Raw genomic sequence first — 144,179 nt, forward strand, 5'->3', positions numbered from 1 at the left:
ACACAGAAATAATTTGAGTTCAACATTTTTTAACTTATTTTGTTGAACATCTTTTAAAATTGCGTTGGATAAGTACATAAAACTAATTTTTCAATGTAAAAATTAAGTTAAACGTATTATATAACCAATATTTATGTTTCTAGGCCCTAATAAAACCCCAGAGGTATAGTTTAAGCATCTTTATAAATATATTCAACACGATGATAATTAGTGTTCAACACCCGATTTTGAATCCCAGTTACAAATGTGTTGAATGCACGATTTATTTATGCATTATTTTTAAAAATTGTGATATTTTTTCAATAATTTTTAACATGGATACTTTGTATAACTAGAGATTAACATGTTGGGATAATAAAAAAAAATTCAAAAAAAAAAATTTGTAAGTTTGTAATTTGAAAAAGTTTTTATTTGATCATGTCCATATATATATACATGTCGATTTTCCCTTACTTTTAAACCCAAAAAAACTTAAAGCCCTCATTCCCCTGCTTCTTCTCAAAACAGTCGCAACAACCCCTCAGTTATCTTTTCTGTTTTTTTTTCCGATCAAAACAAAAACCTGCGGAGCATAGTGTTCTGTGGATTTGTATGTTGAGTCACGGTACCGAGTCTGGGTGTTTGATAGTTTAGTAATCTGCTTATGTTTAAGTAATTTCGAGTAGCTATTGGTCGACATTTCGTTATACCGATTTGTTGTGTTTTCTTTGTATTACTGAGTCATTACAAAGTCTTTGTCCAAGTTTGAGCGAGTCATGGCACCAGGTTTCGGTTGAGTCAGGAGTTTTGTTTGTTGTTTATGCTGCATTTATTCTAGTTTCAGAATGGTTTGTTCTGGTTTATCTCTAGTCGTGGTTTATCTCTGGTTTATGCTGAGTTTGATTTTCGAGTCCTTTGGCTGAGTCGTCAAATCTATTCCTGAGTTGCTGTGTTGTGTCATTTTGCTCGTTTTTGTTGTTGTTTGCTGCTGCGTTTTAGGATTAGTTTGTAACCGAGTTTTGTATTGAGTCTTGCCATGTTTGAAATCTGCTTGGTTGTTGTTAAGTAGCAGAATAATTGCCGAGTTTTGTTTAGCAGCTAGTTGTCCCCAATAATGGCCTGTTGGTTGTTTTTATTTGTTCCGTCACACTGAACTGAGTAGCCATCGAGTCTGTTTATTGTGCTGAATTAAATACAGGGGTGGTCTCATTAGTTTGAGTTGTTGTGGCATGTATTTGGTTAAATTCTGCATATCCTTATTTCGAGCTGCTTAGCTTAGTGTTTTGTTGGTTAATTAATTATGTTGTTTATGCAGATTGGTTATTAAACTGAGTAGCTGTAATTTGGTAATCTGAGTATTACAAGTGCTGGTTTTCAAATATGCAGTATTTCAACTGGTTTGACACATAAAAGTGTATCTAAGAAAACTAACGGTGTTAGTCAAAATTGACGGTGATACACAAAGTGTTTAGCGCTTGAGAAGTTTAGTATATCAAGTGGCACATCCAGAACTGCAGTATTGCAAGTGCTAGACGGTACTAACTGCAGGTACACAAAGTGCAGTTTCTTCTCAACTTAACTAGTCACCATTATAACGATTTTTATATGTTTTTTTTTTGAAGAAAAAGAGATAATTCAATAAATAATAGTCATACGGCATCTACAAGAATGATCGAGTCGAACAAACATAGAAAAAATTAACATGCTTGTCTTCATACCCAAGATGAGACAAATAAGCAATGTTGAAATTGACGATGGTACATGTATAGATCTTTGCTCTGTGTTCACCATCTTTTCCAAAAACTCCGTTTGAGCTATCAACCACAAATGCAATTCCCGAAAGGCTTTATTGATGAATCCAAACCACTCTCACAAAAGAAGGAGAGAAAAATCACACACTCTCACCAGGGAAAGAAATCAAACTATAATCAAAACAAACTAAAACAATTAGATCTGCACCACGACACTTGGGAGATAATCGATCCACCCACAAATCCAAAAAGGCCTCTGGAATAAGAACGAAAATCGAAAGTTTCGGTGATATAGATCTAATAAAACTTTCCCCGAAGAAGGAGATTTATTAAGAAAATCAATGAAAAAACAAGAACAATCAAAGAACTAACAATCAAAAGGAAAGATTTGGGGCTTTCCACCAGAAACCGATGGAAGCCCGGTCGGAGATGAAAAGAGGGAGACGAAAAGAGGGAAGAGAGAAAAGGAAAACTAGGGTTTTTAAATATAAGATTAGAAAAGGGATTCTAAATTCGTTTTTTGATTTTTATATGTTTTTAAATTAATCCTTCTGTAGAAAAATAATTATTAACTCTTTTAGTGCTATTTGGGACTTAACACCTAATCTTAATACTGTACCAATATCAATTTTAATTAGAAAGATAGGACTTCTAAAATTTTTATAGATTTGATAGGACGATGATCGATCGTTGTTAAACATACCACACCGAGAGGTTTTTTAACAAGTAGATGAAAAAGAACAAATCACTCATATGAAATATTTTTTATAATCATTGATTAGTAATACATCGGCCAAAACACAAAGGATAGACTGTCTAGTAATTGTTGTTGCTGCTTATAGATGATAATGAAGAAGAGTGGTTCACAGTTCACACAGCCTCTTACACTATTTTCTGCACTTGTTGTTAGGGCTGTTTACGAACAGAGCCGAGCCGAGTTTTGACCGAGCCGAGCCGAGCTTTAAATTTTTTCTTATCGAACCGAGTCGAGCCGAGCTGAGCTTTCTTATCGAACAAAAAATTGTGTTCGAGCTCGAGCTCGTTAACTAACGAGCCGAACACGAGCTTGTTCACAAACACATACGAGCCGAGCCAGAAAAAAATAAGGTCAAACTGCTACTTGACTCTTAAAATAGCAAGCCAAATTAAATTTTTTAGTGTGTTTTGATGGTACCATGTTATAGTTAATATTCTCCTGATCGATTTGATATATTATATGTTGAATTCGGCGTTCAATAACATGTATAAATTACGAAATTATCCTAAAAATATTGCATTTTTTCGAGCTTTAATGAGCCGAGCTCGAGCCGAACACACTAAAAGCTCGGCTCGAGCTCGTTTTCTTAACGAACACATTTTTGTGTTCGAGCTCGAGCTCGAGTTCTTAACGAACCGAGCCGAACCGAGCTCTTATCGAGCCGAGCTCGAGCTTGTTCGCGAACAGCTCGGTTCGTGAACAGCTCTACTTGTTGTCATAACCATGTTTTCATTAAAATATTATGTTCAAAATAATTTTCAAAACAAATAAAAATTTAAGTTCCAAATTATCTTATGGGTTGAGAGTAGCTCAAGTGGTAAAGCTATACATCAGTCGTCGCCGAGGTCTCAGGTTCGATTCTCACCTATATCAAAATTTAGGTATCGAACAGATACTATGACTATAAAAATAGTTTGATAAAAAAAAAAGTTCCAAATTATCTTTATATCTTTTATAAAAATCTTAATATCAATTATTATATTTACATCCGGTTCCCAAATTATAAGAAAGTAAGATTATATAATTAAGTTGACTTTACAAGTAATCGTGTTATAAGGGATCATCATCCGTCAAAATTTGAATATGGATCAAGGAGCCTGTTATTATATTTAAATTATTTAATTTGATTTTTTTTATCTTAAATAAATTATTTAGCTACCAATGATGCCATGAGATATTGGGGTTGTTTGGGGTTAAGAAGCAAGCGTTTTTTTTTAGTAGAAGCCAAGAAGGGAGGCTGGGCCTGTGTTTGGGAGAAAGAGCAGAGCAGACAAAGTGGGCTTCAGAAGTGGAAAAAGAGAAGTAAAGAGTTGGTGCTTTTTCTTTGGCTTCGCACTTTCTTTCTCTTCTTTCATAATTGTGCGCCATGTTTCTCTCTGTTCTTATCTCTTTTCTTTCGTTTATTATTTTCATTTTAATTTATTATTTCGATTGTAAAGTTTTTTATTTAGAAAAAAAAAATGTCTGTCTTATTTTTAACAATATTTTGATGACCACAACTTTTTCACAAAAAAAAAAACAGCGTTATAAAAATTAATTCGAAAATTCTAATCAATTTCTAAAAATATTTATCAATTTCTTAATTATACTGTAATTTGAAAATAATTTACACTCTTTTAAAAATAATATTATAATGTACCAAACATGGCATTACTTTTAAGTCAAATCATCCAAACACTAAAAAAAACTTATAAGTTTAAGTAGCCAAACACTTAACAACTTAAAATTTTTACTTCTGCTTCTCACTTCTACTCCACTTTTTTATTTTAAGTAAGAAATCACTTCTTTTAAGTTTAGCCAAACAGCCCCATTAGATACGAGAAGAACTTCGTTTTTATTCCTTGCTTATTTTGGAGTTATTTACTCAATATAGAAACATATACAATTATTATATAATTATTAAATATATTTTCTTAAATTAAATCGTTATTTTAATTATTTTGTGCACATCTCTAACTCAGCCCGAGTGACGAGTGCTAGGGGCATTGATTCTTATTTTCCCCTTGGCCCTTTCACCTCTCATTATTTTCTTTAAACATTATAATTTTTTATCGAGCAACGCTTCAATAATCTCGCACACCCAAATTCAGATCAAATTTGTACCTGAAGATGAAGCTATGGATGAATCGTATCATTTTACAAAGACCCGTCTAGTCTCAGGTATTAAATTCTTCCTTCAATTTTAGGTATATGTAGATATCTGTATATTTTTGCGTATTTTCTGTTCATGATATTAGTTAAATGGTTGTTTGTAATCTGAAATGAAGTTATTTATTAATTTCAGCTTCTGGGTATAGGTCATCTTTGATTGTATTGAAAAGGGTGTTAGGGTTTTGTGATTATTGGAGTTGTTGTAATGGATGGTGATGGTGGTGATGTTATGAGGGATGATATTGATTTGAACTTAGATCCTGATGGTTCAAGGGTAAGATTAAGACCATTAATTAGTGAGTTGGAAAGTGCCCATGTTCAGATTGAGGATAGGATTCGTCGCCTTGAGGAGGTTACATCGAGGTTAAGACAACGTAGGCTGTCGTTGTTGCAATCTCAAAGTCGTGGTGCTGAGGGAAGTGATGTGGTTGAGGTTCAGAATACAGGTTTGGGGGGAAATGAGAATGAGGTGAGTAATGGGGAAAGTGGAGTTGGTTCGGGGGATGTTGGAAGGGGTTGTAAAAGGAATTATTCGCAATTGGTAGGGAAAGCGTTGGAGGATGAGACGGATGATAAGAAGGATGTTAGTGATGGTGGGAGCTTTTATGATTGTAATATTTGCTTGGAAATGGCGAAGGAGCCTGTTTTGACTTGTTGTGGTCATTTGTTTTGTTGGCCTTGCTTTTATCAATTGGAGTATGTTGATTTGACGGCCAAGGAATGCCCGGTTTGCAGGGGAGATGTAGTAGATTCGAATGTTACGCCAATTTATGGCAGTGCAAACAGTAGCCATGTGCCTGATCTAGGCTCTGGTGTTTGCATACCTCCTAGGCCTCGGGCTTACAGGGTAGAGAGCATTAGGCAACGTGTGAGCAGGCCTGTTACGCATGTTCCAGTTGTAGAAGCACTACGTCGGATTAGGATGGGAATTGGTGCTACTACGGAGCAGCTTAGGCGACACAACCAAGCAGCTGCAGAGCAGCGAAGACAGCGAAACTTTGGTAGTACAACTGCTGTTACAGATTTGCCGCCCTTATGGGTGGCTGCAGAAATAGGAGGCAGCCGACGTGATGATGCAACTTTAGAGCCAGGACAGCAAAATCTCAATAGTTCAGATGCTGGTTCTGTCACTGAGTGGCAGCCGTTGTGGAGGGATGCAGAAATAGGTGGTAGCCAGCACAATAATGCAATTTCACAACAACTAACAGAGCACAGTCTTGGTACAAGTACTGGTTTGGTCACAGATATGCAGCCGTTGTTTATGACTACTGAAATAGGGGTTAATCATCAGGATGATCCAACTACAGAACACTTGGGACCGCAAAATCTTGATAGGGAAACTACTGGTTTTGTGACAGATTTGCAGTTATGGGTGACTGAAGAAATAGGAGGTCATCAGCAGGATCACGCAAACCTAGAGCAGTCAAGGCAACAAAACCTTGATAATGCAACTACAAGTTTTGACTCGGATTTGCAGCCTCAGTGGATGACAGCTGAAATAGGGGGTAGCAGACGCGGTAATGCAACTGCCGAACAACCAAGACAGCAAAATCCCAATAATACTCCAGCTGATTCTTTCACAGGTTTGGAGCCTCTGGCGCTGAATGCTGAAATAGGAGCTAGACGCCGCTCACGCTCCCGTCATATTCAAAGGGTATTATCAGAAACTGCTGCTTCACTTTCTTCAATTTCATTTGCATTGAATAATACTGAAAGGTTAGTCGAGAACCTAAAGTCTTTTATACGTGTTCTTAACGTGCAAAGAACTGATTCACAGTTGTTGGAGGCCAGGGATCTGCTTAGTAATAGTGTTGCTGTTATACAAACAGAGCTCCAGAGTTTAAATTCTATGGCTGAGACTAATTCAGCTCCTGATGCTTCTGCTGCTGTTGCTCCCTCGGAAAACCTGGAAACTGCTTCAAATGTTTCGGACCATCTTTCAGTGCCCCGTCGTTTGTCCTCCAGGAGAAGTTTTCCATCTATAGTTTCAGATACTGAGAATGATGTTCCTCGGGAATCCCAACGGAGGAGAATGAGATGATTTTGCTTTCCATATCAAGAGAGAGATGAGATTGGTAATGTTTCATCTTGAAACTGTGTTCTGCCTTTGCTAGTAAAACCTTTTGGTTTATTTCCAGTTCATGTTTACAAAAACTTGTATACAGTCTGCAGTGCCGTACTAGGTTTGAATTATCTATCTGTATCGTCTATTGTATGTTTTACCTTCTTTCTGATTTCTCTATTTTTTATTTATTTTCTATGCTAAAGTGGTGTATAGGTTTTTGAATGAACACATGCTCATACTTGCAGTTTATGCAATCGCGGATCCTATAGTTGGTTTGCGTAACTTATTAATATAGGTACTGCGGCATATTCTGGACTCCTGCCAATTTCAGTAGCTGAAGATATTGCATGGTTATAGTTTAAGAATGAAAGCTTATATAGCAATTTTTAAGGTTCTTGCATGCAAGTAATTATATCTTGTCAGGAGTATTTCTTTTGGTGATCATTTATAGAGGACATATATAGCATTAGATTTACTTGTGTTGGTGACAAGTGTATATTATTATGTGCCTGAATTATAAACTGTTGTTTAGCACTGCGTAGACCAGTGATTTGGGCAAGGTGTTCTATTAATATTTTGCATCCTGTACTTGTGAGTATTGAAGGATTGGGTTCAGTATCGGATCGGGTCACCATGGAAGTGACACCAAATCGTAATGGTTCGTGTTTTGACCCGGAAATTCAAATTAGATAAACTAGGGTATTTATCACCAATGCCGTATTTATTTATTTTTGTCAGGACCAATGCCGTATTTTAGCATAGTAATTGCAATCATACGGTCTTCTTCTAATTATTGCATATTTACGTTTCTCTTTAAAAAAAATTGGAAGATCGCATAATACACATCTTCTTCTCTCCCCTTCTCGCTTTATCTCCTCTCTATACCCTCTCTTCGATTTCTCTCCCCGTCTCTATCTCTATTAAATTATAACCAATAATTCTTTTCATCTCGGTCGTGCTTGTATATATATACACACACATATACAAGATCTTACATAAGTAGAATAAGAAAATCAGAATTGATGAAATTGAGGGTTGTGTTGATTGGATTTTTAAATGAAATGCATGATGATATGTTATCGTGGGGTGTTGAGTTGATATTTTGGAGAATGAAGATGGGTAATTATAGATCGAAAAAGAAGTCTTGTTAGGAGAGAGGGAGAAAGAAAACGAGAGAGGGGGGGGGGGGGGGGGGGCGAAAGCGAAAGACGCGGGAGAAGTATATAGGAACCGTCTTGTTAGGAGAGAGGGAGAAAGACAATGAGAAAGAAGGGGATGGGGATGAAGAAAGCGAAAGACGCGGGAGAACTATTTAGGGACTGAGAGAGTGGCAGAGTCGTTTTGTATTGAGATAAGAGTATACGCAGGGGAGAGAATGGATAAAGTCGTTTTGTATTGAGATAAGAGTATACGCAGGGGAGAAAAATAGATGCAAGAAAAGTATGGTTTGCTTTTAATTGATTTTGTTGTTACTTTCAGTTGATTAAGGGTGGTTTTTAGTTTTTAGTTGATTTTTTTTGTGATATTAATATCGGCCCCGCAAGAGTATTCATTTTTCTGCCTTTGCAACCACTTGAAACTTGTTATGCAACTAAATGTAAATTTCAACCGATTTTTTCAAAGTTGCATTTCCGGTTGCATATATGGTTGCTAGCAGTTCCAGATATAGTTGCATATGCAACCACCGTATTTTTGCAAATATTTTCAGGAAAATAGTATTTTTGCAATTAGTTTTTAAAAGTGACAGTATTTCTGCAAAAAATCTTTTAAACTTGGTTATTTATAAGAAAAACCCTTATTACTATCATACTCGGCATGTAATATTGTGACTTTAAGTCATTTTGGACTTTAAACTGAAAAACGTCTTCTTATGTATATGCCGAAAGCTGACTTAAAAGTAGAAATAAGTCAAAAACTGACTTAAAGCTAAAAATTAGTTTGAGATTTTTTCGGTGATTTAATTTTCTTAAATTTTTGTTTTGATAAAAATTAATAAGACACAAGTTACCTATAAATTAGTTTTATTTTTTGTTATTATACTTTTAATAACTCCTAAATTATTAATAAGACAAAATTACTTGAACATATATTTTAAATTTCAGATTATCACATTTTACATTAAGTTACGTTAAATCATAAGTCAAAATTTTAACCTTACCTCGACGGATTATTTTTAGTCACTTTAAGTTATTTTTAATAACTCACAAATTTTGACTTCTCACGCAACAGAATATTCGGTATTTAGAATTATCAAATACAAGAATTTTGAATACCACCCCCAATTAATTGGTTTTTGAGTTTGTTCTCATCTCTTTACCATGTCAATAACAATGACATCTATGAGGAGCAATTGTTGTTAATTTCAAGAGCTTCAAATGGTTTATTTGCATTAACATTTCACATAATCATTTATCGGGTAAATTTTCTGCATTCTTACGCAATAGGCGTCTTTGTTGAGTTTTAAACTCCCCAACAATAACTTTTTTGGAGAGCTTCCCAGATACTTAGAAATTCTGATTGAATTGACTAATTTGGAGTTAATGAATAATAGCCTATTTGGTAATATTCTTATATATTTTAGATTCACTAGGGAGTCTCCGAAATTTGAACACGCACAACAAGTTTCAAGGAAAATTTTCTCTGTCCTTCCGAAAGTTTCCGATGTTGTTTACACTTGATGTGGAAAGAATAACGTAAGTGATGTACTCCCCACTTGGACAGCAACGCAATTACCTCATCTCAAGTATCTGATACTCTGGTCCAACAATTTCTATGATAAAATTTCTACGTTGCTTTGCCAACGCTCGTCACTTGAATTTTTGAACTTGACAGACAACCAAATTAAAGGAAACATTCCTTCTTGTTTTCGCAATTTCAGTGCCATGGTTAAAGGTATCATCCACTTCAAATGACTTATTCAAAATTGTGGGAGAAGTTGGAATGATAGATGAGACGAAAGGATATGAGCAACATTACACCTTTACACCCTAGTATTTGATTCTCATTGATTTATCAGAGACTCACATTATGGGGGAAGTTGGAATGATATTATTTGATCTCCCTAAAAATGAGCTTCATGGACATATTCCATACTGCATGTCATGGTTAAACTTTTTAAGCCAAATGAATGTCTCTTTTTATGATTTATCAAGAAGTATACCTTATAGTATTAGCTTCAGACACTTGACGATCCCTGTAACTATGCGACCCTCCTATATTGAAACCATGTGCTGGTGACACAGATTCAAATAAATCTAACGACCACAATGAAGTTGATAACGATCTCGATTTAAATGATAAGCATATGTGGGTTTTTGCTAGGCTGGGACCTGATTTATCAGTTGGCTTTTTGGGATTATGGATGTTTTGCGTTTTTCAAATTTGGGATTCTTACTTCTATTTTGGCGAACAAGTTCGTGATAAAATAGAGGTTGTCAACATGCACGAAGGAGTAAGCTCTTGAATATGTGAGCCATGTATTGATCGGAAACTTGGAATTTGATTAGAAACTTGGAATATGTTGCACTGCTTAGTTAATATACACTGCCTGCACAGAATCCAGATTTGTCATCAAATAGTCATCAAGCAGTATGCTTACAGGAGGAGGATTATTCTACACCCTACTACTTAACTGGGCTCTATTTTTTATAAGTTTAAGTAATTACATATTTAATTAATGTTGTAATAACTTTGAACTTCTAGTAGTAAAGAAATAGTAAAGTTCCAAAGTTTTATTTTCAATGTGGGCGTAACTTATCAAAATCGATATTACTATCTTTTTATTTAATTTTCTAAACTTCAAATATCTTCGCCTTCTATTAATGCTTGATAAGCAAATGGTGGCTAATCTACCAGCAGAGCAGTTGTCTTTAGCGTTTTCGCATGCTTAATTATTCTCTAGCAATCCAAACCCATAGATAATTCGCCTTTGTTCAAGCTCCATCTCATAAGTTTTCAACTTCCTAAACAGCTTTTCAAGGGAAATCATGTTAAAGTCAACCCATGTTGATGAAGCTTTGTTCTCTAAATGTCATGGCATCACCATCATAAACTTCATATTGATACCTATGAAATTGACGCACTAGGTAAAGATTTAAATGCTTCATATTAGGATATCAACAGATCGTATCTGTTCTCCTTCACTTCGTATGTACCCTCCATTAACAGTACAATGAAATACCACGTCAGCTTTACATTCTAGCAAGGATCAAGTGGGATATGATTTTATCCATTGCTTCTACAATTATGAATTGCAGTTTAGTCAAGTGCGACATATTCCTTGTGTGTGTCAGTGAACTCACTCAACTCCTTTGGAGTAGACTTTTGACGAAAACGAACTCCGTTCTCAACAATCTTGGGAATAACCTTCGGTGGGATGAACAGACCATTCTCGAGAATTTCAATGTACATGAAATTTTTAGGTTGGATATTGTTGACATCTCTGTCAAATGACGGTACGTTTTATACCTAACTTTTAAATACTCGTGGTTCCGGATAAAAGTACAACTAACTACGAAGCTAGCTTTCGATTTATACCTAACAGTACAGATCTCAGATCTGTATGTCGATCAACAAGTCTTGATACCAATTGTTAGTCCCAAGGTGACATAGAAGAGATGGTTGTATATATCATTACCATATTCTATATTTTTAATTTTATTTGCGAAATATTCTATTTATCCGTCTTCTAGTCATATTTAAATAACACTCCATCAAGTTCGGTAAATAATCGTATTAATATTGTCCTCGAGGGGTGTTACAAATCCAACTATTACGTTGATCACAAGACAACAAAACACCACGCACAAATACGCTCAACAATTCTCTCAATCTATCTCGACTATTCATTACAGACTGTTTAGGTGGTAATGTGCACAATTACAATGTGTGTTGTTATTTTCAAATGAAAATGCTTGGCTCTATTTATAGATTTCATATCTAACCATGATTAGTGTAGGGAGTACAACACCTTAAATTACCTGAAATCAAGAGTCAATAGTAAAATACCGAAACAAATATTCGAGGCACGTGAAACCACGTTGTCCTTAAAACAGATAAGTTCCTTCCTCGTGGTGCTTGAAGGTGTGTTAGTTTTCCATCTCCCAGGATACAACGAATAGAGGTGATTTGAAACACTTACAAACCCGTCTCCTACGAACTGAACAAATGTAGCTACTATCTCACAGAAATGGGAACCTAAAGCTCTAAGATGAACAGAAGAAAATATGGTAGAGTTGTATATTTTTTGGTATCACAAACAATAAAGCAAAGGGCTCAACACATAGGGGAAAGAATTTGTAACTCCCAATGCATTAACTTTGTAACTTATGCAAATATAATGACATAGGGGTTACAAAATAAAATGGGAGTTACAAAATCAAAAGCACATAAATGACAAATCAAACCAAATAAGGGAGGGGTTTCGGTACTTTATCACATTCGTGGATGATAGTGCAAGATTTTGTTATGTTTATATGTTTAAAAGCAAAGATGAAGCTATAGAGAATTTGAGCTCTATAAAAAGGAAGTGGAAACCCAACGAACAGGTAAAATTAAAGTTATAAAAAGTGACCGAGGTGGTGAATATGTATCACCATTTGGTGACTTCTGTGCAAAACATGGAATTGTTAATGAAGTCACTGCTCCGTATTCGTCTCAGTGACATTAAAAAAAATGTGCAATGCAATGTTGCTAAGTTCAGGTTTACCTGAAAATATGTGGGGAAATGTTGTGTTGTCAGCTAATTACGTATTGAATAGGATACCCCCGAAAAATCAAGAGCAAACCCCTGAGAATTATGGAAACATCAAAAGCCTTCTTATAAATTCTTACAAGTATGGGGTGCCTTGCAAAGGTTCTTGTACCAGAACCAAAGAAGGTAAAAATCGGTTCAAAGACGGTGGATCAAATAAAATATAATATTTTTATTCAAATAATATTCCAACAATTACTTGGTTCAGTTGATTCGTGAGTTGGTTCCTGAGTTGACACAAACTCTCGTTAAGTTACCTATAACTTTAACCTTCTGGAGTTGGCGCTGCACCAATATACGTGGATCAGTCCTCTGGATATTTATAAATTTTCCTTATTTGGAGTTGGCTATATGAAGGGACCCAATATCGGTTCTGAAATAATATAAACTAAAAAATTATTATATATAATATTTGATCGGATAAAAATTGATCTATTAATATAATGAGTATATTGATTGATTTTCAAATTCAGAATTTGAGAAAAATATTTTTAATATACCTATATTTATGTAATAAAATGGTATAAATGATATTTAAACAATTTATATTTGGATTAAGATAATAATTTATTTTTATAAAAAAAAAAAACCGAACGCAAGTATATGTAATAAAAACTAAAATTAAAATGAGACGGACAAATACCGGCAGGACAGCAGAATTGATCGTGTACCGACAGAACAGAAGCATGATTTATGTTGGCGGAGTTCCAGTTACAGTAGACGACTCCACTCAGGTACTACTACTCTTCATCTCCTTGACACTTACTTGTATGTCTTAACTGTATTAACTGTATTGCGATTAACCAACTCTTTGTTTAATGGTATCTGTCGCTCCCTCCAAGGACTTAGAGAGTTTAAACTCGGTCACAGATACGGGTTCGTGAGTGTGTTTAATTATTTTTTAAAGAAAAATTTGTATTGCAATTATGTAATCTTGATTGTGGATTATCAAGCTTTTTAGCATATTAAGATTATATATTCATGTGGGGTAGTCTTTATTTTAAAATTTTTACAACCCCAATTGCATATGGGTTGGTCCTATTTTCCTTCGATTTGAATGTTCTCTTGATCAAGATAATGAAAGTAGGAAACTTTCCCGCAATGAAACTTTCTCTTAATTGCGGTGTTCTCTTGATCAAGATAATGAAAGTAGGAAACTTTTGTGAAGAGGAGGAATTGACAGGATGGAAAATTGTATTTTAAAAGTTTCTCGAGTGTTTGTTTTTGGGTTGAAGGGGTGTTTCAGATTTGGTTGTGGATTTGGTAAAGTTGTTGGAATGTGTCAGATTTGAATGAACTTTTGTGTCGTTTTCGTTGCAAATACTGTTTAGAGAGGGAATTACAAAACCTTATGACTCGTCGGAAAGGGAATTATAGCCTCTTTTTGATGTCACAATTTCTTAATACAAGAGTCTGAAATTGAAAATGCATGTGTTGTATTTACAGTTGAAAATGTAGAGAATTCAAGAGTGTCGGGGCTGTATCAAAGGTTGTCTTAGTGCTGGAACAGCCGTAGGTTTCAGCCCCCCACCACAACTCCGTACTAGAAAATATAAATCAGTAATCAAGTAAATGAGAATTTGTAACTAGTGCCTATATATAAAGACTTTGTGTTATAAGTAATGTGTATGAATATCGAATTTCAGACTCCGCTAATTGATAAAAAAGTGTCAAGCTCAGATAATTCTGTTGTATGTCGGCAAGTGAGGGACAGAGGGTTTTAGTTGATTTTAAAACCCCAAAACCATGAGTGCTCTGATTGGAAATGTAATGGTATCAGCCGACGTATAGCTGGTTAAGAGCATCTCCAAGAGCATCACAATGGGATTTCTTAAATATGTACTCCAAGATATAAGTCTTAGTAAACCAGGACATTATATTGAATGACAACTACAACAACAATTTTTTTTTGTGTTCCTTATTATTATTAGAATATTGAGTTTAAATCCGTTAGGAGGGAATTAATGTGGAAAGGAAAAAGTGTGAGAAAAGAGGGGAGTGAATACTTTTAGCGAATGCTTATGATTCTATTGGAGGGCCACATTCCTCAAAGTATAGCTTAGGACATCATATAGCTAATCTCTTGGAGATGCTCTTATTGTGTTATAAGAACTAAAAGGATGGTATATGTGGGATGTGGCAAAGTGTAGGTAAATGTTAAATGCAAATCATTGTAGTTAGTGAAATTTTGTAATTTAAAGATCTATAGATATTTCGATGTTCCATTTTGGTCAGCTTATCTTGAATATTTATCAGCTCATGACCTAGTATTGGCTATCCTTTGAACTCCGTCTCTATGTAGGATGATGATGCATTGGCTGTTCTGATGAAGCATCCTTTATTGGTATCTGTTTCACATTCTTTTCGAGCTATCTCAGAGAGGAAATTTTCAGCTTCTGACGAATCTAATATGGAGAGATCAACTAGTAAAGCAGTTTATGTCTTTCAGAGGGAATTTGCAACTGTCGACCCTTCCTGCGTGGATGTGAGTTTATATAGTTGCTTCTACAATAACTCATTCTATACTGCATGCGTGGATGTACGCTTATATATTACCTTCATCATGCAATATTTTGTTAAAAAGAGGTAACAGATGAAACATTTTTATCTTATAAAGAAGTCTGGGAGACGGGAAAGTAAAGTATGTTTCGAGTTTTACCTAACATAAGCACAGATCGTTGGTTTAAATTAAAGTGTCTGCGATTCTTGGTACAGTTTACTTCAAATAAATGCTTCATTTTGATATGATTACTTCCTCCATCTTTTAAATAGTGGCAGTTCAAAGTAATAAATTGTCCAAATAGTGGTGAGGTTTAGAGAATCAATTTACTGTCTTTATGTAGGATGATATTGACATTTTTTATAAAATTCTAATTTTACCCTCTGCGGCTATACTTTATTCATTAAAGAATGTTGGTAATTTCAAAATTGAGAAAGGCGATATATTCTTTAAGATAAAATGAAAATGAATGTCCTGATATGCATAATAGACGTCACACCCTCACAAAAAGAGGGATGTGGATGGATTCAGTTATAATTTTTAAAACTATGTATCAGATTTAGTTTTGCAATTATGGTTCTTGAAGACTTTTGAAGTGCTAATGACTTGTGGTGAATTTTTATAATTATGACCTGCGGTTTAAATTTCTTTCAGTTCTTGGAATTTTCTACCAATATGTACTGAACTTTTGCTTTCTTGATGTGCTTGTGAGAAGTTAGTTGGGACTGATGAAGCAACAACTTGTCTGGGCATTGTCATTCGTAACCGCAGAAACAGAATGTATGCACACAACGTAATATTCACATGAACTGCCAGCTATAGATGGATTAAATTTTAATTTTCTACATCTTGGTCTATGATTTCAGGACTTCTGTTGCTCACATGGATTCACCAGATGTTGTTGATATCGGTTTGACCCAGATGCTGTCATTAGCTGTGAAGCGTGAAACTGATGACGTTTTTGATGTATATGTTTTTAAACCTTGCAAACTGTTTAAACCTGAATAGTTATCTATCTGTTTACTCTGCTATATTCTCAGCATGATATTTATATTTTTAGAAAATCTATCTAGGTCCATCTTGTTGGTGCTTTCAATGATGCTTCGTCTCAAGTATGGCCAAAAAACTGTAATATGCCTTTCAATTTTTTCAGATGTTATACATAACAACTCGGACAAATTATTTACTTTATCGTAATGGATTTTGTGTGCAGAGCATGGATCGTGGCAGTAAATCCAGAAAACACATAAAATTAGATGGCTACTCTTTTCCACTTTGTCAGAAGATTATTCAAACTTTAGAAAAGAGTAGCATAAAGTTTCACATTCAAACACTTCATGTTTTGGACCATAACACAAGATGGGATTCTCAAGGAAATGCATACCCAATATTCCACGGATTTCTGGTTACTTTAATGTTTTTCTTACTACACAGCTTCTTTCTTTAATTTGGTTTTTCAGTTGGTTAATGATTTATTAACATGTCATGATTATAATGACAACCTCTAGATAGGGGAAAGTATTATAGTATATTGCGAGTTGACTGTGGATTTCTTAATAACAAGTATTTTGTTCTTTTGGCAACTTGATTTAGGTCGAGACATCCACTGGTTCCATTAACCCAGCCAGTTTTGATAAAACGTCAAGATGTCCGGATGAAATTGTCAGAAGGATTCGATTGACTGCATCATTTGAGGACCCTAGCTGTATAGGAAGGCTGCTCAAGACATATGACACACTGACAGATCAAATCATAATTTCTCCATTTTCCTGGTTGGTATTTTGTTCTTAGTTCTTACAGCTTTTCGCGTTTTCCGTTATGTATGGGTGTTTTACAATTTGGGTACCTCCTGTGGATAAAGTTTCAGATGTGTTTGAAGCCAAACTCTTCTTTTGTATATATAACTATTTATATCCACGATCTCATTACACAGATATTGCCGTTTTCTTCTTTTAGGACCAGACGCCAAATAAGTGTTGCTTTCATGCTCCGAAACCTTTCTGATTCAGAGATTCTTCTCAGTTGTTCTACTTCACCTTCAGCGGAGGGGCCAGATTTTGTTGAAAATCAGAGAAGGTACTCAAAACTCTCCGCTATTATTGGTGTTTAGCCCTTATTTAATTTTAAAAGTGTTGGGTTCTGCAATCCGCAACAGTAAGCTTTAATTTATTTAAATATAATTAAATGAAGTCGGAAATGCATACAATGATCAGGTTTGATCTGAACTTAGTTGCTAAATATGTCATACTTTGGTTACAAGTACGTAGTGGCTTCCGTAAGATTCCAATCTTAATGGTTCACGGTACAAGCGATCCTTAAGCATCTAGATATTTAACTTTAAGGCCCTATTTGGGAATTAGCGGTTAGCGGTTAGCTGTTATCGGATTGAATTAGATGTTTTGACTAGCTGATTGAAATAGATGTTTTGACTACCGGATTAAATTAGCGGTTTCTTGTAAAACTGTTTGGCAAATAGCTGTTTGATTAGCCTTTTATGACACATACCAAAACCTAACTCAAAAAGCTCCTCAAAGTGTCTTTTTGAAAATTAGCTTTAGCTTTTTGAGGCCAAACCTTTATTTCAATCCGCTAACTATCAAACACTAACATTAGCGGATTGAAATGGTCAAACCTCTAAAACACCCCAAGTCTCTAATTTTAGCCCAAGTCTCTAAATTCCAAACACGGCCTAAACCTTTGAAGTGCCTACAACTGAATGATCAATTATGAGGCAAGAATTTCCGAACCATACCAGCTTCTTTCCAGAATGTTCTAGTAGCAGATATCACATATAAATATACTAAAAGGTGTAGATAGATATAAATGTTAAGGTCTTATGTTTACTTGATTAACGTTAAAACTTTATCGTTATCAAATGAAATATATTTTTTCTTTGCATTACATGTTCTATTCTCAAGAAACATAATATAATATAAACCTTGTTGAAATGAGGGGCATGTATATTATTTCGTTTGTTAGTTTTCATAGGTTGTGTAAACTTTCTTTTGACAGTGATAAAACTACTAGTCTGCAATTTTCGAAATTGACAGTTTGAAAATATATCATGACATCCTATATTAACAAGTGTAATTCATTTTCATATTATATATTTTAAGTTATACTTGCTAGTGATATTTTCATTAGATAAACTAATAAATTACAATATGATAATTTACAATAAATTATTCTATGTATTTTTTTTGGTATTACCAATATAAATATCATGTAGTTTCATAATTAGGCAGACCCAGGGACTGAGCTAGAATTTTAAAGTAGTGGGGGCAAAAAATTGTATTAAAATATTATTGTACGATATTTACATATATAGGTTAGGGTTTATATATATTTGAATTTTGTTGGCTGGGCAAGTGGTAATTGAGATAGTGCAGCAGAGAGGGAAAGGAATGGTAGAGGGGCAGTGGATAACAAAAAAATCTGCTAATAAAACTGCCTGCAGGGATCAAACCTGCATCTCCTGGGAGAACATACAACCCCTCAACCATCGGGGCATGTAAACTATTTGATGGAAGTTGTGTTATAAATATAGATATACTATGAAGGTCAGTGGGGGCGAGTACCCCCACTGCCCCCACGCTCCATCTGTCCCTGGGCAGACCCGTTGATTGGTTGGTAATAGAAGCCCAACTGCACAGGATCCCAAAATAGGATGGCCCCTCAAAATATAGAAAAACCCAATATATTCAGGAAATTATTTCTGACATAGGAACTTGAAGCTTTAGTTGCTAGTACCGGCAAATATTCTCACTCCCTTCAGGAATCAGATCAGATGTCAAGCCTTCTTCTAGTTGGCAAAATATTCTCGCTTTCTGGTGGCTTCCCCGGAATTAGCTGTCAAGACTTTTACTATATATATATTCATGCATATTACTATGCAGGACTATATATCTTTGGTTAATCTTTACCTGTCCACATACCATAGTTTATTTTTTTGCTAATCATAGAATTCGATTTATATTTTAGTTTTCTTTGTTTTAACCAAACAAATTTAATTATAGGATTTTTTTTTTTTTTTTGACATGATTTATATGCTATGCTATATGTCAGTTTCCAGAAGGATATTTCTCTTCACGAATTTATATAGGTGTGTGTGCATATATTTTTTGTATTATATTATTGCTAATGGAGTCTAGTGCCCTTAACGTTATTTAAACTGTAAATTTCTACATCTAATGGTTTATTATAATTGTTTATATAATAAATACTATAGGTGCAATTCTTATCATTACAACAGGACCCCAAATTGATTGAGCAGGCCTAATTTAAGGCTATCAAAAGTACATACATCCTAGAGACCCATTCTAGTTTTAAGACATATTAGGAAATTAGATATATCAAAATCTACATATCCAACTGTAATCAATGTAAAGTTTGTGTTTCTTCTAAAGTACTGTACTAATTTTTGCATAAACCAGCCTAAAACCTGGGCATTGTGCGTGGTTCTTCTGTATCTTATCAATATTTATATTGGTTTTGTATTTTATTGTTTTAATTTTATACTTGATATATTGTTTCCTTGCAACAATAATATCAATTTACTTTTTGTAGTTGTAAAGAATCAAACCTTGGTCATTTAATAATGCTAAATTTTTTTGACAATTTGACCTCTAAAGACCGGATGACCAACTATATGTATTCCTTCATGCTAATTATATATAACGCTAATTATACATAGGCTATAATAAGATATTATAACCTTGAGTTAGTTTAAACCAGATTACCAGAACAGTTCGAACCTTCATTAGTTACACTGAATCATAATTCATATGTGAGACATTGGTTTTTTATCCAGTAATGTCCTGAAAAGGGTTTAATGCTTAAAGTATCATTCTTTGTGAAATTTCCTTTTATACATTCTCATAAAGTATGCTAGCACTGTAGATAACCGAAGTGATGAAAAATTTGAGGCCTGTCGGTTGCCTTTGCTATTGTACTTATCTACTCCGGATAAGGGTGGTTTGGTTTAACTTAAAAGAAGTGCTTTTTGCTTATTAGTGAAAAGTTTTTTATAATTGAAAAGTAACTTTTAATTTATATGTTTGGATAATTATTTCTGTATTTACAACATATCAGGTATAAAAATTATTAATGTAATAATAAAATATTATAAATTATCATTTAGAGTGGTCTTTTACATTTTTCTAAGATCGAATTTTAAAAATAAGAATGAGTCACTAAAAAAACTAGCATTTTCAATTTCTCAGATCCGGACTTATAAGTCAGAAGTTGACTTGTAAGTTCTTTACACACACAATACAAATAAGCTACTGGGCTTTTGAACCCAGCCAAACAGCACCAATATAACAATAATTCTTGTGTTAGCACTTCATTTTGCTTGAAAGTTCTTGCATTTTCGAAACAGGTAGAGAATCTGCTACGAAATGTCCTTACTGTTAAATGTATGATAGAGCTTTTTTCATACCCAGCAGAACATAATTTCTTATATTTTTTCAGGCAGTGTGAATTTGTGATTGAACACCCAGATTCGAGAAAAGTATTTCCCTTAAATCAACCACGTGTGTTTGAAAGGATACCAAGTGGAGGTTGGAGAAGGCTACAACAATAATATACCATATCCATATTTCTCCGCTTGTGCATTCATTTAATGAATCAAGTAGATTGTCACTTGGTCCTTAGCAGCCCTGATTTAAGTTGTATCTAATCTAGATTTGTAGTCTACATGACTGTAGTCTGTAGCTCATATGCGATATTTGGTTCCTCTTTCCTTGAAGGTACCATCAAGGTTGCCTAACATGCTTTCGTGTGGCAACTTTACACAACATATACACTGATTAAATTTTTGGGGATTCTTTCCTCATTTATACATTTAACCTTCAAAGTGCAAGCTAAGCTATTATTTTAAGAAAGGTAGATAAGCAGATACGCATGTTGGATGGGAATTTCCAACTAGAGAAGTGTACTCCCTAAAATTTCAAATAAACAACACTATGGTGGGTCAGGTACACTTGACAAAAAATTAGGTTGGAATCCAAATTGTGAACAAAGTTTATGGATATATAAAGGAGGATGTTATGAAAATATTGAATAAACAGGGGTATGAAAATCTTTCATTGATTATGATTAAGATTGTTGGGAATGGAATTGCTGAGTCTGCGTTCTACTTGGAATTGCTAGGACCATAAGTACTGAAAATATAGAAATTATGATCACCCCTAAAATGGAAGTGCACATCTCACTCGTCATCTCCAATTTCATTCTAGCAAATTGAACCTTATAATTGTGAGGTTTTTAATGCTCCCAAACTTTTAAGCAGAAGATGAGAATTCATACTCCCTCTGTTTTTTAATATATGACGTTTGATTTTTTGACACACATTTTTAAGTGTTTTGACTTGATAGCTAAAAGTATTATTTTTAAAATTTTCTTTTTCTAAATAAATATATATAATCAAAAATTTAATTCACCAAAAAATTAATTAAAAATAATAATTTTTACTAGCCGGTCAACTCACCTAAAATTACGTACCCAAGTCAAAAGTGACATATAAAAAAAAACTGGAGTAATATTTGGGTACGTTTTATAGATCCTTTTCGTTTGATATGTAATCACTTTCTGGCAGTGAAAGCAGCCTATAATTAAGATATCATGGAAACTAGATTTTAATAGATGTTGACCAGAAGCAGAAACTGTCATTAACTGCAGAGTCTAAATTTTGTGAACTTATTAAACTTATCCAAAATGAAAAATGCTGACACTATCACAAACACAATTTTTCTGTCAAAAAAGTTGTATCCCATTAAAAACACGTTATCAAACAATCAAGCGACTAGCACAAATGATTACTGCTCAAATTGCCGTCTTCCGCAGCTCCTCGGCTCCATGAGCAAAGTGACACCTATCACCGAAAGTACACGACCCCTTGGTAAAATTTTCACACACCTTGGTCTTGAAATTGCTTGCTGGAGGAGCCTGTCCAGGCATAGCCATAGGGGTTCTCACAGGGCCTCTCGCAGAGGCACCAATTCTCATGATGAGTTCACGTACCATACCACTAGCATCTTTGATCTGATCAAAATTTCCTTCAAGTTCAACATTCTTCTGATTAGGATCTGTATCATGGTCTCTTATGGCAAACTTCACCCCTGTCATGCGGCATATTTGCTTTGAGTTCACACCACCTTTCCCAATAACAGCTCCAGCTAGTGATGCATCAATGCTTATCTTGGCCGTTGCTGATGCACCAAAGTTAGCAGCAGCAGCTAGCCCAGGTGGAGATGGGTCTACCCGCCCACCATAGGCCCCACCCATTGGAGCTCGCATGGCTCTAGGATCTTCATAAGCTGACAAACCTGGCCTACCAAGCTCCATCTCACTATGAGCAAAGCGACACTTATCACCGAACTTGCATCCTTCTGGGGTGTTGATTTGGTTGCAGAGCTTAGTTTTGATAGCTGGAGCAGGACCATCTGCATATGTTGGTGGAGCTGGCTTTCTTGCGCCTGGTCCCATGTTTCCCATCTGTCCTAGTGCGCTAAAGCCCCCAGGAACATAGTGCAGGAAATGACACCCTTCTCCAAACTGGCATCCGGAAGTGCTGCATAACATGAACACAGTAAACAAGGTGTATAACCACTGAAAGTGTATCGCAATGCATCAATATGACCATAAACTTCAAACACGTGCAAATCATTAAGCAGTATTTCAACACAAATCATATTGGCAGCAAACAAATTGCCAGGTACCAGTCCGGAAGGATATTCACTACAGCTTCTAGCATATTGAGGAACAGGCATGTATAATATCAGCCAATGACTCAACACAGACTGGATTTGACAGAAAAAAGATTGTCATACAGGTACCAAGGAGGTAAAAAATTCCATAGCTTCTAACATAATGATGACACTTGGGAAGGCATGCATATTATTAAGGCACTGGTCAAGTTAAAAACAGAATAGACTACTGAGAGCAAAAAAAATGTCAGTTAGCAGGCAGGTGGGAGGTTTATTACAGCTTTTAAAATATTGAGTAAACTATGTAATGTGAAAGTGTGTTCCTATTCCCAAAAAGCCCAATAAGACCCTTATATAATATATGGCAAGGAAATGACGAAAAGCACCAGTTAAGAGTCATCACCAAAACCTCATTAATTTCAAAGACAGTCTTACACCCACAAACCATCAGTCCAAGCAAACAAACAGCTATCTAATCATTAAGTGTATAGCAGTAATAGTCATTTGTGTATTTTAGCAAACAAAATGTTTGGTGATAAAATTGCAAGGCAAATAATAGATTATATCACAACATCAAAAGTGAAATAGTAGAGTGAGATATTATTGGGCAATTGCTAATAGCAGCTCCCCAAGTGAATGTTTATTTTGAAATAAATGAAGAATCATTAGATTCCTAACAATCCATAAAAGTAAAACAATTGCCTCCAAATCAAAATAGATGACACATGGCTTGGGAGTTGGGACATCCACAGATAGCTAGCAAGTGGATGTCCCTCCTCTTATCCGTACATATGTCCAACAGACTAATAGGGGTGTATTCAACTGGGATTTTAATAGATTGTTTTTATTCTATGGATTGTATCTAATTTTGATTTGGTTGAATTCTTGATAAATTGTCATAGAGTTGATTAGATTTTTTAAGATTTAAGCACAATGCTTTAAATTCTCATGGATTTTGGTCGGATTTCAAAAAACTTAAAATACACTAAACAATCTCACAAAATCCATTATTTTCTGAAATCCAAAAAAATCTATCAACATTTGAATATCATCATATTTTAATGGATTTTAAACAATCGCAATTGAATATCATCAGATTTTTAAGCATAATTTAAAATCTTGATTGAATACCACCAGATTTTGTAGCATAATTTAAAATCCCAATTGAATACCCCGAGATTTTAATGGATTTTAAACAATCTCATTCGAATACCCTCAAATTTCATGAATGGAAAAAGGAAAAAAAATCCTTTAAAATTCCAATTGAATACCCCCCACCCCACCCCACCCCAAAAAAAAAAAAAGAAGAATAACTTGGTAACTACAATCATAAAGGAGATAGGATTATGAATATAAAAAACATGAAGCTCCTAAAATATGTACTGATGTTTGAGAAATAACAGAGATAATCAATTGTGTTAAATAATTTGGCAGTATCCGCAGCTAGTTAATAAAAATTAACAGAGCGGCAAACTAAAATTATATCTCAAAAGTGGCAAGATAAACACACTAATCAGAGAGAACATACTCATGGTGGCAGGAAACAGATGCGAGCATAGTCACACCCTATTTCAATTTATTGTTGCCACTGATAAAACAGTACACGCTGGGTTCGTAGCATTCACAATTAATTAACAAACAGCTACAATTATTAATGTGCCACCAAAATGAGCATGTACCAAATTCAAATCCAAATTTGGCGTTAAATATGCCAAACAGCAACTTAAACTCAATAAAAAACTTAACCTTTTAGGTAAATTACGTGAATTAGATTTACAACCTGAAGAACTTCATGCAAGGCTTTGATTTGCTTCCTACACCAGTTCCAAAAGAGTCCGTTTCTGTTACACGAAATTAATTACTCATTTTCAGTTAATAATAATTCCAATAATTCTCGATCCAATAATCTTTAAATCTCCCATCAATTAACAAAATCTCTAAAAATCGCCAACGAATCCAGCAAGAAAACAAATTCTCTCAACCCTAACTTTACACAACCACAAAGTTAATCACATTCTCCACCTACAATCTTGTCAACTTATACAACACAATTCATCACACAAACCGATATAGATCAACATTACCTAAACTAATTTCTAGGTCACACAAACTAACATAAATTCAAAAATTAATTAAAAAAAATAATTACTTCAATAAAAATAACAAAACGCAAAATCTAGGTCAAGATACGCATAATCAAAGAGTTATATATATAGAAACATGACTAAATCTAGGTCAAATTGAAAAAAATGCAAAATTAAAGAAACGAACCATCCCGAGATCTCTTGGTTGCGCCGTTCCAAACGGCGTCTTGTCTGCCTCGCTTGCGGCCAAAGTCCATGAGTAAGGAGGAGTTGTGTAAGTATGGGTGTAAGTATAGGTGAGTGAGATATAAACCCTAGGCTAGGGTTTGAGAGAGGCGGTTAAGGCGGAACTGAAAGGAGGGGTTTAAATTTGATTTAGTGATGTGTTTTCAAGCCCGCGCTTACGACGAGTAACGCTCGTGTTGTTGGATGATTTGTAGGTAAGCACACATGAAATATATTAGTCCACATGTGTTTGGGTTTGGATGTATTGACCCACCACGTTTTGAGCCCAACTCATCGTCCGTTACTCCTTTTGTAACGTCTTCTTTATTTTGTTTTTGTGTTCTTGGAGGTGTTTGGTCATTTATCATATTTTATTTCGATCTTTATAAATAACTAGTTGAGAAGCCGCGAGTTGCGGCGGCCTATAAAAATTATATTAATATTCAATATTAATATTTGCAAAATAAAATAATTTTGTGGTTGTCTATAAATAGTATATTAATGTTTCAAAATTAATATTTATAGGATAAAATAAATTTATATTATAAAATTTTTGATATAATGCCAATACTAATATATAAAATTGTAAAATTGGACTATAATTCATGGTGAAAAAATGAAAATAAATTTATACACATAATTAACAATTTAAAGCATGGCGAATCTTAATTTTATTTATTTTTTTTGAAAAGTGTTCTTACATTGTCACCTTACTCCAATTTTTTTAGATTGATATGCACAAAAACATCTAACTTAAATCTGTGGGATAGCGGTCTATAACTACCCATACTTGCCACAACTTTTATTTTTTAATACAGTATTGCTTGAACGGAGCAAACAAATAATGCATGAATAACTTTTCTCTAAACAAAGTAAATCATATAAAAATTAACTAACAACAAACATGCCCGATGAACAAAACAAATATTATAAAAGAACAAACAACAAACATACATCACTAATAGTTAATTTATTGATATCAATCATCAATACCATGTATATACTATATTCTTTTCCCGTGTTTGGATTTGTCGACTCCAATATAGCGGTTTATAACTACCTTTACTTGCAACAACTTTTATTTTTTTTAATACTGTATAAACAGCTTTCACTTATCGCTGCTGAAGAACAGCACCTCCGAGTTAGAAATCGAACAAGAGAACTATCACTTGAGAGAGGAGGTTGTGTTTAGATGATCCAAATTGAACTCTACAATCCATAGAGATATTTATAGGTGCAGAGAGACTTGTGTGCTACTTTTTTACATAATTAAAAAACTGAAACAAAATCAGATTAAAACTTTCAAACTACTATATTTCATAAATAATTTGAAATAAAATCAGATTTTGAAACTTACTTCTAATATACCCGAAACTAAAAAAGTTAGTTCTAATTTTTGATATTTTTCATCCAAAAATTCCAGAAAATTAGAAAAATAGAACGGAGCGATGTGAGAGTCGCCACCTACAGATATTTATAGGTGCAGAGAGACTTGTATGCTACTTTTTTTCATAAATAAATAAGCTGAAACAAAATCAGATTAAAATTTTCAAGCTACTATATTCCATAAATAATTTGAAATAAAATCAGATTTTGAAACTTGCTTCTAATATACCCGAAACTAAAAAATGTAGTTCTAATTTGAAATATAAGTATAAGATCCATAAAGGAGCCTCCTCTAACACCTTAAGGTTTTAGAGGGAATGGTTCTCTACATGGTATCAGAGCTCTGGTTTGCGGGAGGTCTCGGGTTCAAGCTCCTGCCACCCCCAATATTCTCACAATTTAAGACGGACACGAAGGCAAGTTATGCCCCAAAGATGGGCGCCCGTGATCCACTCTTCATCCCAAATAATGGGGTTTCGAGTGAGGAGGAGTGTTGAAATATAAGTATAAGATCCATAAAGGGACCTCCTCTAACACCTTAAGGAGTGTTGAAATATAAGTATAAGATCCATAAAGGGTCTCCTCTAACACCTTAAGGTTTTAGAGGGAATGGTTCTCTACATATATTCCATAAATAATTTGAAATAAAATCAGATTATGAAACTTGCTTCTAATATACCCGAAACTAAAAAAGGTAGTACTAATTTTTGATATTTTTCATCCAAAAAATCCAGAAAATTAGAAAAATAGAACGGAGCAATGTGAGAGTCGCCACCTACAGATATTTATGGGTGCAGAGAGACTTGTGTGCTACTTTTTTCCATAATTAAACAACTTGAAACAAAATCAGATTAAAACTTTCAAGCTACCATATTCCATAAATAATTTGAAATAAAATCAGATTTTGAAACTTGCTTCTAATATACCCGAAACTAAAAAAGATAGTTCTAATTTTTGATATTTTTCATCCAAAAGTTCCAGAAAATTTGAAAAATAGAACGGAGCGATGTGAGAGTCGCCACCTACACGCCCCTCGCTTCTTCTTTATATAAGTATACTAGTTGAGAAGCCGCGCGTTGCGGCGGCCTATAAAAATTATATTAATGATTCAATATTAATATTTATAGAATAAAATATTTTTTGGCTGTCTATAAAAAGTATATTAATGTTTCAAAGTTAATATTTGTACGATAAAATAAATTTATATTATAAAAATATTGATATGATACCAATACTAATATATAAAATTGCAAAATTGGACTATAGTTCATGGTGAAAAAATGAAAATAAATTTATACACGTAATTAACAATTTAAAGCATGACGAATCTTAATTATTTTTTTTGAAAAGTAATCATGTTCTTGCATTGTCACCTTCCTCCAATTTTTTTGATTGATTGTGCACAAAAACATCTAACTTAAATCTGTGAGATAGCGGTCTATAACTACCCTCTTAAAAGTTGCTCGAACGGAGCAAACAGATAATGCATGAATAATTTTTTCCTGTATACAAAGTAAATCATATAAAAATTAACGACAACAAACATGTCTGATGAACAAAACCTATATTATAAAAGAATAACCAACAAACATACATCACTAATAGTTTATTTTGTTGATATCAACCATCAATATCATGTCAAGACTATATTCTTTTCCGTGTTTGGATTTGTGGACTCCGATATAACGGTCTATGACTACCTTTGTTTGCAACAATCTTTGTTTTTTTAATACTGTATAAACAGCCTTCACTTATCGTTGGAGAAGAATCGAGCAAGAGAAAGATAATTCTAATTTTTGATATTTTTTATCCAAAAATTTCAGAAAATTAGAAAAATAGAACGGAGCGATGTGAGAGGCGCCACCTACACGCCCCCTCGCTTCTCCTTTAAAAATCGAGATCGAGTAAGAGAACTATCACCAGAAAGAGGTAAGTTTGTGGTATTGAGAGAGGAGGTTGTGTATAGATGATCCAAAACCCTACGATCTATACGGGTATTTATAGGTGCAGAGAGACTTGTTTGCTACTCTTTCCCATAATTAAATAATCTGAACAAAATCAGAATAAAATTTTCAAGTTACTGTATTCCATAAATAATCTATATTTCCCATAATTAAATAATCCGAAACAAAATCAGATTAAAAGTTTCAAGCTACTATATTCCATAAATAATCTGAAACAAAATCAGATTCTGAAACTTGCTTCTAATATACCCGAAACTTAAAAAGGTAGTTCTAATTTTTGATATTTTTCATCCAGAAATTTCAGAAAATTAGAAAAATAGAACGGAGCGATGTAAGAGGCTAATACTGTATAAACAGCCTTCACTTGTCGTTGGAGAAGAATCGAGCAAGAGAAAGATAATTCTAATTTTTGATATTTCTTATCCAAAAATTTCAGAAAATTAGAAAAATAGAACGGAGCGATGTGAGAGGCGCCACCTACACGCCCCTCGCTTCTCCTTTAAAAATCGAGATCGAGTAAGAGAACTATCACCAGAAAGAGGTAGGTTTGTGGTATTGAGAGAGGAGGTTGTGTTTAGATGATCCAAAACCCTACGATCTACACGGGTATTTATAGGTGCAGAGAGACTTGTTTGCTACTCTTTCCCATAATTAAATAATCTGAACAAAATCAGAATAAAATTTTCAAGTTACTGTATTCCATAAATAATCTATATTTCCCATAATTAAATAATCCGAAACAAAATCAGATTAAAAGTTTCAAGCTACTATATTCCATAAATAATCTGAAACAAAATCAGATTCTGAAACTTGCTTCTAATATACCCGAAACTAAAAAAGGTAGTTCTAATTTTTGATATTTTTTATCCAGAAATTTCAAAAAATTAGAAAAATAGAACGGAGCGATGTAAGAGGCGCCACCTAGACGCCCCTCGCTTCTCCTTTATATAAGTATATTGACTAGTGAAAAAAGCCGCGCTTCGCGGCGGCGTTATAAATTTTGATACAAATTAATATTTGAATAGTATAAAAATTATTTTAAGTCATCTTCCTGTTAAATATATCACAAATAAAAAATATTATAATTAGTATAAAAATTTGTTTAAGTGGTCATCATGTCAAACACAATACTAATAATAAAATTAGTTCGAACCTCCCTCCTGTTAAAGATAATATTAATCCATAATTATTATTTTTATGATAAAATTAAATATTATAATTTTAATCAAAATTAGTTTGAGCCGCTCTCTTGTCAAACACAATACTAATAGCAAAACATTATAATTTAGATATTAGCTGGAGTCGTCTTACTGTCAAACACAATACTAATAAAAACTATTCTAATTATTATAAAATTAAAGATTATAATCGGATAAAAATTAATTTGAACCGTGGTACCGTTTTAACAAAAAAAATATATTATAACATAGATAAAAAATTATTTTAGCCACTTTCCTGTCAACCATAATACTAACAAAAAATTTATTATTATTTAGGTAAAAATTAGTTTGGGCCGCCTACCGTGCCTGTCAAACACAATACTAATCAGGAATCATTTACATTATCATAAGATCAATATATGATTCCTATTTTATTATCCTATTTTATTTGTTAATTATTTTTATTTTATGATTCCTATTTATTAGTTAAAAATTATTATTCTTTTATGGTTCTATTTTTTTGCTATTAGTTTTTTTTAATGATTATTATCTTCACAATTTTATTTTCAGTTTGAAATTTAATTAAGAAAATTATAAGACTAAATTCAATAATTGTAGATATGATGAGTTAATAAATTTTATGATTCGAACATATCGTGTTCTCTAATTTATTATTTGTGTCTACTATTTAGACTCTTGAACACAGTTGTGATTACAACCTAGACCTAGTGTCAGATTATTCTTTTAAATATCTTATCGAAAATAAAATTTCATAATATAAAATTCAACTACATCTTCTATATATCTTGTCAAAAATAAGAATTGTACATATTATCTTACAAATCCTAAATATAAATTGTATTTTTTCAGTTATTATTAGTTTTAATAAGTATAATCGTATTTCTTTTGAAATTACCAAATAATAAAAAAATTGTATCATCTTTAGAATTCAATAAGAAATACTAAATAAGAAAAGAATTGCATAATGTTTAGAATTCAATAAGAAAAGAATTGTTTTACTTTTCGAATTTATTAATTATTTTTATTCTATGATTCTTATTATTAGTTAAAAATTATTATTCTTGTTTGGTTCTAACTTTTTTGCTATTAGTTTTTTTTAATGATTATTATATTTACAATCCTTTATTTTCTACTTGAAATTTAAAAAAATTATAAGAGTAAATCTAAAATAAAAATTGTACGTATTACCTTACAAATTTTAAATATAAATTGTATTTTATCTATAATTGTTAGTTTAAATAAATACAATCCTATTCCTGTTAGGATTCTTAAATAAGAAAAGAATTGTATTAACTTTAGAATCCAAAAAGAAAAGAATTGTATTAACTTTTGGAATCCTTGAACCTGATTTTTTAAATTATAATTATATTTTCAATCCGAAATTTAAGAAAATTATAAGAAAAGAATTTTAATATTTTTAGAATTCAATGAAAAAAAGAATTGTATTACCTTTAAGATCAGTAAATTTGATTTTTTAAATTATAATTTTATTTTCTATTCAGAATACAAGAAAATAATAAGATTGAATCCAACTATTATCGAAAAAAATTGGAAGTCCATGCGTACTATTTGAATGAGATTGTGAAGATCTCAAAGATGTTTTCATGATAGAGATGCTATCTTCTCCATCATTATGGAACGAAGTGAGTTTAGCGCTACGAACCTGTTTAGACCATTTGAGATTCTGGAAGATGCTGGTTTTTATTTTTTTAAATATATAATTTGAAAAAAAATTAATAAAATAAGACTATAAATAAAATTCATTGTAAAAAAAAAGACTATAAATAAAATCCTACTCTTTTATGATTACTGAATAAGTAAAAGAATTGTACAATTTTTGCAATCATTTTATCTATACAATACTTGAACTTGGTTTTTAAATTATAATTTTATTTTCTATCCAAATTTAAAAAAATTATAAGACTGAATCGAACACACATGTGATTACGGACATAGTATTAGATTATTCTTCTATATATCTTATATAAGATTTTATAATATAAAATTAAACTACATCTTCTATATATCTTATCGAAAATAAAAATTGTACATATTATCTTACAAATATTAAATATAAACTGTAGTTTATCTATTATTGGTAGTTTGAATAAATATAATTCTATTTCTTTTAGGATTACTAAATAAGAAAAAAATTGTATTGTTTTTAGAATTTAATAAGAAAAACTAAATAAGAAAAGAATTGTAGCATCATTAGAATTCAATTAAAAAAAATTATATTACTTTTAGAATTCTTGAACCTGATTTTTTGAATTATAATTATAGTTCTATCCGAAATCTAATAAAAATTAGAAGACTCAATCGAATAATTCTAGAGACGCCCGAATTGTATCATTTTTAGAATCCGATAAGAAAAGAATTGTATTACCTGTAGAATTCTTGAACATGATTTTTTAAATTATAGTTATATTTTCTATCCGAAATTTAAGAAAAATCAGAATACTGAATCGAACAATTCTAGAGACGCCGCATCCTCTTATATATATATATATATATATATATATATATATATATATATATATATATATATATATATATATTGATGTTAGGTTGTTAGTTATTTGCGGATTGGATTAACTAATCGAAATAGTTTTCTTAAATTAGTTGTTCTTTGTGTAATTGTTCGTTAAATAGTTATTTTTATTAATTTTTGCATTAATTATGTGTTCAATCATCTAATCCAAAAAATTTATTCAAGTAGTATTTTTTAATTTGAAAAATTATTTCATTGATATTAGTTCAAACTTCTAGTTTTTAACCAAATCTCTCACTTCCAAACAAAACCTTTAACTCTTCTCTTTTTATGCTTTACATTTACACTTATTAACTAATTGGTTCAAAGAATAATCTCAGATTCAAACTAGACTTCGTTTGATTTGTAATCAAATTTATTAGACAATTTTATTATTTTACATGTAAATATTTTAATTTGACCTTTAAGTTGTTTTAACTAATTTTGAGTGCGTGATATTTGCCGAATTTACAGGTCTAATATCACTTGGCTTCTTGATAGTTAAAAATTGAAGATCAAATGATATTGATTAATATTAAAGACATTGATCCCAAAAAATTTTGATACTGAATTCTCAATTTTAAATCACTAATGTATATATCTTTATAAGACTGATTTGTATAATTTGTGTTTTTAATGTTACTGTCGCTCTAAATAATCACTTATTTTTTTTGATTTAATCATACTTTAATCACTCCAAAAAATCCAAAATTACAACAAATGTTATAAAAATAAGAAAATAACTTGTATCGTGTTGCTTACTAAAAATCTGTATATATATTTTTTATTTTCCACTATTTAGTTGATTACTCTGTCAAATCTGATTCAGTTGCTTCAAAATATTAATTATCAAATTTTGTAAAAATTAAAAAAATTATTAACTAATCTAAATGAAGTATAATGAATAGTATTATCATCTGAAATCTGTGGACCTATATATCTTGTAATCCTAATTTTATGATAAATGTAGGATCAATTATTTTTATTTGCTATTTATGTCTTTTAATTCTCAGTACGTATACTACTATTTACTTGAATCAAAATAAAATATAAAAAAATTTGATTAAATATCTTTGAATTATCACTATACCAAATTTAACTCAAGACAAGCATAAACATGATATGATTACCTGCCTATTTTATTTTTGAATAAAAAATTATGTTAAAAATTTTCACTCTTGTTATGAATTAAAATATTATATATAGCACGTTAAATATCAAGAAGGAAGATAATGAGTTAGTTATATTATCAAATAAGATTTTAAACATTTGATCAATAAAAGATACGTAAAAAATAATCAGTAACACACACACATATACATATGTATATATGGTCATATATAAAATTGTTATAGCCAAATTTGGCTAGGTCCTTGTTGGGCCAAGTATGTACTTAGTTTAACTAAGTAAGACATGAATTGGGCTAAGAGTCCTATATAAAGGAAGGACGCGTCCTCCTGCTTATAAAGGGAGGACGCGACCGACCCTTGAAGAGACTAGTCTGAACGGAAGGGCGCAGCCCTCCGTGACGCGACTGATCCGCCGATGTTGCGTATCTTAATGAAGAGGACGCGTCCTCCGCGTCGGAAGGAGGGATGTGTCCTCCAGGTCACACGTGTCCCATGAAGAGGACGCGTCCTCCTGCTTATAAGGGGAGGATGCGATCGACCCTTGGTGTTGCGTGAAGAGGAGGCGTCCTCCTGCTTATAAAGGGAGGATGCGACCGACCCTTGGTGTTGCTTGAAAAGGACGCGTCCTCCGAGTCACAAGGAGGGACGCCTTACTTGAGAGTGTTGATGGAGAGACGCGACCGACCTCCGTCCACCCACGTCTTGTAATATGTGGAGGAGGGCACGCCCTCTTCGGAGGTGACCGAGGGGCGCGTCCCTTGCAAGAAGTTGACAATGAGATGAAGACCAAGGGCGTGCCTTTAACGGGGTGTCCTCGCCTCCCTGGGGGCGCGACCTCATGTTAAAGAAGGACCTGTCTGATGTGTTGTAAGAAGGCTCTTCTTATGGGAGAGTGTACATTCGCTGAGACAACCCTTCCGAGGGAGACGAAGACCGTCCCTCCGGGGATAGGAAGACCTACCCCTCCGGGGGGGATATGACGACCCCTCCGGGGGATACGACGACTCTTCCGAGGTGTTGTAGCCGTTTTTGTATATCATGTGGAGGGGAGGACGCGCCCTCCCTAGACATGGCCCGGGAGGTGCGGTCTCTTGTCCAGTAAGGAGGATTGAAGACAAGATAAGGGAAGGACGCGCCCTCCCCAGACATGGCCCGGGAGGTGCGGTCTCTTGTCCAGTAAACAGGGATGAAGACGGGAATTGGGAAGGACACGTCCTCCCTATCAGGGCGCGTCCTTTGACTCAGAAGAGGCATAGTTATGAAATACATGATGAAAGAAAGAGGATGAGTGAGTCTCCGTGACGACCCTTCCGAGGGATATGAAGACTAGTTACCAAGCTCATTTGGTAGTTATCAGGCTCATCTGATAGTTCCCGGGCTCATCCGGGCATGATCTACAATCCTCAATCCTGCTATCTGCCGAGTTAACCCTCGTGTGGGGGCTTGAGGTGATCATGGCTCTTGAAGGCCCTCCGGGGTAACACGAAGGCCGATCATATGTCTGGATCCTGTATTCTGGTGAGTTAGCCCTCATCGGGGGATTGAGACGATCGTGTAATTCGGCTCCTTGTCTACCTTGTTTGAAGATGAAGACCTCACCGAGAGGTGAGGACGTGTCCCTGCACCTCGAGGGGTTAGTCATGGCTCCCCCAGATAACTTCTCCATAAGAGTCGTGGTAGATGCTATCTCTCGTAGTGGAGATATCGTTGAATCCGTGATCTATTTGGATTAGGAGTCTGAGGTAGTCATACTCAAGACTAATTCTAACAGGAGTAGGATTCTCCAAGATGGGCCTTCGGCCTATCTCCGACCTTATCGCCAAGAGGCCTAGTCCTGATCAAACTAGGACTCCTGGTTCCATAGAACTACGTACGGCTTGATCCCCTATAAATATAGGGGTACGTAGGCACATTGGGGGATCATGAGTTGAGAGCACGTGAGACCAACTCAAAACCCTAATCTCAGCCACCCCCTAAAACAAACAACCACCACTCTCCGGCGACCAAAACCACCGTCACGGATCTTGATTCCGGCCGTGAACCTCATCTTTGTTGATTACCAAATTCCTCTATCAACAAATTGGCGCTAGAAGGAGGGGCTATTCAAGATCTTCATCTTAGGAGGAAGAGATGTCACACGACGGAGATTCGCACGTAGAGGAGGAGCGTTTTCCGGCAGGGCGATGGCTAGAGCACAAAAGAGGAGGAGACCTTCATCTACTTTTTCAGAAAAAGGACGATATCTCCATCGGGAGTTTGAAGGAGGACGATCATCAACTAAATTCTAGGAGGTAACCTAATGTGCGAACAAGGTATTCTGGACCGGGGAGTCAGCGAAGGATGCGATTTTCGGAGACTTGACACCTACGAAGAGGGTACGCCTCCCCCGGAGAGAGTACACCTCCCCCGGAAAGAGTACACCTCCCCTGACAGGGTACGCCTGCAGGTGATGTGGTGTCTGACGACCACCGTGAGGAATGCATCCCTTGACACCTACGAAGAGGGTACGCCTCCCCCGGACAGGGTACACCTCCCCCGGATAGAGTACACCTCCCCAGGACAGGGTACACCTCCCTCTGACAGGGTACACCTCCAAGTGATGTGGTGCTCGACTACCACCGTGAGGAATGAATTCCCTGACACCTCCGAAGAAGGCGCACCTCCGGGTAAGATTCTCACAATGCTTTCGCATGTTATTGCTAACAAGTCTGTTGTGGTTTGAGTCTTTACGAGAAGGAGATCGCCTCCCTGGAAGCCTCAACGGTTTTCTGAAGGGGCGCGCCCTCCCCAGAGCAAGTAATTTGAGGTTCGCGAGAGGCGCATGTTGGAGGCCTGACCACGTGTGATGATATGAACGGGAAGGTTACGAAGGGCGAGCTATTGAGATGGAACCTAGCTCGAAAAGTCGTAAGGGTGCGCGCCTTCCCCTGACCGGGCGCGCCCTCAGGTAAATACTAAACTCCCCCAGTATTTGGTTCCCTAAGACTACTACATGTGTAAATTCACAGGTAATATGGTGTTACCTTTATGAGGAATACACCTCTTCGCCGTGAGGAGTAGTCGCACTTTCCTCCAACAAGACGCGCCCTCCTAAAGGGGTACGCCATATCCAACCAGTATTCTATCAGAGAACGAATTGCGCGCCTCCCTCTGACAGGGCGCGCCCTCTGGTATGTCTGATGCATTAATTGCTTCATATGATACTTTGTGAAGACAAACATACTCAGGAAGGAGCTCACTAGTCTTGAAGAGGTCACGTCCCTCCCTAGGGCGCGTCCTCTCGGAAGTACTCATCACTTGAGGAAGCACATGAGGGCGCGCCCCCAGGATAATAATGTTGAGAAGGGAGATGCTTCAAAGACGCGCCTCCTCCTAGTTGGACGCACCCCGAGTTCCAAGGTCATGTTTCCAGGGTTGATAATTTGGGAGGACGCGTCTTCCCCTAACAGGGCGCGTCGTGAGGTAACACTGACCATCAGTATTAAGTCGTATACATGATAAAGTGCAGGTCAAGTCTAACATGCTAAAGGAGCTGTCCATCTTGATGAGGGCGCGCCCTCCGTTCTACGGGAACGTAGCATGATACCTGCAAGGTCTTTGATTAAGGTACACTTAAGGCCTTTCAAAGGTTACCAAATTATCCATGACTAGCTCTGGGTACTATGAATTTTAACCATCCATGATACGCTCTGGATGTCATCCACGATTTACTCTGGATGCTATGATTATTTACGTGTCCATGATACGCTCTGGATACTATATTTGCGCATCCATAATACGCTCTGGACATTATACTTGCGCATCCATGATACGCTCTGGATCTTACATATTCATGATATGCTCTGGATAACAGTTTATACTATTAATTCCCCATTGAGCTATTAGCTCTGGGACCCGTGCGATGCACCGGAGCTTTTTTAAACCACGATAAGATTCGTGATGCCTCGTATGGGATGATGTATGGACTAGGGAGTGGTCCTTTTGAATTTCTTAAGCAAGTGATTCACGCGTGAAAAAGTAAAGCTGCGCCAAAGGCCGCGCCCTCTACTTAATCCTTGGAAAAGATCAAAAGAGCCTTACAAGTAAGGCTGCGCCCTCTGCTTATACAGTCCTTGAAAGAAAAGAAATATTGCAAGGCAGCGCCATCAGCCGCGCCCTCTGCTTAGGTAATTCTTTAACAAAAAGAATTAAAAGGGGTCATGTTATAACTAGGCGGCGCCATTCTGTAAGTCGCGCCTTATATTTACTATTCCCAGATACCATGGACACAGTAAGGCTGAAAAAAAAGCCACAAACCTTCGCACAGCGAAGGCGCGCCCTTCTTTTGTTGAAGTTCATTGGCGCGAATGTTATGGTTGAATGTGTCATTTGGAAGGAATAAGCGAAGCTGCGCCACTGTCAACGACAGATAGGCCGCGCCCCCTGTTTTCTTTTGTCTACATAAAGATTGCTTATTATTTATGAACACATCAAGAAGACGCGACAGCCTCATGCTTAGCAACTTTGCTAAATGATCAAAGACACCGACATTATATACATGCAAGGCTTGTGCACAGCCTGCATCTTGGAATGTCGAGGAATAGAAGTGGCTTACGTCACGCCTCTATGCGCGGACGCGCTCTCGGAAGAGGATGTGTGGTATGGAGTAAAAATTTCCCTGATATCTCCAATATCAAGAAAATTTGGGGAGTACTTGTTATAGCCAAATTTGGCTAGGTCCTTGTTGGGCCAAGTATGTACTTAGTTTAACTAAGTAAGACATGAATTGGGCTAAGAGTCCTATATAAAGGAAGGACGCGTCCTCCTGCTTATAAAGGGAGGACGCGACCGACCCTTGAAGAGACTAGTCTGAACGGAAGGGCGCAGCCCTCCGTGACGCGACTGATCCGCCGATGTTGCGTATCTTAATGAAGAGGACGCGTCCTCCGCGTCGGAAGGAGGGATGTGTCCTCCAGGTCACACGTGTCCCATGAAGAGGACGCGTCCTCCTGCTTATAAGGGGAGGATGCGATCGACCCTTGGTGTTGCGTGAAGAGGAGGCGTCCTCCTGCTTATAAAGGGAGGATGCGACCGACCCTTGGTGTTGCTTGAAAAGGACGCGTCCTCCGAGTCACAAGGAGGGACGCCTTACTTGAGAGTGTTGATGGAGAGACGCGACCGACCTCCGTCCACCCACGTCTTGTAATATGTGGAGGAGGGCACGCCCTCTTCGGAGGTGACCGAGGGGCGCGTCCCTTGCAAGAAGTTGACAATGAGATGAAGACCAAGGGCGTGCCTTTAACGGGGTGTCCTCGCCTCCCTGGGGGCGCGACCTCATGTTAAAGAAGGACCTGTCTGATGTGTTGTAAGAAGGCTCTTCTTATGGGAGAGTGTACATTCGCTGAGACAACCCTTCCGAGGGAGACGAAGACCGTCCCTCCGGGGATAGGAAGACCTACCCCTCCGGGGGGGATATGACGACCCCTCCGGGGGATACGACGACTCTTCCGAGGTGTTGTAGCCGTTTTTGTATATCATGTGGAGGGGAGGACGCGCCCTCCCTAGACATGGCCCGGGAGGTGCGGTCTCTTGTCCAGTAAGGAGGATTGAAGACAAGATAAGGGAAGGACGCGCCCTCCCCAGACATGGCCCGGGAGGTGCGGTCTCTTGTCCAGTAAACAGGGATGAAGACGGGAATTGGGAAGGACACGTCCTCCCTATCAGGGCGCGTCCTTTGACTCAGAAGAGGCATAGTTATGAAATACATGATGAAAGAAAGAGGATGAGTGAGTCTCCGTGACGACCCTTCCGAGGGATATGAAGACTAGTTACCAAGCTCATTTGGTAGTTATCAGGCTCATCTGATAGTTCCCGGGCTCATCCGGGCATGATCTACAATCCTCAATCCTGCTATCTGCCGAGTTAACCCTCGTGTGGGGGCTTGAGGTGATCATGGCTCTTGAAGGCCCTCCGGGGTAACACGAAGGCCGATCATATGTCTGGATCCTGTATTCTGGTGAGTTAGCCCTCATCGGGGGATTGAGACGATCGTGTAATTCGGCTCCTTGTCTACCTTGTTTGAAGATGAAGACCTCACCGAGAGGTGAGGACGTGTCCCTGCACCTCGAGGGGTTAGTCATGGCTCCCCCAGATAACTTCTCCATAAGAGTCGTGGTAGATGCTATCTCTCGTAGTGGAGATATCGTTGAATCCGTGATCTATTTGGATTAGGAGTCTGAGGTAGTCATACTCAAGACTAATTCTAACAGGAGTAGGATTCTCCAAGATGGGCCTTCGGCCTATCTCCGACCTTATCGCCAAGAGGCCTAGTCCTGATCAAACTAGGACTCCTGGTTCCATAGAACTACGTACGGCTTGATCCCCTATAAATATAGGGGTACGTAGGCACATTGGGGGATCATGAGTTGAGAGCACGTGAGACCAACTCAAAACCCTAATCTCAGCCACCCCCTAAAACAAACAACCACCACTCTCCGGCGACCAAAACCACCGTCACGGATCTTGATTCCGGCCGTGAACCTCATCTTTGTTGATTACCAAATTCCTCTATCAACAAAAATATTAATTTTTAATAACTTATTCATTTTTTAAATACTGATATCATACTATGTTATCTTTTTAATGTTATATACTTGCAAATAGTTAGTGTTTTCAAGTCTTGGGACTTTGCTTTTTATTTCTGAAAAAACAATAATTATTATTGATCAATAATAATATGTAACAAGCAACATCAAATCAAACGTATTTTTTTTTCTTCATTTCAATCAATTACATATGATATAAGAAAATCATACAAGATTATGAACCAACTTATTTATTAATCAGTTTACAAAAAATATAGTAACATTAGAGTTCCTAAAATGAAAATATCAATCATCCACCACTCCATCAAAACATGAATAAAATATATTTTTACTTTAAATCATTACAGAACATCTAAATGTAATTATAGTTCTTCGTCATTGATTTTGAGTTATCAAATTTAAAGCTTAATTAGTCCTAATAGTTGTAGTAATTACAGAATCTCGAAAATCAAATAGGTAAAATAACCGCATCATCATTATACTTCACAATTTGTCCGAAGTTACACTAACAATATTGTAGCTATGTGTTTCATAAAATACAACCCTACTAACATTTATTTTGATCACTCACATTTTTGATATCCAAGATGGATGTCAATCACGAAATTAATATCTACAAAGGCATATATATTATGTTGTGGTCTAAGTAAAATGTTTTTATACTCATAGTAGACCTTTAAATTTCTTTCCCCTGTAAAATTATCTAATTACATGTTTTAACTTAAAAGGGATGACAAAAATCACAAATCACAAACCTTCTTAAAAAACTTTTTAATTTTCACACCTCATTTTTGTCTTTTTATAAATAATAAAAAATTATTATTTATTCAATAATGTAAGAGATGATGTAAATTGATATTAAGATGTTCTTTACTTTTACTAAAAAAAAGATGTTCTTTACTTAATAATCATTAATTAGCATTCGTGAAAATTGTTGGTAACTCCATATTTCATATATTTCCTGAAGTCTCTAATTGTAACTCATTACGATCCTCCTACATAATGAAGTGAAAGAAATTGATGAAAAAATATTTGATCTCATATATGCTCAAATATTTACATAATTACTTCCGTAATTTCTAATTGAAGACAATATTTCAAGAAAGCATGTATGAGAATATATACCTCAAATCACAATACAATCACAAATTTCTTTTTCTACAAGAAGAATTCTAAAGTTAAATAAAATATATACTGCTAAAAGTGATTATTATTTTTAATATGTAAAGAATTTGATTTTCAATAGTAATTTAAAAATATAACCTAAAAAATATTGACATACAACATTCTTATACAAAAGTGAAATCAAACATCCGAATTTTAAAATTTTGATGATATAACTCACCTTATCTAATGATATGATCGTCGGCAGTTGATCAATTTTAGTTGAAGAATTCACCATAGCTAATGAGATAAATTAGTACTCCCTCCGTTCGGAGTCAAATTGACAAATTTTTGACCAAACATTACAAGTAATATATTCATTTTTTTTAAAATCTAAAAGTTACATATTAAAATAGAATAGATATACTTTCGAATGATTATATTTATTTTTATTTTTATCAATTATATAATACATTTAAACTTTAGTTTAAGTATAATCAATCTGATTGGTCAAAAGTCAAAATTGACATGTAAAAGGGCATGGATGGAGTAATAGTTAAGCAACAATAATTGTAAAATTTATAAGAGTGTCAAGAACTTGAAGAACTAAATAATGCCAAAATACAATCAATACAAATATGCTAGATATTACAAATGCATTAAAGCAATATATCTCCGAATTATTAAGTTATCAAGTTTTAAATAAAAATTGAAAAACAACGAATGACAGATATAGAACGAAATAACTTAACATATATGAAATAAATTATATGCACACACATATTGTTACGCTCCAAATTAGCTTCACCATTGTTTAAAAATATCATCGAATATATCAATATAACATTTTTGTCGACAAGTCATTTTAAGAAAAATGATCTCATTAAATTAAGGAGTGTCGGGAGTTCGAGTTAGATCCATGTCGCAATATGAACTCAACATGATATCAACATGATATAGAAGACAAGATTACACCCCATCATCGTGATGTGACCTTGCCTGTCATACAAAATCATCTATTACAGCAAGTAGAAGATGCTTATACAAATAAATGATATCTTCTAGAACAATGAAAGACATTACCCTCAACGAGAATCTGCGCCCACTCCTTTATGATGATTATCAACCTCGTTTGATAATTTAATATAAGAGATTAGTCTACAAAAAATTGACTCTTTGGGATATACGAATTGTCGAAGTTGAACGAAAATAACGAGATGTTGGGTCAATGATTTCATTGTCACACTCTTTAAAAACAAGTGGCCTCACTAACCTATGATGTTCAAAGCCAAGAAGATGGTATCCATTCCTAATAAACTTCATGAAACAAAAAATTAACACTCTTCTGCTACGTGTTCCCATGTACGACATCTCAATTATTGATCCCTGTAAAAAATTTATTTAAAACACATTGGTGGAGATAAACAGCTCTTGATTTTTAGGGTAAATACTCATCTTATATTTTGTGCATATTTCAATCCCAAAATAATCCTAGGTGACCCTCGATAAACAAACCTTCCAAATAATCATGTTATTGATATCAATGTTATTATCAAGTCATCAATGTTACACGCAGAATTAACACTAATCATTTATAATTAAGAAAATAAATAAGATTATAACCTTTTTGCTTATAAACTTGTGGAATGAGTTAGTTTAATAACTGATCAAAAAATTTAATAGAATTGGAGGACTGCGTCCCTAAAATATGAATGTTAGGGCACCCTATCAACCGGAAAATATCGTTGAACAGTTATTGGTTAATTTAATTTTAAAGGCATATATCTAGATGTTAAAACATCATCCAACGAAAAATTATGTTATTACAGAATTTTTATCATTCAAAATTTCTTTCCAATCAAATATATGCTATCTGATAACGCCAGATCCCGTTCCGGCCCCTTTCTCTGCCGTGCTCCGTCGTCTTGCGGTGTAGCTGCTGGATGGGTGCCTGCAAAACAACGCCGGAGGGGGGTTTGGACCCCGAGGCGCCTCCGGCGTGAGAGTAAGAGCGGGCTCGAAAGTAGTCGGACGGAAAATGAGCTATCTATCAATGTAGAGGGTGTGTGTATGGTGGTTGTTGTATGTGGTTGCTTGTGTGTTTATGTTTGCTGAATGTATATTTGTGAGAAATATGTGTGGAGGCAGAAGAGAGAGGGAGAGAGGCCCTTAAACCTCTTATCCTTGGTCTATTTATAGGCCAAGGATTAGGGTTTAAGGGTAGGAAACCTGAATCTTGGCCATACACCTGTATGTCTCGAATCCCTACACGCGTCCTTTGTCAGCTTGTCGTTTCTTGACAGTAGTTGACCGTTCATGTCCTGTCCCTATCACCTGGGCTTCCATTCGTCGTGTGCTGGTCCGGGAGAGGGATGGATTGGTTGTGTCTGAGTCCGGGATCATCTATTAGGTCCGGATCATCTCCGGGGTCCGGGATCATCTCCGGGGTCTGGGATCATCTCCTGGGTCCGGATCATCTCCGGGGTCCGGGATCATCTCCTGGGTCCGGGGTCATCTCATGGGTCCGGGATCATCTCCGGGTCATGCAGTGCTTGGATCCGGGTTATACCCTATCAGTTGTGTTCCGGACTGAACCTATTACTTGGGCGTAATCCTGATGGCCTTTTGCTTTATTAGTTGTAGTTTGCTTTCTTGATTGCTGCTTTCTTCGATTATAGCTATTGTGTTTCTAGTTCAGACTTGTATTTTGTTTTTGTAATTTCTTCCAGGAGAACGTTCTTGAACCAGGAGTGCACTTTCCTTTTTTATCCCGTGATTTGGATAACTCGGCAGGTTTATAGTGACAATGCAGGGTCTGTGAAGCGAGTCCGGATCATGCTAGGTTCTCTTTTCTCCTGCTCCGCTTGCCTTGCACTATTTTCCCAAATAATAATTGGGGAGGAACCCGAATTGGCTGTTGAGTAAATCCTTGCCTTAGGTGAACAGCTGGGTCCGGTATTGACCACTTGTAGTTTGCTTTAGAATGGTACTTGTAAGTATAATTCATTCCGCATTGTTTGCTTAACTGATTGGTAATTGTAGATAATAGATAAATGATTGAATCCAAATTGGTTGCTTGGAGAATTCTCTCCTTGAAAAATAATTCAAGTAATAACTAAATGATTGAATCCGGACCGGATTGGTTGCTTGGAGAATTCTCTCCTTGAATAATAATTCAAGTAATAAATAAATGGTTGAATCCGGATTGGTTGCTTGCCTTGAAAAAATGTTTCAAGTAGATAAATAGTTGAGTCCGGATTGGTTGCTTGGAGAATTCTCGCCTTGAAAAATATTTCAAGTGATAAATAAATGGTTGGATCCGGATTGGTTGCTTATATCCGGATTGGTTGCTTGGAGAATTCTCTCCTTGAAAAAATAATTCAAGTAATAAATAAATGATTGAATCGGGATTGGTTGCTTATATCCGGATTAGTTGCTTGGAGAATTCTCTCCTTGAAAAAATAATTCAAGTAATAAATAAATGGTTGAATCCGGATTGGTTCCTTATATCCGGATTGGTTGCTTGGAGAATTCTCTCCTTGAAAAAATAATTCAAGTAATGAATAAATGATTGGTTGCTTATATCCGGATTGGTTGCTTGGAGAATTCTCTCCTTGAAAAAATAATTCAAGTAATAAATAAATGATTGGATCCGGATTGGTTGCTTGGCTTGAAAAAATGTTTCAAGTAGTGAATAAATGGTTGGATCCGGATTGTTTGCTTATATCCGGATTGGTTGCTTGGAGAATTCTCTCCTTGAAAAAATAATTCAAGTAATAAATAAATGATTGAATCCGGATTGGTTGCTTATATCCGGATTGGTTGCTTGGAGAATTCTCTCCTTGAAAAAATAATTCAAGTAATAAATAAATGGTTGAATCCGGATTGGTTGCTTATATCCGGATTGGTTGCTTGGAGAATTCTCTCCTTGAAAAAATAATTCAAGTAATGAATAAATGATTGAATCCGGATTGGTTGCTCGGAGAATTCTCAGTTTGAAAGTTTATGATTGCTTTTTTGGTGAAAGTGTATGTGTGCAATATGGGTAGTAACAGAATGACATAAGTAGTATAGACAGACAGTCAACTTACTACTTTGGAGAATGCTTGAAATGGCTATGTGCCAAGAAGTATAAGATGCTACCAGACAAAGTGCTTAATTTACTAGAGACAAATTTTGTCCTTCTTGTGGGTGGGGTTTGCTAACGTGCACACAACAGAATAGCCATGGTTAAGATGGTGTCTTAAAGGTTGGAGTTTGTTGAAGCTTACAGAGATGAAACGGGACTCCCTTGTCGGGAGCTTGCTGATGAAGATGAGTCCAGTGGCACCGTGACCACAGGACGGAGATACACCACCCCTCCTTCTAGCGCCAAATGATAACGCCAGATCCCGTTCCGGCCCCTTTCTCTGCCGTGCTCCGTCGTCTTGCGGTGTAGCTGCTGGATGGGTGCCTGCAAAACAACGCCGGAGGGGGGTTTGGACCCCGAGGCGCCTCCGGCGTGAGAGTAAGAGCGGGCTCGAAAGTAGTCGGACGGAAAATGAGCTATCTATCAATGTAGAGGGTGTGTGTATGGTGGTTGTTGTATGTGGTTGCTTGTGTGTTTATGTTTGCTGAATGTATATTTGTGAGAAATATGTGTGGAGGCAGAAGAGAGAGGGAGAGAGGCCCTTAAACCTCTTATCCTTGGTCTATTTATAGGCCAAGGATTAGGGTTTAAGGGTAGGAAACCTGAATCTTGGCCATACACCTGTATGTCTCGAATCCCTACACGCGTCCTTTGTCAGCTTGTCGTTTCTTGACAGTAGTTGACCGTTCATGTCCTGTCCCTATCACCTGGGCTTCCATTCGTCGTGTGCTGGTCCGGGAGAGGGATGGATTGGTTGTGTCTGAGTCCGGGATCATCTATTAGGTCCGGATCATCTCCGGGGTCCGGGATCATCTCCGGGGTCTGGGATCATCTCCTGGGTCCGGATCATCTCCGGGGTCCGGGATCATCTCCTGGGTCCGGGGTCATCTCATGAGTCCGGGATCATCTCCGGGTCATGCAGTGCTTGGATCCGGGTTATACCCTATCACTATCAATGTTCGACTCCGCGATGCTGGTTCAAATGACAGGAAAACAGTGCAATGGACGCTGTCAAATGGAGAAAAAGCTATAATTACTTAAACGAGTATTAATCCTCAAACAAATTAATTCAAACCAATTTAGCCTGCATTCTAGTTTTTAACGCACTTGTATAGTCGCATAAATGAATGATAAGAAAAGGAATACAGATTTACGATTTGATATAAAAATGAAAATGAAATACGAGAGTTTAGCGTAAAAACTGAATAGAGCGGGGTAGAGGCCCGACCCCAAATCCGTGCATATAAATACACATATACACGCAATTCATCTCTGTATTCTCTTGTATTCATTGTTTGTTCCTCTCAAATTCAAATATCAGAAATTAATCTATCCAACAAAACTTTAAAATACGACACAGTAAAAATAAAAACACAACAGAACAGAACATAACAAAACCCTAGCTTCTTGTTCACCATCTCCTCTCTTGTTATTCATTCAAATCAATGGACAAAAGAATTAACTAGATGACGAACAAAATCGAAGGACAGAATAACAATCAATCTCAATCGATATGGACTACTTGGGAGGACCTGTTGTTATCGTCCGCCGTCAGGCGCTACGGTCTCTCCGATTGGTCTACGGTCGCGACGGAGCTTCAATCCAGAGTGAACAACAATCAATTCACTCCTCAATTCTGTGCTGATAAGTTTTCTGACCTTAAGCGGCGTTTTGACGTTTCCGGTGACGGCGAAAATGTCGCCGGCGACGGCGAAAATGTCGCGGTGCCGTGGCTGGATGAGTTGAAGAATCTGAGGATTAAGGAGCTCAAGGAGATTGTGCAAGGACGCGGCGTGTCGATCCAGTTATGTTTTAATCTTTTCTTCGTGTGTTTATGTAAAAAAAGTTACGGTTAGTTATGATTTTAGATCTGATTGATTTGTGTGTGTATCGATTGCAGGAGCTTGAACTTGAAAGTGAAGAGATTAGAGGAGGAGAGAGAAAGGAGCGGGAAAGAGGACGGGAGTGATAAACAGAAGCCAGATCTGGAGGCGGAGAGATCGGAGAACGTTCAAAACGATGAGAACGACGTCGTTATGGCGGAAAAGGACGAGAAAATCGGCGAAGTTGCCGGAGATTCGGTGTCCGGCGACCGTTCGGAGAGGGAGAACAGGTCGGTTAACGAGTCAAACTCGACGGAGAAGAAAAGGATGGAAACTGGACCGGTTCGGACCGGAGGTGATAAACCGGTTGGACCGGTTCAGGCTGACTCGTGGAACGACAGTTCGAAACCGAGCGACGAGAAAAAAGCGGAGAACGAGTCAGTCAAGGTGGTTGAGTCGGCCGGCGGTGAGTCGAAAGGTGGGAAGGACAGTAACGAGGCGCAGAGCTCGGCGAGTTTGACGAGGAAGAGTAGGAGTAGTACTAGTAATAGCGGTGGTGGCGATGAACGTATGACGTCGAAAACAACGAGTCGTGACTCGGTGAAAAATACGGAGCAGTTGAACCGGTTTTTGAATTCAATCCGGTCTAGCAAGAACGGTCCGGTTTTTGAAGCTAGGCTCCAAAGCCAGGTGCGTTTCAAATTAAAATATCAATCTTATATTCGTTATCTGATCTCCGTCGTTCGATTGATTCGGTGCTCTATTGTCAGCCGTTGATTTGGGCTTGTTTTTGTCATTTTAACCAATATAACTATATAATATTTCAAATCAAAGAAAGAAGAAAAAGTAATATTTGTAAATGGAAAAAATTGGCGCTTTTATATATTTCCAATTCTCTGTCCATAATTATTGACATTATAAATATTGTGATGAAAATTAATATGATTGATATTGTTATATTAATTTAATTTTAATTTATAGTTTATTATCATAAAAATACTTTTGGATAAATGTTTGATTTGATTAAGTGGCCGGAGAGAGAATATCGGCAGAGGTGGGTCGTTAATAGTATTATTATTATTATAATGAAAAAAGATGCATGTACTGGGTTACTCTGTCGATTCAAGAGTCTTGAGTCTGAGATGCATCACGAAATCTATATAAGAAATTAAGAATGTTCAATTAAATATTCAAATTTCAAAAAGTTTTTAATACAAATGATTCTGAGTATTTATTCTGATTATTTAATGATATTTCCATTATTTTGCATGAGTTTGCATGTGTTTCAAATTCTTATATGTCAAACATAATTGTAGGGATTGCACAAAAGTTAAATTAAGATGGAATATTAGATTTTTTATAGTATCAAAAAGGGTAAAGGGTAAGAACGTAAATTTGGCGAGGCAAAACACACAATCCGAAACAAGCGGTGTAGATATAAGCTTAGTATTGCCATGACGTGGACCCTTTGAAAATGTGAATCCGCCTCTCACCTATTTAATTGCTCCTCTCTTTTCTTTTCTCTTTATATTTTCTCATAATTACTTTTTGGTTTTTGGTGTTATTACTTGGCCCCAAGGCCCAAACCATTCTTCGGAATATTCCGATCCGACTAATAGAATTCCATTTGTTTGTCTATCATTTGGTTTATCTTCTTCTTTTTGCTTATTTTTCCATTTTAAGTGATTCCTTATTTTGCAATGAATTTAAAGGTATTTGCATGTGGTATCTTTAATTCTGATAATTTATTAGAATATCTTATAAAAAATATCACGCAAAATAAATAAAATGGATGGAGCTTTAGTTGTGTATGTGGATATAATTACGTGATCTTGATTAGCGCAGACGAGGAAGCTGGGAGCAATCCCTGAACAAGGTCATAGTCAGGGACATGATCTACTAAAAAAAAAAAAGAGACCAATATGTGTACTGTTTCTGATATGAGTTGTTGTTATACATAAGTAATTAATAATTAATTTAGTAGGATTATATAAAGATCGCTAGAGAATTAGAATACATTTTAATCTTACTTTTTAATTTTTAGTGATATATATTCCATGCATGGCCGCATGGGTTGCATGTTAAAAGGGCCGACACATAGGAGTAGGATTAGTTGCACTGAGGCACATATGTATATGGAATATGGAGCCCACTATGATTCACGTATATAATTTCCATCTAGTCTATCTTTATTCTTTACAGAGTGAGTGATAACTTTTTGATAAATTGAATTGATCGATTGCTTTTTGATAAACTTGCAGAAAACTGAAAAGTACAATAGCATTATCCGGCAACATGTGGATCTCGAAACAATTCAATCCCGGGTCAATAATGGTTCCTATTCATCATGCACCACCAAATTCTACTTGGATCTTTTACTTCTCTTCAACAATGCAATTGTTTTCTACCCCAAATCATCTCCAGAATCAACAGCTGCGGTGGACCTCAGAAAGTTTGTATTGAAAGGATTAAACAAGAAGCGTGGTGCAAAACAATCCAACCCATCACCTGAATCTGGTCCAACTACTCTTCTCAAAATCAAATCGGACCCAGAAAGATCTGACTCGTTGCTGGCAAAGCAAAAGAACTCTGCTCCTTTTATTGTTTGCCGCAAGAGAAGTTCCATAACAAGCAAACCATCGGCTTCAAACAAACCACAGAAACCGGAGGATAAACAGGTGTTGGATACCAAACAGCCACCAGCTAGACCTTCCTCATCAGCTAAACCTTCCTCATCTTCCCCAAATGAAGAAGAGAGCCTGTTGAAGTTGAATCCAAAGGAAAAGCCGGTAACAGGGGCAAGAAGCATGAGGAGGAGCAGTAGTGCTCGAATCAACAACGCATCTGCAAAAAACACAGCAAACACAACAGTGAAAACCCCAGTAACAAGCCCTAGCATGAACCCTGGATCATCGACAGCTAAAGGATCAGAGGGTTCCAAAGCTGATAACAAGAAGAAAACTAATCCCCTTCTGGTTAAAAAGCGGGAAGCTGCCGACTTTTTGAAACGAATCAAGAAGAGTTCTCCTGCAAAAGGGACATTGCTCGATACATTAAAGAATTTGCCAGAAAATAGTAATTCAAGTAGCAAAAGAGAAACTAGAGAACAACCAAAGAAGAAAGTGGTGGATGAACGGAAAGAATCAACAAGAGGACGTCAGAAGGGCAGAGGCGGTGGAAAACGGGCAAAGGAGGAGGAAGCTAGTCAGTCAAAGCGGAATGTGGGCAGGCCACCAAAGAGGGGTAGAGATGACGGGGTGGCGTCGGGGAAGCGTGGGAAGGAAATAGTGGAGGAGGAGGTGGTTGCTAAGAGGCCTAACAAAAGGAGTAAAAGGTGAATGATTAAATACAGTGCATGTAAGTTATGTCATAGGTTTGTGATTTTTAGAGTTTACATGAATTATTTGTTGTGTAACAGATTTAGCTTTTGTAGCAGATGATTTTTCGGGTACATACTATACATAGACCTTTATATTATGGCATGATAGATTGGGGGAGTTAAATGATATGAAACGTTAACTGCTAGACAGCTTTTGTTATTATTTAGTGTTTGTATGGTAAAGGTTTATTTTTGGAAAATAAGTTCTATTTTTCTTAAAAATAATTTTTATGGATATTAATGTTAAGAAAATGTTTTATATTCGTTATTTGACAAAAAAAATAAGAACTTATTTAGAAAAATATTAAATTTTGTGTATTTTTTTCGAGAAAAAACCTTTATTTCTAAAAGAATATGATCAACCAAATGATCCATTAATACTGGGCCTTTATTTCACATTCGAAGTTTTTTCCTGAAAGTTTGTTGCTCTAAGAAAGTGTTAGCTGTTCCAGTACACAAACAAGGTGGATTGAGGTTTAGTAGGTATTTTGGGCTTGGCATTTCACTCTCTGTTGTGGGGTTGTCACGGATTGACAATTGGTCAGAGCATGGCGGAGTAATGGGCTCCTTCTCATTTATAACCACTTTGTTCGACCATTTTTCAAAACTAACCAGTTTTTTTTCGAGCTTTCAAAACTAACCAGTCTAAATCAACGAGAAACAGCGACCTGAACGAAAAAAATTTTACAGCACGGGTCGCGCTTTGAAACAGCGACCCAAACATAAATATATACAATATGGGGCGCGCTTTGAAACAGCGACCCATACACAAATATTTCTGTAGGGGGCGCTGTTTCAAAGAGCGACCCTAGTTGAAGTAAAAAGTATACCCTAGTCAGCCTCTCACGCATAAAACAGAGGAGAAAAAACATAAACTTCAGTTGAGGCGAGTGAAGAAGGAAGGGGCGATTGGCCGGAAGAAAACTAACAGCTCGGTGGAACGCAAATTAGGGAGGAGAGGGTCGCCAAGATCGGAAAACAAAGGAGAGGGTCGCAAGAAATCTGATTTCAAGCTTCAAAATCAACCTCGATTAGCACTAATTTGAAGGTATTAACCTAATCTTCTCTCAAAAATAGTGTATGTATATATATATATATATATATATATATATATATATATATATATAATGCTCTCATTTTAATTAATTTGTTGTATGATATGGTAGATTTTGCATGATTGAGATGTGATATGAATTTGATATGAGATGTGATATGAAATTTTAAAATTTGAAATAGCTTAATAATTATGAGATTTTAAGGAATTGTTAGGGTAATTTTTTGGAATTTTTAGGAATTTTTAGGGTAATTATGAGTTTTTAACTAATTTTTAGGATAATTTAACATAATTCGAATTAATATTAAAATTCAAATCAAAATATTAATATTATAATATTCGAAAACATAATATTCATATTTTAATTCGAAAAACATAAAATTCGAAAAACATAATATTAAAATATTGATATTATAATATTAAAATATTAATATTATAATATTCGAAAAACATAATATTCAAATTAAAATAATAATATTAAAATATTAAAATTCGAAATTAAAATATGAAATGAAAAACATGATATTCGAAATATTAATATTGTAACTAAAATATTAATATCTGAATTTAGATTTTAAATTATGCTTATTTTAGGCATTTTTTGGATTTTTAGGAATTTTTAGGGTAATTATGAGTTTTTAACTAATTTTTAGGATAATTTAACATAATTCGAATTAATATTAAAATTCAAATCAAAATATTAATATTATAATATTCGAAAACATAATATTCATATTTTAATTCGAAAAACATAAAATTCGAAAAACATAATATTAAAATATTGATATTATAATATTAAAATATTAATATTATAATATTTGAAAAACATAATATTCAAATTAAAATATTAATATTAAAATATTAAAATTCGAAATTAAAATATGAAATGAAAAACATGATATTCGAAATATTAATATTGTAACTAAAACATTAATATCTGAATTTAGATTTTAAATTATGCTTATTTTAGGCATTTTTACGAGTTTTTAGGAATTTTTAGGGTAATTATGAGATTTTAACTAATTTTTAGGGTAATTTAACATAATTTGAATTAATATTAAAATTCAAATTAAAATATTAATATTATAATATTCGAAAACATAATATTCATATTTTAATTCGAAAAACATAAAATTCGAAAAACATAATATTAAAATATTAATATTATAATATTAATATTATAATATTCGAAAAACATAATATTCAAATTAAAATATTAATATTAAAATATTAAAATTCGAAATTAAAATATCAAATGAAAAACATAATATTCGAAATATTAATATTGTAACTAAAATATTAATATCTGAATTTAGATTTTAAATTATGCTTATTTTGACTTAAAATATAAATATTTAGATTTTAAATTAAAATATTAATATCTGAATTAAAATATAAATATTAATATGCTATAATATACGAATATAATATATTCGGAATTAAAATATTAATATATATATGGGATTTGATATGAAATTTAGAAATTTGAGTTTAATATATGGGTACTTGTTAGGAATTTTTAAATTGAATTTTTAAATTCGAATTAAAATTGAAATTTATTTGTTGGCGCAGATGGATCCCGTAGTTTACCATCCCGGCCCAATCGATGACAGCTTGTTGACATTGCAGACGGATCACAGGTCTGAGGCGGTGTGGAACATGAGAGAGGTAATGACCTGACTTATTGCTATTTATTAGAATAAAACGTCTGCTTTATGATAAACTACTGACACATTTTGCATTTTAAATGTGCCAGCCACCGGAGGATTTGGTAGTGAGGGGAAACTTCGGTGATTATTGGAACACAGTTAAAAATCACCGGCCGCATGTCTCGATAGTGGCTGCCATCACGGCCGCGGGTTTTGGATGGATTTTCAGGCTGGGGAAGGTCAGGCATGACAGGGGGTGATCACAGCCTTCATTGAGAGGTGGCGTCCAGAGACGCACACTTTCCACTTTTCATTTGGCGAGGCCACCATCACACTGTAGGATGTTCATCACATTCTCGGCTTACGGACCACTGGCCGACCACTTATCCTGCACGGGTACACCTCCAGTCCAGCTCAGAAGGTGGCTTTGGTACGAGATTTACTTGGACTGGCTCCTGACACCGCTGATTTGAGGAAGGACAATTTGAAGATCCGGTGGTTGATTACACACTTTGGCAGATGTCACCGGTTGGACGAGTTGGCTGGTGATTTTGGTGCGCAGTCTATCATTCACATTAGGGCGCACCTACTTTGTGTGATCGGATCGTTGTTTCCACATGCCAGCGGGAACTCTGTGCCGCTAAGCCTTCTTCGGTTACTAGATGACCTGGAGAGCCTGGGTGGTTATAGTTGGGGTAGTGCTGTTCTTTCCTACACATACAGGAAGATGTGTGATGCGAGCAGAGGAGTCAAAGACTTCACTGGGTATGCCACATTACTTCAGGTACGCATGAAAGTACCCTCTTTAATCCCATTACTGTCATTTAGTTTTAACAAATTGTCTTCCCATACAACTTGATGTGCAAATATATGTACTTTGATACCAGGTGTGGATATACGAGCGGTTCCTTACGATAGCTCCACATCTCAGGTCTCAACCCCAGTTCACTTACCCAATTGCGCTTATGTATGTAATATGCTACTCTTCTCATAAACGCATTCAATTATTGCACATGCACTACTTCTCGTCCTTAATCTAAACATTTTGTTGTAGGTGGGTGGCTTCAGTGACCCGTACTCAGGTGCCGGACGCTCAGAGTCGTATGACCCGGTACGAGTTGGATAACATGGGTGTGGAACAGTTTTTGTGGTGGACGTATGCATATTTAGCTGATGAGTTTCAGCCCGAGCAGACATTGTACTTGCGGTGGACAGCTCCCACCCCTTTGATGTACATGGCATATGTGGAGTGGTGTTATACTGACAGGGTCACGAGGCAGTTTGGGTTCGTTCAGGACATACCCACATCCTCCCCACGTAGGAATCATCAGGACTTGCACGACGTCGTCAACGAGTCCATTGACTGGCAGGGCGCCAGGGAGACATACATTCATTACTGGGATACGTCCCTTACCCGAGCTATGACATCTCCGCCATTCATTTTGGGCAATGGTTGCTCTCCCGCATACATGCCTTGGTACCTCCAGGTTACACGTAGATACATGGTTAACCCATTGTTCTGGCGTAGAGCGGATGCTTTTCAGGGGACACAGGGCGCCACACAGTCATTGGTAAACAACTACTTTTACTGTCTTCCACAATTACTTTTGTTCTACTGCATATGTTATGTCATCTAGAATGTATTCTCGGCCTGACTTCTCTTTGCATGTTTATGTTTGGTAACAGGAGGAGCAGCTTCTAGAGGTGGACTCTGCCATTGACCCTGCTGCTCCCGATCTCAATCGGGCACAGAGTCTGCTACAGGGGGTGATTGCTAGTGTCAGGGGTCACGGAGGCCCTCCGACACGCAGAGGTCGGCGTCCTGTCACACCAGTTGAGCCGGAGCCTGGCACTTACTACACTCATGTGGGCAGTAGTAGCTGGTCGCACCATGTTGGCACCTCTACTGCGCCAGATAGGGATGCACGGGCTCCTTCAGGGGCGGGGGAATGGCCCCGTTGGACCGAGGTGGCAACTGAGACTGCAGGGGATGACTACATGGTGGTGAAGGTGGTTTTGCGGTGAATTTAGGGGATGACGAGGACACCTCTCCTAGTGGTGGGCACACACATGTTTCTCCTCCACTTCAGGAGTCATACCAGTTTGCTTATCGAGATGTTTATCGTCCTGACATGTCATTCCTGACCGATCAGTACACCACACCTCCGCTACAGGCCCCGGTCCCGTCATTTGGTAGCCCCTCCTACGTGTTCGGGGCACCTGCGTTTCCAGTTACACCGGCAGGGGTGAGGTCCATTCCTACTCCTGTACATATGCATAGTTTTGGTGCGTACGCTGGTGAGAGTAGCCCGTGGGCAGTACGAGATCAGTCGGAACCCGAGGGGCCGTCCCAGCCTGAGCAGAGACAGCAGCCACCCAGAGATGCAAAGGGGAAGGGCAGGAGATGTCACACGGGCAACCATATCTTCGGGCATAAGAAGAAGTAGTTTATGTCTTTTGAGTTTATGTATTTTCAGTTTGTAGTTGCGTTGTTTGCTTATGTATGTTTATTTGGTACTTGTTGCTTATGTATGAACACTTGGTAGTTGTTGCTGCTTTTCAGTTTAGGTGTCATTATGTATGTAAACATTATTGCATAACATCAGTTTTATTCCGACAAACAATGACAAAGCCACATAAACATAGTAAGCATCAACGTAACACTTAAAATGCCACTCAAACATAGCATATTTAAAATGACCTTATATATCTCATATTTTAATTACGCCTAATTTTCTGGAAGTAAAATTACGCAAGAGAAGAAGGCATGAAACACTCAAAATATATTTCTTCGTATGAAAATCAAATATTTAATTGCTAAGTACTCCAGAGAGATACATAACCAAAAAGAAGAACCTAACGCTCCCTTAAAAGTTAAAACCGTTTCTGTACTCTACATAAATGTTCATTACACTCATAACTAAATGCTAATGCCATATTGTGACCAAAAAAAATTATGCCTTGCCATAACATATGGAGAAATCTGATAAGAAGAATCTGGTGTTTACACAATTCGAACCAAAACAAAAATGAAGCTCACTTCAAGATCCGTTCATCCGGTAAAGAAGCGAGGTTTTTTCAAGATTATTGTCTTTGTGCACGTATTTTGTGGATGCAAGATGTTTCCGAAAGAATTTGTGAAAGAACAAGGTCATCTCTCCGATACATATTTGCTAATTAATCTGCTTGGTCAACATAAACATTCTTGCATAACATCAGTTTTATTCCAACAAACAATGACAAAGAAAAACACATAACATGAAAAACACGAGATAACAACATTTGGAACACTTATAAAGATAGATAGAGATGTGCATAAGTTAAAAAACATTGAAAGACAAACACATAACATGAAAAACATCAAACATCCTCAGCATCCCATCGAGATCCATCACCCTTCATGGTCTTCTTCAATTTTTTTACTCTTTCAGCATGCTTCGTCTCCATTTCTGCAATTTCCACTGCCTGAGACCATTTGAGGTCACTTATTTCCTCAGAAAGTTTGTTGATGACCACAGTTGACCGGGTGTCTAGCCGCTCATCTAGCCATACTAAGTAACCACAACCACTAGCGCCGTTAGGACATTGCAACATCCGTCTACCAACGTCGGGACCGTTGTCATGACAAACTCTCCTAACAAGGACTTTGTCACAGTAGCACTTATCGACAGCAACGGAATCCATAAATGTTATAATGTGTTTGAGATAGTGATGAAGGTGAGATGATGAGGGAGGGACTTATTTATAGGTGAAAATGATAAGTCCATCAGTTTAAAATATTAAAATATAAACAACTTAATACATAAGACTGGGTTCGTAAAGTGGGGAAGGACAATGTATTATTGTAAGTACATAATAAGAAACACAACAACACATGCATGTTACTAGGACATGAACTTAAATCAACGTTCGTTTTTATTTTTTGAACAACCCTCCCCTTTCTTTTTTCCCTTCACAGATTTAACTTCTTCATCATGCCTCTCCCTAATCCTCTCCTTTGCAAAGTGATGATCCCATATGAGGTCGCTCATCTCCTTAGTCATCTCAGTAAGCACTGCAGTAGCACGCGCCTCAAGTGGGTCATCGATCCAAAACATGTATCCGCACCCCTCTGGCCATAGTGGACACCGGGACATCATTCTTCCAGCATTAGGCCCAGTCCCTCGATAAGTACTATGAACGGCAAGCCTTTCACAATAGCACGTATCCCCTTGAACAACCTCACCTATTGGATCCATGTAATTAAGATTTGTTTAAAAAGTGTGAACAAGTTTTCCACTATTTATAAGGCCAATTTCCCAAGTACGCTCCCTTCATACAAATGTTACTCACCATATTACCATTATTGCGGAAGAAAATAATGGAATCTCTGTCATGGGTGCAATATAGGCTTCACATGGCTACAGTCTTGTAATCTGACACCGAAGGAATCTATGCAGTTTCACATGGGTGCATTATAGAGGTTCACATGGGTACATTTTCACATGGCTACAGTCTCCGAATTTCTGCAAAAAATAATTCACATGGGTGCATTATAGGGTTCACATGAGTACAGTCTCCGAATCTCTGCCAAAAAGACCATGTCATTTACTTTTATCATGGTTACAGTAAACGAATCTATGCAGTTTCACATGGGTGCATTATAGGGGTTCACATGGGTACACTTTCACATGGCTACAGCCTCCGAATTTCTGCAAAAAATAATTCACATGGGTGCATTATAGGGTTCACATGAGTACAATCTCCGAATCTCTGCCAAAAAGACCATGGCATTTACTTTTATCATGGTTACAGTAAACGAATCTATGCAGTTTCACATGGACCGATTCAAACACCTTCACCACTATACTCAAGTAGCTTCACATGGCTACACTCCATGAAAGTTGTGCAACCCTAGCCTTCCAACTCAACTACTTCACATGCCTACAGTGGATTATTAGTCTATATGTACTCATGTTTATTGAAGGTGTCTACACTTAGAACTTCAAACTTAAATCTTCTCATCAGGATATGTTCTCATCCTCTAGAATTTGGTTGCTACCACAAATGGATGACGACTACTATAGTTTGAGATACACCGATCCCAAAGAGTATTTCGCTGGAGTGCGGCGCGAGTGGGCATTCCGTCTTGAAGAATCGAATCAGTTGCGAAATGATCTGATTGGTCTCGGTGCAAAGCTCCCCGTCCGCGATTCTTTAGGCGTGTATCCGGCTCGTAACTTCAACGGTAGTTGGGGTGATTATCGCCGTTTGGTCATTGAAGTTGTGGGACTAATAAGGGAAGAGAACAACAGAATGTTGTTGCGTCGTTGTCGTTTCTACATGCTTAAGTTGGTAAAAGATTCGGCAGCTGCTAGCGGTAGGGAAATGACTTTTGAAGAAGAATGTCAACTTCTTCAAAATCCAAATTACTTGTCCGGTGAGCCGATGTCCGATGAAGAGGCAACTGATGATGATGATTCCGAATAATATATTTTGTTCTTACTTTTATTTTCAATAAATCTAGTTGTTTGTACTTGCATTATATTTATTTCAATGAAATTGCATTTAGTAAGAGCATAAACACAACATTACAACTACTTCAAAATCACTCACGTCTAACATATGACAAAATTCATCACGGATGCTTTGCATACTCGTCAAAATTTGATTTCACAATATCTATCACTTTTGCATCGTATTCTGCCCAGCTCTCTTCCAACAATGCTACCCTTTGCTCCTCCGTGATCTGTCCTTTCAAGAAAGAAGTATTTGTATCTCTATCTTTTTTGAAGTGATATTCTCGCAACGCCCTGCCTACTCCATACATAACCTCAGTGTCGGTCTCATCCTTGGTCGGCACCCAATGTCTGCCCTTTCTTTCTTCTCGATATTGCAACAACCGCATCTCCGCAACAAACTTCATCTTCCTCGATGCCCTTTCCGCAGCAATTGAAAGCTCGCCTTTCGTTTGTTCATAAGCCCATTCTTCCATCCCCTCGTCTTCCTTTCTCGATCTTTTATGGTTCTCCATTCAGAGCTTTGTTTGTACGAGTCGATCTAGAATATGTGTGTATGTGTGAGAATGGCTAAAAACCTAATGGTATTTTATAGAAACATATCGGTTACAAAAATTCACAATTTTATTACTAGCTATGTAATTACAACATTATTAATTAGATACTTACTAAAACTTGAATTAAATATATAAATATATATATATATATATATATATATATATATAATTACCTTTTAAATTATACTTCAATATGAGCTTAAATATTTAAATATTACAATCTATAATATTATATTATATCATTACATAATATAATAATATAAAATATAATATCACAAATAATGTATCACTATATAATATAAAATATTTTTATATTATATCATTATATAAATAATATTATAAAATATTATAATATAAATAATATGGGTCGCCCTTTGAAATAATATTTTCCGATTTTTGAATTTTTTTTTTTAAAATAACCCATATGGGTCGCCCTTTGAAAGGGCGCCCCATATGACAATAATTCCAGCATGGGTCGCCCTTTCAAAGCGCGACCCTTACTGGAGTGGTTTTTGGTTTGGGTCGCGCTTTCTCAATGAATTAGACTGGTTAGTTTTGAAAACTCGAAAAAAAACTGGTTAGTTTTGAAAAGTGGTCGAATAAAGTGGTTAGAAATGAGACGGAGCCCGGAGTAATGCCTGAGTCACAGCATCAAGGTCTGACCTGATTAAAGGCCAAAGGATTTCCCGCCGCTATTCATGTCATCTTTACCATTAAAAAATAGAGTTAATTACAGTTTGTAATCCTTAGGATTGCTCCAAACGCACTTAAGATCATGAACTATCAAACGTGACATAATGCACCCTGAACTTTACACACACAACGATATAAAAAAATTTAAAATATGTATCTAGATTTAGAATCTGAAAATTTACTGTTATTTTTACATAAAGTTCAGGGTGCATTATGTCACGTTTGATAGTTCAGGATCTTAAGTGCGTTTGGAGCAATCCTAGGGGTTACAAACTGTAATTAACTCTTAAAAGATACTCCCTCCGTCACATTACCTCATTTTTTGTGTGCGTCCCAAAAGGAATGAACCTATAATACTTAGTATTTTTCAACACTATTTTTCACTATTACACCCACTACCTCTATATTTTATAATCTCTTTTTACACTATTACACCCACTACTTTCCTCCACTATCTCAAATCTATTATTAAATATTGATCGGTCCCACCACTTTATCCACTTTTCAACTACATTTACTACCTTTTTCTTAATCTCCGTGAAGACGGAGGGATAGTATTTCCTTCACCTTTTTCTTATTATAAATATATATATATATATATATATATATATATATATATATATATATATATATATATATATATATATATATATATATATATATATATATATATATATATATATATATATAAGGTCTTACTCTGATAGAAACTATTAGGATAAAAACTAAATAGAAACTAATACGATTAAGTAAAATGATGCGGGTTTTGGGACCGGGGATGGACCGGGGTTTTGGCTGTTAAAGACTGTTTGGAGCCTGTCCAGGGCCTGTGAGGAGCCTTGGCGAGGCCTTAGCGGGCCCGGAGTGGATTGAGTGAGGGTGAGGGTGAGCTCCAGGTGGGTGATGATAGATAGGGGGTGGTGATGACATACAGGGGTGGATGAAGTTATTTAGGTATAATTTCTCTTGATTTTCATTTTAGTTTTTATTTTAGTGGTTTCTATTTGAGCAATCGCACACACACACACACACACACACATATATATATATATATATATATATATATATATATATATTCATTATTTGTAGTTTATTTGAAAACTAAAAACATTTTTATTTTTTGTTTAAATACTCATTATGGAGAATCTCTTTTTATTTTTTTTCCAAAATTTAATATAGACTGTTCTTATCCAAAGTTAATATATTAGGCTATCGTGTACCAGGGGAGAGCGTGGGCCGGTTCGGCTCGGTTTCTCGATAAAACCGGGACAACAATTATATATTTTCGGTTTTTAAAATCGAAAACCGCAACCACCGGTTCGGTTTCGGATTCGGTTTAAAAAATCTCGGTTCGGTTGTAATCGGCTCGGTTTCGGTTTCGGTTATAAAACCGACAAATATAAGAATAAAAAATGATGCGCGTAATTTAGACATAATAATTAACACAATTGTAATAAAGATTCAGCAGCACCAGTTTTAACCAAATTAAACTAGAGCAGAGCTTTATATGGTGAAGTATCCAACATTTTCAGCATGTTAAAGGTGAAAATAGTGTAGTGAATTTCATGCCAATAGTAGAACTCTTTCGAAGAAGAGAATAGACATCCCCTTTTTTTGCTAAATGTTTGAGCAATTCTTTACCTTCCAATTTGCTTAAAATCAATTAAAAATTCAGAAAGCAGCAAGTGTTTATAATTACTGTTGATAGAGGAATTTGGTAATCAACAAAGATGAGGTTCATAGCTGGAATCAAGATTTATGACGGTGGTTTTAGCTGCTGGAGTGTGGTGGTTGTGTGTTTTAGGGGGTGGATGAGATTAGGGTTTTGAGTTGGTTCCACGTGCTCGCAACTCATGATCCCCTAATGTGCGTACGTACCCCTATATATTTATAGAGGATCAAGTCATACGTAGTTTTATTGAACCAAGACTCTTAGTTTGATCAGAACTAGGCTTCTTGGGGATAAGACCAACCCTGAGGTGGTGACTTATCTCTTAGACGTCCAACGCCTACAGAGTCCTACTCCAGTTAGAATTAAGCCTTGAGGCTGACTACCTCAGACTCCTAGTCCAAGTACATCACGGATACGGCATTATCTCCACTACGAGAGATAACACTAACCGCTACGTTTCGTAGCATGAAGGAGACGTCTGGTAGGGCCGTGACCAATTCCTTGAGGTGTAGGGATGTGCCCTTACCCCCTAGTGAAGGTTCTCACTAAGAGGTAAGACGAGTAAGGAGCCAAGTTACATGATCGTCTCAATCCCCCAATGAGGGCTAACTCACCAGAATATAGGATTCAGACATATGATCGATCTTCATGTTACCCCTGAGGGCCTTCAAGAGCCATGATCACCTCAAGCCCCCACACGAGGGTTAACTCGGGAGATAGCAGGATTGAGGATTGTAGATCATGCCCGGATGAGCTCGGGAACTATCAGATGAGCCTGATAACTACCAGATGAGCCTGATAACTAGTCTTCATGTCCCTCAGAAGGGTAGGTCTTCGTATCCCTCGGAAGGGTCGTCATTGAGACTCACTCATCCTCTCTCATAGATTATTTAGCAGTGGTCGCGACCCCTGAGGGCGCGCCTTGAACTCCGCTGGCCATTAGTCGTTCCAACAACACGTCAGACCTGTCTTCTAATACCCGAAGGCCGCGCCCACAGGATCGTCCCGGAAGGGGGGCGCCCCCGGTCTTCACCTCGTGCCCAATTTCCACTATAACACATAGAAAAGGTCTTCTATATTTCATCCAGCTATGATGGTATATTTGAACAAGGGATGCACCCTTAGAGGACACATCTTTTCGTGAGACGAACACAAGAGGTCGCACCCTCGCTTAAGGAGACAACTACATGGATAGTTCGATTCATCCGCATACCTTTGTTTCCAACTTTGTCATAGGTGCAAATTCACTCCTTATCTGAGTACATAGGCCGAGCCCTTCCGAGGCCGAGCCCACCGAGGTAGTGCTGTTCCGAGGCCGAACTCTTCGAGGCCGTGCCCTCCGAGGCCGAGCCCTCCGAGGCCGCGCCCTTCCGAGGCCGAACACAGCCCTCCAAGGCCGACCAACCGAGGCCGAGCCCTCTGAGGCCGCGCCCTTCCGAGGCCGAGCACTCGGAGGCTGAGCCCTTCCGAGGCTGAGGCCGAGCACTCTGAGGCCGAAGCCGAGGCCGAGCCCTCAGAGGGCCGAGCTAAAATTATATTCGTCTAGATTAGCTAGGTACGTACCCGGCCAGCAAGGGTCAAGCGCCCTCCGAGGCAATGCCCTTTCGAGGCCGAACCCTCCGAGGCCGCGCCCTTCCGAGGCCGAGCCCTCCGAGGCCACGCCCTTCCGAGGCCGAGCCCTACGAGACCGCGCCCTTCTGAGGCCGAACACAGCCCTCTGAGGCCGAGCCCTTCCGAGGCCGACCCCTCTGAGGCCGAAGCCGAGGCTGGGCCCTCAAAGGGCCGAGCTAAAATTATATTCGTCTAGATCAGCTAGGTACGTACCCGGCCAGCAAGGGCCAAGCCGAATTTGGCTATAACAATAACCACATAATAAATAGTAGAAATAGATTAGCTCAGTGATATGCTAGACATATATACACAAAGAACTATGTACCACAAGCTCTGGTCTTAAGTTCCAATAATAACCTGTGATCCTGCAGGGAGACATTGCAGGTATACACTGAGAAGTTGGTATTGTGTGATTCTTGTTTCTAATAAAGTTGGTGTTCGAAACAAACATCATCTTGGACAAACTTATAAAATATAACATATTTATCTCTTTGAAATTATTTTTAAATTTATATATTATATATAATATATATTTATATTTATTTATTGAAATAATCGGTTTCGTTCGGTTTTTGTCGGTTCGGTTTCAACCAATAACCGGAACTGAACCCATAATATCGGTTCGGTTTTTTATTTTTCGGTTTCGGTTTTGGATCGGTTTTTTCGGCTCGGTTTTCATCGGTTTCGGTTTTATTTCGATTTTTTGCTCGGCCCTATTGTGTACTACTTATGATTTCGATATGTTATAAAGCTTGTGTCATGTTCCACGTAGAACAATTAGGCATGGAACCTTGTTACCTTACATTATTTTTAGTACTTTATTAGTTAGGGTTATGCGCCAAAATTGCACATGAAAAAAAACGTCTTATTAATGTATTATATTTTGAAATTATTTTTGAATACAAAAAAAAATGTATTTAGATTTAGATCCTGAAAATCTATTCTGCAATAAAACTTTAGTGATTCTATGATTCCATTTTACACATTGGTTCTCTTTTTAGCGCCACCCTGTAACCCTGTTCATTCAGTTATATAAGTTTCCAATAATTTAGTTAATTTCGCTGGCAGGTTCAAACTCATGCTTACCCAGGCAGATCTTTATTTTAAAGAACCTTTGAAATGATTCACTATATTCAGAAATTGTATAATAATAAATTGTATAATAATTATTTATAGTTATCACATCAATATTACTAAAATACAATTTTCTATAATATACATAATATTATTAAACTAAAATATCTTTTTCATTTGTCAGGTCTTATATTTCAGTAATATATTATTCTGCCCAATTGATTTAAGTAACATCACTGAGCTTAAATTTGTTCAGAAATTAACATAAGATAAACCGCAAGAGTATAATAAAAAAGTTTTAATTCGAATTTAGTAGAGTATAGAAATAAAAGAGTTTTAATTCGAATTTAATACATGTCAGCTCATTCCTAAATATAAAATATTTTCTACAAAGATTTTAAACACCAATTCCGGATACAAGTACTAGTAGACTGTGTTTGCGCTCTTTTCTTCATATATACTTGCCTTCGAGTACTGTGTTATATCATCATGCACTAATGTAAGGTTTTAATTTTTTGTTTCCTGCTTTCATCTCCTATAGATTCTGGTATACTTCTGCTTTAAATGTTATCCACTAATTAAAGAAGAATTTTATATGCATCTGTATGCTATTTATTGCCTTATTAATCAGGATGGATTCAGTTTATGCAGGGCCAACATATAAGGAGGTCAAGTATAATATTTGATCACTAACGTCCTTTTCTCGAGAGCTAATATCGTTCTTCTGACTAAACATGAACAATGCCAAACCAAACTAAAGGGCAAATCTAATCGCTCCTAGAGCATGGTCTGATTAAACAAAACTGAATGTGAAATTAACAAAGAGCTCAGTTATATTGCATTATAAATAAGATGAATCATGCATTCACTGCTAGTCCCCTCGCTTAACTTCTTTGGACGCGGGGAAAGTTTAAAGTATATAAGAATGTCATGGACAACTAAACAGGAACCGATATTAGACATATATGCTGTCAGATCTGTGCGGTATGCAAGCACAACAGAAGTTCTGGTGAAGCAATCGGAAGAAAGGTTGTATAGGGCCGTAGTATTATTGTTAAATGATGTGATGAAGTATACAACAAATCTGCAGTAACTGAAAGCACGAGTGCCACTTCATCTGCATATTTGAATGTACAAAATTGGGGATCCATGAGTTCCGGACATATCATTCCAACTTGGCAATCAGGGAGAAAGGTGCGTGTATTTTCTGCGATGTTCTTTTTAGTTGAGATGTTATTGTTTGCTTTGAGACCTCATGACAAAAATATATGTGCTCACCTTCTTTCGGTTTTGCTCCACCACATTGTGCACCAGGGGTGTTTAGATTAGAGAAGCAGTGGCTTCTTTTAAGTAGAAGTGCAATGAAGAAGTAAGAATGTCGTTTGGGAAAAAAAGTAAATCACTTTTTCTTTTAAGTAAAAGTGGAATGGTGCTGTTTGGCCGCTTCTGAACAGTTTACTCCCTCTGTCCTTCTCATTTCTTTACTGTTACTATTTTGGGATGTCCCTCTCATTTCTTTACGTTACTATAAATAGTAAGTTACTATAAATAGTAAGTTTTTCTCATCATTACACCCACTATCTTCTCTTACTATCTCATATTTAACAATAAAAACTACTATTACACCCACTACTTTCATCCACTATCTCAAATCTATTATTAAATATTGATAGGTCCCACCACTTTACCCACTTTTCATCAAATTTTACTCATTTTTTATATATTGTCTTGGTCTCCGTGTCCCCCTCCAATGTAAACAATTGAGGGGGACGGAGGGAGTATTTATATTCTTTTATGTAAAAAATTTCGAAGTCAAACTTTTCATTAGGATTGTCCGAATACGAAAAATTGAAAATACTAATTTTTTTTGGTAAATCATATTTATTTTTGAAATTTAATTTTACAAAAATATAAAAGATCACTTAAAAAAATAATTTACAATATCTTATTATTATATTAAATTTTATATCCAATAGATTATAAATACAAAAAAAAATTATTTAAACACATAAATTAAAATTGATTTTGACTTATAAATAACTTATTTTCTTTTTTTAATTTAAATAAATGACCTCCCTTTCTATGGCCGTATTTGAAAGTTAGCGGTTTGGAGAAAAATTAGAATTTTGGGTAAAAAGGCTAATTTTCAAAAAGTTACTTTGAGGAACTTTCTGGGTTATAGGTTTTGGTATGTATCATAAAAAGCTAATAAAATAGCTATTTATCAAACAGTTTCATATGTAACCGCTGATTCAATCCGCTAGTCAAAACATTTATTTCAATCAGCTAGTCAAAACATTTAATTTAATCTACTAACCGCTAAACGCTAATTTCCAAACAGAGACTATATACACGAGTGATTAGCGATTGGATATTCAAGGGGTCGTTTGATTGAAGGGTATCTGGAATCAGGTATGGGTTTTGTTCATTTCAAACTCATATTTGCTGTTTGGTTGCAAAAATTTAAACTTCAAATCCATACCTCAAACCCCCCAAGTATGAGTTTTTAATATCCAAGGGAGAAGGTGGGTATGAGATAGACGGTATGAGAATCAATTTCATTTTTGAATTTTTGTCACTATTTCAGTAATCAGATATTAATTCTTAATACAACAATAATCAATGATGAAAAAATATATAATAATAATAATATTTTTTAAATTTTTTTAATTAATATAAATTAATAATATAATTTTTTGAATTTTGATATATATTGATTCTAAGACCCAACCAAACACCTGATCAGATATGATACCTTAAATCCATACCACCTTCACCCGATTCCTCATTCTAACCACATACCACTCGGCGAACCAAACGACTCCTAAGATCTAGCTCCAAACTAGGGTCTGCATGGACTTTGCTGAGGACAACGTTACTACCCATCTCGTTTCATTTTGGAGCCAATTGATTGAGACATGGTGACGGAGGATTAAGGGATACTAAAACTACCTTCTATCCCGAAAAAATAATTTATATTTATTAATAAGAGTTAAGTTTCATGTAGTCCGCATATTTATTATAGTACCGTAGACCACGTATGTTCTGCAACTATAAAATGACATAAAAACATTACAAAATGTATGAAACTTGTTATTTTGTAAAATACATTCTATAAATATCACTATTTCATGAAAAATATTAAAAATCATTTATGTTCGACAAGTAGAACACATATGTTCTGTAATATGTAAATATATTCTGCAAACTTAACATGTTTTGCAGAATAATATGTTTTTCACTATTTAACTTGCAGAATGTTTAGGATTGTCAAAATTTTTAACAAAATAATGATGTTTATAGAACATGATTTGCAAAATAACACATTTTGCAATGTTTTTATGCCATTCTATAGTTGCAGAACATACGTGGTCTACGGTACTACAGTAAAAACGTGGATTACATGGAACTTTATTATTATTAATAAATATATAAATCTTTGTTAAGTTTGAGGATTTATATTTTTCTTACCTCCTCCTGAATTATAGATATCAATATAATTTCTTTAACGTGTCTAATTAGGAAAAAAAAGGAATAAAAAATTAGTAATTTTACAAATTAAAACAAACATTATAAAACTAATCAATAACCTGAGTAATTTTGAAAAATAAAAGAAAGAAGCCTAATGATCTGTTTGAGAGTGTTGTTAAAAATTACTTAACGGTCAAAAAATGTGCTGGTAAAAAAGTGATGTTATAGAGATCAGATAATTGTTTGATAATTTTTTGATATTAGGTTATTTTGAGTTGTAATATATTAAAAAAATAACTTTTTTGGTGGGGTTTGACAGTGAGATTTGTAACAGTTCCCTGAAAAAATTGAAAACAGCTTTTTTCAAAAGCACGAAAGATATGCTTTTTCTAAAAACAGTTTTTTTAACTAAAACTGCTGTTCGGAAAAACTGTTTTCACAGTTTTTCGAGCAGCTTTTGCTATTTGCAACAGCAGCCTGCCTAGCTCACTAACTACACTGCTCACTGGTCGTTGGCTCGTTGCTTCACATATTCATCCCGCGGCAGCCGGCTGCTCTCTAGTCTCTCCCTCTCAAGATTCAATCGGTGCTTTACGATCTCACTTACTTTCTGAATTTCACGGTACGATATTTTGATTGATTCTTGGATAAATTTTTAGTTTTTAAAACTTTTGCATCTTTTGTGATTTCATATATTGAAACTGTTAATCGGGGTCCGGGTTCCTCAGGAATTAGAGTTTGAAGGGTGCTCTCTTTTATTTTGTATAATCTTTTGTGATTTTTCTTTTATTTTATCTGTTTGATAATTCTTATTGATTCATGGTGTGGTAGTCTAATTTGGTACTCCCGAGTTAAATCTTTAAATTACCAGGACTCAGCTAGGAGGCAAGGTCTTAATTATTAATTACTTAGTGCTTGTTTGGTTGACATCTAGATATGTGGGCAGTAGAAGTTCCTAGGAAGTAGTATTTGATTAAACTGTTTGATTGACATTAATTGGGGAAGTGTAAGTTCCCTAGAATTTTAAATGCCTATAAAACATAGGAAGTATAAAACATAGGAAGTTATTGACCTAGACCCCCTTGGTAACTTGCACTTACTGTAGGAAGTTGAAACCTATCTATCAACCAAACACAAATTTTAACTTCCCATTTATTATAATTTCCATAGTAATTTCAAATTACATAGGATTTAACTTCCTATTGGTAACCAAACAAGCACTTAGTACATCATCCTGATTTCTAAGCACTGCAATGCTGAGTTGTCGACAATTGTGTACTGTAATTTCTTGTGTTTCCTTTCATGCCTAGTTCGTCGCTATTGCCTATTAGAATTGTATCATTATGTGCTACTATGTCGTAATAATTATCATAATGGCCTCTAGAAAAGAATGGATATGCAGCTCTGTAATATTCCTATGAGTTCGGCATGCAGTCTGCTTGTGTTTTTTTTCTTTGTAGCTAAAGAAATATGCTGAGGGAGACAGAATCTCCAGCTTGAGATTTTATTTTGGGAATTTTAATCACTTATAGTAATAAGTGTTTTCAGGCTTCCAATCTAGAGCTTTTGATTTAGGACCTCGATTTATGTATTTTCTCGTTTTTCACTTATATATCAGAATGATTTTGCACTTCGATTTTGCAGTGTGTATATTAGGACTATGATCAAGCTTTTCTCCTTTAAATAAAATCACCTTTGCCACAGGCCACTCTTAAGTGATTTGCCTCCCAACTTTTCTAGGATCTTTTTTCCTCCTTTCTTTGAGAATTCATTGTTTCTTTGTAGCTAAAGAAATACTCATTACCTTGTCTCTGAGTTTCAAGTCTTGAACTTTGTTTTTCTCAGTCTCTCCTCCTAAATGTTGCTACCAAATTTCTTTTGCCTAGACTTCTTGTGGAATTCTTGTAACAAAAATTGCACATTATGATTCCTCTTTGACCAGACCTCCGAGCATTCTCATTTTCCCTAAATTTCACTATTTACTAATCGGGCTCATCCAAGATCTTTTCATTAGTTTTCACCTTGTCCTCATTTTGGACATGCTTGAGAGCATCAGCATAAGATCTTCTCATAGCAATCCTTCCATCTTTCTTATTCTTATCTTCTCCTCTTTATTGTCCATTCTATACTTTTCGAGGTTCGTGGGATGAAGCAGAGTTCTATTAGTGGATTTGGTTCAACGCCATTCTAACTACTTTATATCTCCTTCCCTTTCGAACATCTAAATCAGAAAGGTCTCAACAAAATTAACTAAAGATCACAACTATCTCAAATTTCTTCTCTATTATCTATTCTATTTCTCTCCATTCCAATCTTCAGCCCTCTCCGGTTACCTTTTCCAAAATTTACGATCAACCATCAGTTCACTGATTCTTTCAAATTCAGATTGGTGTTAAAGTTTGTTTCTAAATATCTGGTTTATTATATAAACAATGAAAATAATGTAGATCTGAAAAGGAATTTAATACAATTCAGCGTTGACAAAAGCTAGTATTCCAACGTTACATCACATAGTTGGGAATCACACACTATTACTTGCAGGAAGTAAAGTTCTACTACGCACTTCGCCCCTTAGATTATAAATGTATACAGGAGTGGCACCGATTACGAAGAAGAGAATCAGTAGATTCACACCAGCGCCCAGTGTCGATTTGTCAGCTAGCATGACACTAGTTCCTTCAACAAAAGCTACCATCATTGAGCAAATCGCCAAAAAGTTTAATGCTGCTGTGTTCCGGACTATGCGTTTTACTTGACTCGCATCTTTGTTAGATGATGTAAAGAAGTAGAGTAATAACGAGGCAACCGACAACATCAGGGCAAGTGCATCAAGGATAATAAAATAGGCAAAATCAGTTTTTCTTAAAAGAACCGGTGATCCTTTGCTCCCATCAAAGCCCCCAGGCACGTTGAATAGTACTGAGAAGGCCACTGTTGCAATGAGTGCGGATACTACCATATGGGTGTTGATCGCTTTTCTGTGCTCCTCAATTTCTATGTTGTTAGTTATTTCAGTATGTTTCACAATTCTCTTCCCACTATCCGCATTTGGCTCTCTGAGTGTACGCCACAACCACCAATGCTTTCTAACATTGGCCTTAATGAGTGATGTTCTAACCAAGAGCTGCAATGAAAGATTGTTGTAATCAAAACTCACAGGTGTGAATGAGAATTAATAAGCTAGCTGGTATAAGTACCTGATTGGCTAACGTATGTGTTTCTTGTTCCAAATGCAGTACGTCCAAGGGGGTGTAATTGTTGGAATCGAGTACTTCCCAATCAACTTCCCACTCTGCTGGTCTTCTATCTATGAACATTGAACGTAACCATCTCATCACAATCCGCGAGGGACGTACTTTCATCCCTCTTGTTCCCATCAGCCTATAAACAAAAATTCCCAGCTTGGTAGGTGGAGTGGTGTATTGCCGCTATTGTCCCTTTTAGTTAAAAGGTTATTGCTTGCTTGAAAACCACGGGACAAGATATAATCAATAACACCCTTTCGATCTTCCTCCACCGCGATATGCAATATATTTCGACCACTTCCATCTGTAATCTCCCAACAATCTGGAAAATGTTTGACAAATGTCTTCATGACATCCACATTTCCAGTGTATGCTGCTATGTGTAAAGGTGTTCTTCCATACATCTTGTCTTTATGGTACGCCACATATTTGTCTTCATCAGCAACTAGAAGTCCAATTATTAGTTCCACTATTGTATGAAGATCGTTATGTGCCGCATAATGAAATACCGTCCAACCATAATCATCTACTTCCTTTAATAGACCTATATTCCAATCCAAAAGACGTTGCACGCATTCTGACATAAGAACAAAAACACAAAACAAGAGTGATCACTAGAATAGATCAGACATCTGCATGTATACACATTTATATATACATGAGCTCAAATGACAATTATGTACGAACTTAGCACAATACAGTACATAGTATTATGCCAAAAATTTATTAATTATACATCTGAAAGCTTATGAACTCACAAATAAGTATACCTATATATGTAAGTAACTGATGTCTTGCTAATAAGAATGAAGTGCAAATTTTTGTCAATCTTCTTTGTGCTTAGGAGTCTTTAATTCCCATTAGAAATTTTAAGGTTTTTTATAGTTTGTATGTACTTCTGAACAGGTAAACTCAAGAATTTTACTCGATGATAACTTTAAGTTTTTCACAATAATCTATGAAATCACGTGTAGCCATTTTCATATGTTTCTCTTTTCTTTGCTTATTAGCCATTTTCATATGTATGTGTTTGTGAATTTTAGCGATTTTTCCTCTAACCATAGATCCTCCTTTTCCTTTCTTTTATTAGGTGATTTATATGATTGGTGAGGTTGGTGAGTGCGTCCCCTACATCTACAAATGATGTTTATAGTTGGCTAAAAACAATACTAAAAGAAGAAATAAAAGTATTTTCTATTAAAAAAATCAATGCGATTAAGTAGAATGGTAAGGGTTTTTGGGACCAGTAATGGATCCCGAGATAGGCCTTGACGGGGTCTAAGTGGGGCCTAGTAGGGTTAAGGTGGGGTCGGGTGGGACCATGGTGGAGCCAAGTTTTGGCTCTTAAGGATGTCTGGAGCCTGTCCAGGGCCTGTGCGGAGCCTTGACGAGGCTCTAGCGGGTCCGAGATGGGTTGAGCGGGGGCGAGAGTGGGCCCTAGGTGGGTATGACACATAGGGGGTGGGTGATGACATATAGGGGGTGGGTGATATCATTTAGGTGTAGTTTTTCTTGGTTTGTATTTTAGTTTTTATTTTAGTGTTTGTATTTGAACAATTGCCTATATATATAGAGGGGTTTAAAATTTTTGGAGCTCTTATATATGTGAGCCCTGAGCGACGGCTTATTTTATTTTACAGTTGAGTTGGTGCTCGACTTTTAACGTTAACGGCATGGATTTATGCATAATTAACGGAAAGGGTGTAAACTGATTTGAAAAACTGAAGTAATGGGGGTGCGATTTGAATTATTCATAATTATGATATAAAATTGTTTTGAACGAAAATTATGTAGTGCGATATTCACTTTAATTCCATTTGATTGAAATGTTAGCGTGGAAAATACGGAGAGATGTATGATATGTGCAAACTTACCATGTCCCCCGTGATTCCTATAATCCAATACTACAGCATGCAAAGCTGTTCTTCCTTCCGGACCACCACATATGGCATGCAAATCTGTCCCCCCACCGGCACTACCACTTATAATGTTTGGCCAATTACAATTGACGAGAATGGTAGTAATTATATCAGTATAGTACCTAATAGAAGCCAAGTATAGTGGAGTTTCCTTGTACTTATTCTGAGGATGTGGATAGCTTGGATCTGTTACTACCAGAAGTTCCACAACAGCCCTGCGATTGTATCGTACAGCCCCGTGCAAGGCGGTTTCAAGATCCTCATCAGCACTTCTCATCAGATTCTGCACTGTCATCGATGCTGTAGCTGTACTAACGAGTTCTTGAACCACGTCAAGCTGCCCTTGTTTCGCTGCAAGGTGAAGCGCGGTCTCGCCTCTTGAATTGGTCTTTAAAAGTAGTGAACTATGGTTCATTAATATATGTTGGACACAGTTTATACTCCCGTACTGGCATGCCAGATGAAGAATAGTACTGTTTGTTGGTGTCCGTTGATCCTCTAGATCGGATGCCTGCATCGCGGCGAGGGCATTATTGTCATCATTGGTGACAGCATCATACAAGACAGATTTCATGTAGTTCATTGTGGATGTCATCTATGGATCGTCAAATTTACAAAGCAATGTGAGAAATAGTACTGTTTGTATAATTGGTATGTTCATTACCAAGGAAAGTAATTTACATTTATAGAAGAGGCTGATCCCTTCTTGAAGTTGGTTTTTTAAATTTTTTTAGCACTAGGATCACTTTGCTTGAGTTGACTGATTGTATTTGGACGGAATGGCATGGGGAGCGGTTTTGTAGAACTTAAAAGTACCGGTTAGGAGGCCGATTGGATATCTTAGAATAGATACTCAAATTATAAAGTTATATAAGTCATATTAGTCCAAAAAAAGTATTGTCATATTAGTCAAAAAAGAAAAGTACTGGTATTGTTTTTTAGGAAATAGTCATATATAATTGAAAAGTGATTTTTAATTTATGTACTTGGATTAATCTTTGGTATTTATAATTTATCGGGGTATAATAATTATTAATGTAATAATAAAATATTATAAATTATCTTTCGAAACCGTCCTTTATATTTTTGTAAAATCAAATTTTAAAAATAAAAAGAAGTCACTAAAAAAACTAGAGAAATGAATTGACGGGACCCGCACAAGCGGTGGTTCAACTTCTCGGATTCTAATTTATAAGTCAAAAATTGAAAGTTGATTTATAAATATTTTACATAAGCTATAGAATTAATCTGCTTCTAATTTATAAACGGGCCAAACACGACATTATTATCATCGGTTGCCATTAAATTAAGTGGATTGAATCCAGCATGAACGAATATTTACCTTTTTGTAAAAAAATTCTACTTATACTGACAAAAAAATTGGTTAATGTAGTAAAATATTCTTGAATAACCGGCAAAAATAATATGAAAATCAGATTGTTTGCAAAACACAATGGTAAAGATTTTGAACTACAAATATATGAGATGAGAAGTCAAAAATGAATAATTAGGAGGTGTTTGGCAACCGCTTAAAAGCCGGGCTTCTCAGTTTATAAGTTAGAACCACTTAATCGTACTGTTTGTGTAAAAAGTTAAAAAGTACTTATAAAAAACTGAGAATACTAACTTTTGTTTCATGACTTTTACTCCTTAATCACTTATAAGTCTTATTTTGATTCTAATATCTACTTCACTTTCTATACATTATTCAAAAAACACTTATTTTAATCTCACCCAAACGATCCCTTACTTAGCCGAAAAATGAATTATCACATAAAGAAGCAGACAATGCAAGATGTAAGTAAGAACATCTCTAATCGGGTTTACTATAATGATTGATGAATTAGACCTGTAAAATTTGTCGAATCTGTAAAATATTTTGTTTCGATTGTATTGATTATATTGATTGGTTATATTTCAAAAAAATAATTATTATTTCAAGTTATCATAAATAGAATATATTATGTGAATATGATAATCAATGATTTGACATTTGCTACAGAAGTGGTTCGACAAATATAAGCATTTATAAAAACTTAGACTATAATTTATAGTATGGTTGAAATGTGATATATTTAAGAAATTATTTATATAGCCTTTAACCCGTGCGAAGCACGGGCGGGTATATAGTTCGTAATTTATTATTTATATTTAAATTTTAACGTCATTTTATTAGTATTTTAATATTAATAGATTGAATTTAATTAAATTATATTATTCGACTGATTATATTCTCTCCCGATTACTTGAAAATGGACAAACCCTATATATATATAATACATTTAATCCGATTTTAGTACATGTAGATTTAAAAATTAAAAAAATCAGAAAATTTAATTTTTTTCCAAACATAGACGATCTTGTAATACATTTGAAAGATTCAGTAATCTAATCAATCGAATTTCAACATAATTCTGTAATGTTGATTTTTTTGACAACAGAAACTTTTAAGATTAGAATTTGAAAGGGTTATGTAATGTGTGGTGTTTATATTGATATAGAACACGTTAAAGTTAAAAAGAGTTATATAAAGTTTCTTGTTAAAAAAAGATATTCAAAATTATTATTTATAATTTTATTTATAACATCATTATAATTTTTAATGAAATATTATATGATAAGATATTGTTAGGAGTGTTTTTAATATTTGAAACTGTTTAACAATGTAAGACTAATAGACTCCACATTTGTAGAGTTAAATATAACTAAAATCTAGGACTACAAATTATACCCATGTTGGCTTATTATAGTATAGTATAGATTATTTAATTTTAATATATCAACTATTTATTGATTAAGAATTTTTGGAGTTGCTCGGCGAAAAAGTACTACATGTATGGTGCCAGTAACATCAACAAATAAGATTCTCTTATGTTCATGTTCTTTGTTTGTAAGCAAGTGAACTAAAATATAGTGCATCAAATGAACCAATTGGCTCTACTTTCTATCTGTTCAATCGGCAAAACATACTGCTTCGTATTTGTCGCGGTTGTTGCACAGCTCTGATGACGAATTTCTTTATATAATCAGTAAATAATTATATCGCTGCTGAGTGCTGCTGACACACAACCACCATTTTCTTTTTAAATAGGGTAAAAGAATGTGGAGGATTTTATATATTTGTAATTTGTAATACAATAGGACCCATTTGTTATTTGAATAAGACGTATGAACAAATTTAACAAATTTAACAATATAAAACACTGAAGTCGTATGAACAAATTTAACATTGCAAAACATTAAAGTCATTTCTATTATATTTGTTGTAGGTATAACAATTAAGGGTCTGTTTGGGAGTGCTGTTAATAATTGCTGTGCTGTTAGAAAAAGTGCTGGTAAAATAAGTGCTGTTGTAGAAATCAGATAACTGTTTGGTAATTTTTTGATATTTACTTATTTTGAGTTATAATATAAAAAAAATAATGATTTTGGTGAGGTTTTTTAATGAAATCTATAACAGCATTCTGCAAAAGCTGAAAAGCAGCTTTTTCCAAAAGCATGGGAGGACCTGCTTTTTCTAACAGCAGCTTTTCAGCTAAAAGCTGCTGTTCGGGAAAGCTGCTTTTAGATTTACCAAACAGAATTTCACCTGCTTTTCAGCAAAAAGCTGCTGTTGCTGTGTGCAACAGCAACCCCAAACAGTACCTAAGAAGTCATTTAAAAAGTCTTCTGAATCACAACCGTGGGAACTGACGTCAGATAATTATAGTTTAATCTTAGTCGGATTTAGACTCTACCTTGGGTGCGAGGTAGTGTGATCATCTGGACAAGAAAGATCGTAAGACAATTTGGTACTCCTTCTGTCTCAAGCATTTATTTATATTATATATTGGACATGTTGATTCAGAAATATGTATGAAATTATAAAAAAGGGAAAGAAAAGTTGCTAAAGTGACGAGACTCATTAAATTTTGATGTATAAAGAGAGATATTGGAGTAAAAGTAGTGTGAAAAAGGAAGAAAAGTCGGAAAATAATGATACCCATTAACTATTTTCGATAAGTTTTGAAATGTAAATAAAATTAGATATGACACTAAAAAACAAAGCTGAAAAAATATGAAAGTAGGCCAATATAAAATTATATTATAGATTTAATATGAGTTTTTATTTTGGATACACAAAAATACAAGAAATATTTAAGTATATATATTTAATATGGAAGTCTTGATCTTTGTTTTTCTCCGTCTCTCCTCCTAAAAATTGCCACCAAACATCTCTACTTCTCTTTGGTCAGACCTCAGAGCATTCTCATTTTCCCTAAATTTCAGCAGTTACTAATCGATCTTGATCATCCAAGATCTTTTCATTAGTTTTCACCTTTTCCTCATTTTGGACATGCTTGAGAGCATCAGCATAAGATCTTCTCATAACAGTCCTTCCATCTTTCTTATTCTTATCTTCTCGTCTCCATTATTCATTCTATACTTTTCGATTAACCTTCAGTTCTTTGATTCTTTCAAATTTAGATTGGTGGTAAACTTTGTTTTTAAATATCTAGTTTATCATATGCACAATAAAAAAAATATAGATATAAAAAGGTATTTAATACAATTCAGAGTTGACCAAACTATTATTCGACCGTTACATCATATAGTTGGAAAATCACACACTATCACTTGCAGGAAGTAAAGTTCTACTACGCCTTCCGCCGCTTACAATATAAAAGTATACAGGAGTGGCACCGATTAATAAGAAGAGAGTCAGTATACTCGCAACTCTGGCCAGTATCGTATTTTCAGCTAGCATGGCACTAGTTCCACCAACAAAAGCTGCCATCATTGTTAAAATCGCGAAAAAGTTTAATGCTGCTGTGTTCTGGACTATGAGTTTTACTTGACTAGCATCATCGTTAAATGATGTAACGAAGTAGAGTAATAACGAGGTAACCGAAAACAACAAGGCAATTGTATCAAGGGTTATAAAAACGGCAAATCTACGGGTTCTTAAAAGAATCGGGGATCCTTTGCTCCCATCAAAGCCCCCAGGCACGTTGAATAATGCTGAGAAGGCCACTGTTGCAATGAGTGCAGATACTACCATATGGGTGTTCACCGCTTTCCTGTGCTCCTCGACATCTATGTTGTTAGTTATTTCAGTATGTTTCACAATTCTTTTCCCACTCTCCGCATTTGGATGTCTGAGTGTACGCCACAACCACCAATGCTTTCTAACATTGGCGTCAATGAGTGATGCTCTAACCAAGAGCTGCAATGAAAGATTGTTGTAATCAAAACTCACAGGCGTGAATGAAAATTAATAGGCCAGGTGGAATAAGTACCTGATTGGCTAACGTATGTGTTTCTTGTTCCAAATGCAGTACATCCAAGGGGGTGTAATTGTTGGAATCTAGTACTTCCCAATCAACTTCCCATTCTGCTGTTCTTCTATCCATTAACTTAGAGCACAACCATCTCATCACAATCCCTAAGCGATGCTGCCGTTCAATCCCTCTTATTCCCATGATTATCATCCCTCCTAGACAGCCTCCTAGACAGCCACCCACCGGTCTGAGGTCCGCTGGATCTTTTGCTCACAACAAGTGAAACACTTGACGAGTTTGATGATCAAGAGAATTTGCCGACAATGGTAATAGATGAAGAGTCTGAAAAGAGCTACATTTATCAGCCGAATGATATTGGTCACAAGACAGCAGCAGGAGGATGGTTCATGTCAGAATAGATTTCCCGTTAAGTTTTTAACGGAATGGCCTATTTGAAAGTTTTTAATGGTATAATTAGTTGACTTGAAAACTTTTTTTACTCAGCAGACCAACTGAAAATTTTGGTTCTGTAGAGTGATGAAACAGAGAACTAAGTTAAATGATGTGATGAAGTATACAAACAACTGAAAGCACGAGTGCCACTTCATCTACATATATGAATGTACCAAATTGGGGGTCCATGAGCTCCGGACATATCATTCCTGTAGGAAGTATACCACCTGAAATTTACCTGAAATCAAGAATCAACAGTACTATACCGAAACAAATATTCAAGGTACGTGAAAACCACGCTGTCCTTAAAACAAATAAGCTCCTTTCACGTGGTGCTTGAAGGTGTGTTAGCTTTCCGTCTCCCAGGATGCAACAAATAAAGGTGATTTGAAGCACTTACAAACCCGCCTCCTACGAACTGAACAAATGTGGCTACTATCTCAGAGAAATTAGAACCTAAAGCTCTAAGATGAACACAAGGAAATATGGAAGAGTTGTATACTTTTTGGTATCCCAAACAATGAAGCAAAGGGCTCAAATATATAAGGGAAAGGATTTGTAACTCCCATGCATTAACTTTGCAACTTATGCAATACTAATGACATAGGGGTTACAAAATAAAATGGGAGTTACAAAATCAAAAACACATAAATAACAAATCAAATCAATTCAAATAAAATACAATATTTTTATTCAAATAATATTCCAACAATTCCAACTTGGTAATCAGGCAGAAAGGTGCATGTATTTTCTCCGATGTCCTTCGTAGTTAAGATGTTATTGTTTGTTTTGAGACCTTATAACAAAAATATATGTGCTCACTTTCCTTCTGTTTTGCTCCACCACATTGTGCACTATGGTGTTGTATGGCCCAGTGTTACATAAAACACGGTTCGATACGAAATGGGGTATGGAAACGGATACGCGAAACTTCATTTTTAATGAACCCGGTACGATGGAACGTACGGGTACGATAGACTTTTTTTAAAAAAAAAATTATTTATAAATAAGGTTACAATTTTAAATTATTATAAATTTATCAATATTATTTTGTTTATACTCCATCCGTCTCAATTTATAGGTCCAGTTTGGAAAAAAAATTTGTCCCAAAATACTTGTCCCTCTCTTCTTTCAATACAAATTTATCTACATATTAATTGTGATTTTTTTGAAACTCAACATTATTCTCATTTCTTTTTTTTTTTTCTTCTCATTATTCTCATTATTCTCATTTCTCAATGCACTAAATCCCTATATTTATTGTGATTTTTTTAAAACTCAATAATATTCTCACTTATCAATGCACTAATTAATGATACATGAGATAAGATTCCATCTAACCAACTTTTTTCTTAATATGTGTGTTTATTCCAAAATGGACCTATAAATTGAGACGGAGGGAGTACTTCAAAAAAATTATTTATAAAACAATAATAAGAGTCTGGGAGTTCATTGGGCTGGTGATTTAAGTCCTTTAAACATTATTTAAAGATGAGTTAGCTTGAATATATTGTTAATGGGCTTGCAGGTCCCAACTATTAGAATACGCTTTTATAACCTTACTGTTTGATCAAAGGCCGCCGTTATTCTTTACATATGTAGATACATGTACAGAACATATACACACAGTTATCATTGCCTTTCTTCTTCTTCTTCGTTTCTCATTCTTCTATAAACATCACCACTGACAAAGACACACAATACGTTCACAGACACAATCGACTCTTTCTTATCAAGAATCATGCGTGTTCATATGGGTACGTCACTACCAGCGTTTCCGGTCGTGACTTCTGGCGTTTTCGGTCGCGTTTGTTCCGGATTCGGGGACGAACGAACTGGGTCGCCGATCGTGGTCATGTTCCGCGTTCCGCGTATCTATGGTATGGCCCAGTGTTACATAAAACATGGTTCGATACGAAACGGGCACGGAAACGGATACGCGAAACTTCATTTTTAGTGAACCCGGTACGACGGAACGTACGGGTACGACGGAACGTATGGGCACGATAGATTTTTTTTATAAAAAAAAATATTTATATATGAGGTTACAATTTTAAATTATTATAAATTTATCAATATTATTTTGTTTATACTTCAAAAAAATTATTTATAAAACAATAATAAGAGTCTGGGAGTTCATTGGGCTGGTGATTTAAATCCTTTAAACATTAAAGATGAGTTAGCTTGAATATATTGTTAATGGGCCTGCAGGGCCCAAAAATTAGAATACGCTTTAATAACCCTACTATTTGATCAATGGCCGCGGTTCTTTACATATGTAGATACATATATAGAACATATACACACAGTTACCACTGCCTTTCTTCTTTTTCTTCGCAGCACTGACAAAGACACACAATACGTTCACAGACACAATCGACTCTTTCTTATCAAGAATCATGCGTGTTCATATGGGTACGTCACTACCAGCGTTTCTGGTCGCGTTTATTCCGGATTCGGGGACGAACAAACTAGGTCGCCGATCGTGGTCACGTTCCGCGTTCCGCGTATCTATGGTATGGCCAGTCTTAAAAGCTCGGCTTATAAACAGTTTATTATTTGTATTTTTTGTGTAAAGAATTTTTAAGTCAACTTCCAATTTATAAGCTCGAAACTGAGAAGTTGAAAATGCTAGTTTTTTAGTGATTTCATTTTATTTTTGAAATTTGATGTTATAAAGGTTCTCTTCTTGCATAACATTACTAGCATCTCGTTTCATTTTGGAGTCAATTGACTCACACATATGCTGAGGTAGGCAGAATCTTCTGTCGAGATTTTATCTTGGGAGATTTAATCCACTTATATTCATAAGTGATTTCAAGCTTCCGATTTAGAGCTTTCGATTTAGGACCTCGATTTATGTATTATCTCGTTTTTCACTTATATCTGAATGATTTTGCGCTTCGATTTTGAAATGTGTATATGAGGGCTATGATCAAGCTTTTCTCCTTCAAATAAATCGATTTGCCTCCCAACTTTTTTAGGATCTTCTTTCCTGATGTCTTGAGAATTCATTTTTTGTTTGTAGCTAAAGAAATACTCATTGTCCTTGCAAAGAAAAAAAGAAAAAAGAAATACTGATTACCTTGTCCCTGAGTATCAAGCCTTCAACTTTCTTTCTCTCAGTCTTTCCTCCTAAAAGTTGCCATCAAATTTCTTCTGCCCAGACTTTAACCTGATCAACCCTTTTGTTTTCACAAATCTGGTAACCACCATCTCAACTTCTTCTCTATTATCTATTCTATTCCTCTCCATTTCGATCTTCAGCCCTCTCCGATTACCTCTTCCAAAATTTACGATCAACCTTCAGTTCACTGATTCTTTCAAATTCAGATTGGTGTTAAAGTTTGTTTTTAAATATCTAGTTTATTATATGCACAATAATAAAAAAAAATATATATATATATATATAGAAAGCAATTTAATACAATTCAGAGTTCACAAAACTATTATTTCAATGTTACATCACGTAGTTGGGAATCACACACTATTACTTGTAGGAAGTAAAGTTCTACTACGCACTCCGCCCCTTCCAATATAAACGGATATAGGAATGGCACCGATTAAGAAGAAAAGAGTCAGTACACCCACAACATTGGCCAGTATCGAATTGTCAGCTAGCATGGCACTAGTTCCACCAACGAAAGCTATCATCATTGTGACAATCGCCAAAAAGTTCGATGTTGCTGTGGTCTGGACTATGAGCTTTACTTGATTGGCATCTTTGTTAGATGATGTAACGAAGTAGCGTAATAACGAGGCAACTGACAACATCAGGGCAATTGCATCAAAGATTATAAAAAAGGCAAACCTAGTTTTTCTTAAAAGAACCGGGGATCCTTTGCTCCCATCAAAGCCCCCAGGCACGTTGAATAGTGCTGAAAACGCCACTGTTGCAATGAGTGCGGATACTACCATATGGGTGTTCATCGCTTTCCTGTGCTCCTCGACTTCTAGATTGTTAGTTATTTCAGTATGTTTCACAATTCTTTTCCCACTCTCAGCATTTGGCTCTCTGAGTGTACGCCACAACCACCAATGCTTTCTAACATTGGCCTCAATTAGTGATGTTCTAACCAAGAGCTGCAATGAAAGATTTTTGTAATTAAAACTCACAGGTGTGAATGAGAATTAAGAAGCTAGCTGGTATAAAGTACCTGATTGGCTAACGTATGTTTTTCTTCTTCCAAATGCAGTACGTCTAAGGGGGTGTAATTGTTGGAATCTAGTACTTCCCAATCAACTTCCCACTCTGCTCTTCTTCTATCCATTAACTTAGAACGCAACCATCTCATTAAAATCCCTAAGGGACGCGGGTCAATCCCTCTTATTCCCATGATCCTATCTCTCACTCTTATTCGCATGAGCCTAGGAACCGCAATTCCCAGCTTGGTAATTAGGTGGAGTGGTGTATTTCCGCTATTGTCCCTTTTAGTTAAAAGGTTATTGCTTGCTTTAAAACCGCGGAACAAAATATAATCAATAACCTCCTTTCGATCTTCCTCCACCGCAATATGCAGTATGTTTCGGCCACTTCCATCTGTAATTTCCCAACAATCTGGAAAATGGTGGACAAATGTAATCATGACACCCACATTTCCAGTATATGCTGCTATATGTAGAGGCGTTCTTCCATACATCTTGTCTTTATGGTACGCCACATATTTGTCTTCATCAGCAATTAAAAATCCAACTATTAGTTCAATTATTGTATAAAGATCATTATGTGCCGCGTAATGAAATACCGTCCAACCATAATCGTCTACTTCCTTTAATAGACCTATGTTCCAATCCAAAAGAAGTTGCACGCATTCTGATATAAAAAAAAAAACACAAAACAAGAGTGATCTCTGATATAGATTAGACATGTGAATGTAGACATATTTATACATGAGCTCCAATAACAATTATGTAAGAACTTAGCAAAATGCAGTTCATAGTATTATGCACAAAATTTATTAATTGTAAATCTGAGAGCTTATGAACTCATAAATAAGTGAGTCTTGCTAATAATAATGAAGTGCAAGTTTTTGTCCATCTTCTTTGAGCTTAGGAGTCTTTAATTAGAAATTTTATGGTTCTTATTTATATTTCAAACTACGTCCTTTGTATATATGGGTTAAATATCAAAGTGGTGGTCATATATCACTTTTCTTACTGATTTTAATGGGTATCATTTTAATCATTAAAGTCACAATATATATCAATCAAGCACATTTAAATTTTAGTTTAAGGAATAAAAATATTAAATATAGAGTTTGACACATTATTTTTGAATACTACCACAAACAAGTAAAAGATTATAACTTCTAGTATTTAAGACAATATATTTAGATTTTATCAAGTTTATTTACTATTTATTTTTTATTATATTTTTATTTTTTTGTTTTAATTAAAAATAAATAATAGACAAAATTGGTAAAATCTAAATATATTGTCATAAATACCAAAAATCATAATCCTTTACTTTGTTGTGGTAACATTCAAAAATAATTTGTAAAATTTTATAAATAATATTTCTAATCCTTGAACTAAAATTTGGAGATATCTGATTGATATTTATTATGATTTTAATAATTGAAATTATACCCCGTTAAGATCAGTGAGTGATATACGACCTCCACTTCAATGGCCACTTTGATATTTAACCCCTATATATATAGTACAAACGTACAAATCAGTGATTATGACAATAATGTCTAGTGAATAGAAATTTTTAATTTAACAAAAACATACATACATCCATCACCATCACCACCACAATCACCTCCAATCACCACCACCACCACCCACTAGCGCCACACACGAGCGCGCCACTACCATCCCCACCCTCTCCCTCTCTCCCCACCACCAACTACCACCACCATGACAGCCAGCGGCTCTCTCTCTGTAGTTATTTGTCTTCACTGACCAGTGCTATACACACGCACACAATATCATCACTGCTTTTCTCCTCTCCCTCAATCGTGTCTCTCTCCCTCAATCGTGTTTCTAGCATTGCAGGCCTTGCCGGCGTCGCACCTGCCGCCGGCCGCACTACACCATCACAATTCACATGGCTACGCCGCCCCGTAAGTGCTCCCCTCCCCTTATCTCTCCATCAGATCCGCCTGGTAGATTTAGTGATTCTGTTCAAATATTTAGTGACTTTGTTCAACACATTTAGTGATTGTTTGTACGTTTATACTGTAGGGATTTTGTATTTCAGCACTTGCCTATGTATATATATATATATAATAATGTATTAAACTAAAAAGTTATACGAGGCATTGCAGTGGGCGGCTGGGTGATAATTGTACGTCCATTATTTTTTTAAACTATATTACCTCGGCTGCACCACACTCATAATGTTACTAGAGTAGTGACACACTCATAAAATTTGATATAAAATTTTATATAAACTAGTATGATAATTAAAATAATATATTTTATTTGATGCTGTTAATATCATATTAATATATCCTTTATAACACAGCTCACATGTATACAAATTTACAGCAAGAGTCTCACACTAGTATTTCTGAGAACTGATCATATTGAAAGAGATTCAGCTTCTAGTACTAATAACAATGTCATAATACATATCAGTCGATCAGAACTCGGGATTATAAGTATTACTTGACATTTATTAAATCTTTTATTCTAATATTTTCTTAGAGTATCTCCAAGAAACTCTTCATTTAGGAGCATCTCCAAGAGGCTCCTAAACTAGCTCTTAAATCAAAATATAAGGAGGATGAGGAAAAAAAGAGCTCCAAGAGGCTCTTAGTGGCTCTTAAAAACCTTAAGAGCCTCTTCTCTCTCCTCTAACTTAAGAGCTACCAGTTGGCTCTTAACTTAATAAAATAATCATTTCCTCCAATTCTTACATTGGACTCCCACTACATGACACATCTTTGAATTCAAAATATAAATATAATATAAGTTAAGAGCAAATATAAAGAGAATTATTGGAGTTGACACTTTTAATTTTATATTAACTTACTAGGAGCTTAATATTTTATATTATATATAGGAGCCAACTAGGAGACTCTTGGAGATGCTCTTAACTTGAGATTTGAGGAGTGTGAGGAAAAAAATTGCTCCAAGTGGCTCTTTAAATCAGTAAGAGCCTCTTATTTTTCTCTTCTCTCTCCTCAAAGTTAAGAGCCACCACATAATTCTTAACTCAATTTTACACAATAAAAAATTCATTCACTCCATTTCACCTCCACCGTTCCCTCTCTTTTTGTTTTATAGTGGAGCCCAATATGAATAAAATATGAAATAGAAAAGAGATATAAAGAGTATTGTTGGAGTTCACATTCTTAAATTTGTACTAAATTGCTAAGAGCCACATTATTTATATTATATTTAGGAGTCAACTAAGAGGCTCTTGGAGATGCTCTAACTTCTTGCACGTTGTACCTCCATTAGTAAAAGGAAAATGCTTGGTGCATTCTGGAATCTTATCCAAAAAAAAAGGTCTTGTGTAAAGCTAGCTGGTTTATAAAATTAGCTTTGGATCAAATTTGATTGAAACGTCAGTGTGGAAAATACGGAGAGAAGCATAATATGTGTAAACTTACCATGTCCACCGGGGTTCCTGTAATCCAAGACTGCAGCATGCAAAGCTGTTCTTCCTTCCGGACCACCACACATGGCATACAAATCAGTCTTCCCACCGGCAATACCACTAATGTTTGGCCAATCACAATTGTCGAGAATGGTAGCAATTATTTGAGGATAGTACCTGTAGAATATAAAACTGATTTGTATTCTATTTCTTTCTCAAAAAAAAGACAGATTACATGCAATATTTAAAAACAAACCTACTCGACTCTATTCTACTACTTCTAATAAATCTCCTAAAACTACTTTATTGTTTGATAGACTCAATATCTCCTACAAATTTTCTATACTCCAACAAACATCTAACTGATTGAAAACTAATGTACAAAAAATAAATAATTAAATAAATAAAAATAACTAAATTTAAGATTATTCCAACAGTACCTAATAGAAGCCAAGTACAGTGGAGTTTCCTTGTACTTATTCTGTGGATGTAGATAGCTTCGATCTCTTTCTACCAGAAATCTAACAACATCGATGCGATTGTATCGTACAGCCCCGTGCAAGGCGGTTTCAAGATCCTCGTCCGCAGTTCTCATCAGATTCTGCACCATCATTGATGCCGGATGGTTTGGTACATTATTATGTTGTTGAGCCAAAGCCGTAGCTCTATCAACGAGTGCCTGAACCACGTTAAGCTGCCCTTGTTTTGCTGCAAGGTGAAGCGCAGTCTCGCCTCTTGAATTGGTCTTTAAAAGTAGTGCTGCCCCATGGTGATTTAATATATGATGGACACAGTTTATGCTCCCGTACTGGCATGCAAGATGAAGAACAGTACTGTTGGTTGGTGTCCGTTGATCCTCTAGATTCAATGCCTGCATCGCGGCGAGTTCATTATGGTTATCATTGGTGACTGCATCATACAAGACGGAGTTCATATAGTTCATTGTGGATATGATCTACTGATGAATGCGAGAAATATTGATTGTCTGTAATAGTTTGGTGTATTTAACAGCAAGAAAAGTTTACATTTATAGAAGAGGCTGATCTCTTCTCCAAGTCGGTTTTTCCAGCACTAGGTGTTGGCCCGTAACTCGGTATTAGTATCATATTGTCCGCCGTGGCGGAACCCACACGGATTTGCTTTCAGGCTCCTTTCAAAAGGCTTCGTACTAATGGAGTCCTTTGGCCGCTTATATTCAAGATAAATTTTTTTTATCTTTCAAATGTGGGATTTAAGTTGACACCCGCTCAACAGCAGGTTCTCTCTGCTTGAGTTGGCTGATTGTAGATGGCTGTTTTACTTGGTTAAAGAAGCGTTTGTTACTTATAAAGGGGAAGGTACATATAACTGAAAATTAAATTTTGATTTTTGTGTTTGAACAAATTTTTATTATTTATAATTATTAGGTATAATATATATTAATATAATATTAAAATAATATAAATCAAAAAGTGATTGTTTACAATTTTTGTGAAATCAAAATTTTTAAAATAAAAATATAATTTTCAATCATTTAAATTCTGACTTATAGATGGAAAATTGACTTGTAACTTCTTCACACATATAGCGGCTGTTTAGCTAAAGTTAAAAAAAGTATTTCTTACTTAAAGTAAAGAAATGGCTAGAAGTGAGATGTAAATTAAAAATTTATAAGTGATTAAACTGTTTTGAAAAAAAAGTAGAAGTCTTGCAACAAAAATTAGCATTCTCAACTTTTTTACAAGTGTTTCTAGTTTTTTACACAAATAGGTGAAGAAAAACAGAAGTCTTCTTGGCAAAAGGAGGCACAAGCCTTTGACAAACAAACAGGCACAAGAATAAGTTGTTTCTAACTTATAAATCCCAAAACATCGCTTAAAATCACATCCAAACACCCTCTTAATATTATTAATCGTATATTCAACATTTTTTTTTTAAATTTTACTTGTACCGACAAAATAATGTAAATCAAATTGCCTGCGAAATGCGAAACACAAAATAGTAAAGATTTTGAACTAAAAAATACAAAGAGATGAGATGAGAAGTAAAATATACAGTAACAGTTAGTTAGCCAAAAATGAATTATTGAGTACAGGCAAGTTAAGAGGAAAAAAAAGGTACATATGAGGTGGCAGTAACATGAACGAATAAGCTTATCTTATGTGCATGTTCTTCTTTGTATGCAAGTGTCGTATGCAAATGCAAGTCGAGTGAGCTAACTCTCCCGGTGCTCTGGATTGTTGAATCTGGGACCATACTTTGTAAGTATTTTAAGTTTTGTGTAAAATATATATTTATTTTTTGAACACAAAATTAATATTTAGACATTTATAAAAGTAGTCTTGAAAAAGTTGTTAGATTATATTTTCATATCTACTTTAAAATAAGTGTCAAATAATATTAATTAATGATAGAAAAATGTTACAAATAATATTAATCAATGATAAAGAAACGAGAGGGAGTCGCCGTCGGACAGAGCTGAGTAATAAAATGCAAGAACATACAGTAACAAATTGGCGCAACTTTCTATTTGTTCAATCAGCACAACATACTGTTATGCAGTACACTAAAAAGTTAGGCCGTTTATATCTTTATAAATAGATATTTTTTTTTATAAATACAAATATTAATAAAAAATATTGAAAATAAATTATTAAAATATATTTTTTATACATTTTTTAAATAGGGAATACATCCACTGTTGCTGCATTTGTCGCGGTTGTTGCACAGCTGTGATACCGACTTTCTCTCTTTTTATAATGAGAAAATAATTACTCCCCCGTTCGATCATATTTATCACGGTTTTTATTTTTGGACGTCTCGCACATTTTTTTATATTACAAAATTTTCTAAAATAGTTTATAAGTCCCATCACTTTTCCACTTCCTTTTTTTTTTACACTATTTTTACTCAACTATCTCTCTATTCTACTTTTCATTCTCTTTTTCATTATCCAATAAATATTTCTTAACCTTCATATATGCTCAAACCCAATTAAAAAATTGGATGGGACGGAGTATATTTTTCCTGACAGACAACGACCATTTTCTTTTTAAATCAAGTAGGGTAAAAGTAGGGACTCGTTTGTTATTTGAACAAGACGTATAAACAAATTCAACAATGCAAAACATTAATAAAGTCATTTTTATTGTATTGGTTGTAGCCTTGTAGGTATAACAAATAAGAAGTCATTAAAAGTCTTGTGAAGCACGACCGTGGGAACTAGCGTCAAATGATTATAGTTAATCTTTACTTAGTTGGATTTAGAATCTATATTAGGCGCGAGGTAATTAATTTACGAATCAACCACTTTTTAAGTATGTGGTGAATTTTAATCGGCACAATTTAATTAATAATGATGACCCCTGCATACACAAATATTTTCATCAATATATTTCCTCCATCAAAATAATAAATAGTTGTTAGTGTGTGCACACGAACACATACTAACACATACTAAAAAGACCCATATTTAATGGGTAGACGGAGATGGTAACTAAGTTCCATAATTTGAGAGAGTGACATGTTAATCGCCCGTCTGAGAATCTATATTTATTTAAAAAAATTGAATTTGAACAAATAACCTGTTTGGAAATTTGAATTTGAATTTCATTTTAAATCCAAGAATTATTAGTATAAATTTTGAGAATTTGAAATAACAACTCAAATTTTATCATTTTGAATCCATCATCAAATGAAATGTACACCAAATTATTCATAAGATATAAAAATATATGAACATCAAATTATGTCATAAATTTCGTGTCGAATACAGGATTTGATTTTGGATGAATGAAAGTACATGATATATTTTATATAGAATTTTTATTTTGTATATGTTATGATATATTAAATATATATTCATGTAAAAACATATATTATTGTTGTGTTTGGTTGGAGTGAATGGAATGGAATGGAATGGAATGAAATGAGTATAAACAAAAAAACATAATAGAGTGTAGGAGGGAGGACTTTGAAAAAAAAGGAGTGAGCAAATTTTGTATGATAAGATTTGGGTAGAAAATGGGTATGATAAGGAATGGAGCATTCCTTTACAAAAAAATAGAGGGCTTGAGATCTAGTTAAGGGTGATAGGAATGGAATGGTGGAAGGAATGAAATTATTATACATTCAACTGAATTATAGTTCAAATCTCATTCCATTCCATTTATTTTCATTCACCCCAACCAAACACCACACTTATGTATGTGTCATGTGTTCCTCCTAGATACCTTAGTCTAAGAACCTTTTGATATTAATTAGAGTTCAACAGCAGAACTATACATGCAATTAAAAGTGTCATGTTTATGTTTATATTTTAAAATTATTTTTGAACATAGATAAAGATGCAAAAAGCATATATTCAGATTTAGATCCTGAAAATCTATTTGATTAGGGTTATGTAACAGAATTTAGTGTTCCAAAGTTCTATTTTGATGATGGGTTCCTATATGTAGTATGTACAAGTAGAGATGTATTTGTATGGAATTGTATGCAAACATAAATATTTTATTTATATTTACTAAAGTTATATAGAAAAATACCTATTTCGAAAATATTATCGATTAAAATTTATCAATAATTTTTATATACAATATACATGGAAAATATACCACGTTTTGCAAGAAGGTGAAGCGCAGAGTCTTGCCTCTTGAATTGATATTAAGAAGTAGTGAAATATGGTTCATTAGTTTATGTTGGACACATTTTATACTCCCGTGCTGGCATGCAAAATGAAGAACACTACTGTTGGTTGGTAATTGGTATCCGTTGATCCTCTAGATTAAATGCCTGCATCGCGGTGAGGGACTGAGGGCATTATAGTTATCATTGGTGACAGCATCATACAAGACAGATTTCATATAGTTTATTGTGGATGGCATCTGTAGATCTTCAAATTTACAACGAATAAGAGGAATATTGGTTGTCTTGTATATAATAAATTGGTTTGTTCGATAGCAAGGAAAGTTCACCCTTTTTTTCAGCACTAGGGTCACTCACATTGTTAATTTACGCTGGATAAAATAATATGGAAATCAGGTTGTCTGCGAAACACAAAATGTTGAAGATTTTGAATTAACAAATACAAAGTGATGAGATGAGAAGTAAAACCTGAATAATTAGTTAGCCAAAAAAAGAAAAGAAAAATTGAGCTCTTAAATTGAGCTCCAATAACTCTTAAATTAAAATTTGAGAAGGATAATATTTTGGTTGCTCTAAATAGGCTTTCACTTCTCTTAAATTTACAAAATTTCTCTCTCTCTCTCTCCTCACTTTTAAGAGCTACTCCCTCTGTTTTTTAATATATAATGTTTGACTTTTTGGCACACTTTTAAGTGTTTTGACCGGGTAGTTAAAAATATTATTTTTGAATTTTTTTTCTGAATAATAATATGTAATCAAAATTTCAATTCACAAAAAAAATCAATTAAAAGTAATAATTTTTTAATATCCGGTCAACCCACCTAAAAGATACGTGCCCAAGTCAAAAGTGTCATATAAGAAAAACAGAGGAAGTATTAGTCACTCTTAACTAATATTTTATAATAAACTTGTAAGCACACATCTCTCTTTATCCACTTTCTTTTGTACTTTTATGCACATAACTTACTTTTAATAATATAAAACAAAGTAAGGAGTGAATACGAAAGAGTATTGTTGGAGTTGAACCCACTTTAAATCACTAACGAGCCAATAATTTATATTATATTTAAGAGTGAGTTAGAAGACTATTGGAGATTCTCTAAGTGAAAAAATAAAGAGCCATGTCCAAAATAGAGCTCTAAAAGACTCCCAGAGGCTCTTTAAGAAGTTAAGAGTTCACTCTTTCTCCTCTCTTTTAGGTGCCACTTGGCTCCTAACTTATTTTTAGCAATAAAAATTTCTTTTCCTCAAATTGTCCCCACTTTTCCCTCTCTTTCATTTCACTTTCCTGCTTTTATTTGAATCTTTGAAAAAAGATATTTGGAAGCCAACTAAGAGATTATAGGAGAGAGCCTATTGGAGCAAACAAAACTATCATCCTGTTCAAATTTCAATTTAAAATCCACTATAAAGAGCCTATTGGAGATGCTCTTGCTCCCTCCGTCCCAACCAATTGTTTACATTTGTTTTGGACACGAGGTTAAGAAATATATATAAAGTAGTGGAAAAAAAATGGGTGAAGTGATTTATAAAAGAGAGATAGTGAAAGGAAGAAAACGCGGAAAGATTGTGAGATATATTGACTAATCTTGATAAGTTTTAAGTAAAGAATTGAGCGAGACATTGAAAAATAGAAACCGTAAAGAAATGAATGAACGAGCAAAAGTAATATGGACTTGGTTGACAAAATAAGAGCTCGAGTTTATCATCTCCGGGCCTGCCGTGCGTAGAGCTGTTTAACGAACCGAGCTGTTCGCGAACAAGCTCGAGCTCGGCTCGTTAAGAGCTCGTTCGGCTCGGCTCGTTAAGTTAACGAGCTCGAGCTCGAACACAACAAATTGTTCGTTAAGAAAACGAGCTCGAGCCGAGCTTTTAGTATGTTCGGCTCGAGCTCGGCTCGAACTCGTTCGGCTCGAGCTCGGCTCGTTAAAATTCGAAAAAAAGCAATATTTTCATAATAATTTTGTAATATATATATGTTATTGAACGCCGAATTCAATATATAATATATAAAATCGATCATGAGAATATCAACTATAATATGGTACAATTGAAACATACTAAAAATTTTATTTGGCTTGCTATTTTAAGAGTAAAATAGCGGTTTGGCCTTCTTTTTCTCTGGCTCGGCTCGGCTCGGCTCGACTCGGCTCGTATTTGTTCGTGAACAAGCTCGTGTTCGGCTCGTTAGTTATCGAGCTCGAGCTCGAACACACTTTTTTGTTCGATAAGAAAGCTCGGCTCGGCTCGGTTCGATAGGAAAAAATTTAAAGCTCGGCTCGACTCGGTCAAAACTCGGCTCGGCTCGGTTCGTGAACAACCCTAGCCGTGCGCTTATACGGAGTTAAGAGCATTTTTGATTGAGTTTAGGATTTATAGTTTACTAGCTTATGATTTGTAAATTATTATTTAAATTTTAACATCATTTTATTAATATTTTAATATTAATGAGTTAAATTTTAATTAAATTATATTAACTGATTATACGTTCTCACGAAAGTTTAGCATTTACAATTTATTATCTATTTATAAATATTTTTCTGTTATTAATATGTGATGATTAATATTCAATTAATTTTAAATTAGTGTGACGCCCCCAGATCCACATCCCGCAGATCTGGCCCGCCACTAAACATATGGCTCAAAACAACACTTGCATTACATATTAATATTACATGATCCAACTCTTTGCCCCACAAGTTCAGGGTCGCTCGTCTTAACAACATTACTACTAAGTCTAATTTTATTACATAAAGGGAAGTCTGATTTCAGACCATTATAATAACTATAGCTCGTACTAACAAGCGGCGTAGTCTAGCAGTCTCAGCTTGGGTGATGCGCCTTTTCCCTGCCTTTGCCAAAAACCCATTTCCGGGCGGTTCTCTTGAGTTGTGCCATACTCACTATTTACTGCTCAAAAGGAATAAAATAGATGCAAGAATGAGCAATCGAATTGCTCAGCAAGTCCACATAGAACAAAACAACAATCAACAGAATATGCACGTAAGGCACATAAAATAATTCAGTCAAAGCAATAAAGCAGCTACCGTCAAATGACAACACAAGTTCAAGGAAAGAAAACGCTGGTCTTCCACCCCTCGGTAACACTACATGGCTCGATCAGCACCATTTCGTGAATACCGTTCTCCTGTGTCATCTTTGCAGTTTGATCGTAACCGCACAAGACACACCTGCCACTCTCATTTGCTAGCATAAGGGTTAACATTTGTAACCCTAAACTATCTGCCTTACCAGATAGTAAAATTTAACTCTACCACGAATTTAATAAATTCGTGTTGACCAGCTTGAACAGATTCCTCCGAATACAAGAAAATTTTCCCAAACAACTATTCATCTCTAGCAAAGAAGTGCGAACAATGCACCCTTTCAACAAAGATTATCCGAAGGTAGAAGTGAAGGATAATTAAAAGAATTAAATTCCAAAGAATAAGATGATCTCCAAAAAGGGAGTAAGTTAATTGTGGTGAGATCATCGCTGCAATGTATTCACTTCAAGTTTCGAAGATTCCGAATATTATCGTTATTAGGATCAGCTCATTCCCGTATAATGGAAGTGCTCGAATTAGAAGTAATGTATGAACAATATTTTTAGAGTCTTCGAATGAAACGTAGATATCTTCTCGATTCACAATAGTACGAAATGTAATATCTTCACAATCAACATTTTTCATACAATTATCAAATAGGCATGAAAACTTTCACGTCAAGAAAGAGATAGCGAACTTGCCTGGCGTTCTTAGCTTAAAAAGGAAATCCTGAATCAGATTGATTAATCAGGCTTCGCCTTTTCCGGATAAAAATATTCTACGCCACAAAATAATTGATTTAGTAATATTTATCACAAAAATAATGATCTCAAAAGATCCACTATAAATTATTTAATTTATTCTCGTATATATTAAATCCCGAATAGAATATGATTATCTAATTCTCTTTCTCTAAATATTTTACTCCATTTGGTGGTTTGTTAAATTTAAGGATGTGAGTTTTATTCCCCACGAATAGCCAACTCAATATTTCTACTTTATAATATCTAACTAATTTCCCAAGGTCTCATTTTTCATTTTTTTTTTATAAATTAAATTCTAACGTAATCAGTTATCACTAAGTTCCATGTTTTATAATTACCTCCTTTCCTTTTCACTAATCCAAACAATCTAGTTTATATAATACATTCTCCCATATCAATTATTCTCATTTATCGGTCAATTATCGGCCAAACAGATAATTACTCAATACATGATCTCACTTTCTTCGTGTTTGTCCAACTATCAATTAACAATGAATATTCATCATTTGTTCGATAAACTAAATCCGAGATTATTCTTTGATTTCCAACTTTTATTATACTCTAAATCTAACTAAATTCTCTCCGAAAATTATTAATTCACTTAATAAGCTAACTAAAATTATCTCGTAACCCCCAAATTACTCATAAATCTACTTATTTATGATCATTATGACTTATTAATCATGTTTCCAATCTTCATCCCAAATTTTTATTAAATCTTATTTTACTTCATCCCAAACAAATATTTCACACCCCTTTATTATTATTAATCCTTCAAATTATGGTTTTACTAAATTACCCTCGTCTCTCCCAATCCACCCTTCCTTCTCTCTTCTCTCCTTTCTCCTCCTTCCCAACCAATTTTCACCATCGCCGGCCAGAGAAAACTCCGACGGCCTACCACCTCTGCCTCTCCTACTCTCTCTCTCTTGGCAGAACTCTGCCATGGCCGGAGAGTTCGCCGCCTCCGGCTTTCTCCCTCGCACAACTGCGATTTCCTTCCCATCCGAACCCTCTCCCTCTCACTGCTCTTTCTTCTCCGATTTACCACCGCGAGTCATCATCGACGGTGCTCCGGCCTCCCAACGCCGCAATTACCAAATCAACAAACCCCCAATCTTACACTACACATATATTCTGATTTAGTTACACAATCCGCCAAACAAATCAAAAGTTCCCACTTCCCCTCCAATTAATTCAAACTCGATTCACCAGCAAACTCAAGTTAAAGCTCCAACTCATTTTTCTAAGAACCCTAATTTAAAATATAACTTACAGCTTCTTTACATATTTGGGGGAAAAGAGAAGAAAGTTAAATTATACTACTACATACGTGTACCTAACTAAAGACAAGGAATTAAAGCTCCTGGTGGCGTCAAATATTATAATTATTTAATTAAATTCTACACCATTAATAGCTACTATTAAACAAGGAAAAATGGTAATACCTTTAAATGAAATTTTATCATCTCCTTTTTGATTCCAATACTCACGCTTCTGTGCTTTGTTTTGGTAAGCAAAATAATTGATTCTCTTCCTTGGCTTTTATACTGCTTTCCTTAATTATCATTAGTGCCTAATTACCTCTTTATATGCTATTAATTAAATCTTTTACTTGGGCTCCAAGTATAATACTTGGGCCCCAAGTTTCGAAGTGTGCTGCGCAAGTAACGTCCAGGAAATAGTTTAATTGGCTCGTTTATTTACGAATATTCGTATCCGATTTTAATAAATATAATTATTGAAAATATATAAATAATTAAGAAATTCACCAAAATAATTAAATAACCAATTAGTAATTACTATACTAGTTTCTGACAAATTCTCAATTTATAAAATAACAAAGATAAATTATCTTGGCTCAAAATATAATATTTATTCATGAGTCAGTAAATAAATAATCATGTCTACAATATATTTTAATTTTTCTCAATAAGCGCAGCTCCTGATTTAACGTACATATTTGAATAAAAGACTAGCCTGCAAAGTAATATTTTCGTTTTCTAAAATTCTCGTAGCTACCACACTTTAATAAATATTTCTCACCTTGTGAATATTATTAAATCCAAGACTAATAAAATAGTCTTTTTGATCAATAAATAATTAAATTAAATAACCGCGCTTTTACGTACTTGTAAATTTTACGGTTGTTACATTCTTCCCTCCTTTTAGGATTCCGTCCTCGGAATCATGATTTGTGCCAAACAACTCTGGATAGCTGTTTTTTTCTCATTCCATCTTCCAATTCTCACGTGGCCGGTTTCGCCAAATCACCTTAGTTAACTTCATTTTCTTATTCCTCAACTCTTGAAACTTTGAATTGACTATTTTTACTAGTTTCTCTTCGTATATTAAATTAGACTGAATACTTCATGGCATATAGTTCAAGACCTGATGATTATCGGTTTTGGCGGCCTTCAATAAAGATATATGAAATACGTCATGTATACATTGTAGGTCTGAAGGTAAAGCCACTTGATAAGAAAATTTCCAACTTTCCGTAGAATCTCAAATGGTCATATATACCTCGGATTCAACTTACTTCTCCTCCCGAAACTTATTACTCCTTTCCAAGGTGACACTTTTAAAAGCGCTTTTGTTTTCCAACATCAAATACTTTCTCTTTTCGTTTTAATTCTGCGTATTTCCTTGTCTATATCGAGTTACAACTAGTTTTTTTTTTTTTTCGTATCTTTTTAATTGATTACTTAGTATGCTCAACTAGCTTTGGTCCTAAGATCTTCTTTTCTCCAACCTCATCTCAACAAAGGGGTGATCTACACTTTCTGCCATATAAAGCTTTGTAAGGCTTCATCCCAATACTAAATTGACACCTATTATTATAAGCAAATTCTACTAAAGGTAAGTGATTAGTCCAACTTCCTTTAAAATCCAAATAATAAGCTCTTAACATATATTCTATTATCTGAATTGTCTTTTAACTATGTACATCAGTCTAGGGTGATACTCAGTACTCAGTTTAAGCTTAGTTCCAAAACATTCCTGAAATGCTTGCCAAATCTCGATGTAATCCTCGCATCTCTATTCGAAACAATTGATACGAGCACAACTTTGTTCATATACACCTTTACTAATTTCTCAAGGGTACATTTCTCACTAATAGAAAGAAAATGCGCAGATATCGTCAATTTTTCTATAATTACCCAAATAGCGTCATAATTAGCTCGAGTCTTTGGTAATCCAGCAATAAAATCCACAGTGATGTGTTCCCATTTTCATTCTAGTATCTCTAACGGTAGCAATAATCCACTAGGTTTCTGGTGCTCTGCCTTCACCTTCTGACAAGTCAGACATTTACTTACCCAATCAACGATTTCCTTTTCATGTTATGCCACTAATAATTTTTTTTTTCTTCAAATCTTGGTACATCTTGGTACTTTCGGGGTGTATATAATACCTCACTACGTAAAATTTACTAAAAATATCTTGTTTAAATTCTGTCAAGTTAGGAATCCAAATCCTATTACCAAATCTCCTAATTCCATTTTCATCTTTTTCACTTGAGTGCCCATCACCTGTCAATTCAACGCGTTTTTCTTCAATCATGACTCCGTTTTTTTTTTTTTTTTTCTATCAACTCTGGTCGCACTAACATGTAATAAATCTTTCCCTCCTTATGCGTCGAATTCTTAATTTCCAATACTAGCTTTTCAATCTTCTTATTCTATTCCACTGGTAAAAGCATCACATTGACTCTTTTTTTTTTTTTCCTTTCCTACTTAAATTATCAGCAACTACATTGGCTTTTGCTAGATGATTATTAGACGTATAACTATAATCCTTTATTAATTCTAACCATCTCTGTTGTCTCATATTCAACTCTTTGTGAGTAAACAAGTATTTTAAGCTCTTATGATCCGTAAATATCTCACAAATCTCACCATACAAGTAATGTCGCCAACTTTTTAAAGCAAACACGATAGTAGCCAACTCTAGGTCATCGGTAGGGTATCTCAACTCATAATCCTTAAGTTACATAGAAGCATATAATACAACACATTCTAGTCCCTTATGAGGTGTATCACTATAAATCACCAAATTTCCCATTTCATCAGGTAAGGGTAACGCAGGGCCATTTCAAGTCTCTTCTTTAATTCTTGAAAAACTCTCCTCGCACTTAATGGTCCATTAAACTTTTCTTCTTTTTTAGTCAACTTAGTCAAAGGGGTCTCAATTTTAGAAAAATCTGTTACGAATCTTCTAGAGTACTATCCTGCTAAACCAAGAAAACTTATCACTTTTGTCGGGGTCCTTAGTCTTTCCCAATTTGATATTGCCTCAATCTTCGCGGGGTCTACCGGTATTTCTTCCTTAGAAACTATATGCCCTAAAACTGCACTTGCTTTATCAAAATTCTCATTTCGAAAATTTTACAGATAATTTTTCTTTCCTCAAAATTTTTCCAAGTTATTCTAGGATGCTCAACATGCTCTTCTTTCGTCTTAGAATAAACCAAAATATCTCTGATAAACAATAATGAACTTATCCAAATATTTCTTAAATACTCTATTCATAATATCCCTCAATGTTGTAGGTGCATTAATCAATCCAAAAGGCATCACTAACAACTCATAATATCCGTATCGGGTCCTAAGGACCTTCTTAGGTACATTCTCAGACTTAATTATTTAACTGATGGTATCCAAATCTCAAGTCTATCTTAAAAAAATAAGATGCTCTCTTCAACTAATTAAATAAATCATTAACCCTAGATAAAGGTCATTTTATTTATCTCTTGATAACCGATGTATCAATCCTCAAATCCGGGGGTCTGGATTTGACATCACCATACAACACCTTCTTAAAATTACTTTAGGAAAAACTGTATTTCTGAAATGAACAAAAACAAAGAATTTGAAATCTGAGCATTTTTAAGAGAACTCAAAAGAAATAAGAATTTTAAAACTTTCTTGGATATATAGAAGTCTTTCACAATGGTATCATTGATCAATGAGTTTTCAAAGTAGCTTTCATTTGAAATAAAAGGATGATTGGGAGCCCAATACGATCAAATGAACTATGTGTTGCGTGTCCAAATTAAGACACTACTAAAGGTTGTTAACCTTCTTGTAATCACAACACACACAAGTGATGGCGTCCCATCCAACTCCTATCACACAGATAGGTATACCTTGTGTCCCCTATAATTAGGGTTGTTCATCCCAATCAGATTGAAGAAATATCAAGGAAGATTTATTTCAAAGATTTGCTTTTGAATCGTTATTTCACAATTTGGACAATCTTGATCTACCATAATTATTTCTCAACACACTTCTTCCAAGGAATGCGAGCAATGCATCCTTCAATCACAATTCAAGGATTTTCGGTGGATAAAGTAAGAAATAGAATCAAATATGAGACGATCTCTTAGAATTATTAGATTGAGATCATCATTGTGGTGTATATTTATTCCAATTCTCGAATATTAAATCATTAAATACAAAAGATTTTGTAACATCAAAGAAATATTGATTATTAGGAGTAGTCGCTTCCGAACAAAGGAAGGACTCAAGATACAGAATAAACTTCTCAGTTTTCAAAATGAGATTTGATGTCAACTTGAGCTGAAATAGTGTGAAACGTAATATTATTCATAAATAGCGTATTCTACAAATCTTCTACTCAGGCAACGAGGCCTTCCTTGTAACACGTTTGCGGTCTGCGAAGTTCTAAACTTTTGATTTCCTTCTATTTTACCTATATTCGTGGCATCCCTTGCTTCACAAAAGGTTTCTTCACACTATGAGTCCAAGGTTTCTTTTCAATATTTTGATTATTCTGTAGGGTTTTCGTTTCCTATCGACTTTCTCTTTGTTAAACAACTCACTCCTTGACTCCACTATACAGACTTTGTGCACTCTCGTCGCATGGTTAGCAATATCGAGAACAGTAACCCTATTCTGAATCTGGGGCTTTAAGCCTGAATGAAACGTCTAGCTTTCTTTTCGTCTGTATTTACTCGATGTGGAATAAATTTCGAAAGTTCGATAAACTTAGATTCGTGTTCAACTACTAACATATCCTCTTGCTTAAGCTCCATAAATTTGAGCTTCATTTGATTCTATAGGTGTTTAGGAATATACTTATTTGGGAATAACTTTTTAAACCTAGTCCATTATATCATACTAGACTCTTCTAGAACTTGTTTAGCTTCCCACCAATAATTAGCCTTTCAATTAAGCATATAAGCATCAAAGATAGTTTTCATATCCTCCTTTACACCAACTTATTTCAAAAGTCTTCTCTCTTTCTCTTAGCCATATCTTGGCCTCAACAGGATCTATAGTCCCTTTAAACTCTAGGGGTAGCAAAAAATTGAAAGTTTTGAATGAAAAGGTAGGTTTGGTAAGTTGTCTCGAAAACTTCTTTCAGAATTGTTTTGAAAATTCTGGGTGTGTTGTCAAGTAATTGAACAAAATTGGGTCTGGATTAAAAAAACCGAGTGAAGCATCTAGTATTGATTCATCAATAGGGTTGTCATTCAGGTGTGATTCCATCTCAATATAAAGGGTAGACGAAACAGTTTAATAGGTCTCATCATTATACAAAATACAAGGTTTATCCAAAGGTACAACAATGTGTAATTTTGTAAAATACTCAGTACAACATTTTGAAAACAGGTTGCATATTTTGGTTGAAAAGAAAAGTTGTCACAAAGCTGCATTTTTTTTTTTGAAAATTTTTAGAAACTTTAAAGATTTTGAAAACTCTAAAAATTTAGCAACTTGAATATTTCTCTTTTTGAAAACCTCTAAAAATTATAAAGGTTGAAAACATACACATTTTTTTTTTTCCCATAAGATTTCACATTGGACCATTGATGTAGCAAATGCAAGATAATTGACAGATTTGAAACAGATCAAAAGTAGTTGACGACTGCAAGAAGCATAGGGAAGGTATACAAAGAAAGAGACATAAAGATTTAGCATCCCTCCCAAAGTGGTCATAATATCCAAAGTTTTTATGAGTCACGATATAGAAAGTACATCTGATCTGGTCATCATCCTACCACATCAAGTCTAATCTGGACATCACTATACAAAAGATCGTCTATTCACATCTTTACTGCCAGAATGATCTACTAATCGAAACTATAGTATCTGCATCTAACTAAAAAGAAGCGCACGATCCTCTATTCCGATACTATACAATGTCTCTATATCCTCTAAATACATCATATACTATAACTGAGATACACACAGACTATATGTGTTGTCTCTTAAAAGTCAAAAAGTAAATCTATCACCCAAATATCTCTGAGACCCTATGATGGACCTCAGAAAAAACTCTATTTGTCAGTATTGTAACAAGTTTAAACATTTACATATCATGAGCTGTGGAGGGTATCTCACCGATATCAGTACGAAGTCCCTCTAATATAGAAATAGAAATCTTATATACAATCTCCATACTAAACACTCGGGTCAGAAATCCTGAACCCGCAGAACAAACATAGGATCATAAGATCCTGGAATCCCATATTTAGAGTCATAGATAGACTCTCTCAACTACTGAGACATATGCTTTGAAAGTGGTACAAAGTCGCCACTCAGAGGTATGGAAACTGGTACAAAAGAAGATTCGCTAATCTGAAAAGGAGTAGTCTGAGGTGTAGAAAACTAAAATAGTGGATAAAACTATAAGTGGTACAAAAAAAAAGTCTCGAATTAAGTGATAACAATGGGTGGAACTCGAACTCGAGACTCGGGGTAGTGTATAAACAAAAGTGTGGCTACTCAAAGGTGTTATTTTCAACCAAAGATGACATAACAGTCTCATAATAATAACAATCAGAAGTATGTGTGGTAATAGGACGATAAGAAAGAGGTGTAGGCTTGAAATTCCGAAGTAAGTCCAAAAGGGTCTCCACTCTCAGAACAAGTTGAGAAACAGTAGAAGTGGTAATCGAAAAGAAAGTGGTCATAGTAGGAAAAGAAATCAACTCAGCTAAAGATAGAAAAATATCCATCCCACCACTCTTAGTGAACTCAAAAGATACTCTATCCTTGGTTTCCTCAGATACAATGATCTCAAGTGCTGGTGGCTCCAATATCTATATAGAATAATTCTCACACTCAATATATGTCATCTCAATTTCCATCAATGGATTAGAATAGCCTCGTAACCTGACATCCACATTATACAACAGACATCCTTACTAATAGTTACTACTACGATTGTTCGTAACTATAAATAAATATTTATATCTGTAGGGTCCATTACCCTTTGCTAAAAGTTTATTTGGCACATATGTTCTCTCATATAGGTTCAACTAGGGCACCTATCTTAAACTTCATATCGTTCTCGCTTGTTATATTCCTAGGGTTCCTTGAATCCTAAGGATATAACTATAGCTCTGATACCAAATCTGTGACGCCCCCAGATCCACATCCCGCAGATCTGGCCCGCCACTAAACATATGGCTCAAAACAACACTTGCATTACATATTAATATTACATGATCCAACTCTTTGCCCCACAAGTTCAGGGTCGCTCGTCTTAACAACATTACTACTAAGTCTAATTTTATTACATAAAGGGAAGTCTGATTTCAGACCATTATAATAACTATAGCTCGTACTAACAAGCGGCGTAGTCTAGCAGTCTCAGCTTGGGTGATGCGCCTTTTCCCTGCCTTTGCCAAAAACCCATTTCCGGGCGGTTCTCTTGAGTTGTGCCATACTCACTATTTACTGCTCAAAAGGAATAAAATAGATGCAAGAATGAGCAATCGAATTGCTCAGCAAGTCCACATAGAACAAAACAACAATCAACAGAATATGCACGTAAGGCACATAAAATAATTCAGTCAAAGCAATAAAGCAGCTACCGTCAAATGACAACACAAGTTCAAGGAAAGAAAACGCTGGTCTTCCACCCCTCGGTAACACTACATGGCTCGATCAGCACCATTTCGTGAATACCGTTCTCCTGTGTCATCTTTGCAGTTTGATCGTAACCGCACAAGACACACCTGCCACTCTCATTTGCTAGCATAAGGGTTAACATTTGTAACCCTAAACTATCTGCCTTACCAGATAGTAAAATTTAACTCTACCACGAATTTAATAAATTCGTGTTGACCAGCTTGAACAGATTCCTCCGAATACAAGAAAATTTTCCCAAACAACTATTCATCTCTAGCAAAGAAGTGCGAACAATGCACCCTTTCAACAAAGATTATCCGAAGGTAGAAGTGAAGGATAATTAAAAGAATTAAATTCCAAAGAATAAGATGATCTCCAAAAAGGGAGTAAGTTAATTGTGGTGAGATCATCGCTGCAATGTATTCACTTCAAGTTTCGAAGATTCCGAATATTATCGTTATTAGGATCAGCTCATTCCCGTATAATGGAAGTGCTCGAATTAGAAGTAATGTATGAACAATATTTTTAGAGTCTTCGAATGAAACGTAGATATCTTCTCGATTCACAATAGTACGAAATGTAATATCTTCACAATCAACATTTTTCATACAATTATCAAATAGGCATGAAAACTTTCACGTCAAGAAAGAGATAGCGAACTTGCCTGGCGTTCTTAGCTTAAAAAGGAAATCCTGAATCAGATTGATTAATCAGGCTTCGCCTTTTCCGGATAAAAATATTCTACGCCACAAAATAATTGATTTAGTAATATTTATCACAAAAATAATGATCTCAAAAGATCCACTATAAATTATTTAATTTATTCTCGTATATATTAAATCCCGAATAGAATATGATTATCTAATTCTCTTTCTCTAAATATTTTACTCCATTTGGTGGTTTGTTAAATTTAAGGATGTGAGTTTTATTCCCCACGAATAGCCAACTCAATATTTCTACTTTATAATATCTAACTAATTTCCCAAGGTCTCATTTTTCATTTTTTTTTTATAAATTAAATTCTAACGTAATCAGTTATCACTAAGTTCCATGTTTTATAATTACCTCCTTTCCTTTTCACTAATCCAAACAATCTAGTTTATATAATACATTCTCCCATATCAATTATTCTCATTTATCGGTCAATTATCGGCCAAACAGATAATTACTCAATACATGATCTCACTTTCTTCGTGTTTGTCCAACTATCAATTAACAATGAATATTCATCATTTGTTCGATAAACTAAATCCGAGATTATTCTTTGATTTCCAACTTTTATTATACTCTAAATCTAACTAAATTCTCTCCGAAAATTATTAATTCACTTAATAAGCTAACTAAAATTATCTCGTAACCCCCAAATTACTCATAAATCTACTTATTTATGATCATTATGACTTATTAATCATGTTTCCAATCTTCATCCCAAATTTTTATTAAATCTTATTTTACTTCATCCCAAACAAATATTTCACACCCCTTTATTATTATTAATCCTTCAAATTATGGTTTTACTAAATTACCCTCGTCTCTCCCAATCCACCCTTCCTTCTCTCTTCTCTCCTTTCTCCTCCTTCCCAACCAATTTTCACCATCGCCGGCCAGAGAAAACTCCGACGGCCTACCACCTCTGCCTCTCCTACTCTCTCTCTCTTGGCAGAACTCTGCCATGGCCGGAGAGTTCGCCGCCTCCGGCTTTCTCCCTCGCACAACTGCGATTTCCTTCCCATCCGAACCCTCTCCCTCTCACTGCTCTTTCTTCTCCGATTTACCACCGCGAGTCATCATCGACGGTGCTCCGGCCTCCCAACGCCGCAATTACCAAATCAACAAACCCCCAATCTTACACTACACATATATTCTGATTTAGTTACACAATCCGCCAAACAAATCAAAAGTTCCCACTTCCCCTCCAATTAATTCAAACTCGATTCACCAGCAAACTCAAGTTAAAGCTCCAACTCATTTTTCTAAGAACCCTAATTTAAAATATAACTTACAGCTTCTTTACATATTTGGGGGAAAAGAGAAGAAAGTTAAATTATACTACTACATACGTGTACCTAACTAAAGACAAGGAATTAAAGCTCCTGGTGGCGTCAAATATTATAATTATTTAATTAAATTCTACACCATTAATAGCTACTATTAAACAAGGAAAAATGGTAATACCTTTAAATGAAATTTTATCATCTCCTTTTTGATTCCAATACTCACGCTTCTGTGCTTTGTTTTGGTAAGCAAAATAATTGATTCTCTTCCTTGGCTTTTATACTGCTTTCCTTAATTATCATTAGTGCCTAATTACCTCTTTATATGCTATTAATTAAATCTTTTACTTGGGCTCCAAGTATAATACTTGGGCCCCAAGTTTCGAAGTGTGCTGCGCAAGTAACGTCCAGGAAATAGTTTAATTGGCTCGTTTATTTACGAATATTCGTATCCAATTTTAATAAATATAATTATTGAAAATATATAAATAATTAAGAAATTCACCAAAATAATTAAATAACCAATTAGTAATTACTATACTAGTTTCTGACAAATTCTCAATTTATAAAATAACAAAGATAAATTATCTTGGCTCAAAATATAATATTTATTCATGAGTCAGTAAATAAATAATCATGTCTACAATATATTTTAATTTTTCTCAATAAGCGCAGCTCCTGATTTAACGTACATATTTGAATAAAAGACTAGCCTGCAAAGTAATATTTTCGTTTTCTAAAATTCTCGTAGCTACCACACTTTAATAAATATTTCTCACCTTGTGAATATTATTAAATCCAAGACTAATAAAATAGTCTTTTTGATCAATAAATAATTAAATTAAATAACCGCGCTTTTACGTACTTGTAAATTTTACGGTTGTTACAATTAGATTTTTTCATATTTTATATATCTTCATATATATGAAACAAGATATTTATTGTGTAACATATTAGAGTTAGAAAAAGTTACACTATTATTAGTGTTTGTATTAAAATAGAATACGTTAGAGTTAAAAAAAGTTATATGGAGATTTTGTTAAAAAAAGATATTCAAAAGTTGAATATTTATAATTTTATTTTAACATCTTTATAGTTTTTTATAAGATATTATATGATAGTGTATTGTTAACAAGAGTAATAGCCTTTCAATGTTGTAGACTTGTAGATTTGGAAGGAGAGTACCAAACCGAAAAAAAAAAAAAAATTAAAAAATTGGACTACAAATTATACCCATGTTGGCTTCTTATCTCTTTATATAATAGTTTCTGAACTCTCCTTGCTACAGTAAATACCCTTTAAAGCTTGACCCTGCCCTTCTACTTTATTTCAAAAATGCCACTAGCTATTTACTCCACTGATGCCTATCGTGTCAAACTCCGGCGGCGACACCTGTTCGCAAAGCTGCCTACAGCTTCTCATGGAAGCTTATTGTTCAAATCAAAAAAATCAAAACAAAAAGAATGGCTAAAGCTTCTCTCATATGTTTCCTCTGGCGCCGATTTCCACTTTCCAGTTCCCGGCGATTGTTCCCTTCTTTCGCACTTTGTAGGCAATGGCAGCTGTATGTTCTCAGCTTTAACAATCTCTATTTATACTTCTTTTGAGTTTATTTCCTTCTAAATTTTGTACTCCCAGCAGGATGGTGATGAAGACCGTTCTTGGCGTTTATTCACCTCTGAAGATATGATTGAAGGTTTAATACTTTGCTACGGGGATTAGATTATATGATTTTACGCAGTTTGGAACTTGAACTTGATATTTTCTCCTTTTTTTTGGTAGGTTACAAGGCACTTAAGCGCAGAAAGACAACTAGAAATGTCAAGAAAAAAGAGAGGGGGAGTACTGCAGCTGCACAGGCCTTCTGTTCAGACAATTCCGATGCACCGCGCACAGCAGAGTCATCTGCCGTTGTTGGTACATGTAAATGTTCGCTTCTCATTTACCTATGTGGTGCTTATCTTTGTATAAATTTTTTTTTATGTATATAATACATCTGAGAAAGTATGCTGTTTGATTCCCAAACTTCAGGTCTTAAAAAATATATGTAATGCTTACGTGATTTATGTTGTACTTGATAACGTTAGACTGAATTTGAGAACATATAAATTATCCTATGTATCCCTGTTTTATCTTAGTAAATTAGACATCATTTAAATTGTTAGATACCTGTTTATGTCAGCTGAGATGGTTAGAAGCACTGATAGGAAAAGGCTTATCAAAGAGGACATTCCTGCGAGAAGGCCCTTTACTGATATAACGAACCAAGACCGCACTGTTAAAAGAAAGAGAAGAGAAACTAGAGATAAGTCCAGAACCAAAAACACCAGAATAGAGAATGCTGAGCTGAAAGAATATTCTCGAAACTTATTCGAAGAGGAATTTATTCATGGTGGGATCACAACTGGCATTGTCTATGATGAGAATTGTGGTATGCTTTATTGATTTAACTTTTTTCTTTCATGCCTTCTAAATAAGTCTGTTGATTATGTGCAATGCTAATACCTGCATTGTTGTCAATTTTTAAAAATTTTAGAGGAAACTAGGTTTCAAGAATGTGGTGATACTCTTTTCGATTCAGACAACTCAAATGGTAAGCCATTTGTATAAGCCTGTTTCCTGTGTTAAGTAATTGTTTTTTTAATACCATGTTTTTCTTATGTCCTAGATGATTATGTCGATCCTATTTCGGAAGACAGCAGTAGCGGCGAATCAGACATAGGTTTGTAACTTTCATATGCCATTAACTCTCATTCCCACCTGAATCATACACTGGGTGGTGTATTTTTGCTGACATATAGTTTTTTCTATTTTCACAGAAAATTCCAACTGCAATCTTCCCCAACGTAAAAAGAGAACAAGTCATGCTTCCAGATATGTCATACCAGAAGAATATGCCACACTTGGTGCTCCTTCAAGGATATGCAGTCATTGCAATGCGCAAATGTGGCACGAGGAACGTGTCAACAAATGTGTTACAAAAGGCAAACCTCTGTTCTCTATTTGCTGTCGTAGAGGTGAAGTTAAATTACCAGAACCAGAGGCCACTCCAAACTACTTGCTAAATCTCTATAGGGATGATGTTAGAGGTTCTAAATTTGAAAGAAGCATAAGGCTTTACAATGCTATGTTTGCGTTTACCTCTGCTGGTGGAAATGTTGATCATTCGATAAACAGGGGTAGGGGTCCATATATATATACCGCTTGAATGGTCAAAATCACCATGTTTTTGGCTCCCTAATACCTGATGATGGGGACACTCCAAAATTTTGTCAGCTTTATATATATGATGCTGCCAATGAAGTTAACAACCGTTTGCGTTGGGTCAAGGTCTCTGATGAACAACCTGTGGATGTGGAAATTGTTCAAGGTTTGATGCAGATGCTCGATGACACTAATGAACTGGTGGATAAATTCCGCATTGCCCGCGATCGTTGGGAGAACAATGATATTTGTGATTTAAAAGTGGAGCTCAAAATATGTCGTGCACAGAACGGGCGGGAGAACCATATATCTGCCTCTGATGAGGTTGCAGGCATAATGGTTGGTTCTAGCTCGAATACTACTCCAGACCGTGATATAATAATTGAGGCCAAGTCTGGGAAACTGCAACGTGTTTCGTACATACATCCGAAGTTTATGGCACTGCAATATCCACTTTTATTTCCTAATGGTGAGGATGGATACCATGATAAAATTCCTTTCCAGAGTGCTGATATGTCTAACTTGAAAGACCGAGATTTTATATCCTTGAAAGATTACTATGCTTATCAATTCCAAATCAGGCAAAATCAATGTAAGATTACTTTCAAGAGGCTTATAATGTTATTTCAAATTTTTTGCTGAAGCTATTAAGTGTTGGCTAATATTTTATTGACACATTGCAGCTATGACGCCAAGATTAGGTGGTAGGCTGTTTCAAAAGTACGTTGTGGACGCTTTTTCGTCTATTGAACAAACCCGTTTATGGTGGTTTCGTAAGAATCAAACAATCTTGCGAAACGAGCTCTATAGCCATATCTGTGATTCTGTTCGTAATGGAGAGTTGTCCTCGGCTAATGTTGGCAAAGGTGTGATATTACCAGCTGGCTATGTCAGCTCTAAACGCTACATGCAACAGCAGTGGCGGAGGGAGGTTGAGGCCAGAGTAGGCCCGGGCCCTCCCTGAAAAATGGGCCAAAACCATTTTTTTTATTATGCAGGCCAACTGCCCCAGCGGCAAAGTCATGTAAACAAGCGAGGGTTTTTTACTCTTGCATTTTGCAAGCAGCAACAGGGAGAACATGAAAAGAGAAGAAAAAGGCCAAGAATTATGTTCTTTATAACGAGGCCGTTTGGCTAATGATTTATTATTTCAAAAAAATTACTTATAAATAAACTTAACTTACAAGTTATTAAAAGTGTTTGGATAATTTTACTTATAAAATTAAAAAAAAAAAATTATTAACATATGAGAAACTTTATTACTATATAAAATTTATTACATCTTAAAATTCTAAAAACTTTACAATAAAACTCAAATCACTAAAAAGACCCAAAAAGTTAGTTCTGACTTTCATCTTATGATTAAAAAACCCAACCGCATTTTTTTTTTCGCCTAACTGTACATAAAAAGTAGAAGCAACTTAAATAGTAAAAGAAGCTCATTTCCGCCAAACAATCCCAATATTTTTTTTACATTTTTCAACAAGTAGGGTGGAAAAAAAATTATACTTTAATTTGGCCCTCCCTGATTTTTATTTCTGGCTCCGCCACTGTGCAACAGAACTTTCAAGACGCGTTAGCTGTTTGTCGTCAGGTTGGTCATCCCGACATTTTTCTAACCATGACGACAAATCCTTTGTGGGATGAAATTCAGAAAATGATGGCTTTTCTTCCCGGCTGTAAGTCTGAGAATTATCCAGATATAATTTCAAGAGTATTTCGTTTAAAACTTGATCAGCTGACAGCAGTCATAAAGAAGAAAGCATATTTTGGTGTTTGCGTTGGAGGTATGTTTAATGTTTTGTATATTATAATTATCATTGTAGGTTGTACCAAATGTCTTTTTCATTTAATTTGTGAAATTCTTGGTTTTACAGTGATGTATGTTGTAGAGTTTCAAAAGCGGGGTCTTCCACACGTCCATATGCTCATATGGCTTGATAGTAAATCAAAGATTTATCTTAAGAATAATGTAGACCAATTTGTTTCTGCTGAGATCCCTGATCCTGTGAAAGATCCTGTTGGATATGCTGCCGTGAAAGCTTTCATGATTCATGGTCCCTGTGGATTGCAAAACACCAATTCACCTTGCATGAAAGGTCTAAAATGTATTAGACATTTCCCAAAAAGTGAGTGTTATATAGTATTATATTAACAAATTGTTTAGCTCCACATATTATTTCTAATACGCATGCTTTTCTAAAAAGGTACTCTGCACGCACTATGTTTGATGAAAGTGGTTTTCCCATATATAGAAGAAGACGCCAGGATAAAACTGTTAAAGTTAGAAATGCGGAGTTGGACAACCAATGGGTAGTTCCTTATAATCGCGATTTATTGGTCAAGTACCAATGTCATATGAACATCGAGATTTGTTGCCATGCTCGGAGTTTGAAATATCTTTTTAAGTACTGTTTAAAGAGCCACGATACTGCTACTGTTCATGTCACTGGCCGTAAGAAAATGACATCAAACAAAAATCCTGGTGAACCTATAGATGAAATAGATGCCTATTTTGATGGTCGGTACATATGTGGCGCAGAGTCGGCTTATAGGATTTTTGGGTTTCCTATACACCATCGTACTATATCTGTTGAGCGGTTACCATTCCACTTACCAGGACAGAAGAATTGCACATTTCGCTCTAATCAGCCATTAGATAAAGTTTCCGAACGGGAGAAGGACCGAATGAGCAAGTTGGAAGCTTTTTTTCATTTGTGTGCCAACAATGTATCTGCTCGACAATACACATACCAGGAAGTACATGAGCATTTTGTTTGGGATGATGGCCAAAGAGAATGGGGAGGTAGGAAAAGAGGGTACCAAATTGGAAGACTTTCTTACACACATCACAGTAGCGGTGAAGTGTGGTTTATGAGGTTGCTGCTGACTAAAGTTAAAGGACCAACTTCTTTTGCCGCTCTAAGGACTGTTAATGGTGTTTGCTATGATACTTTTCATGATGCTTGCAAAGAATATGGTTTGCTTGATGACGACAAAGAGTGGCATGAAGTTCTGGACCAGTGTTCTTCTGGAGGCTTACCTCCTCAAATTCGACAACTCTTTGTTCACATAATCGTTAACTGCAAGGTGACAAATTTGTCTTTGTTGTGGAGTAAGCACTGGCAGCAGATGGTGGATGATATTGTTTTAAAGAGGAGGCGCTTAAACAAGGATGACAGCCTAATGCTTGATGACCAGCAACTGCAATACTATGCTCTTGCAGGTTAGTTAATTTTAAGAATAAATTATTTATCAATGTGAAATGTGTTGTCTAACATTACTGAAAATAATTAACTCAGTAGATGACAATATTTTTTTTTGTTACTATGCAGAAATTGATAATCTGCTAAGATCTATTGGGAAATCTTTGAAGAATTATTCTCAACTTCCCCAACCACCAGAAAACTATCTCAATCATGGAACCAATAACTTGATTTTAGAAGAAACCAACTACAATACAATAGAAATGGAAGCTGAGTACAAAACGTTGGAGGCGACAATGAATGACGAACAATTGAATGTCTATAATTCAATCTTAGACTCTGTTGGGAAGAATAAAGGTGGTCTTTTTTTTGTCCATGGCAGTGGTGGTTGCGGGAAGACCTTCCTCTGGAGAACTTTAATTTCGAAGTTAAGATCTCAAGCTGACATTGTTCTACCAGCTGCCTCTTCTGGGATTGCTGCAACGCTCATGCCCGGAGGTCGAACTACTCATTCGAGATTCAAAATCCCTATTGTGCTTGATGAATTTTCAGTCTGTGGTATAGGGAATAAATCAGACATTGCAGAACTTATTAGGCATACGAAGCTGATTATCTGGGATGAAGCTCCAATGCAACATAGGTTTGCATTTGAATGTTTAGATCGTTCTCTCCGGGATATAACGAGGTCTTCTGATGAGTCGCGGTCTAATCTACCATTTGGAGGAATCACAATGGTTCTTGGAGGCGATTTTCGCCAAATCCTCCCAGTCATACCTCATGCAGACAGAGCTGTTATTTTGGAAGCATGTATAACAAGATCACGTCTTTGGAATATATGTCAGATTTTTATATTGAAAAAGAACATGAGGCTGAACAAAGGTACGTCTCCTTCTGAAATTGAAGAGTTGAATAAATTTGCGAAATGGGTGCTTGCTGTAGGAGATGGGAAGGTAGAAAACCATCAAACTGGAGAGAATTTGGTTGAGGATGAAATAGAAGTTCCACTCCAATTTTGTGATTTGGAGAATGATAACTCTGTAGAAAACATGATTACCAACATTTCTCCAGATTTTGTTAAGAATGCGAAGGATCCAGAGTACCTCAGTCAGCGAGCTATTCTTACACCAACTAACCAAACAGTTGGTCACCTAAACTCTCTTATTGTAGAGATGATCCCTGGTGAATCAACAACTTATTACAGCGTAGATAGTGCTGAGGACTTTGGAGGCACTGATGAAGATTTACATTCTGCCTTCCCTATTGAATATCTCAATTCTCTCAACATACCCGGTTTGCCTGCTCATGATTTGAAGTTGAAACCCGGTGTTGTTGTTATGCTCATGCGAAATCTCAATCAAACACTTGGTCTCTGCAATGGCACAAGAATGATTGTGACCAAGTGTTTGAAATTTTGTGTTGAGTGTGAGGTCATTTCTGGATCTTTTATTGGCACAAGACAATTTATTCCACGAATGGAATTATGTCCCAGTGACTCTGCACTGCCATTCAAACTGGTAAGGAAACAAATGCCCCTTCAAATTTGCTACGCGATGACAATAAATAAATCTCAGGGACAATCTTTGCAGACAGTTGGCCTTTTCCTACCGAAGCCTGTATTTACGCACGGCCAGTTCTATGTTGCAATTAGTCGTGTCACCTCTCCTGCAGGTTTGAAGGTGTTTATTGACGATGATCGTGGATTTCCAACAAACATTACGAAGAATGTTGTTTACAAGGAAGTTTTCTACGCTCAGCCTAAGTAGTATGTAATAATTATTAAACCTCCTAAAGATTGGATTTTGCATTATATTGTTTTTGGGAAAATTTGTATTTGGTGACAATGGTCCTTTCTAATTATGAAGATTTTGTATTTTGGGCGAATTTGTATTCTGCTTTTGGCAGTTGTAGTTTTAAGCATTATATGTCATTTTTGTCTGCTTTATTGAAATGAAAGGAACAATTATACCAGATGGTCTGTTGTCATTTCTACATTATTTTTAACACTTTATTTTTGTGAAAACAACTCCAGCAAAGAACAATATATCAAAACCCAAACAATGCAGAACAACCACTGTGAAAGGAGAAGCAATGGAATCAGCTTTGCAGAGCACTGAGGCATAAGGACATGATGTTTTGTCAATTATGCATCCAATGTCAAGAAAATGTGCTCGCAAACAACCCTTTCTTCAGTGAAATAATAAATCACCCTAAAGCCTACAACTACTGAGTTCAAGTAACAAGATTCCGATTACTCACTACTACCAGCCAAATGTTTGAACAATGGTCACCACTCAGACATTATGAAAAAAAGAGTAACCTGGCGTATAAAATCATGTCTTCTTCATAACAAAAAATCACACAAACATGGATAACTTCCCATACCAAATGATATCAAATCTTCGTCCGAGCACAACCATTTCTTGGAGGCTTGAAATACGGGTAACAAGAATATGGCGCAGTATTGATCGTTATGGACTACCTCTAGCAGTGAACATGATCTTCGTTGATGAATTAGTAAGTCAAAATTTTGAAATCTATACATTATACTTCTTCATAACTGATGATATAGCTAAACATTGTTTTGCGCTGGAAGGCAGGCCGAATTCATGCAAGGATTCCTGCCGAGAATATTAATACGCTAGAGACTCTATTTACTGAAGGCGAAACTTATCACGTTCGTCATTTCGTTGTTTGGCAATATGGCCCGATACACACTGACAGATGCTTCAGGAAAGATGTCTTCATCCAGCTTTATCATATGACTGAGATTTTCCCAGCTGGAGTTGTGGAAAACATCCCGCAGAATGTGTTTCACTTTACTGAATTGTCGGGTATTATCAATGCTGCAATGGAAGACAATTACTTGATCGGTGAGTCCTAAAGCCTTCTACAGCCATTCGTTCTGCTAATTTACGCTTATTGAACATGACGCAGATCGTATGTCTGACTTAATGCTATCTTATACAGACGTTGTTGGCATTATGGAACAAGTACATCCACTCATCACATACAAAAACAAATATAATCAGCAGAAATCAAGCATCAATTTTACAATGAATGATCTAACGTATGGGTTTAGCTTCCCCCTCTCTACTTTGACAAGAGGTTTACATGTTGGAAACATCTAACAATATTCCAATTTTTCACCAGAGGTACTGCAGAGGTTACTTTCCACAATGAAATGGCTGAATCTTTTCAACAGGGAGTCAATGATGCTCAACAACATCCAATCATTGTTATCATCGCAAGCTATAAATCTAATTTCATTGAAGGTAGTTCTAATAAAATCTCTAATTCGTTTTGTAATGACTTCAGAAATCTTCATAAAACTTAAACACATTTATGTTCTAGGTGAGCCAAAATTGTCAAATCTGTCACCAACAAGGTTTTTTATAAACTATAATCATGAGGCTGTGGAGGAGTTGAGAAACGCAATAAGGTAAAATCTCATGATTTTATTGAAAAAGGAAATTAAATTTACCTTTTGAGATACCACAAAATGCATACAGGTTGGCAAATTGGCATTTCAACTGAGCTCGAAAGTACCTCTCCTTCCCAAGTTTATGTCAAAGACAAAACTCTATCACTGTTGTTTCATTCTGTTTTTTTATCTTTATGTCATTTACTACTTTGTACTAATGTTTGAGAACTGCCTACTTCGTAGTGCTTGCTTTGTATTTTGTCTACTTCCATCAGAATTAAGTTTTAATGTGATTATAAATTTGTGATTCAATGATTTTGCAGAAATGTTCTTTTTTATGCACAAGACCAGCCTCAAAGTATGCTTTAAGCCAACCAGTTTTATGTATTATAGCTTCAATAAGCAACAAAACCAAAATAATGTCCCCGATAAAAGAATTGTACAAGTAGAGAGCCCATGCATAATTTCTAACAAAAAAAAACATATGTATGCCAACCAATTACGCTGGAGGACACAAAACAAAATCCATCTCATTCTAACAAATATAGGAAACTCTGCTTTATAATGCATATAAAGAAGGACAAATTAGATACACTGTCTCTGTAACACAACCTTTAACAACAGAACGAGCCAAAAAGAATAATGCAGCAAACACCAATCGTAGCCACGCGAGCTACGTCGTCCGCGATTCATCAACCTTCAACTCTTCAACAAGTCTCATTCACATTCAACAGGCTCTCACCAAAAAAAATTTAACTTGCATTTGTTTACATTATAATGCTGTCAATCTATGCTACACTGCTTTCTCCAGCAAGCCAAATGCAACTGTTTGCTTTCCTCATTCAGTGAATTTTATTCTTTTTTCAATTATTTGTTGCATGTCGACATAGTTGCAGACGAACCATGCATTCTAGACATACGCATACACTCTAGCTCTGTCAAAAGTAAAAAGATAGAGCATCTTTGTGCAGAGAAATACTGATATAAACTTGCAAGATTCCTTATAATGACTAAGAGACAAGGAACACACTGTGGTGAGCAGTCGTGAAGCAATGGAAAGGTCATGTGAATTGGCTTCAAAGTCCAGTGTGGTTCAAAGTTAAAATTCACAAAATCATGGACAACTTTCCCTACCAAATGATATCAAACCTACGCCCTCACAAAAGAACTAACTGGAGGCTTAAAGTTAGAGTAACAAGAATGTGGGAAAGTATCAATCAAAATGCAGAAAGAGTTGGAATTAATCTGATTTTGGTCGATGTATTGGTAAGCGAATTTTTATTATGCTGCAAATAACACATAGTGCGAGTTCTTGATATTAGTTGTCATGATGTTTTACTTAAAGGGAGGACGCATTCATGCATGGATTCCTGCACCAGCAATCGCCCAGCTAGAGAATCATTTGATTGAAGGAGAAATCTATGATTTGCGTACTTTTGTTGTTAGGCCTTATCCTGCCATGCAAATTGGAATATGCTTCAGGAATGAATTTTTTATTTAGTTGAATCATATGACTCAGATGTTTGTTTCTGAAGGTTTGAATTTCATTCCACCTCATGTGTTTGCATTTACTGAATTATCAAATCTAATGGAAGTTGCAATGGAGCCCAAATTCCTCATCGGTGAGTTGTTTTTGCCATGTAAAAGGATTCCATTATGCGATTGCACCCACTTCATACTATATGTTTTTGTTATGTAGATGTTGTTGGTGTACTGCAACGAGTTCAACCAATGACTTCCTTCACCAACAAACGCCACCAACAGAAATCCTGTATTCGGTTTTCAATAACTGATATGTTGTGAGTGTTTAGAATTTAAATATCTGTTCACATTAGAATATTATTTGATGGATGATTGACACATTATATCAATTTTACTACAGCACATCCATAGAGGTGAGTTTCTACGATGAGCTCGCAGAGTCATTCGAACAAGGACTGCGTGATGCTACCCGGCACCCCATCATTGTTATCATTTCCAGTTGCAAAGCTCAACGCTTCAGAGGTAGCTTCGATTTAATAAAATTCATCTTTTCTAATATATGAAGACAACATCTTTACCTTTATTTGTCTAGGCGAGCTAGAATTGACCAATTTGCCAGCAACTAGATTTTTCATTAATCTAGATACTGAGGCAGTTCATGATCTGAGGGATGCATTCAGGTTTGCAATTTTACACACATACTTGAAAGATATTCCTATTCCTAATAACTGAACTCAATATACAAGCACATGGTTGCTGCAGGTTGGCTGACTGGCATCACAATGACTGATACTCTACTGTGTTTATCGCATGATAGGTCTCTCCTACTTCAATTAAGTTTGAAGCTGAAGTTCTTTTTATTACTAATCAATTTAAGACTGTCTTCACTATGAAGTTGGACAATTAGTTCTGCATATCTATGTTCAAATTTCAATTCTCCAAAGCTGTATTGATTGCGAGAAAACAAATCTGTGGCAGCTATTTGTTTTGCTGTTTACTATCTTCAAGTAGTTTAATTCTAATATATGAAATATGTTGGTCAACTATTATAAGAAAAGATAACAACATATTATAATGATCATATAAAGGACATTCCCTCTGGGCTATCAGACCAAAAGTTCTCAACAACAATTCATTTTAAAACAATAGTATTAGTGAAAAGTAGCACATGCATTTTGACAAGCACATAAGATATATAAAAGAGATAATCCCATAGATTTTGAGTTCTTGCATTCAAATTATAGTAGAGCCACAATTGATGTTCCTTGACAGAAAAATCCCCAAAATATTATGAATGCAGCAGATTAAAGAGTTTTGTTGCATAAGTGTCCCAAAAAAATTAATACTTAAAACTCCAACTACGTTTTTTGCGACATAGAACTTCTTAAGGGTACCAAGTTTTAGTCACTTGGAAAGTGTTGTTGCTGCTTAAACTAAAATGCAGCGTCTGTCCTTCCTTGAGTTTGTTCTTCAAGCTGAACTCATTCCATCCAACGCCAATGCGACATGTCTTCTTTCGTACCAGTACATGCACCTTATAAGCTTTTGACCTCATGACAAGTGTTAAAGTTGTTCCTTTCTTCCACTTCTTATAGATTGCATGCATATACCTAGGCAAGTACTAAAAACAGAAAAAACGTAATGAGCTTACATTAAGAGTTATCACTATTTGGTGATAAGTGAAAAGAATGAAATAACTCACCACTCCATGGTTGTTCTGATCCACATGGGATCTCAAGAGCTGAACAGTGAAGTATGATAATACTCCACCGTGCCCACCATCTTCCTCTGTTTATCATTAAGCTTTAGCCTCAGTTCTTATTTATAATCATTACTTTACTCAAACATGTCACACAACAGAGAATGACCATGAATTATACCTTGCACATCTTCATTTGCTAATTCCTGCTGATACCCAGATTCCGCATCCGAATTGTCAACCATTCCATTATCTGAGTTAAAGGAAAAAAATCTTAACATGTTCATTAAAGCCATGTTTGGAAAAAATAACTTCAGATAACTTTACCTTCATCCTCATCAGCGGCAGACAGATTATACACCTCAGGTATTATTGCCTTTCCCATTGTATACGTTGATATTGCTCTTGCAAACCATTAAAGATTTCCAAGCCAGCTTCATTGTATACTGAAGCATAGAACTTAGAATTTCCAAGGTAATCAAAGAAAATTGTGAAATTCTCCTTCACACCATATTTGGTCATCAAGTTTTTTATGCCCTATAACAATTTACCAGTACCAGCAAAGTAACAGCTATAAACTATTCCATCAGGCAAGATAATTTCAGCTGTGTTATTGATCAAACCTCCGTACTTCATCGCAAACACATAAGGTACTTCCCAAAAGAATCAATTATTTAAGCATGCAACTTAGGTATTTAACATTGAACTGTAGAACACATTTCATTAATAAAATTTTTTACCACTTCTCCAGTGAAAACACTTATCCAGTTTAATTTCTTGAACCATTTTAGATTGGCTTTTCCCTTGACAGAACCTAATATAATTCCCAAAGAATATTACAAGTTATTCCAACATTGTAAATAAAAGCAATTATGTTAATATAAAAAGATTTTAAGAGCTCCAATGAATTACCACTTTTGTAAACTGCTTCCATCTGAACTCTATGAAGCACTGCTACTTCAAATTTCCTCTCTTCTGACGTGCTTATCAGCAAGCATTTGTCACCTATTCTCAGATTAGATGTTCTAGCAAAATGATTCCACTCCCTACCCAGCCAGAGGCCATTGTCCTCCCACTGCATCTTCACTCTCCACAGAAAGTTTTTAAAACCCAATTCTACAGAATCCATTGGTGGTACAAGACCAATACCCATAGCTTCTTCTGTTGACATTACCTACACCAAATTTAGTCCCATTAGCACATTCACCATACATTTTTTACATAGAACTATTATTAGATAACATTGTCTACCTTTGTGTACTTCTTTCCTTCCAAGTGCCCATTATTGATGTCAATTTCAAACTCCAAATCAAACACTGAGCAAGCGTTGTATGAAAACGTTGAGGACAGCTTATCTTTCTCTATGTCAGTAAGATCAAAAACAGGGTTGCTACCGATTCTTCCTTTATCAGTTGGTCTAACAGTTTAATTTGAACATGCAACCCTTTTTGAGTAATCTATTTCCACTGCGTACTCATTAAAAATCTCTACTTGAAATTCCGTACCACCAATATACTTAAAAACAAACATATACCACGGATTGACATTGTAAGTTTTGAATAATTTTTCAAGACCTTCTACTGTTTCAGACGAACTAACATAACGACCAAGCCAAGAATTTGTCATAGGCAAATGCAAACCAATATTATTCAAACCCATTGATCCAAATGAAGCAGCAAATTCGGAGGGAAATTTCTGACAATTAAGGCAAATAGTATGTAAACAAACCAAAATATAGGTCATCACAAATATTATAAAAAGGGAAGTGTTTAATTCCTCTATTACCAGTACGGCTTTCTGATTTTGGCCTTCGACAATGCGACATAGAAACAGCTTCTCACCCATTGATTTCCTCATCGGGAGATTGGCTGCTTACAAAAAAGTACAACCAAGTATTAGTTCCACAAGATAAGCTAATTAGTAAAACCGATCAAAAACCCCTTCGTGCATACCTTTTTTTGTTCTTGCAGACATCCTGTACAAATAAGAAGATGAAGAGTTAAAGATTTGAACCATGCATGATATTTGGAAACTTAAAATGGTAAAGTAAAGACCTGATCGACGACAATGGTAAGGGTTTTCGTAGAGATGAAACAATGGCGTCAAACTGTTTTTGTGAGGAAGAGGAGGAGTTTTCTTATATGAGTGTGTTAAAGTCTGCTAACTGTCACACATCTATTACCATAGTTAAAATATATTTAAGCCCTGCTAATCAGCTATTGACATGGCATTGTTAACAGTTATATTATACTAAAGTATCCAATACTCTATTGTCGAAAAGTTTTTAAAAATTATGGTTCATTTACTGAAATTTGTTTTCCAAGAAAATGTGAATAAAAATTAAAGCCTTCTACCAAATCAATATAAGTAATTATCCTTTACTGATACGTGTGCGATTTAATATAAATTTGTAAAATGATTTTTTACAATACGTGTCACTCAATTGTGGTCAAAAAAATAATTGGTAGTTTCGAACAATCTCGATTTATTGAAATTCTATGCTTTTGATCAAAAAACAGTTGGCCGAAAGATATTTTAACAATAATTTTTGTAATGTTTTTTTTTTAAAAAGGACACTTATCTTCCTTCAAGATATGTATAATATAATGTTGTATTTAATGTTATGTTGCTTTCTGTATAGTATTAAATTTAGTACGGAAGTGTTTCACCATTGAGCAAACTAGAAATAACAAAATTTAATTCATAATAATTTGTATTAGTCAAGCAAGTTAACTTCATATATTATATTTCTGCTCAAATGTCATTATATTAATTAAAGTTCATTTATCTTCGAAGTTATAATTTTTGAAAAAAATTTCATAACATACTTTTATCAGCCAGCTACTACTTTATGCTTACTTTTATTAAATAATACCAAAACTGATAAAGGATATATATCTGCCTTCAACATTAGTCTAATTTTATGTTATATTATAATTTTTTACCCAAAGATTTCACTTTTTCTCAACAGAGAGTATTACATTTCTTTGAAAATGTCATCATATAAATCAAATTTCAATCTTCTTTGAAGTTAAAATGTACGCGTACTTCCAAAATATACCTTTATCAGCCAACTACTAATGTGTGTTTACTCAATTGAAAATAATTTTTTAAAATTTTCTTTTTCTAAATTTAAATATCTCTCAAATATTTTATTTTATAAAAAGAAAACATTCCAAACAATTATTTTAAGTAGGTGATCAAAGTCCCTAGAATTGTGTGCAAAAAATCTTCCTGCCTTATAATAAAAAACCGAAAGGGAGTACCAAAATTGATAACATAGCACCCGTGTTATCAAGTACTCCGTCCTGCCCATTTTATTTGTCACATTTTCTTTTTTGTTTGTTATCACATATTTGTCACATATTTTTGTTTGTCAAATTTAAATTGTTTGTCAAATTACATCTTAAAATAGAGTAAAAGTTATTTCCAGTCACATATTTTTTTTTTAATTTTTTCAAATGAAAAAATATTTATAAATTTCAGTCAAACTTTGGTCAATTTGACCTGCACACAACCAAATGTGACAACATGTTACATATTTGATGATGTCACAGGTATCTAACTTGTTTAGTGTGCAGAAGCAAATATCAGAGTTTAGCTGGAAATCAGAGTTTAACGACTGACAGCTGGATCAGAGTTTAAGCAATGATCAGAGTTTGCAGGCGGCTGATTTTCAGGAGCATATCTGACTAAGTAAGGAAGATAAAGATCAAGAGAGATTGTGCAGATCAGGACAGCAGAAGGATAACTACTGATTAGATTATTTTAGGAAGCAGATAATTATAAATCAATCAGTAGATATCATGTAACTGTGTATATAAACACAGCTTAGGGTTTACTCTAGATGAGTTATCAATTGAATATCACTCGTGTAACCTAGCAGCTCTTAGTGATAAGATATAAATCACTAACAGATTATTTGTAAACTACTGAGATTTGTGAATAAGAGTTTATTGAATTATTCTCTTATACTTGTGTTTGTTTTGGATTGTGTTCACTATATTATCACATATATAGTGAGTTTATTCGGCCTAACAAGTGGTATCAAAGCCAGCTCTGTTGATATACCTACAGTGAGATCTTAATCACACAATCATGTCTGAGAAATCACAAAACAGTAGATATGAGTCTCTTAGGGTTCCGGTCCTTAGGGCATCTGAATATTCTGTCTGGAAAGTAAGAATGATCATGTTTCTGGAATCTACAGATCCAGAATATCTGGATAGAATTTATGATGGTCCACACATGCCAACAAAGCTCTCTGTTGCAGTGGGAGATGAACCCCAGAAGATGATTCCTAAAGAGAAGAAGGACTATACTCCAGAGGACATCTCATCTATCAGTAAAGATGCAAAGGTGAAGCATCTGCTGCATAGTGCTGTGGACAATGCTATGTCCAATAGAGTAATTGGATGCAAAACTGCAAAGGAGATATGGGATGCTTTGGAAGTCAGATGTCAAGGAACCAAAGCCATCAAAAAGAACAGAAGGACCATACTTACTCAAGAGTATGAACACTTTGATTCAAAATCTGGTGAATCACTGACTGATCTTTATGATAGGTTTGTCAAGCTGCTGAATGACTTGTCTCTTGTGGACAAAGAATATGATTTGGAAGATTCAAATCTCAAATTTCTGCTTGCTCTTCCTGAAAAGTGGGATTTGAAAGTAACCACTATAAGAGACAATCATGATCTTGAAAAGATGTCTCTGGATGAAATCTTTGGAAGGTTGAAAACTCATGAACTTGAAATGGAGCAAAGGAGCAAACGACATGGTGGGAAACCCAAACCAGTTGCTCTAAAAGTTCAAGAAGATTCAACTGTGAAAAGCAAAGGAAAAGCTCATGTCAAAAAGTCTGATACTGAGTCATCAAACTCTGATGTTGACTCAGACTCTGATATGCCTTCAGACTCTGATGACAGTGATACTGAGATGATGCAGCTGGCAGCACTGATGGTAAAAAGCTTCAAGAAGATGGCTTACAAGAACTTCAACAAAGGGAAGAAGTTCTCAACCAAAGACAGAAACTCTGACAGAAAGGTCTTCAAAAAGAATGAAGGCAAAGAAGAAAAATCTGGAAAATCTGATAAGTCTAAGTACACCTGCTTCAATTGTGGAGAGAAAGGCCACTTTGCAACTGAGTGCAAGAAAGCTAAGAAAGAAAAGGAACAGGCTTTTATCACAAAGAAAGGAAGCTGGGCAGACACATCAGAATCAGAGGATGAAGTCAACTATGCCTTGATGGCAAACATGGACAACAGCACTGAGACTGTTGAAACTAAGGTACCTCATTCCACTCTTGCTTTTGATACTGAAGATATAACTGAGTTAAGGTTGTTTCTTAAAACTCTGCATGTTAGTTATAGAGATCAGACTTTAGAAAATGAAAGACTAAAATCTGAGAACTTAGATGTCAAGAAAAGGAATCATTATCTTGAAAAGGAACTAGTTCTGATGCTAGAAGTTCAGAAGGAAAGAGATGACTCTATCTTTATTAAAAATGAACTCTTAAAGAAAAATGCTTCTCTTGAAACAGAACTTGTTAAGGAAAGAGAGATAATCAGAACTTGGACTAACTCAGGTAAGACTACTCAGAATATCTTAGAAAGTGGAAACTGGAAGAAAGGGTTAGGTTACTCTGATAAAAATGAAGCTGAGTCATATAAAAAAGAAACCATTAAAATTGAAAAACCTAAGGTAGTTCCAGTAAGATTTGTTGCAGAATCAAAGACTCAGGACAAATCAAAGACTGATACATCTAAACAGGTTAATATTGGTTTGATGACTCAGAAACAGCTTAAGCATAAACTCAAGGAGGTTAAGAAAGAAAACAGGATTAAGGAACCTAGGAAAAACAGGAATGGAAAGGTTGGAATAAACAAAAGCAACAATTACATGCCTGTTCCAAATGCTCCTACGAAAACCTGTCATAATTGTGGTAATCCTAATCATCTTGCTTCTTTTTGCAGGAAAAATAAGGACATAAATGCTATGTCTCCAAAATCAGAAGTTAAGACTAGGAATACTAGATTTAGACCAGAGAATCCCTGTTTTCATTGTGGTAGTTTATGGCATTCCATTTACACTTGTAAGGAATACCATAGTTTATATTATGATTATTATGAATTAAAACCTTCTTTGAGTAAAAAGATTGATTCGCCTAGTTCAGCATCTGTTAAAAAGTCTGTTAGCACAAACTCTGATATAAACTCTGATAAATCTTCCGCTGCTAGTGTTAACAAACTTAACAAGAACAAAGGATCCAAGCAAGTCTGGGTCCTTAAAACTAATCATTAGTTGTGTATGTGACTGCAGGGCAACAGGAAAAACATCCTAGTTCTGGACAGTGGATGCTCAGGACATATGACAGGAAATAAAGCCCTGCTATCAGACTTTGTGGAGAAGGCTGGCCCAAATGTTTCTTATGGAGATGGCAACATAGGGAAAACTTTGGGATATGGCAATATCAATCTTGGAAATGTCATCATTCAATCTGTAGCTCTTGTCTCAGGACTTAAGCACAATCTGCTGAGCATAAGTCAAATCTGTGACAGAGGATATCATGTCAATTTCCTAGAAGAACACTGTGAGGTCATTAGCAAAAGAACTGGAAAAGTTGTTCTGAAAGGATACAGACATGGAAACATCTATGAAGCTAAGCTGTCTTTAAACTCTGAAAGCTCTGCAATCTGTCTACTTGGCAGAGCCAGTATTGAAGAAAGCTGGAACTGGCACAAGAAATTATCTCACCTGAACTTCAATAATATAAATGAACTTGTGAAGAAAGATCTTGTGAAAGGACTTCCAAAATCAGTTTTTACTCCAGATGGACTCTGTGATTCCTGTCAGAAAGCAAAACAGAGGAAGACTTCCTTCAAAAGTAAAACTGAGTCCTCAATTCTTGAGCCATATCATCTGCTGCATGTTGATCTTTTTGGACCAGTAAATATAATGTCCATTGCAAAGAAGAGATATACTCTGGTCATTGTTGATGAATTTACCAGATATACATGGGTATATTTTCTTCACAGCAAGGATGAGACACCATCTTTATTGATTGAGCATGTCAGACAGTTGAACAAAATCTCTAAAGATGCAGTAAAGATCATCAGAAGTGATAATGGCACTGAGTTCAAGAACTTTAAAATGGAGGAGTTCTGTAAAGCAAATGGCATTAAACAGGAATTTTCAGCACCTGGAACACCTCAACAAAATGGTGTTGTAGAAAGGAAGAACAGAACTCTGATTGAAGCTGCTGGAACCATGTTGGAAGAAGCAAAGTTACCAACCTACTTCTGGGCTGAGGCTGTGCAGTCTGCCTGTTTCACACAGAATGCAACTCTGATTAACAAACATGGGAAAACTCCTTTTGAAATGGTTAAAGGCAGAAAACCAAATCTCAAATACTTCCATATTTTTGGATGTAAGTGTTTTGTTCTGAAAAATCATCCTGAACAGCTAACCAAATTTGATTTAAAAGCTGATGAAGGAATTTTTGTTGGTTATCCTTTATCAACAAAAGCCTTTAGAGTTTACAATCTGAGAACAAGGGTAATCATGGAATCCATTCATGTGTCCTTTGATGATAAGAAAATTACTGAAATGGAAGATTTTGAAGATCATGAGCAACTGAGATTTGAAGATGAAGATGCATTCTCTGATTCCATAAACTCTGACTCTGAGACAATATCAGAGCATGTCACTTCTTCTCACCAACCTCAAGCACATGTTGAGGGGGGGCACTTTCAAGATGAAAATCTGGATGAAAATGTTGCAGACTCGGCAGAAAACACAAACTCTGATTCTGACTCCTCAAACTCTGATCACTCTGCATCAGAGAATCAGGAGAACACATCTTCAGGGGGAGCATCAGAAACTCAGAATGCTCAGGGAGATAGCATGAATAATGGGGGAGAGGCATCAGAGAACCAAAATGATACTGGCATGGATTATGGGGGAGGATCTAGTTCCAGAAATCAACTGCCACATGAAAGAAAATGGACAAAGTCTCATACACCAGATCTGATTATTGGGGATCCAGATGCTGGAGTACAAACCAGAACTGCAACAGCAAATGAGTGTTTATTTCATTCATTTTTATCTCAGACAGAACCAAAGAAAGTGGAAGAAGCTTTAAAGGATGCAGACTGGGTAACAGCAATGCAGGAGGAGTTAAATGAATTTGAGAGAAATAAAGTCTGGACACTTGTACCAAGACCAAAGAACAGATCAATTGTTGGTACCAAGTGGGTTTTTAGGAACAAAACAGACAGTGATGGTGTAATTACAAGAAATAAAGCCAGACTGGTAGCTAAGGGATATTCTCAACAAGAAGGAAATGACTATGATGAGACCTTTGTCCTAGTTGCCAGATTGGAAGCAATCAGAATTTTCTTGGCTTATGCAGCACACAAGCAATTCAAAGTGTTTCAGATGGATGTAAAGAGTGCTTTTCTCAATGGGGAGCTAGAGGAAGAGGTATATGTTGAACAACCTCCAGGGTTTGTGGACACAAAATTTCCAGATCATGTCTACAGATTGGATAAAGCACTGTATGGACTAAAGCAAGCACCAAGAGCATGGTATGAAACTCTGGCTCAATTTCTTTTGGACAGTGGTTTCAACAGAGGTACAATTGATAAAACTCTATTTTATCTCAACCATGGTAATGATCTGCTATTAGTTCAAGTCTATGTAGATGATATTATTTTTGGGTCTACTAATTCTAAACTCTGTGAGAGATTCTCAAAGCTTATGCAGTCTAGATATCAGATGAGCATGATGGGAGAAATGAGCTATTTTTTGGGACTTCAAGTCAAACAGACTGATGAGGGTATTTTCATTAATCAGTCTAAATATACCAGGAACCTGCTAAAGAAATTTGGCATGCAGGATAGCTCAGCTGCAACCACTCCAATGGCAACTGCCACTAAGTTAGATAAAGATACTGGATCACCGGTAGAAATTACTAACTATAGAGGTATGATAGGCTCACTTCTATATCTGACTGCTAGTAGACCTGATATCATGTTTGCAACCTGTCTCTGTGCAAGATTTCAAGCAGATCCAAGAGAACCACACCTTGTAGCAATCAAAAGGATTTTCAAATATCTCAAAGGAACAGTTGAGATGGGACTCTGGTATCCCAGAGAATCAGACTTTACACTGATTGGTTACTCTGATGCAGATTTTGCAGGATGCAAAATAGACAGAAAAAGTACAAGTGGGAGCTGTCAATTTCTAGGAGGAAGATTAGTTTCTTGGTTCAGTAAGAAACAAAAATCTATTTCCACATCCACTGCAGAAGCAGAGTATATTGCTGCAGGAAGCTGCTGTGCTCAGATTTTATGGATGAAGAATCAACTACTGGATTATGGGTTAACTCTGACTCAAATTCCTATTTACTGTGATAACCAAAGTGCTATTGCTATGACAGGAAACCCAGTACAGCACTCCATGACCAAGCATATCAGCATAAGGTATCATTTTATCAGAGAACATGTAATGGAAGGAACAGTAGAGCTTCACTTTGTTCCAACAGATCAGCAGTTGGCAGATATCTTCACCAAACCTCTGGCTGAAGCAACATTCACAAGGCTTGTAAACGAATTAGGGATGATCTCTGGTCCTCTCTAAACTCTGATACATTGCATGATACTATATCTGTTAGTATTTGTTATTATGAACATGATCTACAACTGCATCTGTTATTCTCTGATCCAGACTCTGATGATTATACTCTGATTTGATAAACTCTGATATTTAAACTCTGACCCGACAAACTCTGATGACTTGAATTTTTCATGATGAAAGATATTCCTGTGAAGAATATGTTGCACTTAACTGAATTTAGTCATAAGCCTCTCTAAAGTCTGAATTTTGTGATATTACAGCTGTGGAAATCTTTAACACACAACACATGAGTTAATTTTGTTACCTAGACTGTCTTACTTCTTAAATATTAGATATGTACTCAGAAAAGAATCTGCTTTCCTCCTCTTATGAGCTAAGAGTTAATAAACTTCAGTTATGGATCCTCAAGATATTTCTTCTCAGAAAAGAAACTCAAAAGAAAAGAAAAACAAAAGAAATTATCTCAGGTACTCCTTTGAGATCTTAGAAAATTTGTGAAAGGAAAGATCCAAGTGCACTGCTGGTATTAAGCAAATGCATCGAAAATTAAGTTAATTTTTGGGGACTTTTCACATTCTCTGATTACTGGAGAAATACTCTGAGCAAACAAAAGTCTGATAAAGGTTATGACTCACTTACCATGAGAAGTTCCCTTTCAAAAAGACAAATGTTGTTCAAAAGAGAAGAAATGGTATACTCTGATCCGTATTGTGAGTAACTCGGCTTATGAGATGATTAAAACATTTTCTTATTATCTGATTCTTTCTAATATTATTTAAGAAATTTGACACTCTCTGTGACATTAGAATATTCATGTTTACACACACCTCACTCCACTTCTGTGATTAACAATTTTTCGTGGCTTCGAGTAATTTTTGACTAGAGTTCAATAAATATTTGCAAACTCTGAGGAGCAAGTATCATTTAGACCTTGAATATTTATCTCTCATCATTACAAATTCTATGATCACTCTTTGATTTGTCATTTTATAAGTCATTTATTTAAACTCTGGTCAATGGTCAGCTCCTGATCGAAGTCCGAGTTAAAATAAATATTTTGGTCAAGATAATATTAGATTTAAATTATCAAACGGTAGAAAATCCATTTGTATTCCTGAGTGGAGAAAAACACGGTAATTATTTGTGTTTTATTGGTAAATGGTGCACGTTTGTTCAGATTCACACGCCACTCATTATTACTGCTCCACTACCATTTTTTTACCGTTCAGAACCTGCCACGTGCCCCACTAACACTGTTACATATTTGATGATGTCACAGGTATCTAACTTGTTTAGTGTGCAGAAGCAAATATCAGAGTTTAGCTGGAAATCAGAGTTTAACGACTGCCAGCTGGATCAGAGTTTAAGCGATGATCAGAGTTTGCAGGCGGCTGATTTTCAGGAGCATATCTGACTAAGTAAGGAAGATAAAGATCAAGAGGGATTGTGCAGATCAGGACAGCAGAAGGATAGCTACTGATTAGATTATTTTAGGAAGCAGATAATTATAAATCAATCAGTAGATATCATGTAACTGTGTATATAAACACAGCTTAGGGTTTACTCTAGATGAGTTATCGATTGAATATCATACGTGTAACCTAGCAGCTCTTAGTGATAAAGTATAAATCACTAAGAGATTATTTGTAAACTACTGAGTTTTGTGAATAAGAGTTTATTGAATTATTCTCTTATACTTGTGTTTGTCTTGGATTGTGTTCACTATATTATTATATATAGTGAGTTTAATCGGCCTAACAAGTGGTATCAGAGCCAGGTCTGTTGATATACCTACAGTGAGATCTTAATCACACAATCATGTCTGAGAAATCACAAAACAGTAGATATGAGTCTCTTAGGGTTCCGGTCCTCAGGGCATCTGAATATTCTGTCTGGAAAGTAAGAATGATCATGTTTCTGGAATCTACAGATCCAGAATATCTGGATAGAATTTATGATGGTCCACACATGCCCACAAAGCTCTCTGTTGCAGTGGGAGATGAACCCCAGAAGATGATTCCTAAAGAGAAGAAGGACTATACTCCAGAGGATATCTCATCTATAAGTAAAGATGCAAAGGTGAAGCATCTGTTGCATAGTGCTCTGGACAATGCTATGTCCAATAGAGTAATTGGATGCAAAACTGCAAAGGAGATATGGGATGCTTTGGAAGTCAGATGTCAAGGAACCAAAGCCATCAAAAAGAACAGAAGGACCATACTTACTCAAGAGTATGAACACTTTGATTCAAAATCTGGTGAATCACTGACTGATCTTTATGATAGGTTTGTCAAGCTGCTGAATGATCTGTCTCTTGTGGATAAAGAATATGATTTGGAAGACTCAAATCTCAAATTTCTACTTGCTCTGCCTGAGAAGTGGGATTTGAAAGTAACCACTATAAGAGACAACCATGATCTTGAAGAGATGTCTCTGGATGAAATCTTTGGAAGGTTGAAAACTCATGAACTTGAAATGGAGCAAAGGAGCAAACGACATGGTGGAAAACCCAAACCAGTTGCTCTAAAAGTTCAAGAAGATTTAACTGTGAAAAGCAAAGGAAAAGCTCATGTCAAAAAGTCTGATACTGAGTCATCAAACTCTGATGTTGACTCAGACTCTGATATCCCTTCAGACTCTGATGACAGTGATACTGAGATGATGCAGCTGGCAGCACTAATGGTAAAAAGCTTCAAGAAGATGGCCTACAAGAACTTCAACAAAGGGAAGAAGTTCTCAACCAAAGACAGAAAATCTGACAAAAAGGTCTTCAAAAAGAATGAAGGCAAAGAAGAAAAATCTGGAAAATCTGATAAGTCCAAGTACACCTGCTTCAATTGTGGAGAAAAAGGCCACTTTGCAACAGAGTGCAAGAAAGCTAAGAAAGAAAAGGAACAGGCCTTTATCACAAAGAAAGGAAGCTGGGCAGACACATCAGAGTCAGAAGATGAAGTCAACTATGCCTTGATGGCAAACATGGACAACAGCACTGAGACTGTTGAGACTAAGGTACCTCATTCCACTCTTGCTTTTGACACTGAAGATATAACTGAGTTAAGATTATTTCTTAAAACTCTGCACGTTAGTTATAGAGATCAGACTTTAGAAAATGAAAGACTAAAATCTGATAACTTGAATGTCAAGAAAAGGAATGATTATCTTGAAAAGGAACTAGTTCTGATGCTAGAAGTTCAGAAGGAAAGGGATGATGCTATCTTTATTAAAAATGAACTCTTAAAGAAAAATGCTTCTCTTGAATCAGAACTTGTTAAGGAAAGAGAGATAATCAGAACTTGGACTAACTCAGGAAAGACTACTCAGAATATCTTAGAAAGTGGAAACTGGAAGAAAGGGTTAGGTTACTCTGATAAAAATGAAGCTGAGTCATATAAACAAGAAACCATTAAAATTGAAAAACCAAAGGTAGTTCCAGTAAGATTTGTTGCAGAATCAAAAATTGATACTCCTAAACAGGTTAATATTGGTTTAATGACTCAGAAACAGCTTAAGCATAAACTCAAGGAGGTTAAGAAAGAAAACAGGATTAAGGAACCTAGGAAAAATAGGAATGGAAAGGTTGGTATAAACAAAAGCAACAATTACATGCCTGTTCCAAATGCTCCTAGGAAAACTTGTCATAATTGTGGTAATCCTAATCATCTTGCTTCTTTTTGCAGGAAAAATAAGGACATAAATGCTATGTCTCCAAAATCAGAAGTTAAGACTAGGAATACTAGATTTAGACCAGAGAATCCTTGTTTTCATTGTGGTAGTTTATGGCATTCCATTTACACTTGTAAGGAATACCATAGTTTATATTATGATTATTATGAATTAAAACCCTCTTTGAGGAAAAAGATTGATTCTCCTAGTTCAGCATCTGTTAAAAAGTCTGTTAGCACAAACTCTGATATAAACTCTGATAAATCTTCCGCTGCTAGTGTTAACAAACTTAACAAGAACAAAGGATCCAAGCAAGTCTGGGTCCTTAAAACTAATCATTAGTTATGTATGTGATTGCAGGGCAACAGGAAAAACATCCTAGTTCTGGACAGTGGATGCTCTGGACATATGACAGGAAATAAAGCCCTGCTATCAGACTTTGTGGAGAAGGCTGGCCCAAATGTTTCTTATGGAGATGGCAACATAGGGAAAACTTTGGGATATGGCAATATCAATCTTGGAAATGTCATCATTCAATCTGTAGCTCTTGTCTCAGGACTTAAGCATAATCTGCTGAGCATAAGTCAAATCTGTGACAGAGGATATCATGTCAATTTCTTGGAAGAACACTGTGAGGTCATTAGTAAAAGAACTGGAAAAGTTGTTCTGAAAGGATACAGACATGGCAACATCTATGAAGCTAAGCTATCTTTAAACTCTGAAAGCTCTGCAATCTGTCTACTTGGCAGAGCCAGTATTGAAGAAAGCTGGAACTGGCACAAGAAATTATCTCACCTGAACTTCAACAATATAAATGAGCTTGTGAAGAAAGATCTTGTAAAAGGACTTCCAAAATCAGTTTTTACTCCAGATGGACTCTGTGACTCCTGTCAGAAAGCAAAACAGAGGAAGTCTTCCTTCAAAAGTAAAACTGAGTCCTCAATTCTTGAGCCTTATCATCTGCTGCATGTTGATCTTTTTGGACCAGTAAATATAATGTCCATTGCAAAGAAGAGATATACTCTGGTCATTGTTGATGAATTTACCAGATATACATGGGTACATTTTCTTCACAGCAAGGATGAGACACCATCTTTATTGATTGAGCATGTCAAACAGTTGAACAAGATCTCTAAAGATGCAGTAAAGATCATCAGAAGTGATAATGGCACTGAGTTCAAGAATTTTAAAATGGAGGAGTTCTGTAAAGAAAATGGCATTAAACAAGAATTTTCAGCACCTGGAACACCTCAACAAAATGGTGTTGTTGAAAGAAAGAACAGAACTCTGATTGAAGCTGCTAGAACCATGTTGGAGGAAGCAAAGCTACCAACCTACTTCTGGGCTGAAGCTGTGCAGTCTGCCTGTTTCACACAGAATGCAACTCTGATTAACAAACATGGGAAGACTCCATTTGAAATGGTTAAAGGCAGAAAACCAAATCTCAAATACTTCCATATTTTTGGATGTAAATGTTTTGTTCTGAAAAATCATCCTGAACAGCTAACCAAATTTGATTTAAAAGCTGATGAAGGAATTTTTGTTGGTTACCCTTTATCAACAAAAGCCTTCAGAGTTTACAATCTGAGAACAAGGGTAATCATGGAATCCATTCATGTATCCTTTGATGATAAGAAAATAACTGGAATGGAAGATTTTGAAGATCATGAGCAACTGAGATTTGAAGATGAAGATGCATTCTCTGACTCCATAAACTCTGAGACAATATCAGAGCATGTCACTTCTAATCACCAACCTCAAGCACATGTTGAGGGGGAGCACTTTCAAAATGAAAATCTGAATGAAAATGTTGCAGACTCGGCAGAAAACACAAACTCTGATTCTGACTCCTCAAACTCTGATCACTCTACATCAGAGAATCAGGAGAACACATCTTCAGGGGGAGCATCAGAAACTCAGAATGCTCATGGAGATAGCATGGATAATGGGGGAGAGGCATCAGAAACTCAGAATGATACTGGCATGGATCATGGGGGAGGATCTAGTTCCAGAAATCAACTGCCACATGAAAGAAAATGGACAAAGTCTCATACACCAGATCTGATTATTGGGAATCCAGATGCTGGAGTACAAACCAGAACTGCAACAGCAAATGAGTGTTTATTTCATTCATTTTTATCTCAAACAGAACCAAAGAAAGTGGAAGAAGCCTTAAAGGATGCAGACTGGGTAACAGCAATGCAGGAGGAGTTAAATGAATTTGAAAGAAATAAAGTCTGGACACTTGTACCAAGACCAAAGAACAGATCAATTGTTGGTACCAAGTGGGTTTTCAGGAACAAAACAGACAGTGATGGTGTAATTACAAGAAATAAAGCCAGACTGGTGGCTAAGGGATACTCTCAACAAGAAGGAATTGACTATGATGAGACCTTTGCCCCAGTTGCCAGATTGGAAGCAATCAGAATTTTCTTGGCTTATGCAGCACACAAAAAATTCAAAGTGTTTCAGATGGATGTAAAGAGTGCTTTTCTCAATGGGGAGCTGGAGGAAGAAGTATATGTTGAACAACCTCCAGGATTTGTGGACACAAAATTTCCAGATCATGTCTACAGATTGGATAAAGCACTGTGTGGACTAAAGCAAGCACCAAGAGCATGGTATGAAACTCTGGCTCAATTTCTTTTGGACAGTGGTTTCAACAGAGGTACAATTGATAAAACTCTATTTTATCTCAATCATGGTAATGATCTGCTATTAGTTCAAGTTTATGTAGATGATATTATTTTTGGGTCTACTAATCCTAAACTCTGTGAGAGATTCTCTAAGCTTATGCAGTCCAGATATCAAATGAGCATGATGGGAGAGATGAGCTACTTTTTGGGACTTCAAGTCAAACAGACTGATGAGGGTATTTTCATTAATCAGTCTAAATATACCAGGAACTTGCTAAAGAAATTTGGCATGCAGGATAGCTCAGCTGCCACCACTCCAATGGCAACTGCCACTAAGTTAGATAAAGATACTGGATCACCAGTAGAAATTACTAACTATAGAGGTATGATAGGCTCACTTCTATATCTGACTGCTAGTAGACCTGATATCATGTTTGCAACCTGTCTTTGTGCAAGATTTCAAGCAGATCCAAGAGAACCACACCTTGTAGCAGTCAAAAGGATTTTCAAATATCTCAAGGGAACAGTTGAGATGGGACTCTGGTATCCCAGAGAATCAGACTTTACACTGATTGGTTACTCTGATGCAGATTTTGCAGGATGCAAAATAGACAGAAAAAGTACAAGTGGGAGCTGTCAATTTCTAGGAGGAAGATTAGTTTCTTGGTTCAGTAAGAAACAAAAATCTATTTCCACATCCACTGCAGAAGCAGAGTATATTGCTGCAGGAAGCTGCTGTGCTCAGATTTTATGGATGAAGAATCAACTACTGGATTATGGGTTAACTCTGACTCAAATTCCTATTTATTGTGATAATCAAAGTGCTATTGCTATGACAGGAAATCCAGTACAGCATTCCATGACCAAGCACATCAGCATAAGGTATCATTTTATCAGAGAACATGTGATGGAAGGAACAGTAGAGCTTAACTTTGTTCCAACAGATCAGCAGTTGGCAGATATCTTCACCAAACCTCTGGCTGAAGCAACATTCACAAGGCTTGTAAACGAATTAGGGATGATCTCTGGTCCTCTCTAAACTCTGATACATTGCATAATACTATATCTGTTAATGTTTGTTATTCTCTGATCAAGACTCTGATGATTATACTCTGATTTGATAAACTCTGATATTTAAACTCTGACCCGACAAACTCTGATTACTTGAATTTTTCATGATGAAAGATATTCCTGTGAAGAATATGTTGCACTTAATTGAATCTAGTCATAAGCCTTTCTAAAGTCTGAACTTTGTGATATTACAGCTGTGGAAATCCTTAACTCACAACACATGAGTTAATTTTGTTACCTAGACTGTCTTACTTCTCAAATATTAGATATGTACTCAGAAAAGAATCTGCTTTTCTCCTCTCATGAGCTAAGAGTTAATATATTTCAGTTATGGATCCTCAAGAAATTTCTTCTCAGTAAAGAAAATCAAAAGAAAAGAAAAACAAAAGAAATAATCTCAGGTACTCCTTTGAGATCTTAGAAAATTTGTGAAAGGAAAGAACCAAGTGCACTGCTGGTATTAAGCAAATGCATCAAAAATTGAAACAATTTTTTGGTGACTTTTCACATTCTCTGATTACTGGAGAAATACTCTGAAAAAAAAAAAAAACAAAAAGTCTAATAAAGGTTATGACTCACTTACCATGAGGAGTTTCCTTTCAAAAAGACATTTGTGATTCCAAAGAGAAGAAATAAATATACTCTGATCCATTTGTGAGAAACTCGGCTTATGAGATGCTTAAAACATTTTCTTATTATCTGATTCTTTCTAATATTAATTAAGAAATTTGACAATCTCTGTAACATTAGAATATTCATGTTAACACACACCTCACTCCACTTCTGTGATTAACAATTTTTTTTGGCTTCGAGTAATTTTTGACTAGAGTTCAACAAATATTTGCAAACTCTGAGGAGCAAGTATTGTTTAGATCTTGAATATTTATCTCTCATCATTACAAGATTCTATGATCACTCTCTGATTTGTCAATTTATAAGTCATTTATTTAAACTCTGGTCAATGGTCAGTCTCTGATCGAAGTCCGAGTTAAAATAAATATTTTGGTCAGATAATATTAGTTTTTATTATCAAACGGTAGAAAAACCATTTGAATTCCTGAGTGGAGAAAAACACGGTAAATAATTGTGTTTTATTGGTAAATGGTGCATGTTTGTTCAGATTCACACGCCACTCATAATTACCTCTCCACTACCATATTTTTTACCGTTTAGAATCTGCCACGTGCCCCACTACAGCGTTTATCTCTCACCACTATGCGTATGCACATATATATTGTCAGAAATTGAAATTTTTCATTATTTCACACAAATTGATCACTCTCTCTCTCTGATAATCGTTTCAAAAACTCTTGTGCGCATTTCATCAAACACCTTGTCTACACCTCACTATTCTCTTGATTTTTCAGAAAATGTCGACCAAAGCCTTTGAATATAATGGTGTCAAGTTCGTCACCAACAACTACGCTGCAATCCTGACAAACGATGAAGCTCCAAGCGAGTTCCATCTCATTCAGGACTATCTGGCTCACAGTGAGCTCATGTATGCACTCACCCAACCAGAGGTGATTTCTCCAGAACAAGTTATCTCACTCTGGCGTTCAGCAAAATACAATGATGGTGGTGAACATGGATCACCCTCTTTGACATGCATATATGATGGTCAGGAGTATATTGTCACTCCTGAAACTGTAAGAAAGGCTCTCCACCTTCCACAGCACTCCAAATATCATAGCTCTGTCAGCACCCAAACTCTGAAGGATATGATGCAATTCTTTGGATACTCTGGTAGCACTGACAAGATGGGGGAACTCAAGCGCCCTTGTCTCTGCAAAGAATGGAGCTTTTACTACGACTGTATCACCAGGGCCTTTGGAAATAAATGCAGCAACTATGATGCAATCCCACTTTTCAGTCAGCAAATTGGGTATGCTCTGATTCATAATCTCAACTTTGATATTGCTCCTTATATCTTGAGATTTATTGGTGATAGGAGATTAGAGGATGAGAAAACTGTCTACTTTGCTAGATTTTGTCAGCTTATTTTCTCATATTGTTTTCCTCTGGTACCTCTTCCTGATACTGACACTGAACCACCCTTCAAAATTACAAAAAGAGCTTTCTCTGATTTAATTAAGAAGGACAGTAAGAAACCCCAACTGCCCATTTTTGCCATACCTGTAACTGTGCAGGATAAATTAAAGCTGGCAATGCCAGATAAATATGGCTCACTATTTTCTGATGAAAATTTACCAACCTCCTCCCAACATCCACAAGAAATACCAACCTCTGGTCCTTCCCAAAAGGGGCCAGTTGTAAAATCTAAACCAAAGCAACCCTCTGGTCCTTCCCAAAAAGGGCCAGTTGTAATATCTTCACCTACAAGAGTACTGAGGTCATCTAAACAGTCATCTCCATCCAAACAGTCACCTCCTCCACCTAGGAAGCGAAGATTTATGCAAAAACTATCAGACTCTGACTCAGACTCTGAGCCAGAACCAGTACCACTCATCTCCAGGCCTAGAAAGAAGATCAAGCCCACCTCCACTATCACTGATCTTACTGTGGATCCTCCTCTAGAATCCACAGTAAATCCTCTTGAGATGGTAACAATATCTGATCCTCTGATGATAGAGCCCCTATCTGCAGTACCTCTGACTACTTCACCTCATGCTGACACCACAATGTCAGAATCTATTCCTCAGTCAGAGGATCCTTTGCTACATTCCACAGAAGCTGCAATTCCTATCTCTGATAACATTCCTGAAGAATCTGAGTTGATTCCAGAGGCAATTGTCACTACTCCAGACAATGCTCAAGAAATCATAACTCCTGTTGAAGAATTGATTGCAGCTCCTGATCAGGAGATATTATCTGCTGCAAATTCTGAGGAAGCTACAGCTCCTTTATGCTCACAGACACTCAGTATTGCAGTTGATGATGATGATACAGATACTACAGAGGTCACTTCTGGTCATCCTATTGCCCCAGCTATTATTGCAGCTGAAGTCTCAGTTGAGAACAGAGTCAGCATCTCAGTCAGGGAAGTCTCTCCAGTCAGAGATCCTTCACCTGTTCAATCTGCATCAACAGCTCCTGTTTGTGAAGTTCTTTCTTCCAAACCTACAGAGAACAGAGTTTGCACTCTCAGTTACTCTAAGAGGATGCAAAGAGCTCCAACTTCCTCTGTGGAAGCCAGACTATCCTCTATAGAGTTCACTCAGCAATCCATGCAACAAACTCTGGCTGAGTTGAGCTCCTCTGTTGCTCAATTGGTTAAATTTCTCATCCCTGATGATGCCAAAAAGGGGGAGAAAGTACAGAAAGACAAATGCAAGGTTGATCAGCAACAGAGAAAACCAGATGATGAGGAAGAGGATGAAGAAAAGAAGGAGTCTGGAAATTTAAACTCTGGAAATTTGAACTCTCAGATAATCTTGCACTCTCAGAGTCAGTCTAAAGAAAAGAGGGATGATAAGGCTGGAAGCAGTTCTCAGCAACCACAGAAAAGAAAATCCCAACAACCTCTGATACCAGCTGACTGTAAAACCAAAGCTCTCTCTGAGCAATTAGTTGAGCTTGGTGATCCTGAATCTAAGCTGTTGAGTCACACAGTGAAGTTTCAAGGAGAGGAAAAGACCTTCTTCTACAAGGCCCCTACACAACTAGCTTTTGATGAAGCAGTTGCAAAGAATCTATTCGAAGAGGAAAATCCAGGGTTATCACTTGAAGACATCAGAAAAGAAGAAGAGAGGTTGGCTGCTGAGATCAAGAAGAACAGAGAATCAAAGCCTAATGAAACTGCAACTGATCAGAAGAAAATAAGCTCTGATGGCAAGAAGCTGGTCACTGAGAAGTCAACTTCTTCAAGAAGGAAAGGAATTGTGATCAGTGAGATTAATTATGCTGATATAAATAGGCCCAGAGTTTATCAAAAATCTGACTCTGATTCAAGCAGAAAAGGGAAAAAGGTCATAGATGGTGTTCCATCTACAAGAAAGGCTGAATCAGAAGTTCAACAAACACCTGTAAACATTCCTGAAGAAACTGGTCAGAATTTAGCCTCTGACATTGCTCAAGCTAAACACAAAGATGAAGAAAATGTGAAGCCAGTTGAGGTTAAAGCTACATGGATCAAGTCAACCACTGACAGGGCTCAAGTTGACAAAGCTAAATCCCAGAAGAAGAAAAGTCTATTTGGAAGTCTTGGTACAAATCTGTACAAAGAAAGTTCACTGCTCACCAGAATCAGAACTCATGGAACCAGAGGAAAAGAAGCTTATGACTGGACTGGCCTTGGTCATAGAAAAGAAAAGATTCAAACAGGCTCAGCAACTACTTTCAGAGATCCTTATCCTCTGACTGGAAAAGTAGGAGAAGCTGTAACACAGGAAGATCTTGATAAGGTTGAGTCAGTTCAAATCTTAATGGACACTCATGATGGGACAGAAGACAAAGAAAAGATTGCTATATTTCTGGAGTCTGGCAGAGTTTATAGAATCTCAGAAGCTGATTTGTTACTAAAATCTCTGAGGGAGCTGGAGCATTTTCACTATATGCTGGAGATCAAGAATGAAGCTACTCAGAGGTGGTCAGACTTAATGAAAAGGACAATCAGGGAAAAGAGAAGATTCTATGGAGTACAGCCTGATGTAGAATACATTCCTAAAATAGCTCAAGATGATGGTTCTGAAATTGACATGGAAAAGAATAGCTCTGTGATGGAGACTATTGCAAATATCAGAGTCTTGGGTTACAATAATGAAGCAGACAGGCCTAGAGTGATTCAATTGGGAGAAGCAATGAAGAGAAGCAAAGCAAATGCTTTGAGATCAGCCATATACCAGACAGGAGATGAAGATGAAGAACTCAAGACTGTCAAAGCTCAAATGATACAGACTCTGAAGCAAATTGAAGAAAAGCTGATTACTCAGTTTGTTAAGGAGAGCTATGGGTATAGATTGATTGGCTGACTAAGTTCTGATATGTACTGTAAGTTGTAATTAGTTCTGCTCAATCTATAAGTTATAATTTATTTATGCAGATTAATTATTTCTTGCATTTGTCCTTGATTGTTTTTGACATCATCAGTAAATATATAGAACTTGTTCATTCTATTTAATGTACAAGTTGGGGGAGATTGTTACATATTTGATGATGTCACAGGTATCTAACTTGTTTAGTGTGCAGAAGCAAATATCAGAGTTTAGCTGGAAATCAGAGTTTAACGACTGCCAGCTGGATCAGAGTTTAAGCGATGATCAGAGTTTGCAGGCGGCTGATTTTCAGGAGCATATCTGACTAAGTAAGGAAGATAAAGATCAAGAGGGATTGTGCAGATCAGGACAGCAGAAGGATAGCTACTGATTAGATTATTTTAGGAAGCAGATAATTATAAATCAATCAGTAGATATCATGTAACTGTGTATATAAACACAGCTTAGGGTTTACTCTAGATGAGTTATCGATTGAATATCATACGTGTAACCTAGCAGCTCTTAGTGATAAAGTATAAATCACTAAGAGATTATTTGTAAACTACTGAGTTTTGTGAATAAGAGTTTATTGAATTATTCTCTTATACTTGTGTTTGTCTTGGATTGTGTTCACTATATTATTATATATAGTGAGTTTAATCGGCCTAACAAACACAGTAATCAGATTTTCGTATATACACTCGTATATATATCGTTTTTGAATTTTTAACTCTTCACTTTTAACACACGATTTTTACTCTCTCTCTCTCAAACCCTCTTCTCATTTTCTCTCAAACATTTTGTCAAACAACATACCTGCATAACCTCAAACTCTCATTTTCTTTTCAGAAATCATGTCGACTACTGCCTTCGAGTTCAATGGAGCAAAGTTTGTCACCAACAACTACTCAGCCATTCTGGATAACGATGAAGCACCCAAGGAGTTTCATCTTATTCAAGATTTCCTGGCTCACAGTGAGCTGATGTATGCTCTGACTCAGCCAGAGCTAATCTCTCCTTCTCAAGTTCTCACCCTCTGGAGATCAGCAAATTACGATGATGGAGGTGAAAATGGTTCTCCATCTCTCACCTGCAATTATGAAGGCCAAGAATATGCTATCTCACCAGCAACCATTAGGAAGGCTCTTCATCTTCCTGAAGAAAAGAAATATGATGCTTCAGTACCCACTCAGACTATGCGTGACATGATGATCTTTCTTGGGTATTCTGCAAGCACAGACAAAATGGGGGAACTTAAGCGTCCACACCTCTGCAAGGAGTGGAGCTTCTTCTATGACTGCATAACCAGAGCTTTTGGTAACAAATGCAGCAACTTTGATGCCATTCCCATCTTCAGTCAGCAGATTGGGTATTTTCTAATCCACAATCTCAAATTTGATATTGCCACATCTATATTGAGATTTATTGGTGATAGGAGAAAAGAAAATATGAATATTGTCTATTATTCAAGATTTTGTCAGCTCATATTTTCTTACTGCTTCCCTGATGTGCCCCTTCCTGAAAATGGAAATGAACTCCCATTTAAGATCACCAAAAGAGCTTTTACTGATCTGATTAAGAAGGATAGTAAAAAGAATACTGTACCTGTATTTGCTATTCCTGTGACTGTACAGGATAAACTGAAGTTAGCTTTACCAGACAAGTATGAAGCCTTATTCTCTGATGAGAATATCCCACAGCCTCCATCTCCTGCTCATGACCCAATAGCAAGTTCTGATCCTAAACCAACCTCTGGTTCTTCTCAACAAGGACCAGTTGAAAAATCTTCACCAAAAAGGATACTCAGATCCACCAAATCCCCAACTAAACCTTCTCCTCCTCCCAGAAAAAGAAGATTCCTACAGAAAATTTCAGATTCTGAATCAGAAGAAGACATTCCTCCTCCTCCACCAGCAAAGAGACTGAGAAAGAAAATACAGCCAACCTCTATTACTGATCTGACTGTGGAACCACCACAGTCAGAGGATCCTGAACAACCTTTGATTCCATTCTCTGATCAATCTGCAGAGCCACTTTTGATTGAACCTATTTCTGCAATGCCACTTGATACTGCTGCAGCTGACCAACAAATGTCAGAGTCAACCTCTGATCACAATGATCAAACAGAAGGAACCAAGTCTGTTGAAGAGAAAATTGCAGCTGATACTGATATATCAGAAAAACCCTCTGATGCACCTGGTCAATCAGAGGATGCACAAATAGAAATGGTCCTCCAGCTAATTCAAGATTCTTTGGTTCAACCTGATGATATTGTTGCAGCTCCTTCTCAGGAGATTCCAATGGCAGAAAACTCTGAGACAGCTACTGAAGCTCTAGAGTCACATACTCTGAGTATTTTTCTTGCAGACATTGATGATGATGAAGGCACAGAAGTCACATCAACCCCCATAATCTCTGAGCCAGTCAGAGAAACTACACCAGAAAGGGTTGATTCCCCAGTTAAGGCACTGTCACCAGTTAGGGAATCCACTCCCTTTATAGCTCCTGCAGTTCCAAGCTCTCCAATTCCATTTTCTGAGCCTGCTAGAAGGAAAATTTGCCACTTGTCCTGTAATCACAGGATGTGCAGAACCACATCACCTTCTGTGGAAGATAGACTTACCTCTATTGAAGCTACTCAGGCTTCAATGAATTATACTCTGGCAGATTTGAGTGCTTCTGTGGCACAGCTGGTACAGGTTCTCACCTCTGCTGATGTCAAAAAGGGGGAGAAAACATCCAAAGACAAATGCAAACCTGATCAGCAATTAAAAAGAAAAAAGCCAGATGATGATGAGGAAGAAAAAGGGGAAATGAACAAACAGCAAAAGCTGAAGCTGCTGCAGAGTAAAGAAACAAAGAAGAACAGTAGAGAAGCAGCAAGCTCTGAGAGACCACCCAGAGAATCTCAAAAACACAAATCTATGGAATTGACTGTTGTAACTCAAGCTCAGAGAATAACCAAAGCAGTCAGAGATTCAGATGCTATATCCAAAGAGATAGATCTTGTGAACTCTGAAGTGGAAAAGAAGAAAGAAAAATTGGTTGCTGAAGCTGAAAAGCTGATTGAAGCTGGAGACCCTGAGTCTCAGAAATTTTGTCAAACTCTGAAGTTCAGAGGCAAAGAAACCACTCTCTTCTATAAATCTCCTTCCTTGCAAGCAATTGATGAAGCCATGGCAAGGAAAATCTTTGAAAAAGAAAATCCAGGAGTAGATATTGAGGCCATCAGACTTGAAGAAGAAAGATTGGCTGCTGAGAAGAAGAAGATCAGCAAAACAAAATCTGATGAGCAAAGACAGATTACTGATTCCTTTCAGAAACAGAAAATTCCAAAGCAAAAGGGAATAGTAATCAGTGAGGTGAATTACACTGACATCAATAGACCAAGAACCAGATCTCAAACTCAAACTCTGCCTGAGTCTGACTCAAAAGACAAAGGTAAGAAACCAGTTGATATAGTTCCTTCAGTTCCTACTATGCCAAAGAAATCAGTAATTACATTAGCACCAGAGAATCCTACAAAGAGGATGGTCAAACTGAGCAAGAGTGTGCATGTAATGGCAAATGTATCTGAGCAACCAGAAGAAAAGGAAGTTGGATTGGTCAGAAGAAGAAAAGGTGAATCCAAATCAATTCCTGAGATAACTTTAACCTCTGACAATGCTCAAGTTAAAGCTTCAATAACTGAAGAAAAGATTGAAGATACTAAAGCTTCTTGGTTGAAGTTAAACTCTGAGAAGACTCAAGATGATCAGAAGAAAAAGAGTTTATATGGGAGTCTTGGTACAAATTTATACAAGGAAAGCTCAATGCTTACCAGAGTAAGAACTCATGGTACCAGAGGGAAAGAAGCTTAAGACACAACTGGTCTTGGTCACAGAAAAGAAAAGATTCAAACAGGCTCAGCAACTACTTTCAGAGATCCTTATCCTCTGACTGAAAAAGTAGGAGAAGCTGTTACACAGAAAGATCTTGACAAAGTTGAGTCAGTACAGATTCTGATGGACACT

The 144,179-nt window shown here is 35.6% G+C and overlaps 10 protein-coding genes and 1 long non-coding RNA gene across 15 annotated transcripts; 7 read left to right on the plus strand and 4 right to left on the minus strand.

Moving 5' to 3' along the window:
• Positions 1–4,451: 4,451 nt before the first annotated feature.
• LOC108202928 (uncharacterized) lies at positions 4,452–6,925 on the plus strand. Of its 4 annotated transcripts, none has more exons than XM_017371550.2 (3): positions 4,452–4,647; positions 4,772–6,292; positions 6,416–6,925. In XM_017371550.2, the coding sequence occupies exons 2-3, from the start codon at positions 4,844–4,846 to the stop codon at positions 6,677–6,679; spliced, it is 1,713 nt and encodes a 570-aa protein (XP_017227039.1). In that variant the 5' UTR covers positions 4,452–4,647; positions 4,772–4,843; the 3' UTR covers positions 6,680–6,925. The 4 variants fall into 4 exon arrangements, with proteins under 4 accessions (XP_017227039.1, XP_017227038.1, XP_017227037.1 ...); XM_017371549.2 differs by having other exon boundaries at positions 4,460–4,647; positions 4,772–6,354; positions 6,430–6,925; XM_017371548.2 differs by having other exon boundaries at positions 4,460–4,647; positions 4,785–6,925.
• A 6,129-nt stretch (positions 6,926–13,054) lies between these two features.
• On the plus strand, positions 13,055–20,804 carry LOC108200438 (protein N-terminal asparagine amidohydrolase). Of its 2 annotated transcripts, XM_017368588.2 has the most exons (9): positions 13,055–13,189; positions 14,758–14,940; positions 15,671–15,735; positions 15,822–15,921; positions 16,029–16,067; positions 16,169–16,360; positions 16,549–16,727; positions 16,912–17,031; positions 20,428–20,804. In XM_017368588.2, the coding sequence occupies exons 1-9, from the start codon at positions 13,082–13,084 to the stop codon at positions 20,537–20,539; spliced, it is 1,098 nt and encodes a 365-aa protein (XP_017224077.2). In that variant the 5' UTR covers positions 13,055–13,081; the 3' UTR covers positions 20,540–20,804. The 2 variants fall into 2 exon arrangements, with proteins under 2 accessions (XP_017224077.2, XP_063940793.1); XM_064084723.1 differs by lacking the exons at positions 16,029–16,067; positions 16,169–16,360.
• Positions 20,805–21,603: 799 nt separating this feature from the next.
• Positions 21,604–25,179, minus strand: LOC108203093 (zinc finger CCCH domain-containing protein 14). The gene is made up of 3 exons (XM_017371822.2): positions 24,936–25,179; positions 24,445–24,505; positions 21,604–22,528 (listed from the first exon to the last, which is right to left on the minus strand). Exons 1-3 carry the CDS (start codon positions 25,003–25,005, stop codon positions 21,781–21,783), a joined length of 879 nt encoding a protein of 292 aa, XP_017227311.1. The 5' UTR covers positions 25,006–25,179; the 3' UTR covers positions 21,604–21,780.
• Positions 25,180–46,247: 21,068 nt separating this feature from the next.
• Positions 46,248–50,346, plus strand: LOC108203064 (uncharacterized). Its single transcript, XM_017371777.2, has 3 exons — positions 46,248–46,785; positions 46,882–47,494; positions 49,066–50,346. The coding sequence occupies exons 1-3, from the start codon at positions 46,448–46,450 to the stop codon at positions 50,140–50,142; spliced, it is 2,028 nt and encodes a 675-aa protein (XP_017227266.1). The 5' UTR covers positions 46,248–46,447; the 3' UTR covers positions 50,143–50,346.
• Positions 50,347–51,051: 705 nt separating this feature from the next.
• LOC108201234 (uncharacterized) lies at positions 51,052–55,486 on the plus strand. Its single transcript, XM_017369526.2, has 6 exons — positions 51,052–51,231; positions 52,810–52,905; positions 52,994–53,670; positions 53,774–53,853; positions 53,941–54,457; positions 54,573–55,486. Exons 3-6 carry the CDS (start codon positions 53,614–53,616, stop codon positions 54,909–54,911), a joined length of 993 nt encoding a protein of 330 aa, XP_017225015.2. The 5' UTR covers positions 51,052–51,231; positions 52,810–52,905; positions 52,994–53,613; the 3' UTR covers positions 54,912–55,486.
• Positions 55,487–69,983: 14,497 nt separating this feature from the next.
• Positions 69,984–70,779, minus strand: LOC108201235 (ankyrin repeat-containing protein ITN1). The gene is made up of 2 exons (XM_017369527.2): positions 70,660–70,779; positions 69,984–70,586 (listed from the first exon to the last, which is right to left on the minus strand). Exons 1-2 carry the CDS (start codon positions 70,777–70,779, stop codon positions 69,984–69,986), a joined length of 723 nt encoding a protein of 240 aa, XP_017225016.2.
• Positions 70,780–70,838: 59 nt separating this feature from the next.
• Positions 70,839–73,211, minus strand: LOC135149409 (protein ACCELERATED CELL DEATH 6-like). The gene is made up of 2 exons (XM_064085122.1): positions 72,582–73,211; positions 70,839–71,284 (listed from the first exon to the last, which is right to left on the minus strand). The coding sequence occupies exons 1-2, from the start codon at positions 73,207–73,209 to the stop codon at positions 70,839–70,841; spliced, it is 1,074 nt and encodes a 357-aa protein (XP_063941192.1). The 5' UTR covers positions 73,210–73,211.
• Positions 73,212–81,724: 8,513 nt separating this feature from the next.
• LOC108202379 (ankyrin repeat-containing protein At5g02620) lies at positions 81,725–89,578 on the minus strand. The gene is made up of 5 exons (XM_017370756.2): positions 86,921–89,578; positions 86,336–86,766; positions 85,909–86,072; positions 82,498–83,153; positions 81,725–82,423 (listed from the first exon to the last, which is right to left on the minus strand). The coding sequence occupies exons 1-5, from the start codon at positions 86,999–87,001 to the stop codon at positions 81,821–81,823; spliced, it is 1,935 nt and encodes a 644-aa protein (XP_017226245.1). The 5' UTR covers positions 87,002–89,578; the 3' UTR covers positions 81,725–81,820.
• A 17,043-nt stretch (positions 89,579–106,621) lies between these two features.
• On the plus strand, positions 106,622–107,125 carry LOC135149347 (uncharacterized). The gene is made up of 3 exons (XR_010287772.1): positions 106,622–106,775; positions 106,853–106,907; positions 106,994–107,125. It is a non-coding gene; the product is annotated as an uncharacterized LOC135149347 (long non-coding RNA).
• A 273-nt stretch (positions 107,126–107,398) lies between these two features.
• On the plus strand, positions 107,399–108,944 carry LOC108202265 (uncharacterized). The gene is made up of 4 exons (XM_017370657.2): positions 107,399–107,642; positions 107,748–107,804; positions 107,880–107,933; positions 108,031–108,944. The coding sequence occupies exons 1-4, from the start codon at positions 107,399–107,401 to the stop codon at positions 108,417–108,419; spliced, it is 744 nt and encodes a 247-aa protein (XP_017226146.2). The 3' UTR covers positions 108,420–108,944.
• Positions 108,945–110,036: 1,092 nt separating this feature from the next.
• Positions 110,037–113,384, plus strand: LOC135149410 (uncharacterized). Its single transcript, XM_064085123.1, has 4 exons — positions 110,037–110,202; positions 110,293–110,514; positions 110,583–111,641; positions 111,751–113,384. Exons 1-4 carry the CDS (start codon positions 110,037–110,039, stop codon positions 113,382–113,384), a joined length of 3,081 nt encoding a protein of 1,026 aa, XP_063941193.1.
• Positions 113,385–144,179: the final 30,795 nt, after the last annotated feature.

The sequence above is a fragment of the Daucus carota genome, chromosome 9 (assembly GCF_001625215.2).
Source record: "Daucus carota subsp. sativus chromosome 9, DH1 v3.0, whole genome shotgun sequence".
Classification (NCBI taxonomy): domain Eukaryota; kingdom Viridiplantae; phylum Streptophyta; class Magnoliopsida; order Apiales; family Apiaceae; genus Daucus; species Daucus carota.

Coding starts and splice junctions, on each gene's coding strand:
- LOC135149410 (XM_064085123.1), top strand. CDS start 110,037: ATGACGACAAATCCTTTGTGGGATGAAATTCAGAAAATGATGGCTTTT. Junction 110,203..110,292: donor TTTTGGTGTTTGCGTTGGAG/GTATGTTTAATG, acceptor TTGGTTTTACAG/TGATGTATGTTGTAGAGTTT. Junction 111,642..111,750: donor GCAATACTATGCTCTTGCAG/GTTAGTTAATTT, acceptor GTTACTATGCAG/AAATTGATAATCTGCTAAGA.
- LOC108201235 (XM_017369527.2), bottom strand. CDS start 70,779: ATGTTCATAGATAGAAGACCAGCAGAGTGGGAAGTTGATTGGGAAGTA. Junction 70,587..70,659: donor CACATACGTTAGCCAATCAG/GTACTTATACCA, acceptor CTTTCATTGCAG/CTCTTGGTTAGAACATCACT.
- LOC108200438 (XM_017368588.2), top strand. CDS start 13,082: ATGAGACGGACAAATACCGGCAGGACAGCAGAATTGATCGTGTACCGA. Junction 14,941..15,670: donor TCGACCCTTCCTGCGTGGAT/GTGAGTTTATAT, acceptor GCTTGTGAGAAG/TTAGTTGGGACTGATGAAGC. Junction 16,728..16,911: donor ATAATTTCTCCATTTTCCTG/GTTGGTATTTTG, acceptor TTCTTCTTTTAG/GACCAGACGCCAAATAAGTG.
- LOC108203064 (XM_017371777.2), top strand. CDS start 46,448: ATGACGAACAAAATCGAAGGACAGAATAACAATCAATCTCAATCGATA. Junction 46,786..46,881: donor GGACGCGGCGTGTCGATCCA/GTTATGTTTTAA, acceptor TATCGATTGCAG/GAGCTTGAACTTGAAAGTGA. Junction 47,495..49,065: donor AAGCTAGGCTCCAAAGCCAG/GTGCGTTTCAAA, acceptor ATAAACTTGCAG/AAAACTGAAAAGTACAATAG.
- LOC108203093 (XM_017371822.2), bottom strand. CDS start 25,005: ATGGACTTTGGCCGCAAGCGAGGCAGACAAGACGCCGTTTGGAACGGC. Junction 24,506..24,935: donor AACCAAGAGATCTCGGGATG/GTTCGTTTCTTT, acceptor TTCGTGTAACAG/AAACGGACTCTTTTGGAACT. Junction 22,529..24,444: donor CCTTGCATGAAGTTCTTCAG/GTTGTAAATCTA, acceptor CATGTTATGCAG/CACTTCCGGATGCCAGTTTG.
- LOC108202379 (XM_017370756.2), bottom strand. CDS start 87,001: ATGATACTAATACCGAGTTACGGGCCAACACCTAGTGCTGGAAAAACC. Junction 86,073..86,335: donor CTGTACTTGGCTTCTATTAG/GTACTGTTGGAA, acceptor TATATTCTACAG/GTACTATCCTCAAATAATTG. Junction 82,424..82,497: donor AACATACGTTAGCCAATCAG/GTACTTTATACC, acceptor CTTTCATTGCAG/CTCTTGGTTAGAACATCACT.
- LOC108201234 (XM_017369526.2), top strand. CDS start 53,614: ATGTGTGATGCGAGCAGAGGAGTCAAAGACTTCACTGGGTATGCCACA. Junction 53,671..53,773: donor GGTATGCCACATTACTTCAG/GTACGCATGAAA, acceptor CTTTGATACCAG/GTGTGGATATACGAGCGGTT. Junction 53,854..53,940: donor ACTTACCCAATTGCGCTTAT/GTATGTAATATG, acceptor ATTTTGTTGTAG/GTGGGTGGCTTCAGTGACCC.
- LOC108202265 (XM_017370657.2), top strand. CDS start 107,399: ATGGTTAGAAGCACTGATAGGAAAAGGCTTATCAAAGAGGACATTCCT. Junction 107,805..107,879: donor CGATTCAGACAACTCAAATG/GTAAGCCATTTG, acceptor CTTATGTCCTAG/ATGATTATGTCGATCCTATT. Junction 107,934..108,030: donor TAGCGGCGAATCAGACATAG/GTTTGTAACTTT, acceptor CTATTTTCACAG/AAAATTCCAACTGCAATCTT.
- LOC135149409 (XM_064085122.1), bottom strand. CDS start 73,209: ATGAACTACATGAAATCTGTCTTGTATGATGCTGTCACCAATGATGAC. Junction 71,285..72,581: donor TAGGAATCACGGGGGACATG/GTAAGTTTGCAC, acceptor TTCTTATGTCAG/AATGCGTGCAACGTCTTTTG.
- LOC108202928 (XM_017371548.2), top strand. CDS start 4,844: ATGGATGGTGATGGTGGTGATGTTATGAGGGATGATATTGATTTGAAC.